Genomic DNA, 144179 nt, shown 5'->3' with positions numbered 1-144179 from the left:
AGGTAAAGGACAGAAATGAGGCAGTGTGACCAGTAGCCACAATAATGTAGTAACTTAGGAGAGAGAGAGAATAGTTTCTGTAGAAACGAATATAAAGGGAGGATCTGAGAGGTGGAATGGATGTGGGAGTGGAGAAGAAGGCTTTGAGGATAACACAAGGTTTCAAGCTCTTACCAATTGGGAGCAGAGGTTAGGGGGAAATGCCACTGAGAGGAAAGAGCCAGTAGGACGGTTCGCTAGGCTGGGGAAGGGATCATCACATAGGCCACATTTCATTTGAGGGACTGGCAGGATGTACCTCTGGACATGACCCTGGAAATTCAGGTCTGGAACTCAAGAATGTAGTCAGGGCTAAAGATGGAGACTGGGTGTTGGCAACATAAGGGTAATAGTGAAATGGCAAATTGTTAGGTCCCTTAATCACTTAAAGGCTTGGGTTTTCGGTTGCATGGGTGAGGACAGGTGGACGGATGTTTTCTGGTATCTGAATGGCTAATCCCAATCCAAACCTTGAGATTCCAAGAGAGAAGTGCATCAACCCTATTCTCCTTTACTGAGCATAGCTTTGCCTCTTCTTCCTCACTTGTACAGCTTCTAATTCTGAAAACAACAGCTGGAGAAGGTGAGTGTGGGCCAACTCAACAGCTGTGTATTGGGAATCCATAAGGCATCCAGGATAAAGATACTGTCTGGCTACAGCTGATGCCAAGATGAGTGTGTGTGTGTGTGTGTGTGTGTGTGTGTGTGTGTGAAAGAGAGAGAGAGAGAGAGAGAGAGAGAGAGAGAGAGAGAGAGAGAGAGAGAGAGAGAGGGAGAGGGAGAGAGAAAGAGACAGACTCAGCAGGGAGTAGGTAAAAATTGCTGGCCAGTTTTTCTCATCTGTCTCTAGATCCCTCCCTAGCTTCCAGCAGTAAATTGAGTATTATTTAAAAAGCTTTAATTCTGTATTAAAGATTATTCTACTTCCTATTTTATTCCATTTCCTGTTGATTAGAAAATCATACCTCTACTTTCAGGATTCCCTGATTGCAGGTGACTGCCCTGGGCACACACACATACATCCTTGCCACAGGGCAATGGAATGAATGCACTCAAAGACTCTGGGTTTGGCTGGTAACCACCCCAGGCCAGTACCTCAAGGAGAAGCACAGGGACCTAGAAATACCTGAAAAAATTAAAAGTTCAGGAAAAGGCTGTAGTTCCCAATCCCTGAGGAGGCCTCTTCCTGGAAAATGGATGGGGATTTGTGTGTGTAGTTTTGTTCCTGGCCAAATAAACATAAGCCTGGAGCCAAGTAATCTGTTTCTAATCATACTTTGGATCACCCCTCACACTAACCCAATGTTTACTTATCTGAGGAGGCCAAGCCTCGGGCCCAGAGAGGCCTGATGATCATACACTGAGGAGCCAGGGAACTCCCGGCTAGTTGGCTCTTCCCAGCTGCTGCTGCTTCCTGCTGGGAAAGGCTGGAGTAAGTGTTCCACAGTGTTTGGGCTTCTTCAGCCTGGGGCTATCCCCTTTGGTCACTCTTGGTTCTTAAGTAAGCTACACTCACCCTCAACCCCCAACCAGGGACATTTGGCAATGTTCGGACATTTTTTATTGTCACCATGAAAAGGAGTGCTATTGACATTGAGTAGGTCAAGATCTCCACAATGCTGCTATTCATCCCACCAGGCACATGGCAACCCCCCGCAATAAAGAATTATCTGGCCCCAAATGTCAATTGTACCCTGCAGTCCAGCCAACTCTAACTAAAACCCTCACCAATGATGTTTGTTCCCAGCAGAGAGTTGACAGTAGGTAGAAGCTGGTAAACCAGCATCTTCAGGGGGAGAAGGGGACCTTTATCCGTGATATAAATATTCTTACTGTATTTGATACCAAGCTACTAAGATGAAGTCATTAACAGAGAGTTGGGAAAAGTTGCATAGAACAGGCTCACTAGTCAGCTTCAGACATTCTCTCTGGGCTCGTGGATTCTCAAATCTCAGGAAGAACAAGCAAACCAGCACCCTTCCCCACAGTGTCATGCCATGCCATAGTGAAGCCTAAGGCAAAAGGAAAAACTAGTAACACTAACAGTATCTTTATTTAACACTTTGAAATTTTGTTCATCATATTTTTTTGCATTAATTTTGATTTTTAAAATTATTAAATGTTACTTATTTTATCTTTATTTCCCGTCATCTTCCTCCTTTTTATTCTCCTCCATTTCTCCTCACCAATTCCCTGTGTTTTTTGTTGTTGTTTTTTCTCCTATTTATGGTGGAATGGCTAAACTACCAGAGCCAAACTGTACAGGTTCAAGTTACCAAATTGCTTTGTCACTTAACCAGATGATTCTGAGCAAGTGTCTGACATGCTTCACTATTTTATACGTGTATAGTTTTTTGCTAAAATATATGTATTTGCTAACAAATATTGACTTTTTACTTTGTGTTGGGATTTTGCTAACCATTTTATAGATATCATTTCACTTAATCTACATATGTGCACACACATAGAACATGAGGTTTGTAGATGAGAAAACTGAGGCCCAATGACCTTAAATAATATGCCCAAAGTCACACAGCTAGCCAGTGGTGTGGCTGGGGCACATAGTCCATTCTCTCTGGTTCTAGAGCCTACCCTCTTAAACCTCAAGTTGTACATATTTTGTGAGCCAAGCCAATGCCCAATTCCTCACTGGCAGTATAGGAGGTCTGCATCAGGGCACCTGTCACCATGCAGGTCTTTAGACCACGGGTGAACTCCTGTGAGCCATGTCCAGGCACAGCATCCAGACCTCGGGTATCTGTTCAGGCCAGTGCCCATCATCACAAGGCAAAGCTTGGAATTAATTGGGGGTTTTATGCTTCCTAAAGAGAGTTATTGAGGGGAAATGAAATCTCTATCTACCAATGTCCTTTTAAAGAAAGATCAAGAGAGAAGTGGTGAGGATACTCTGGAAGATCCACAGTTGCTTGAGTATTCATCCACCAAATTGGAACTCCTACTTAGAAATGTGGAATTTGTCATGAACAATTTAGTATGTAACTCCATTCATAGATTACAATGCCTGGGGTTATGTGACAGGTGATGCTGCTTCTGGAAGTTTCTTCAAGCTCTTTACAGTTCAAAGCAAAAGAGGATTCCCCTCTGAGGCAAATCCTGAAGGACAGCTGCTTTTCTTTAAAGGAATCCTCGCCAGACCAGGAAGGCCACTGTGAGAGGCCTACGCTGGCTGTGGCCAGTCCACTGTTCAGGACAGATGGTCTGACAAATGCTTTGCACAAGTGTCCTCATTAGATCTGCCTGTCAGCTCGTTCATGGCATCCTGTCCTTACCAGAAGGCACACATCAAACTCTGGAATAAGGTTATTGCTCTTTGCTTGATTGTTTACCATTTGTCCGCCTGCATCTTTGAGAGGGCAGAACCCATGTCTATTCTGTTCACCGTCTGCCCAACAGGAAGCGCAGCTCTTTCTCTCAGAAAGCACCCTGCAATGCCCCGGAGCTGGCCCTCAGGTCAGGCTGGGCCATTGGGCGGGAAGTCAGTTTGCCGATGGGACTCCTACGGCTTCCAGGTTTCAAGGTCTTATTTCAACTCAACACTGTGGGTAGGAGAGAAACGAAGGAGAGGTAGTACAAGCTGAGCAAAAGTTAGCTTAAAACTTAGCCTCTTACATTGTCCATATTTATTGACAAGTGCCACGAGTTTGCAGTTCACTGCAAGGGCCCAATAAGTTTCATTGATGTAGGAAGTAGCCAACTTTTAAGAACCAATTCACCCCATTCTGAAATGCTCGGTTCTTCATGGAGGAAGCCCTGCACTTCAGGACCCCAGGATGGACCTGGAGGGGAGAAAAGGGTGGTTTAGCTAAGAGGTGGTTTTACTAAGGCAGGATATGGGTGGCTCAGAGAAGCAGAATTAATAGAAGGAGACAAGCAACTTCACCAATGGAAATGGATTCTTATTTGATTAATAATGTGTTGGAAAACCTTACATCATTATTAGTGCTTATATGCACAGATGACCTGAGCCCCACGCCTGCTGTGAGCACAGGACAGGATATGAAGCATTCCATTGCCTCATCACCATTTAAAACATTCTGTCTCCCCCCAACCTCTGCAGTGTGTGTGTGTGTGTGTGTGTGTGTGTGTGTGTGTGTCTGGCTTACAGGTCTCAAGGAAGTGTTGGTAGTAGTTAGAAGGTAAGACATATAATTGTCGTGCTTTGTCTTTGAGCTCTTAGTAGGAAGCACATAAGAAGAGATGATTACTGTTTGAAAAGTGCTTTGCGATCCTCTGATGAAAGGTAATGAGAAGCTTGAGACGTGATTCCTGATGTGTGATTATAACGTGTGATTATATGTTAGAGTGCTGTCTGACTATTTCAAATACATTCCTCTCATACATCTCCAAACAGGACAGTATGTGCTGAGAGGGGCGGGGAAGGGCTAGAAGAAAGAGGAGATGTTGGAACAAAGACTAGAATTTGATGTTAACTGGAGGAAGATAGCCTGAGGACCTTGGGAGGCTGGGGGGAGGGGGAGTCTGTGCACATCTGGAATGGAACCAGGGAAGTCAGCTCCCCTCTGCCCCTGGCTCTGTGACCTGGTTGACTTTCTGGTGGTCTGTTTGTTCAAGTTTTACCAAGTGAGTTAATGATGGCTGTATGATCAGTCCACCTTCAGTTTTCCAAGAATTGTTTCTGTCGTATTCATATTTGGGTAACATTGGGCATGAAAACCTTTACTGTTCTCTGCACTTATGGTATTGTGTTTCTTAGAAAGCCACACATAAGTTTTCAACAAAGTCTTATTTTGAGAGGAGGGTGCTCTCTCGAATATCCAGCATATAGCTAGAGGGAGGCCGCCTCTCGGACCGGCCACCATCTCCGATGGCAGGTGCCAGAGGCAGCCAGGAGTGCTGGTTAAACCTCAGGCTCCAGAGCCAGCCTGAACTCTGGACCTGCTGCTCCTCTTCACGAGACTTTAGGCAAGTTATTCAGCCCCTCGGAGCCAGTTTCCTCATTTGTGAAACAGGATAAGAAAAGCATTATGTGTTTGCTGCTGCTTCTATTATTCCCATTACTATTACTGATGTTATTATTATTTCCTAAGGCACTATAGGTTGATTTAGAGCAAATATTTATGATTATTATTGCTATCATTATTAAAGTCTCCTCAAGAAAGTAAAGTTGACTTATAGCAAATGTTCAAGTAGATACAATTATTTTTGGTACTCTCCCACTTTTATACTTAGTTTGTTCCTTTTCCTTTTGGATCTTCCAAATTTTTAACACATCACATGGCTTAAGGTCTGAGTGATATATTAGACATATCTCCTGTGAGTACAGGCTACCTAAGGCACAGACACCTACAAGGACAAATTCACACTTTCAGAGAAGGCTGGAAGCTTGACACTTTTCTGAAACAACAACAACAACAACAAAAAACAAACAAACTAATAAATCGTACAGACTTATAGAAATTTGAACTGGACTTGGGTTAAGGTGGACAGTTAAGAACTATGAACCTGTGAAACATGATATGACTCCTGGAAAAGCTGCTTCTGCTGGAACACACTGTGGCTGTATCAGTGTCCATAAAAGGATGCCATGGAGTTGCCTATAAACCTCTGTTTTATGCACGGAATGTGGTGTTGTTGAGGATGCATCCTCACTCTCTTTAGGAAGACTCCAGAGGAACCATCTTCCATCTCTCAGCACCAGGAATCGCTGGTGCCTCTGGAGCCACTATTTGTTTTCATCGGATGAAAGCCACAGACTTTTTATGTGATTATAGATGATCTGATCACTGCTTTTTGCATTGGCTACTAGGAAGCTCAAGGACAAATTTACATCCTATCTCTGTGAATAAAAGTCAATAGCTACAATAAATTATAGATGATCATTACAGCAGAAAACGTCATAGCTAATTTTCCTAAGCTGTGCTCTACTGAACACTAGCATTCTATGACACAATGAATATTCCCTGGGGGGGAAAAGGAGTTTACTTTTCCTTCTTCTTAAATATTCATGGTGCACATATTGGTATCTTAAAGGTTCTGAGAAGTCTGACAGTTTTAAAATGAAAAGTACTTTAAAAAGTTTGGTTAGCTCTGGGTTTGTATAGTTTATTTGATCACAGAATCTTTAAAAAAAATGATATCAGAAATCTCAAGATACAGATTTCCTTTGAAAAGCATCAAAGTCAAAAGATGTAAGATTTTCATCTGAACTCCTTTTGGGTATAGAATTTATGCCCCCTCCCTTTCTTGCTTTGATAAAGGCTTGCATAATGGGGGGTGATGCACCTTCATGGTGTATAGTGAGGGGGAGCTAGATTTATTCCTTGAGCATATGGCCCATTCAGAGACTGCAAAGTTCATTCACAGGCTCTTTGCCTTTAAGACCCCTTCCCTGCAACTCTCCATTAAAACTCAGCAAACAAAAAACAACAGCAAGGACTCCGAACCCCAGACGCCTATGTGTTACTTGGGTGGGAGCCTGGGACTTGCTGCGGACAGCGCAGCCAGCTTTTGGAGTTGTTTGTCCGCTTGACCAGTGACCAGACCCAGGGAGGAAGTAGTAAGGTAAAAGTATCTTCAAGGAGAGATGACCGGTGCTCATGCCCGAGTCTTTGGTTGATGTCCAGCTTCTGCAGCAGCCAACTGGACATGTCACCACAACTTCGCTGACTTTCCTTCCGCGTGCCCCTCCCCACCTTTCTCTTTGTGTATGACCCAGTAAGTGGTGTGATTTCATTATTTCTCTGGGCCATTGTCTCTCTGGTTGTATTTCTGAATTTTTCCTCTCTATTTGACTATACCTACTATGTGTCAAGCATTATCACAAAAGTGCACATAATCCTATCCTTGCCTTGATGGGTTTACAGTGTAGAAGAGGAGATTAGCACTAGAGTCAGTGTGACAAAGACTCCAAAAGAGGCATGTTTGAATCCAGGGAGGCAGTCATGGAGGCGACTTCTGAATCAGGTCTAAGAGAATTACCTTTTCTGCTTAATGGCAACCATCCTGCTAGAAGGGGAAGTATAAACCAATAACTGGTTTTGGATGAACTCAGATAACTAACTGAGAAGATCTCTCTTATTTCAAGTAATTCAGTGAATATTCGGGCCTAAATTATTTCAGTTATTGGAGTACAAACCACCTGGAAAGTGGACTCTCTAAAACTTTCAAGTTCCCCTAACGTAAAGATGTTCTGAACATGGCCTTTGATTTTGAAAATTCCTAGAATTAGCTTTGCTTTATGTTCAGTATGGCTGGTTTCCCAATATCATGGCAGACAGAAAATAAATGGCGTGTTTACCTTGCTATATAGATAAAAATGAAGGCCATTGCTAGAGAACTGGTTTTAATGTAAATTTCAGGAGAAAATTTATTAAGTGTAAGCCCATATGGGTAAGCTGGCCCCTTGAGTTTGCTGTTCCTTAGAGCGCTGACACTGGAAGGGGTTGACAGTCCCAGTGCTGGGCAGAATGTTGTGGGTTATTTTCAAGTCACTTCAATGAGATAAAACCATGGTGTCAGCCATGTAACATAGTACCCATCACTTCTCTGGCTATACTATACAAGCAATTCTTTTAAAATATATATATTTTATTGATTTTTCACAGAGAAGAAGAGAGAAGGATAGATAGTTAGAAACATCGATGAGAGAGAAACATCGATCAGCTGCCTTCTGCACATCCCCCGCAACCAAGGTACATGCCCTTGACCGGAATCGAACATGGGACCCTTCAGTCTGCAGGCCGAAGCTCAATCCACTGAGCCAAACTGGTTTTGACTACAAACAGTTCTTTAACTTGATGTTCATAGAAAATATTTCTCTTTAGCAAACACTCTTTTTTTTTTTTTTTTTTTTTAGACTTTACACTTCAGGCCTCTCCCTCCCCCCAATAATATATACTAATAATGATTTGGCTATCTATTTATTATATCTAGGCCTCATGGTACTTTTCATTTTCTGCTATGGGGTTGAGACAATATCTATCCAGTTTGTTTTTCAAACTCCAAACTTAAATACAATCCTTTATTACCAAAATCATGGGACTAGCATAGCATTTAAAAATAGCACTTTTGTTTTTCAGTTTTTAATTTGAAATTTAGAACCTGCTATTTTCAGACTTGAGAATTTTGCACCCCTACTAAAGTAACTATCTTTATTGTTACTCCCTCAGGGTATTTCAGTAGGATTGTGGAACTCTTACAGACCTCAGAATTCTTAAGGATTCCTCATTTGTTTTTGTATTCCATAGTTCAATACATAAGGGAGGTACTTAAGGAATTTTTGTTATATACATACACTAGTTATCCTAAAAGTTGGTAAATTGAACTATTAAATGTAAGTTTCCCAGTCCAAATGTGAAAAGGAGAAAAATGACCTGTATAAAAACCTCAAAACTTGACTTCTCAGAATAATAATAAAAAAGGTAAGCAAGGAATAGTCTCACAAACAAATTGTGAATTATTCCCCTGTGTGATTCAAGGGTCCCGATTTACTTTGTACTCAAATGGGACTTTACACTTTATGATCTTGTCTTTGTGGCCCTTCTACTGTCTTAGGACTGTTCATGAAAAGATCTTGATTCTTTGTGGAAGGTCAAGGCAAAGTTGCTGCAGTATTTCTTGTCTAAAATACCAGTAACACACTTGGTACTATTACTGAGCATTTACTGTGTGCTAGGCACTCAGGCATATGATCTCACTTAATCCTCACAAAGATGTCAAGGCTTAGGGGGGTTCCCCAAAGCCACATAAGTAAACATGCCTGACACTAAACCTCTGAGCAATCCTCTCCCAAGGTTGGCATTCTCCCAGCACGTTCTGTCTTGGTGGATGAAAATCCAGTTCCTCCATGAGAAATCTTCCCTCTATATTCAATTTCTGAGTCCTGCTGACAGAACATCCACACATCTGTAAACAACCTGTACGGCTTCCATTCCAGCCCCAGCCACCATCCATTCTCCATGGACAATCCCGAGCTTCAATAGTCTACCTTACCCCCCTCAAGTCTATTCCCAACACCGAAAGCTTGAGTGGACTTCTCAAACGTCACATATGATGATGTCATTTTCTTGATTTAAAACCCTCCATTGATTCCCCCCCCCCCCCCCCCATTCATTCTTAAAGGCCAAAATCCTTAGCCAGGCCTGCCATGTCCTGCCTGGTCTGGCCCTGGATGACTGCTACTGGCTCTTCTTCTCTGGCCTTTCACTACACCAGCTATTCATCCTGCCTCGAATATTCTTCCCTTCCCTTTCACAGTCTAGGTTGATGCCCACTTAGCTGACAGACCTCAACTCAATAGTGCTTCCTCAAGGGACTTAATGTAGTTTTATGGCACCATATGCTTCTTTTTCATGGTTTTAATTTTATATTTGTTTGATTAATTATTTGATAGCTATCTGGCTCTCCCATAAGCTGTGTGAGGATTGGGACTGTCTGTTTTCATTCACCAGACCCTGACTCAGAAACTGAAAGGTAGCAAACAGTTGATATGTATTTGTTGCATAAATTAATCTATTAACAGCTGACAAGTGGCAGAACAGAGATTTGAATTCAAAAGTTCAGTGCTCCCTGTCTTTGGTGTTGGTCCAGGCCACCAAATAGTCACTATTATCCAATGGCCTCATGTGTGGAGACAGAGGAAGGTAGAAGTTGAGAGTTCAGCTCATGCCTCCCCTAGTCCTGGGATATAGACAGGCTGTCTGTCAAGCTATTGGTCATTAACACTCTGCCCCAGCACCAAGCCAGGCACTTTGCATAGATTTTCACAATTAATCCTGAAGGTAATTAACAAATCTTCAGGAGGCCAAGCCACCCAGAAATTAAGTATGGAGTCTCGGTTCAAGCCCAGGCATTTGGCAATCTACATTTGTAATTTCTTTGCTATCTATCCTTGGCCTATCTTGTTTAATAATTTTTTTAAAAATAAATTCCTCTTTGATCTTGACTTCCATTATTTTTCTTAAAAAATCTGCACTAATTTCTTTTTCTTTAATTTATCATCTCTCTTTTCTTCCCCCACCTCTTTTCTCCCTCCATTTTCCCTTTCTCTCTTTCTCCTAATTCCATTAGTGATGAGAACCATGACATTATTGACCTGAAATTTATATTTTAGGAACCTTTCTGTCATTGGCCAGGAGCTTCCTGCACACTTTGCAACTTTGTAGGACAAAATGCAGATGAGAATGATAAATCTGGATGCTAGAACACTTCACTTTTATGATTGTTTAAGAGTCAGTGTTAAAATCACCTCTGAGTTTGAGCTTTGAATTTGGACTAGTCAAGGTATAACAGCAATACAAAGAAAGGGAAATAAATGTCAAAACTCCCCCCCCCGCTCCTTGAAGTCCACTATAAATTATGGAGATGCTTCTCAAATAAAATTAGATTCCATTGCTGCCTGCTGCTTCCCTCCACTTTTCTTCTTTTTCTAAGTCGCTGGAGCCTCCCTTGGGACATTAGGTAAGCTGAAGAAAGGAGAGAGTGTTCAGGCACCATGAGTTCTGCAGAGAGCCAAGGCACACTGATTTGCATTTCTGGCTCACCATGACTTCACTCTCATTTAACCCTGGTCCTGACCCTTGTTTGTCCATACTTTGGCTCTTTCTACATGTGGTGTGCTTGACATGCAGACAGTTAAGTGTCCCCAGGAACCAAAAGTATGTACCCTCCAGAACCACCCACTTCAAGATTCCCAGCATCACTGAGGTCCTTTCAGCTAGGAATAGGTCAACATTTTAGTGTCTCTGAGTGCAGATTTTACTCACACTTAATAAGGTAGTTTTGTGTGTTAATGGAAAATGAAATGAACATTAGAAATCACGGATTTAGGACTTCTGGTCAAGATCACAGAGTAGGTAATTACTATGCTCACTTCCTCCCAAGTCCACATCAAAATTACAATGAAATTACAGAACAGCCATCCTTGAGGGCCCCCTGGAGACTAGCTGAACAGAGCTCTTGGAACTAAGGATATTTCAAAGAAGCCATGTGGAGACTGGTTGGAGGGGCAGACATATGAATGGGGTGGTCCCACATCCATGTGTAGTGTTTCAATACCAATGGCAGTTTTTCACAGAACCAGAAAGAATAATCCTAAAATCTATAAGGAACCTCCAAAACCATGAATAGCCAAAGAAATCATGAAAGAAGAACCAAGTTAGAGACATCATGCTACCTGATATCAAAGTATCAGGTATATTAATTATAACAGCATGGTTCTGGCATAAAAACAGACACATAGAACAATTGAACAGAATAGAAAGCCCAGAAATAAGCCCACATATATATGGTTAATTAATCTATGTCAAAGGAGGCAAGGACATACGATGGGATAAACACTATCTCTTCAATAAATGGTGTTGAAAAAACTGGACATAAAAATGCAAAAAAAATTGAAACTAGACTACTTTCGTATACCATACACAAAAATAAATTAAAAATGCATACGTTAAAGACTTAAACACAATATTCAAAACCATAAAACTCTAATAAAGACATTAATTTTTTGTCATCCTTTTTTTATTTTAATTCTTTTTTAAAAATTTATCAAAATAGAAGTGATACACCTTTCTAAGGTGTTTCCTTAGAAAGAGCAGTCCAGCTGAACTCCCTTACAGAAGCAAAGTCTGCTCCTGACTGCATATGCTTAGTGTGTGTTTGGGTTTGCTGATTTAGTGCACACCTTAGTTGTTTCCTAACAAATATTCCAAAATCAATTGCCAGAAAGTATCATTTTGACAAACAATTGTGGTTTCATTATGAGATAAATAAATTATTACTTGAAGTTAAGTCAAAAAATTATAAACAGTTTTGAACATTAACCAGTTGTATATTTATAGCATCCATTCCCAAAGAATTTTAAATTAAAATATTTTTAAAGGTCAGTTTGTTTTCTTTTAATTTAGCTGCTTCATGGGTTGGGTGGTTTCCCCTCTATTTTAGCAGTGATCAAAATTAGGACATACATAGGTCAGAAGTCCAAGATGGACAAAAAGAATGCCTAAGATCAAACTATCTCATGGACCAGATACTTAAGTAGAATTTGATATTTGATGTTACCATGACCCTCCCCTCCAGTCCCTTCTCCTCCCCTTTTCTCCCCTCCCCTCCCCTGCCCTCCCCTCCCTTTCCCTTTCCACCTCTCTCTCTCTCTCTCTCTCTCTCTCTCTCTCTCTCTCTCTCTCTCTCTCTCTCTCACCTTAAGTAACTCTCCTCCTTCCTTCTACCCAGAAGGAATAATCATGTCTCTACCTGCCTGAGGCAATGGGGTTGGGAGAAATGATTCAGCTGCCAATGAGATTTCCTTTTCCTCCTCCTCCTCCTCTTTTAGAATGCCAATGAGATTTCTTATGCAAAAAAATATGCTTAATCATTTCAAAGTATAATTTTTTTCTACCACTTAAAAGTATAAATGTGCTCAGGTATGCACACACTCAGGCACATGTGTGTTAGTTTACACACACATTTTGTTGTCTAATTACTCATCATTAAAATATTTTTCATTTGGCCTTTCAGAATTATAAAATATACATATGAAATTTAAAAATTTTTCTAATAAGATTTTAATTTTTTTAATGACTCACAGTAACTCCTCATTAAATAATGGACATAGTGATTGCTACATCTTAACCCGAAGAGGTGTGTAAGGGTAATTAAACAGGTCTCTTGTTGCCCCTCATCTCGTAAAGGACTGCTACCTTTAAATAGAGCAACCTCATTGCTTGTTTCCAGATTGTGGGGTGGGAGTGAGGATCATACTTCTGAAGTGATGAAGTTGGCATTTCCCATCTTATGAAGTTGGCATCTCCCATCTGTTGTACTTCAAACACGGGCCGCCTTCTCTCTACCAATCACAAATACAAGAACTCTCCTGATGGTTTGACCATCTGGATTTCCCATCATACTCTGTTTTCACACCTGGAGATTCAGAGCAGGTCTTTGATTGATGTTTTTCAAAATCGCCTCATAAAATCAAAGAAGAAATGAACAATATTTTTTCAAATTGTAAATGGTAGAACCAACATTTGTAACTGTCATTACTGCTTTTAGGATTGTTCATCTTAGCCTTGGGTTTTTTCAAAAGTGTTTTTTTTTTTAAAGCAAACATTCTCACTGGCTGCTTATGTTTAACAGTGTCAGAGCTAAGATGAAAGCAGTGGGTGATTGTAGTTCCAAGTTCAATATTAAGCACAGCGAGTTCCATATTAAATTTTAATTAAAATATGTATATGCTCATGCTTTTCTTTCTCATAGGGAGCCAAATACCAGCTATGTTTTGTCAGCTGGCAGGCTCTGCTCATTGAATAGCCATTCAGAATGCCACTTCGATGCCCTGTTGGCGTGGCTCAGCGGTTGAGGGGTCGGCCTATGAATCAGGAGGTCATGGTGCGATTCCTGGTCAGGCACTCGCCTGGGTTCGGGCTCTGTCTCTAGTAGGGGACAGGCAGGAGGCAGCCAATCAAAGATTCTCTCTCATCATTTATGTTTCTATCTCCCTCTCTCTCTCCCTTCCTCTCTGAAATCAATAAAAATTTATTTAAAAAATAAAATACCATTTTGAATCTGTCTAAGGGTGTAGCATTGTTCTGAATTATTAGTAAATTTGCAATTCTGCAGACTTATCTGGCTCTATCTGCCTTGGTGCCAAGCCCAGTGTAGGATCAAAGGGCTGCCCTAGAACAAGGCAGTCGGCCCCCAATTTCCTTACCTCCTTATTCATTCCTTAAGCAGCCATTTGCCTACTTTGGCTGTTTCCTAATTTTTAAGAGGGATGGCAGACAAGGTATTAAGCTTTGGTTTCTCTCTAGATACTATCAGTTTTCTCAAACACAGCAATCTCCTGCTAGCGCCTGCTGTGCTGCAGGGATTACTGGGCCCCACGGGCCAGCTGCTGCCTCTCCCCTGCAGAGCTATTTGCTTTTAGGGAGCAGGGAATTAATTCGGCTAAGTGTTACACACTTGGAAACCCTTTAGCATGAACAACAGTGTAGAAACAGGAGCTCTAATCTCTCTCCTGGCACCACACAAAAGGAGGTGGCCACTTAATATCACTTTTTTTTTTTTTTTTTAACTTCTTTAGCTCAGATGAAGGAGCACATACAATCTTGAAGCAGAATGACCTTGGCTAGAATAATTTTGACTGCTAACTCAGTCCTCATGAGATTTTAAATAATTATTAATACACTTGAAGGTCCTGGGCACAGTGAGACCATTAACTACAAGCTTGGACCATCCACTCTGAACCATGGAGCATTACAAACAAATGCGATAAAGGAAACTTTCATCTGGTGGAGAATGTGGTGTTTGAAACATGCTGCTGCCTCGTTGGTAGGCTTCCTTCCTTCCTTCTTTGTAAAGCTTCACAGTACGTGTGGCCCAGTGTGAAACTGGAACTCGGTGTGGGGAAAGAGGACGGGTGGGGGAACCGTCATGTTATTAAATGATTGCAAATGTAGTGACTGGTGATTTCACACGTACGCATTCCACATTACAGGAAACGAACTCACACGTCTAAGAAACCATGCCCTGTTGGCCCCTCACCACCAAATTTTCCATTGCCTGCTTCTAAAATCTCATCTTCCCAAATGCTTGCTTATTTTATGATGTCAATTGCTTTTCTATAGTGAATATGGGCACTTGAATTTCAATAATAAGAAAGCAATCTACATGAATCAACCAAATCTAAAGGACAAAAGAGATTTTTTTTCCCAGTCACTTTCAAAAATAGTATGTTCCTCCTTCACTCCACAATACTTCCTTTGAGATTTTTTTTTTTTTTTTTTTTTTTTTTTAATGAAAACAAAATAATCTTGCCAGCAGGGTCATGGAAAATTTTACCCAACTCCATTTGTTCATAGTTGCCCATCCCTTCTCATTTATTTCCCTTCTTTATATATAAAACTTAAAAAAAACTTATTGATTTATTTTCTATTATAAAAAGTAAATGCGAAATAAAAGTTTATAAAAATTTGAACAACATAAAGGCATATAAATTTAAAAACACCCTCACCCCCAATCCCGTTTCTTCCAGCCACATTTACCTGTTCATAGAGCCAGAGTCAGTGAGGGTTTCTATAAATCCTTGACAAGTGTAGTGAAGAAACATGAGGAAAGAAGGAACTGAATATCAACAAGCCCATTTTCAAAAGAAGCACAGAGTAAAGGGGAAGGGAGGGAAAAGTCAAACCGGACCAAAGAAAGATGAGAAGACACAGAACCTGTCTCTTCTTTTAGAGGTCAGCTCTTAGAGGGTCAGGTTTCTGTCTTAACTATCTTTATAAACTTAGGAAAATGCCTACCAGGTATGAATGAATGAATAAGAATGAAGAGCAGGAACTAACTGACTTGGGTTAGGCAGAGTTCATTGAAATGTTTTAGGCCTTTATAGTTTATCAAAGGCTTCCATGCTTGTATTTTTTATCTCTACCTTGGTGTTTTTATCTGTGCGCAGCTGGTGTGTGCTACTTTGAGGTTTAGCACCACAGGTAGTTGCTGCTAAATTGAACAAATATTAAAGACAAAAACCTGTTTGGAACAAGTCCGTACCTGAAAGAGGAAGTTCTGAACCCCTTTACCATCCATTCATTGGGGGGATTTGTACTCAAAAGGGCACTAGGTCTCAAAGTGGCTTTCAGGCCCAATGCTTCCTTTTGGGGAAAAGGGATTACAGGGAGTTCTCTAGGCTTAGTGCCAACCTCCCCTCCACCTTGGCCACAGCTGGTTGAGCCAGGAACCAGCACCTGACTAAAGGCAGCTGGCTTCAGGCTCTTCAGCCCCCTGTGAGGTGGCCTGGGTGGCTCTGGGTTTTACTGCCTGAACCAATCAAATCCTCTCTCTGGAATTTTGAACTTGAAACAGAGGGTAAGAAGATCATGAAAGAAAAGAGAAAGGAAAGACTACAAACAAGGTAGTCAAGTGTCAATGCAGAAAACTAGAGATGTGGAAAGATAAGGCAGTAAATAGAAACTGAGGCAATAGGTGACTTTACTAAATAGAAGCTATGAAAAAAGGCATCAAAAGCTGTTAGTGGATAAACAAGAAGCAGCAAGTAGAGAAAGGAAGAGCATGCAGGAGGTGCTTCAGGAATGGCAGGCTGCTGGACAAACTGCTGCTTCAATCTGAACAGTGTTCTGCTTCTCCCTGAGACGAGGCAGGTAGCCCTGGAAACTGCTTCCCCGCTTTCTCAACCTTCCCAAGTAGCCCTACAGTGGAAACTGACCCTGAGGTCCATGAGTAGGCCTTCATATTTTACAGCTTGAAAAATCCCCATTTGTGAAAAAAGCAGGTCGTTTAGAGAAAATCATGAACATCCTCCTGCTGCATTTTGAGAGACACGTGATAGAAAAATGCATAGACGCCCTGAGGAGAACTCTCCTTTGTAGCCAGTGCTTTGCCAGGGTCACTACATCTCAAGGTCTTGCCTTCAATATTGTTAGACCTCAACATTTGAGTTCCTCTGTGTAGTCACTGTTGACCACACCAGTTGCAATTTTGGTAATAATCCAATGTATGGATTTACGGTGTGAGATAGAACTTTCCAGCGTCAGGATCCCTGTTAATGGTTTTTAGGCCTAGCAACGGTCTTCTCCTTATCAAATCTCTCTTTAGGGTTTTCACTCTTTTCTCTGCATGTTACTTTTTTTTCTCTCTCTGTATGTTACTTACATTTTATGTCGTTTGGTTCCATAAATGCATCTGTTTCATGTGTGTTGCCTTTTTCTCCCTGTCCTTTGTGGAAATGTGCTCCATTGCCATGGTTCTCTTCTGTCACCACTCTAAGACCTTTCTAGATTTCCTAATCTGTGTGGAACACTTGCATCTGAAAAACCTCACCAGCATCTCACATTTAATGAGTACGAAATGGAAATTGTTTTTTCCCTCCCAAAGTTCTTCCTCCTACATTCCATTCCCTTCTCTGAAGAAGAACTTAGGTGAGCCAGCCACCAAAGCTCAGAATCCCCTTTGCTTCTTTTTTCTCCCCTGTGTCCAATAGCTATCACTGCAAAGTCCTACCAATTCTACCCATGTAACACCAATGTCGCCTGTTCCTCTCCATATTCATTCCATAAAGCTGCACAACAAATTATGCCTAAGTTTAGCAGCTTAAAACAACATATTTATTATTTCACACACTTTATGAGGATTAGGAATCTGGGGGTGGCTTAACTTAGCTGGTTTCCCATGAGGCTGCAGGCAAGCTGTTGCTACAACTGCAGTCACCACAGTGCTTGATGAGAGCTGGAGGATCCGCTTCTGAGGTCACTCTTGCGGTTGTTAGCAGGTCTGTTCCATGCTGCCTGTTGGCTGGAGGCTTCAGTACCTCACCAAGTAGCTCACCCCATAGGGTTGTTTACATCATGACTGCTTGCTTCTCTCCAGAGGGAGAGAGATAGAGAGGGAGGGCAGATGGGAAGGAAATTGTTTTTCCATCTCTTCATTCATTCCGTGTGAATATTTTGTTCTGAGGTAGGTCTCTGGTAGACAGCATATAGTTGGGTCATATATTTGTATCCATTCAGCTACCCTGACTTTTGATTGGAGCATTTAAGCCATTTACACTTAAGGTTATTGTTGATACCTATTTATTGCTATTTTAATGCTGTATACCTATGTTTCTATGTTTCTCTCTATATATTTCTTATTATTATAGGAGTCCCTTTAGCATTTCTTGCAGTGCTGGTCTGGTGGTGATAAACTCCTTTAGCCTTTTTAATTTTTTAATTATTTTATTTATTTATTTATTTTTGGTCTGGGAAGCTCTCTATATCACCATCTATTTGGAGTGATAACCTTTTGTTTCAGATCCTTGCTTTTCATTGCCTTGAATACTTCATGCCATTCCCTTCTAGTCTATAGAGTTTCTGATGAGAAACTAACAGCCTTATGGGAACTTCTTTGTAGGTAGCAGTTTGCTTTTCTCTTACTGCCTTTGTCTTCACTTTTTAGCATTTTAATTATGATGTGTCTGGGTGTGGGCTGTTTGGGTTCTATTTGCCTTGGACTATCTGTGCCTCATGAACTTGTGTGACTTTTTCATTTACCAGGTTAAGGGAGTTTTCTTTAGCCATTATTTTTTCAAACACATTCTCTATTCCTTGCTCACTTTCTCCTTCTAGCCCTCCTATTATGAAAATACTAGAAATTCGTGCAAGAGTCGGCCTTCCTTCCCTGGGCTGCCAGCACCAGCTTCCCTCCAGCACCGGGGACCTGGGCTTCCCTCTGTCTTCTGCCAGGCACCGGGGACCTGGGCTCCCCTCACAGCCCTGGCTTTGTCCGGAAGGACGTCCAGTCTAATTAGCATATTATGCTTTTATTATAAATAGATTGTTATGTTTCATGTTGTCCCGCAGCTCCCTTAAGCTGTCCTATTTTTAATTGTTTTCTTTTTGGTTCTCAGATTGAGTGATTTTTTTCCTATCTTGTCTTAATAATTCACTGATCCTATCCTCAGCTTCCCATAATCTGCTGTGTATTCCTTCCACTGTGTTCTTTATTAGTGCTACGTCATTCTTCATAGTTACTGTATCTTTCTCATGCTGCTGAATATCTTTGCCATCATTATTCTGAACTGTATTCTGATAATTTTATTATCCCCATTTCATTTAGCTCTTCTGGAGAATTCTCTTGTTCTTTCATTTGGTTGCCTGTTTGGGTTTGTGTCTATATATTAGGTAGATCTACTATGCTTCTCAATTTCTAGTGCAGGACAGTGTCAGATGCTATATCTGACTGGCCCTGAGTACCCTGGCAATCACAGCTTCTGGCTTTTCCTGGGGCTAGGTGCCTTTGGAAAGGACAAAGATGTACAACTCTGCTTTTCCTTGCCCTGAGTCCCAAAATAGATCAGGTGAAAACTTAAAGCCTCTAGAGAACTCACCTCTGCCTGCAGTCTGATTATATGCAGTATTTATTAGCCTCAGGCTCTTGACCATAGGGTGAGGTAAGAGGTTTCCCAACAGTGGGGACCAGTGCTTCTGCCTGTAGGCTGATTGTTATTCTCAGTCTCTTAATGGGCCTCAGAAATTCCCCAAAGTGGGGCAAAGAGTTTTCCAATAGGGTGGGGCAAGTGCTTTCTCCCCAGGCAAAAACCACCTGGATAGCAGAAGTTTGCCAGAGAAAGATGTCATCTGCAGCATGAAGGAACAACACTGAAACCAGGGTGTCTGCCTTCTGCGGTCTAACCCTAGAGCCCCCAACCCTGGAATCTGCTCACATAGCTCCAGTCCACTCTGCCCTCCCTCTGCCAGAGCCCAAGATGAGTGGCTGCACACGAAATCTTATGCATTGGCTTTCTCAGTTCTGGTGCTCTGGGATGGGGATCCCAGCTTGGGGTTTAGACCCCAGAATTCTCAGCAAGAACACCCCATAGCCGAGATATTCCTCTCCTTTTGTCTTTGGTTATCAAGGTTCTCTTGAGTTAGTCTTCAGTTGATTATTCAGGAAGTTTTTCTGTATTTCAGTTGTAATTCCAGTTTGATCCTGGGGGCATGTCAGTGTAGCTTCCACTTACTCTACCACCATTTTGGAATCTCATGTCCCTGTTTCTGAGTTGCCATTTGACTTTTATTTCAGTCTCTTTGTCTCTCTTTTCTTGGTCTTTTTCTCCATCTCTGTCCCACATTCAAACTCCCCAAGAGAAGTTCTAATTGGTTTATGTAGTTGATATCCGGTGTCTCTCCAGATTACCTCACAGGGGGCTGGAGAGCTTAAAGGAGTGTCTTTGGGTCAAGTGTTGCCTCCTGTCTCCACCAGTTTTTTCCAATGAGGTGGGTTACTTAACCCTACTTCATGCTTCCTTATGTCAAGTTATAGTCCCCCTCCACCTCTCTGCTCTGCCTCCACTGGCCTTTCTCAGAAGGTCTTGAGGGCTATTTTTCTGCCTGTCACAGAGCCTCTGCTTGATTTTCTCCTCCACCTGGTACCTCTCTGGCTCACTCCTGTGCATCCTTATGTCTCAGTAGGAGTCACCTTTTCTGGTCACACTTCTCACCCTCCATTTACATTAGGTTCCTATGAGCTCTCAGAATACCCTGTATCTTTTCTTCATATTTGTATAGCTATTTGTTTAACATCTCATTCTTCCACTATATTGTAGCCTGTATAACAGCAGGGACCCTTCTCTCCCAATGCTTGGGCTTGGTATGAACACAGAGATTATTGACTATAATAAATCTTCATTCTCTGGGCTCCTCTGTCATAGTTATAGTGACATAACGAATCCTTCCAGAGCATTCATGCCTCTCCCTTGCTCAGGGAGAGTCACACCCTTTACCCTGGCATTCAAAGCCCTTTGTAATGGCCATCTCTCTTTTTCTGGTTTTATTTCTTAGCAATCCTTTTAACAGACCAAAAGTTCTAACCACAATGAATTATTTGCTATTTCATTTTATACTTTATCCTATGCATCTTTGATCCTATTATTCCCTGTATCCAGGAACGTATTTTTCTCACTAGGATTATATCAAATAATCTTTTTAGAAAACATTTTAGTTTTTATCTTGTGAGTTGCATATATATATATATATATATATATATATATATATATATATATATATATATATGATGCCCTTGCAGGAAGATTCCTGCAATAGGGCTTTCCACTGCCCTGTCTGCTTCTCTCCCTTCTCCCCCATCCTGCCTGCTTCCCTTCCTTCTCTGCAGCTTTGCTCCCTTCTGCAGCACTTGGCTTCTTTCTATGCTATCTTCAGTCTTCACTCTGGCCTAGATATGCAAATTAACTCCCATCTTGGTTGGGTTAATTTGCATCCTCACCTTGATTGGCTGGTGGGCATGGCTTGTGGGTGTGGCAAAGGTACGGTCAATTTACATGTTTCTCTTTTATTAGAGAGGATATATATATATATATATATATACATACAAACATATACTTAATAGGTGCTAGGCATTAGTCAAATGACTTTTTGTCTGGTAACTCATTTAATGATATGACAATCCTATAAAATAACTCAACTTCCTATGCCCAGTAGGCACAGAAAGCTTAAGTAGTTGTTACAAAGACCTGCCTAATAAGTGTCAGAACTGGAGTTTGAACCCAGTGGCCTGGTTCCAGAATGCAACTTGAGTCTAGTTCTCTGCCACTATGCTGTTACTCTTAGAGGCTCTGGGGTCATCTTGTTATTCATCTTTGTTTATCTCTCCAGTACCTCACGCCCAGCAGGTCCTGATTAATGATTAATGCGTAAGAAGCCAGTGGCTTGGCAGGAAGTGATGGAAGGAAGTTTTTCCTTGAAAGACTGTTCGCAGATAACTAATGTTTTCACTTCTTTCATCCAAAATCCTCATTTATTTCTTCTTGGCCTAAAAGGTCTCATCTGAATTCCTTAGCCCAGTGTCCCAAACTGATGGGTTCAATATTTAGGATATTCCTGTGATTTGGCTTTTTCCCCAAATTCATTCATTCCTGTGTTGATTTGCTAGATTTAGAAAACAAAAGAAAAAAGAGAGGGAGAAAAAAGAGAAGTACAAAGTGCCCAGCTAAATTTGAATTTCAGATAAACAATTATGTTTTTTAATATGTCTTAAATATTGCATGGGGCATACTTATACTAAAAAATATTCTTTACTTAGTTGAAACTCAAGTTGAATTGGACATCTTGTATTTAATCTGGCAACCTCATTCCTATCCCTGAACGCAGCTTTGGGATGGTGACCTCATCTCTGGCACTTCATGGACATTTCATGCTGGGTTCCTGTTCCACCCAATCCAAGCCTCATCCACTGTGAGCACATTGTTCATTCATCTTGGAATAAAAAATTGGCTGACAACAATATCACTAAAGTATACAAATCAAATGTCCTTTCCTGAGCTGTAGTTCCCTAAGGCATGAAAATGCCCCAAATAAAATTGATACAATTACTGTTATGTAGAATCAATACAAATACTAGTTTTCCAGGGTTGGATCCAAGTAAACTTTTGAATGCTCTGCACTGGATAGAAAACCTCTAGGTCAAGCAAATTGCTATTGTTGAGGGTGTCATCTCAGGGGCATAGTAGGTGCTCAATTAGGTGTTTGAAAAAATAGCGCTTATTTTCACTTAGATCATTTTTTTTAACTTAGAATTTATCTTTATTATTGAAAGTATTACAGATGTTTTCTTTGTTGTTTGTTTGTTTTTCCCATTGATCCACTCCACCCGGCACCTACCCCTCCCAGGCCTTGGGCTATGCATATATGCAAATAATTTCCCTGGTTCCATCACCACCCCTCCCCATCTCTTTCAAACCCCCATCCCCACCTTCCCTCTGAAATTCATCAGCCTGTCCAGAAACATAAAAGCATGGAATAGAGTCTCACTCACTTTTTGGAGCTTTATTAGTATGAACTGAATTTTCATAGACCAATAAACAAGAAATATAAAATATAAATGTAAAAGGAAAATGCGTGTTTATGCATGCCTTTTGCCTTTGGTGAGATGGTGGATTTCAGGTTTACTTTCCAAACAAAATAAAAGTGACTAGAACAATTTAATTAACTCCCATATACACATCACCTAGCAGAACAATTGCTAACATTGTGCCATAAATAACTCTTGAGAATTTTGCTGAGTTCATTGAAATCATAGACATTATGACATTTCACTCCTAAAAACTCAAAAAAAGAGGCCATATTCTCCCTCAATCACAGTACCATTTTTGAACTTACAGATTAACAATAATTTCTACATATCATCTAAAGCATTGCATTTCCTCAGTGTCCCCCAAATATCTGTTTATGGTCGATTTAGTCAAATTGGGATTCAAACCAGGTCCACATACTGCCTTTGGTGTTTATGCTTTTGACTGACTGTTCATTACATGTAGCTTTGGCCTTGTGTCATTTAGCCTGGCCTCACGGATACAGGTCTGATGAACATCAGCCTGAGAACCCCAAGAAGACAATGGGGTCAGAATTTTGACTACTCTGGGGGCAAGCTAAAATGACCCAAATACTTCTTCCCAAAACCTTCCCAGAGTTGAATCTGGCCTGGTCTTCTGCTCAACCTCCCCACTGCTGGCCATGCTCCAGCTGCATTGACCTGCTTGTCCTCATTTCTGTTCCCAGGCCTTCTCTTGCTTATCTGGCTGCCCAGATTCTCTAACCCCCACCTCCGGCCCTTCCTCGCACCATCCTCCCACACATACCATTTGTCTGATGAATTCTTGCTCATCCTCTACGAATCAGCACAGATGCTACTTCCTCAGAGAAGCTTTCCTTGCCTTCCCCCACCTTCATGCCTAGACTAAGCCAGGAGCCTCTGGCAAATTATCTCACTGCAACATGCTCTTCCTCTAGGGTACTTACCCAGTTGCAATTAAATAATTAGTTGTGGAATTACCTTTTAAGGTGTCTTTTCCCAGCTGAGATTTAAAACTCCATGAGGAAAAGAGCCATAGTCATCTTGCTCATAGTTATATATCCCAGAGTCGAGAAGAGGACCTCATAAACATGGGCAATCAATAAAATATCGATGGATAGAAATAGATATGAAACCACTCAAGTGTTTGGGAAGCTTTGAGCAATGGGTTGACTGGGCCAGTTGGATACTTTCCAGCCTCTTACGAATCTGGATGGACAGTTTTGGGAATTGTCAGTGAGAGAGAGATTGCTATCGGATGAGAGAAGGTGAAAGGAAGGACCTGGAGGAATTTGAGAAATTTGTTCAATGGCATCAACTTGGCCAACGGTGTCTCTACTTTATTTGCATTCACTCCTGAGGTACAGAGAGATTTCTCAAATCCACTCATCCTTTATGAGCCATCACAAGGGAATTTGAAAGTCCCTGAGATTTCTGGCTTCCAGATTTTTTTTATCATTATTTCTTTTTAGATGAGCAGTGTAGCGACTGATACTAACAAAAGATGAAGCCTTGGATTCCCCATATTTCGCTGAAAAATTCTAGACTCAACACAACATGTCCGTTACAAGCAATTTTCATCTTATGTAGACTTTTACTAAATAATTTCCTACAGAGATCTCAGTGGTTCCTTCCATAATATTCTGAGCAAATGTGTTGGAGCCACTTAAGCACAGCACTTTCCTCCTGCTGGCAGAGCCCACAGACACTATTTACATGCACCAGTGCCATTTAGATCTTAACTGTAAATTACCGCATAAAGGTTAATAGAACTGAGCCACGCTTTAGGATAGGCCTTATGCACAAAATTGCCTCATATATTGGTAGATGATAATAGAAATAAACATTGGAAAGAGCAAGAGGTATGGCAGGGATAAAAGAGCAGAGTTCTTTGAATATCACTGGAAATCCCTATCAAAGGAGCAGAAGGGCAGAGATGTTAATTTCTAGGGAACTCTTTTATTCCAGTAGCGGAAAATTCATTTTATGGTCATTTGTTTCCTATTGCCCTTTTGACCTTCAATTGGTAAAACAGTCCATTTAAATGCTTCCTGAATTAGCTCCAAGATAGTCCTTTGGTGCTGATAAAGTCCACCTCCTGACAGAGTGGAGGCTCGTAATGTTGGTGAGAGAAGCCCTCCACTCCCCCAAAGTTAGAAATGTCCAGCGAATCGCTAAGTGCCTTCAATGATGCCCATGTGACAGTCAGATGGTTCTATTTCAGCACCATGTGTGTTGGTTATATTTTTTTTATCTGCTTTTTAAACAATTCCTGGGAACCTAAAATATTTCTAAGTTTGTGATCCTCTCTAAAGGAAGTATAACAGGTACAAGCCTAGGTTTGCATTGAGTTGCAACTGGTTCTATACTCACTGTGACAATTTACACAAAAAGCATATGGACTAGGTTGGTAACTTAAATTCTATTTATTTATTTTTTTTGGTCTTATCAGACTCTAGATCAGAAAATGTCCACCATAGCCAGTTCCAAAGCTTACTGGTTTAAAGACCTCAGTGAACTTGCTTTTAGCAGATGCTGACATGTCAGCGGAGGAGACTAAAGGGTGAGTCACAGCCGGCTTTTGGTCTTCGGGTCTCACGCCCGCCGTAACTCTGAGAGCAGCTGCGGTGGCAGCCCGATGCCTTCTTCCCCCAGCGCCCCCGTGTCAGGCCTCAGGGGCCGGCAGCTCAGTTTCCTCCGGCAGCAGGTCCACACTGACGCAGCACACATCATCCGCGCAAATGCGGGTCCTGGTTCCAGAGGATGCAAGAACCAGCAAGTGTTGGCAGATTTTGTAGGTGTCACTGCGCCCACCGCAGTCACACAGCTCCCTGAGGAGTACTGTCTAATAGCTCAGAGGAAGGTAGTCCAGTAGGAAGTATAGAATATAGTCTGAGACGGGGAGGATTCCTGTAGGAGGGTCATTTTGTATCTGACTTACTATGTATCACAGCAGCAAGAGAACAAACTGTGTGACTAACACCCCGCACTTAGGAAAGGTGCTATGAGCTGCTCAAGACTTCAGGTTTCAATTCCATCCCTAAAAGAACACACGAGGACCTGGCTTGTTTGCGGTTTTTAGGCCAGAGAAAAAGACCCATTACAGTCTGAAGGGAGAGGGAGACTTAAGCCAACTTTGTTATTTCCCCAGAATCCCCAAACCAAGGATAAGAATGGGAATGGCCATACTGTGTCAGCTCCAAGTGGCTGGTCTGTCTCTGACAGGCTGTAGTAACACAGTCTGGGGGGAAAGCAAGTTGTATGACAAAGGCTCCACTTTCACCCCAAACATCTTGTTTTCCTTGATCTCATTTTGGATCTGGCATTCCTGAAGGCATTTGAAAAATTTTAAGCTTTTTATATTTTCAGTTTCTCCTTCCTCTAAGGATTCATGGGTCTCCTATTGCACCAGGCAGCAGTTTCCTTCCTTCCTTCTCTCCCTCCCTCCCTTCCTTCCTCCCTCCCTCCTTTCCTCTCTTTCTTCCTTTATTTTCTCTCTCTATTTGTGTATTTTTTCTATCCTTTTCTTTTTCTTCTCTCCATTTTCCTCCCTCCCTCCCTCTGTCCCTCCTCTTTCCATTTATCTATCTACCTCTTTCTTTATCTATATATCCATCCATCCTAAAGCCACCCTTTCAAGTTTCAGGGAAGTGATTCCTGGTTATGGTAATCTGGACTTTAGTAAACAAATTCGTGCTTCCTTTATGATTTTATAAATCTAATAAATATCCCTTCTCAGTTTCTTATCTTTCTATATTCATCCCATAAATTATGAAAAGAGCAATATGAACTCCCACTCACTCAAAGTCATTTTTCCTAATAACTTTAGTCAGCATTGCTCTCTCTCCTATTCCTAATTTATTTTCTGATAATACTAATTTAGTTTTTATTTCACGTCATGCTAGTTTTTTATGGCTGGTATAATAAATTACCACAAACTTAGTGGCTTGAAACAACGCAAATTTATTATCTTGCAGTTCCGTAGGTTAGAAGTCCCGCAGGGTCTCATTGGACTAAAATCAAGATGTCGGCGGGGCTTTGTTCCTTCTCGGAGCTCTAGGGGAGAATCTGTTTCCGTACTTTTTCCAGCTTCTGAAGGCGGTCTGCATTCCCTGGCTCATGCCTCCTTCCCTTCGTTTTCAAAGACAGTGTCGTAGCAACTCTCTGACCCTGCATCTGCCACCACATCTTTTTCTCTAACACTATGCTGCCTCCCTCTGCCACTTTTAAGTACACTTGTGATTACATTGGACACAACGAGGGAAATCTAGAATAACCTCACTATTTTAAGGTCAGCAGACTAGCAATTTTAATTATGCCTGCAACTTCAATTTTCTTTTGCCATGTAACTTAACATATTCACAGGTCCTGGCATTAGGATGGGGACATCTTTATCCTGCTTACCATAAATTTTACTCCTTTATAAAGTTATATATATATGAGAAATATGCTAATTAACCAGGGCACCATAATGGGTTGACCCGACAGGAGGAGGTTGCGTGTGCAGCGTCGGGGTCAGGGCAGCAGGGCCTTTGCACACTTGCGCTGGGCGGAGGGCCTGATGAGCAGCAGCCGTGGCTGCTTCAAGGGCCAGAGAGGGAGGCAGGGTGGGACTGGCAGTGGCCGCAGTTGCTGCGAGGCCCGGGGAGTGAGGCAGGGCCAGACCGGCAACTTGAGGGTGGGCAGCTCTGCGTGATTTTGAATCACGCGCTGGGTTCCTAGTTTTGATACATGAAGTTTTTTTTTTCCTCCACTTTAAAAAAAGTAATTCTTTATTGTTGAAAGTTTTACATATGTTCCCCTCTGTTCCCCATTGAACCCCTCCAGGCCCCCTCCCTCCAGGCCTTCAGCACCCTATTGTCCATATCTATGGTAACGTTATGCATATAAGTGGTCTTTAGTTGATTACCTCCTACCCACCCACCCTTATAGGAATCTCTTTCATGACCCGCGTGGAAAGAGTTCCAATTCAGGGTTTGGGTTCTGGAGAAGGGTGCACACAAATGAAAGGACTTGAGACTTGAAGAAATTCAATTTGGCGATATGGGGGGCCAGGTGGTAGTCCAACTCTAGTGGGAGAACTACTCCCTGTTCTGGCCCTGCCATCCCCTTTTATTAAGGCTTTGGGGGAAAAATCTTAGGCAACATAAACAGAAATTTACAGATACATGAAGATTTTGATCTAAGTAGACTGTGGACTTCTTCAAGGCAAATGTGTGAAAAAAATATTTTGCTTTCCTATATTTTTGGTCTTCCCTGTAGCATTTTAAAAAAAAATATATTTTATTGATTTTTTACAGAGAGGAAGGGAGAGGGATAGAGAGCTAGAAATGTCGATGAGAGAGAAACATCGACCAGCTGCCTCCTGCACACCCCCCACCGTGGATGTGCCCGCAACCAAGGTACATGCCCCTGACCGGAATCGAACCTGGGACCTTCCAGTCCGCAGGCTGATGCTCTATCCACTGAGCCAAACCGGTTTTGGCTTCCCTGTAGCATTAAAAAAAAAAAAAAAAAAAAAAAAAAAAAAAAAAAGAAAAGACAGAATTTAGTAAGATTTTAGTAAATACTTCCCAGCAGCTCTGAATTCTTTGTTTTGTATTCACCCTCCTTCCACTTTATTATGTCTCTCCTGGAGGTATGCACGTACGGAATGGGCAGGTGCTGCTGTGCTACATTCATTCCTGTGCTGACTAATGATGACGGGAAGGAGTTGTTGGGAATGCTATCCAGAATGCAGGAGTCTGCCTCTTCACGCTGTATTTTGGTTTTTATAGTAGAGAGAAATGTCAAATTAGAAATGGTGGGTATCTGTAATGGGAAGAGGATAGGAGAAGTAGATAATGAGAACAGAGATACCTCTACTAGCTCCTGGAGACATGAAAGCCAAATTGTAGACTAATTATGGCATCGAAGCCAAATTGTAGACTAAGCTGGATGCTGACAGCGCTTCCTTTCTGGAAAGTCCCAGAACCTTCTACACTAGGAAAAAAACCACAATATTTCTAGCAGATTCCAAAGAGAATTCCACTAGCTTGGAATTGACCAAGAATGTCACATTTTATCTATAAGACTAAAGAATTTTTTTTCCAGCAAAGAACTTCAAGATGAAAAGGGGCATTTTATTCTTGTTGATCTGTTCTGTCTTTATGTTTTGGCCCAATTACAAACATAAGTTTAGCCATGGGCACCACAATTTACTAATTCATTTAACTAAAACTAACTGTCAGGCACTCTATTGCCCTAATAATAAAAAAATCTAATATTTTAAAAGATTTTATTTTTCAATTACAGTTTATGATAAACATTATTATTTAAAAAAATATTTTTATTGACTTTTTGCAGAGAGGAGGGGAGAAGGATAGAGAATTAGAAACATCAATGAGAGAGAAATATCAATCAGCTGCCTCCTGCATGCCCCCTATTGGGGATCGAGCCTGCAACTAAGATAGATGCCCTTGACCAGAATCAAACCTGGGACCTTTCAGTCCATAGACCGATGCTCTATCCACTGAGCCAAACTGGTCAGGGCTGTCCAACATTATTTTATGTTAGTTTTAGGTGTACAGCATAGAGGTTAGACTTTACAAAGTGCTCCCACCCTGCCAATATTTCAAGTAGCCATCTGGCACCATACATATTTATTACAATACTAGAGGCCAGTGCACGGAATTCATACATGGGGTGGGGGGCCCTCAGCCCAGCCTGCACCCTTTCCAATCCGGACCCCTTGTGGGATGTCTGACATCCCTCTCACAATCTGGGACTGCTGGTTCCTAGCTGCTCACCTGCCTGCCTGCCTGATCGCCCCTAACTGCTTCCCCCCACTGGCCTGGTCACCCCACTGGCCTGTGTTTGGTCATCCATCCAGTTGTTTCAATTGTGATGGCCCCTGGCTTTTTATATACTAGGATGTATTCCCTGTGCTGTACTTGACATCCTCATGACTATTTTGTAACTACCGATTTGTACTTCTTAGTCTCTTTATTGTTTTTTTTTTTTTGCCCAGCCCTCTAAACCCCCTCTCCTCTAGCATCCATCAGTCTGTTCTCTGTCTTTATAAGTCTGTTGCATTTGCTTTGTTCTTTAGACTCCACATATAAGTGGAATTATATAGTATTTGTCTTTCTCTGACTGACATTTCATTTAGTATACTTTTTAGGCCCATCATCCTGATACAAATGGTAGGATTTCATTCTTTTTTATGGCTGAGTAATATACCATTTTATATCTGTATCACAGCGTTGTTTATCAACATGTCTATTGATGGTTCTTGGCTATTGTAGATAATACTGCAGTGAACATAAGGGTGCATATATGCTTTCAAATTAGTGTTTTAGTTTCTTCAAGTATATACTCAGAAGTAAAATTGCTAGGTGATAGGAAATTCCATTTTTAATTTTTTTATGAACCTCCACACTGTTTTCCATAGTGGCAATCCCAATTTGCATTCTTACCAACAGTGCTCGAGGGTTCCTTTTTCTCTACATCCTCACCCACTCTTGTTTGTTGATTTATTGATGAATAGAAGCCCAATGCACAAAGATTCGTGCAAGAATGGGCCTTTCTTCCCCTGGCTGCTGGCAGCACCTTGGCTCTGGCCAGAGCTGCCTTTCTGACTTCCCATTCTGCCTAGAGGCCCGGAGCTGCTGGAGTGGTGCTGAATGCCTGTGTTGTCGCCATGGTAACGACACAAATGTCTCGCCCTGCCTCCAGCTGCTGGGTGTCTGTGTATGCAAATTAACCCGCCATCTTTGTTGGGTTAATTTGCATACTTGCTTCTGATTGGCTGATGGGTATCATGAAGGCATGTTCAATTAGCATGTTATTCTTTCATTAGGTAGATAGCCATTCTAACAGCTGGAGGTGATATCTTATTGTGGTTTTAATTTGCATTTCTCTGATGATTAGTGACATTTGGAATCTTTTCCTATATCTATTGGCCATCTGTATGTCCTCTTTGGAGAAGTGTCTATTCAGGTCCTCTGTCAACTTTTTAATTGGAATAAATTACACTTTTCTCTCTTGTTTCCCTTGTCTAAGGAGGTATGTCAGAAAAAATATTGCTAAGATAAGTGGCAGAGATATTACTGGCTATGCTTTCTTTTAGGAGTTTTATGACTTAGAGTCTTACATTTAAGGCTTTTATTCATTTTGAGTTTATTCTTGTATATGATGTGAGAAGGTGGTTTAATTTCACTTTCTTGCATTTTCCCAAAACTTTATTAAAGAGACTGTCTTTACCCCATTGTATGGTCTTGCCTCCTTTGTCATATAGGTTGTGTTTATTTCTGTCAGAAAACGTTTCTTTAATATTTATTTTTATAGAGCTTACTGTGTACCAAGTATTTTTCAAGTGATTAAACCATTCTACTTACTTAATCCTCATAACAGCTCCCCAAAGAAGGTACTATGATTATGTCTGTTTTATACTGAATGAGGAAACAGAATCAGAGCAATGAAGTAATTTGGTCAAGTGGTACAACCAGGATTCTATCCTAGTTCTCTGGCTCTGAAGTTGTGGCTCTTGACCACTACATCATGTTGCCTCCCCATAGCCAGTCTCTTCTTACAAAGAAGTTACATGATGGGGAAGGTTAAATAATAGGTCATGGTAGAGAGGATAAAGAATATTCAAGAAACAACAAGTGTAAGTTAAATTACTATTTGTTTTGTATACTGTTGTACCTCCAGCACTTAAAACATTTTATTTTATGCCTGATACATAGATAGGGGCTGAGTAAATACTTATGGAATGTTTTTGAAAGACATTTTGGTATAGGCTGTGAATTAAACAAGATGAGATGACAGACTCCCATTGGAACCTACTTAATGAATATGGGGTAGTGAGGGAGGGCCTTTATGAGGAGGTAACATTTAAGCTGAGACCTGAAGGATGAAAAAAAGGTAACCATGAAAAGACAATGGAGAAGCATTCAGCCAGAAGGACCAGCATTGTCAGAGGCTCAGGTAGGAGAGAGCCTGGCAGATGTGAGAAATGGAATAAGCCAGGTGTGGGAAGCAGGTGTGCACAGGTAGCTGTGGAATGAGATGAAGGCAGGTGGCAAAAGCTGGGTAATGTAGGGCCTTAGAATTCCCTCCGGAAGGATACTGCCATGGAGGGGCTCAAAAGAGAGCATATGGGCTTTGTCCTCGGGAGTTTTCAATCCTGGCAGGAAGACAAGACAAGCAGGAAAAAAGAAAAAAAAATCCAATCACTGTACTTTTTTTTTCCTCCCTCCCTCCCTCCCTCCCGCCCTCCCTCCCTCCCTTCATTCCTTTCTTTCTTTGGTTTTTGGTGACTTAAAAACTATTCCTGTATCCCCTTCTGATTGTTAGAAGACTGACTTAAATTAAAGACTGCCTTTTCACTTGTGCAAAAAGTGACTGTTGTTCCATAATACATCACATCAAACTTATATTTAAACTAGAGGCCTGATGCATGAAATTCATGCAAGAGGCTTGGCCCCTTCAGCCACAGTGGCTTGCCTTGGCGGCTTGCGTCGGCCCTCACAGCCACATCGGCTGCCTCAGCTCTTGCCTCCCCGGCTTCGTTTGGAAGGTCATCTGGTCTAGTTAGCATATTATGCTTTCATTATTATAGATATTTTCCTTTTGATAGATATTTAAATGCTTTCAAGTTTATAGAGTAAGAGCCTCTCCTTCAGTCTTTTCTCCAAATGAACTACACCCATTATCTCAAAACCTCCTCAGGTGCCCGTTGGCCTCTGGCTTGTTTACCGTTGGATGAAGCCTAATTTGCCAATCTCCCTCTTCAAACCAGGTTCCCAGAACTGAGCACTTGGTCCAGACAGAGGATGAGGAACTCGGAGTTCAGGGGAACTATTGCATATTTTTGAACTTCCTGCTTCCAAGTTCATGTGATGGAAATATGAGCTTCAACAGCTCGCACTTATATTTATGCTGCTCAAAATGGCAATAGTTTTCTTATTGCCTTTTGTTTGGCTTCTAGGAGCACAGATCTGCCTGGCTTCATGCAGATAACTTCTCTTTGTTTCCAATGTCCATGGTTATTCCTTTGTGGTCTCTTCATTTGAATTCTCGGGTACCCCTTTTTTGTCCCATTGTGGATGACTTGTCCCCAGCAGTGGCCAGCCACTTTAGTTGGCCTGGCAGATTTTCTTTACACCAACAATTTGCATTACCTTAAAAATTAAAAATGAACTCCAGTTTGACCCCATGATCCCACTTCTAGGACTATATCCCAATAAATCAGAAACATCAGTCAGAAAAGATATATGCACCCCTTTGTTCACAGCAGCACAATTTACAATAGCTAAGTTTTGGAAGCAGCCTAGGTGCCCATCAGCAGATGAATGGATTAAAAAACAGTGGCACATCTAAACAATGGAATACTATGCTGCTGTGAAAAGAGGATCTCTTACCATTTGGAGCAGCATGGATGGATCCAGAGAGCATTATGCTAAGTGAAATAAGTCAGTTGGAGAAAGATAAATATCATATGATCTCACTCATTTCTGGGATATAATAATCAGCATAAACTGATGAACAAAAATAAAGCCAGAGTAATAGAAGTATCAAACAGACAGTTCAACCTAAGAAAAAAGGCAGGGGAGCGGGGGTGGGTAAGAGATCAACCAAAGGCCTTGTATGCATGCATATGAGCATAACCAATGGACACAGACAGTTGGGAGGTGAGGGCATGTACTGGGGGTTGGGAGCAGTCAGGGAGAGGTCAATGGGGGAAAAAGAAGACTTATGTAATAATTTTAACAATAAATAATTTAAATTAAACAATACTCTAGATATACTAGTAAGTCTACATGATTAAAGGCATATGGCCTTTCTTACTTGGAAAGACTTTACTTCCCAATGGATAAAAGTAAGAAAGCTAAGTGATATATGAGGTTCCATAACTCATTTGTCTTCCTCCCATTTTGCAACTCAGGAGCTAATATTGGAGATTAAATAATGGACTTTGTTGACTTAGTGCACCTGCTGCTGAGTGTGTAAACTCATTCTTTCTCATATAGCCAGACATGACTCTTTAAGCAGCTTCCAAAGTAAAAGTGGTGACATGAATAATTCTGCCTGGCAATAAGGTCAACCTTGTTCTCTTGAGATCTGCACTGTGAGCAAAGAGCAAGGAGCTACATAAACCTTGTTCCTTAAGGAACTCCGGGGATCTGTCCTCCCCCATTCCTAATGCCTCAGAAATGAAAACATCCAGGAAAGAAAATACAGGACTCAAGTTTTGTTTGTTTTTAAATCTGGGTTTTTTAGAAAGAAGGAGCATAAGAAATAAAAGGTAGTTTCCATGTAAAACTATTCTTGCAAAAGCTAGAAATTATAAAAATGCATATAATACAAACAAAAATGTTAACAGTGATTTTTTTAAAACTAATGATTGGTTAAGTGGGTTTGTTGTTTTGTGTTTTTTGTTTGTTTGTTTTTTGCTTTTTCATCTAGATTAAATAATTTTTTACAATAAGCATATATTGTAATATAAAATATTTCTTAAACTTTTATTAACTGGAAAGGCACAGATTTTTTTTTTCCTACCTTGTGATAAATTATTTGGATGAAAAGTTAATTTGTGTGGGAAACTGGACAAAATTACTTCTGCTAACATAAGAATATTTAAACCTATAGGTAATTTTGTAAATATATTCGAGCCAAACTGAAGACATGCTTAGAAGCAAGATCTCAGAAATGCTCCAGAGAAGGGCAGTTTATATTTTTTTTATTACTTGGAATCAAAGGAGGGAACAACAAGAACATTACATGAGAACTGGTAAGTAGAGCCTTAGTCTGTGCACTGGAAGGTCATGGATTCAATTCTCTATCAAGGGCATGTACCTGGGTTGCAGGTTTGATCCCTGGCTCTGGTTAGGGCACGTGCAGAAAGCAACCAATTGATGTGTCTCTCTCACATGGGTATTTATCTCTCTCTTTCCCTCCCTCCCTCCCTCCTTCCCTCTCTTTCACGCTAACTTAAAGCAATGGAAAAATATCCTTATTGAGAATTAACAACAACAAAAACAACGAAGAAAATTACGTGAAATTGGTGGTAGATTAAGAAGGCAGACAAAAAGCAAAAATGGAGAGATGCTTTGTTTACATTGATAGACACAGGATACTTTAACATTTGCTGTAAATGGGATGGTATACGGATGAGAAGATCATGTATGTAACCACCCCCAAGGGCTCTGGCATTTCAAAGTTGTGTTAACGCAGGTGCAGAAAAAACAATGGACAGTGCTTGCTTAAGGCAAAAAGATAAAGGAAGTTGTAGGCCTGGGACATGACTACCCACTATGACCTGCCCAGTTAGGAATGTATAATCAGATCACCCTGTGAGATTCCTTTCCATCTCTGAGCTTGTCAGAGCCACTATATAGCCCGGTTTTCATTCACACTTCAAAGTTTGTTACAGCCCGAAGGCTTTACGAAGTTACCATCCAATTCAGTCAGCAAAATAGATGGCAAACAATGATACAGAACAAACCATATTTTTAGAACTTACAATTCAAACTAGCTGAAGTGAAAGAGTAACATTCCTTTTTTTCTCTCTAATAAATATTGTTCAGATTATTATAGTTGTTCTTCTTTTTTCCCCCATAGGTCCCCTCCTCCCAGTTCCCACCTTCCCTCTGCTCTTATCCCCACTACCACTGCCCTCATCCATAGGTGTACAATTTTTGTCCAGTCTCTTCCCACACCCCACACACCTCTTTCCCCCCGAGAATTGTCAGTTCACTCCCTTTTTATGTCCCTGATCCTATTATATTCACCAGTTTATTCTGTTCATCAGACTTTTAATTTACTTGATTTTTAGATTTTAATTTACTTCATTTGTTGATAGATATGTATTTGTTGTCACTTTGTTGTTCATAATTTTTATCTTTACCTTTTTCTTCTTCTTCTTAAAGAATATCTTTCATCATTTCATATAATTCTGGTTTGGTGGTAATGAACTGCTTTAGCTTTTTCTTGTCTGTGAAGTCTTTATCTGACCTTCAATTCTGAATAATAGAGCAATCTTGGTTGTAGGTTCTTACTCTTCATCACTTGGAATATTTCTTGCCACTCCCTTCTGGACTGCATAGTTTCTATTGAGAAATTAGCTGACAGTTGTATAGGCACTCCCTTGTAGATAACTAACTGTTTTTCTCTTGCTGCTTTTAAGATTCTCTCTTTGTCTTTAGACCTTGGCATTTTAATTATAATGTGTCTTGGTGTGGTCCTTTTTGAATTCCTTTTGTTTGGGGTTCTTTGTGCTTTTTGGACTTGTAAGTCTATTTCTTTCACCAGGTAGGGGAAGTTTTCTGTCATAATTTCTTCAAATGGGTTTTCAGTATCTTGCTCTCTCTCTTCTTCTGGCACCCTATAATTCATATGTTGGTATGCTTGAATTTGTCCCAGAGGCTCCTTACATTATCTTCATATTTTTGGATTCCTTTTTCTTTTTGCTTTCCTGGTTGAGTATTTTTTGCTTCTTCGTATTTCAAATCTTTGACTTGATTCTTAGCATCCTTTAGTCTATTATTGGATCTCTATATATTATTCTTTATTTCAGTCAGTTGGTCCTTTTCTAGTTGGTCCTTTTTCATATCCTTGAAAGTCTCACTAAATTTATCAGCAGTTTCTAGAAGATTCTTGAATAACCTTATAACCGTGGTTTTGAACTTTATATCCAGTAGTTTGCTTTCCTCCATTTCTGTCATTTGTGACCTGTTTCTTTGTCTCCACATTTTGGCTGCTTCCCTGTGTTGATAGTATGGCTTTGTGTGCTAAGTGTTCTATAGGGCCTAGTGGCTTAGCCTCCCTAATTACCTGAGGTGAACACTTTTGGTGAACCCCTTTGTGGGCTGTGTGCATAGTCCTGTTGTAGTTAAGCCTTGCTTGTTGTTGGTATCACTGGGAGGAATTGACCTTCAGGCCAATTGGCTGTGAGGACCAGCTGTGTCTATAATGGGAGAACTTCTGTGCTAGAGACACCCTTATGGGGCAAGACCTGCTTCAGTGGGGCTTTGGTGCTCACTGAGTCTGCCCCCTGAGTTTGTCTCTTATAGATCTGAAGAGGTGTAATGTGGATGGTCTCACCCTGACCACTGGCTACACTGGCTCTTAGATCTCCAAGGAGAGAGGCCACCCAGCAGGAGCTACAGAGAGATCTGAAGATTCCTTCTCTTAGTTTGGGGTTTGGAGATGCCCAGATGAGGGCCAGCTGTGAAGCAATGCATTCTGATGTTGAATCTTGGGTCTTCTTTTGGAGGCACTGGGGCTCTTTGACCCAGCTGCAGTACATTAGGTTTCAGATTGCAAAGGGCCAGGCCATTCATATGCAAAAGCCTCTGGGCACAGCTTGGGTGGGGTTGTAAATTGGGTGGGGCATGGTCTTAGGAAATCACCAGGGTGGAGCAAACAGCAATGGCTGATCATTAGCCCTGCCTGAAAGAGGTCCTGTGTCTCTGTGTCCAGTGACACAATCTAGGAACAATGATTGCTACAAGCACCTCTGAGAGAAATTTGCCCTTGAGTTCCACCTGATGCCAGATAGTCCAGTTTCTCCCTCTATGAGTCTGGGTCCCCAGAGTCTTGCCAAGAACTGGAGTTCAGAGCAGTCAGGAGTGTGTATCGCCTTCCCAATTGAAAAAGACAACACTGTAGCCAGTTGCCAGCCCTTTCCACTTGCACGCCTCCATACTTTTGCACTTCACTTCTGCACCTCTGTACCTCCTCGGAGTCTCAGTGTGCTTTTCTTTTTCCTTCTAGTTGTATAATCTCTACTCAGCCAACCTTCCCATGGTTCTGGATAATACTCATTTTTTCTTTCAGTTGTAATTTTGAAGTGGTTGTGTGAGGCAGCAAGTTCAGGTTTTTACCTATGCTGCCATCTTGGTTTCTCCTGTAACATTTTTTTATGAGGATATGGAGGCCTTATAGTCAGCTGGTTGCACCTATGGAGTGATGCTGGTTATTTACATTAAAAAGTACTTTGGTTTCTGTTACTCAGAGACCTCCAAATGTCTCCTCACTGCCACAACCATCCCACTTACCCCCTGGGGATTTCTCATGACTCTATGCTTCATAACAAAGGGGTAATGTCTGGAATGGCAGCAGACATCAAGGACTGTGTGCTAGCTATCTGCCGCTGTCCTGATTTCCCCCCTGTATCATTGCTAAGTATTTTGAGAGTCACCCCTACCTAGGAAACATGAGTGTCTCATGGAGTTAGACACAGTCAGTAGGACATCCCCTGAGGGCTCCCAGGGCAAAGAGTTAGCTGGGCCTCAGGAAGGCAGTAGACCCAGGACCTTGGGAACTGTCAGGCCTCTTCCACTATTTCTCATATATGAATCTGCTCCCTCCTCTCTACCTGCCTTCCTGCCTTCAAGTTCATGTGATGGAAACATGAACTTCAACAGCTCTTAGAAGTTTCACTTCATGGGTCTGGTGATTTGGAGAGAAACTGATCTTTCTCCCCCACTCCTTCATTTCTTTCCAATTTCAAATGTCCAGGGAAGGACATTTGACCAGTCTTCAGTCATGTGTCACTCCTGTGCCAAACATTTATAGCTCTATGAGGGGAAGAAATGATATTGCCCAACGATGGCATTTTTTATTACAACCACATGATGGAGGAGTGGATACTTGCAGAAAAAATGGGGGAATTTTTCAGAAATCAAGGAGTGGAGCATAAATCAAGGTCCTTGGCACATAAGTATTTTTCACCCTCCCCTTAATTGGGGATTCTTTATTTGACAATTTCATCCTATATAATAAAAGGCTAATATGCAAATCGACCAAACAGCAGAATGACTGGTTGCTATGATGTGTACTGACCACCGGGAGGCAGATGCTCAATGCAGGACCTGCCCCCTGGTGGTCAGTGTGCTCCCACAGGGGGAGCGCTGCTCAGCTATAAGCCCTGAGCCAGGCTCATGGCTGGCAAGTGCAGTGGCGGTGGCAGGAGCCTCTCTTGCCTCCATGGCAGTGCTAGAGATGTATGACTGATGGCTTAGGAGAGCGAGCCTAAGGCATCAGTAGGACATCCCCTGAGGGCTCCCAGACTGCATGAGGGCACAGACTGGGCTGAGGGACCACTCCAAGGGCATGAATTTCATTCACTGGGCCTCTAGTATCTCCATAAAAGAGCCTCTAAATAGTTATATACCTAAGTTTATAATTTTATATATGTAAAAGTATCTAACTCAAAAGTTTTAAACTCTCATATTATGCACATTTTTAATGAACTTCCTTGCCAGTTTCTATGTCCAAGGCAAATTAGAAGTAGGAATTAAGAAGGGGCAGTAAGAAAGTAGGAAGGCTTACCAGGATGAAATCTGAATGTGTGTGAGTGTGTGTGTGCATGTGTACACACATGTGCAAGCATGTATGTCTGTATACACATATATACAGATCTGGGGACATTTTTCCATTATAATTACTATAAATTTAAATATCCTAAGAAGTCCTTACTCTAAGAAAATTAATATATAATTATTGATATTCGTTTTAATTACTAAAGACCTCAATTTTTAAAAAAGCTAACTTATGTTCAATATATTAGGAAGGCAGAGAAAATGTTAATGCATTGATAAAAGAGAATAATCCTAAATGTAGGGGTGGGGATCTTTGGTATCTAAAGAGATGGACTTAAGTTACTAGAAAACTATTATTCAGCAATACTAGATGAGTCCAGAGTGCTGGGTATTTGATATTGTTAAATAGTTAAAAAAGTCCAATTTTTCACTTGAATTTATGGGAATGTGTTATCTTGAACAAGTCTTTACTAATTCCTCCTTCATAAAATAGGACTGATATTTACTATCCAACTGTTAGGATAAAGAAGCTTACTATATGTGAACATTTTTAAAGATTTTTTGAGAAGTCAAGAAGTTATTAAGCAGAAGTTATATATATATATATATATATTTTTTTTTTTGTAAGAACCATAGTATTGTACAAATACTTTAACATAGTAAAGTACAAATTTACTTTAATGAAAAAAAGATGAAGGTAAATGGATTTTGCTTTAGGTCTTTATGAGTTCATTTTAAAGCATCATTAACTTAGTAAGACTTTTATTGGTCACTTGTCATATAATAGTTCCTATAAATTATTTTAAATTTTAGTAGTTTGCAACTAAAGATGGTATATTTTTATGATGTTGGATCAATGGCTTTATTTCAAACTATAGTTGTTCAAGCTATGTTTTCCTCCTACTTCTATTATGATAATAAAATACTAATGCTTCACAAATTTCAAATTATAGAGAAAATTGTTATTCATAATTCAATTTTCTAACAACTATGATCATTTCCCATATAGATATATATTTTTGTGAAATTTCACTGGTATTTATGTTCAATGTTATAGCCCTCTTTCCATGTTGCTACTTGTTATTCTTATTGTTCATAATTATCATCTAATTACATTGAGTGAATGCACTAAAATAATGGACTGGCCATTTCACTATTTTTAGATATTGTATTTGCGCCTCTCTCTCTCTTTCTCTCTCTCTCTCTCTCTCTCTCTCTTCCTCTTTTTCTCTCTCCCTCTCTCTCTGTGTATGTGTATGTGTGTAATAAAAAGTACACACTTTGCCCTCTTCCCAAATTGTGTAGTTCTGGATTGTGAATGAAATTCCAAGTGCCATGGCTATAGCCTGCCTCTGAGGAAAGTAGTCACAGGCAATTCCTTCTTCATAAAGTTGTCACACTCTATCCCATGTGACTTTGCCATCCCTGTAGATAGATACTAATGGGCTGGACCATCTGTGCCTGGACCAAAAGGCAGATATATTTAGGTTAGATATCAGAAAGGCTCACGAAGTGGCTCTGCTAGAGACTCTGCCTAATAGCCGGGTACCATATTGGATGGGATCAAACTGATCCAATTATCATCTCTCTTTTGGTAAATATAAATGTGAGATTACACAGAGAAGTCAGAATATTCTGTATGTTCTTCTGGAGATGGAAAAATATTACTAGAACATAAAAGGCGTTGTCTTACTGAAGCTACTAGTACTACATTCTTAATAATGATCAACTGTGCTTCTCATTTAGCATGAGTCGTGGTGTACTTGCCAGTGTCAGTGGGCTGGATTCAGGGTCACAGTCCAGCTTCTGAGACTGTCGTACATGCGCATCTCACTTTTTCATGGAAGTAAACTCCTATTATGTAATATAATTTTTTTCCTTCTGGATGGCTTTCTTGTGATGAATTAAAGAATCTAAATATTTTTATGGCTCTAGAAATATATTGTTAAATTACTTGCTACTATAATTTCTGAGAATTTTCCCCTGGAATTTTTGCTCTTTTTATTCTTTATTCTTTCTCTGAATTATCTTACCTGTCTAATGACTATGAAGACTGTCAAGTTCAAGACACCATTCAATTATAAGATTCACCATTATTTTATGAATGGCAGAGGTAAAACATAGTATTAATTAGGTTCTCACAATGCTTTCTTATACTTCATAATTTTTATTTCATAATTTTTAAAAAAGCTCTTTTAGATTTTTGTGCATGTATAAAAAGGAAATACAAGCACAATATATTGTTTAATGTGTTACTTAGGGTTTTTCAGAAACAACTCTTCAGGGCTACTTTTTTACTCAAATTTCATTTATATTTTCATTTTACAGCATTGAGCTGTCTCTTGTTCCATCAAGAATATGGGTAATTCAGCATTACTTACAAGAATTTTTTTTACTAAGTTCTCTAAGGTTTTCTTTGAAGTCACTGACATTCATTCTGAAAATTCTTTTGTCCCTTTCCTGATCTTACCAAATGTATTAACAGAAAATCTTTAGACAACAAACAGGACTCACATACCTTTCTCAAATAGTCCTTGTGTTTTGTTGACCGAAATGTCCAGGGATCATGTTTGTGTAGTGCGGCCACCTGACCTAGACATACACAGGCAATATATCTGTTGTCTACCAATGACAATTACAAGATATTATCAGCTGTAAGACACATCCTGGTTTTAGAGATGTTAGAATACAATTCTATTAGCATGTACTAATGACTCTTAAATCTATTTTCCATCCCAGACCTCTATATATGTCTGCCTTAAGTCTCTACTCAGGTGACTTCTATGAACCTCAAATTCTAATGCGTCTATATAGTTTTCCATTGCTGCAGTAAAAAGTTTCCACAAACTTAGTGACTTAAAGCAACAGAAATATATTATTTTTCTACTTGTTCTGTCACTACCCTGGGCCAGATCCTCATCATCATCTCTTATCTGTTTCACTGCTAAAGCCTTTCAACCCATCTCCCTGCCACCAAAAGTGATGTATCTCAGCACATACCAGAGAGAAATTTATGAGAAGTTTTACATCCTTTTCAGTGTCATACGCAGCTGGGAAGGAGATGCACACGTAGTCAAATGCCAAAGGCTTACATTTGGATAGCACTTTTCGAAACACTTTCACATTCTTACCACAGTTAATCAGCTCCACAGCCTTGTGAGTCAGGTACTATTCTTGTTAGTGAAGTTAAATGACTTAGACTCAGGTTTTGAAATGAGGTTTCATTACTTCCTCAAATCTGCCTCCTACGGTGTTACCTTCTTACACTGCTCACTGCCATTTCAAATTCCACATGTTCAAAGACAGTTCCTCTTCCAACTTCCCTGGCTGTGCCATTGGTTTTCCCCACTTCCTCCTCCATTCCCCGTTCCTCCACCGTCCCCTCCCAGCCCTCACACATACATTCACCAACCTTAAAATTTAACGTTGACTTACTCCATCCAGCCTTATCTCACAGTTAGCCAGACACCAAGACTGGTTGAATTTTCTTTTGAAATAGTCCTTGTTTCTGTTCCCACAGCTCCCACTGTAGCCAGACTTCCCTATTTTGCCTTACTGCTAAGCCAGTTCAGCTGCCTTGTTTCTGGTCTTACTTCATCTTATATATAACAGCTAGAAATAGAATGAAAACACCATTTTATAATACCACTCCCTAGGTCAAAATCCTTCAGTGGCTTCTTATCTTCTAATACATTAACTATAAGCCTTTCACTGCAGCTTCAAAGGCCCACCATAATTGGACCTCTTCTTATCACGTTTACATAATTCCCTTAGTTTTCAACCCCTGGCTGTAGACAGGTTGGCTACCTCATTGGCCACACTACTTATTATCTCTGTGCATATGTTCCTGTTGTCACCTCACTGGGAAAGCATGCCCTTCTCCCTCTGCCTTTCCACACGTGTTCTCCTTTAACACCAGACCCAACTAACCTGGTCTCTGAAGCCTTCAGGCATTAACCAATCCCAAGGATCATAACCCCTGAACCCCAACTTACAGAGCACTAGGATCTAGTAACCAAATGCCTGATGCTGCCCGTGTTGTTTCATGCCCTTCGTTTTTTCTCCAACCAAACTGCAAGCAACTCAAAAGCAATGCCTATGTTTTGTTTTCTTCTGACCACAAGTAAACAATAATTCCTTTTTACAGATGGCTTTTTTGACTGATCTCTGGTTTAGGAATTATTTGTTAGTTTAATTACTTTTAGTTATTTAAAGACTTTAAGATCTTGAAAGCTGCTTGACAATTCAAGGATTTGTGTAGATTGATGGATAACTGATGATAGCTGAAAACCCCTGTTGAACCATCCTGGTTTTGAAGGGAGACAGAATATAAATAACTAATATAAACGAAACATGACCAGTATGATATTGGTCCGCAGACTATTGGGTGAGGACTTCTGTGTGTGTCAAGTGCTTCATGAGACCATAAAATTGGAGGATAAGAAAGAGATTGGAAGAGGGCCTGACCCATCCTCTCAGGGAACTGAGCAGATTGTAGGAAGGGTGGTAAGCAGAACATAGTCTAATGATCAGATCAAGGTAATAATAGATATAAAATGAAGGAATGTTAGGAGATAGAAACCAAGATGGCGGCATAGATAAATGCCTAACTGCAGCCTCACACAACAATTAAAAAAAAAAAAATACAACTAAAATACAAAATGGACATTATCCAGAACTACAGGAAAATTGACTGACTGGAAATTCTACAACTAGAAGGAGAGAGGAAACTAGAAGGGAAATCAGAGGAGCTGTAAAAGCCTAAGGTACGGTGCACGGGCAGAGAGGAAGGAGCTGGAGAGGAGGGGCGGCTGAATGCCTGGCTGGCGTTCCCTAGCGGGAAGGAGACAAAAGCTCTGGACTGTGCTGAACCCCAGCTCTGATAGCACTGAACCCCAGTTCTGGGTGAGACCCTGGGGACCCAGGCTCATACGGAGGGAGTCTGGGCTGTAAGGCGGAAACTCAGGGGAACAGCAAAAGGCAGTCCCGGAGGCACGCACATTACGTGCAGAGAACGAAGTGTTGACTGTGCCATGGGATTGCCCTAGCGGGAAGGAGACAGGGGCTCCAGACTGCTCTGAACCCTTCTTCCAACTGCACTGAACCCCAGTTCTGGGCTCATTGGGAGAGAGCCTAGACTGTTTGGTAGCGGGCGAAACTCAAGGGCACCTTTCTCTTAGAGATGCTTCCAGTGAGAACCAAAGGACACTGAGGAACACTGAGACTCAGGAACCTCATAGGGCAGGGCTGACGAGAAGTCAAGGCTGTAGTCTCCACCCTGAAACTCCGTCCCATCCAAGCTGAGCACAGAGGCTTTTGCAATTTTCCAAGTCTAGTCGAATAAGGCTGTCTCCTGGCATAGACACAGCTGATCTTCACAGCCAATTGGCCTGGAGGTCAGTTCCTCCCAGCGATACCAACAACAATCAAGACTTAACTACAAGGCTGTACACACAGTCCACAAAAGGGGGCACCAAGAGTGTCCACCTCAGGTAACTGGGAAACTGACCCACTGAACCATATAGGACAACTTAGCACCCAAAGCCACCCTACCAACTCAGGGAAGCAGCGAAATTGCCGAGACAAGGAAACAGATCACAAACAAAAGAAATGGAGGTCAAAAAGTGACTGGATATAGAGTTCAAAACCAAGCTTATAAGGTTTTTCAAGAATTTTCTAGAAAAGGCCGATAAAATAAATGAGACCTATGAAGATATGAAAAGGGATCAACTAGAAATAAAAAATACATTGTCTGAAATAAAAAATATTACACAGAGTCCTAAAAACAGAATGGAAGATCGCAAGAATCAAGTCAGATTTTGGAACATAAAGAACCAGAAGACACTCCTCTGCAGAAGCAAGAAGACAAGAGAATCTAGAAAGTTGAAGATAATGTAAGAAACCTCTGGGACAACTTCAAGCGAACCAACATCAGAATTATGGGGGTCCCAAAAGAAGAGAGAGAGCAAGATACTGAAAACATACTGGAAGAAATAGTGACAGAAAACTTCTCCCATCTGGGAAAAGAATTATTCCTACAAGTCCAGGAAGCACACAGAACCCCAAACAAAAGGAATCCAAAGAGGACCACACCAAGACAAATCATAATTAAAATTCCAAGAGCAAAAGACAAAGAGAGAATATTAAAAGCAGCAAGAGAAAAGCAGGTAGTTACCTATAAAGGAGCACTCATACGATTGTCAGCTGATTTCTCAACAGAAACCATGCAGGCCAGACGGGAATGGCAAGAAATATTCAAGGTGATGAATAGCAAGAACCTACAGCCAAAAATAATCTACCCAGCAAAGCTATCACTCAGAATCAAAGGCCAGATAAAGAGCTTCCCTAATAAAAAAAAAAGCTAAAGGAGTTCACCACCACCAAACCAGAATTATATGAATTGCTGAAGGGGGTTCTTTAGGAAGAGGAAGAAGATAAAGATAAAAATTATGAACAACAAATACGTAACTATCAACAAGTGAATCTAAAAACCAAGGGAATTAAAAGAAAAATCTGATGAACAATATTAACTGTTGAATATAATAGAATCAGAGGTATGGAAGGGGAGTGAACTGACGATTCTCGGGGAAAAGGGGAGTGGGGGGTACGAGAAGAGCCTGAACATAAACTGTGCACCTATGGATGAGGACAATGGGGGTGGGGAAAGGGCAGAGGGTAGAGTGGGAACCTGGTGGAGAGGAGCAATGGAGGGGGGGAAAATGAGGAACATTTGTAATAATATGAACAATAAAGATTTACTTAAAATAAAAAAAAATAAAAATAAAATAAAATGAAGGAATGTGTGAATAGTGGGAAAGTAAACTTTTTTTTATCACAAAATCTTTTGATCAAGCTAGGCTGTTGCTCAGAAGTGCTGTGTCTCAACACATACCAGAGGCTCACAACACTGTTACAAACTACAGCACCACCAAAACTGGCACAAAAGTAGGCAAATCTGTTACAGAGATCCTAAATACAATAGCACCGCACTGAGAAGCTTTTCCTTGTAAAAGTCTCTCTATAGACATACATTCAAACACATTAGCAATTTACTAGTTTTCAAACTCAGTTTCACAATCCGGATAAAATAAGATTTTTTTCCCCCCAGACATCTTTCTTTTTCATACAGTAATTCTCAGGACACTGCTCTCACCCCTCCTCTGCAACACACACACACACACACACACACAGTAATGTGTCAAAGTCATTAGCTGTTTGTATCCTAAATGTGGAACAAGGAATTCCCCAGAGATTTTTTAAATTCTGGGACAATTACTGCATAGAGTTTCAAGAGTCAGAAGGAGGAATCAATCTGCCAAGCACCTATTAGGGATGGAATTGCTTCTGCTTCAAAGTATATGCTGGATTAACTTCTAAAGTAGTTAATTACTTTTCAGATCATGCTGGGGTGTTACACAGCCTAAAGAGAAAACTGCAGCCATCCAGACCTAAGTTGGAAGGAGATAAGGAAGGTCACGATTTCTGTTATCTTTTAGACTGTGTCTAATGGGACTGGCTTAAAGGCAAAAGAATCTAAAAGCATTTTCTGTTTTAGTCAAAATAATATTAAATAATACATTTTTTCTCTCTTTACATAGTTTAGTTGTTTAAGTGAATCAACTGATAGTTGTTTGATCATTATAAAGATATAACCTAAATTGAAGCTGTTTGTCAAAAAGTCAATAGCTAAATGTTTTCATTGAATACCTTCAGAGCCATTACCACTTTGACAATGGACTAAATTTTCCTGGTGGAAAATGGTAGGATATAGAGCAGGGGTCCTCAAACTTTTTAAAGTGGGGGCCAGATCACGGTCCCTCAGAGAGCTGGAGGGCCGGACTATATGAACTACTAATTTGTACTGTAACACCTCGGCTGCGCTCACTGCCCAAAAAACCTGGCGGGCCGGATCAGACTCCTCTGCGGGCCGCATGTGGCCCGCGGGCCGTAGTTTGAAGACCCCTGATATAGAGCCTTCAAATTTACTTAATTTAGAAGTACCTAATGGAAAGCCCTGGCCAGGAGCTCAGTTGGTTAGAGTGTCATTCCAATACCCCCAGGTTGTTGGTTTGCTCTCAGAAAAGGGCACATACAAGAAGCTACCAATGAATGTGTAAATAGGTGAAACAACAAATCGATGCACTCTCTTCTGTCTGTCTGTCTGTCTGTCTGTCTCTCCTGAATCAATCAATCAATAAAAGTTGGGGATGAGGGGGAAGAAGTACCTAATGGGAAATGAAGGAAACATTGGTCTAAATGAAACAGATTGTGGCCAGGGGTGGGACATGGGATGGAGCATTGCTATTTCACCCCTTTTAGTAACCTAGAAAAATATGTACTGATTCTCAGAGTTGTCAATGTCTGACAAATCTATGAGAAAAAAACTCATTTGGTTTATTGACACAACTGATGGTTTCAGTATTGAGATACCTTATCAAATGTTAAAGTTGAAGGAACCAAAGTCACCCTGTCCTATGCCCTCACTTTTATAAATCAGGAAATTGCATCAGACTTGCACAGTGTCAAGGTTAGCACCCAAGCTTCCTGTTCCTATGTTCATCCTCCATCTCATGCTGTCCCTCTATTGACCATATGGCTAGGCTCAACGGATATTTATAATCTTGTTTATATCACCTGTATTGATGAAATAATACTGCATGGAATTGATCCATTAGAAAACTAGCACTTTTATTAATCTGTAAAATTCTAATTACAACTTCCTTCAGAGGCTAACATAATGGTCAAAAACTATATGACCAAGATGTCTGTTGATTTTTTTAATAGCAGTAAATTTAGTACCTGCTTTTAGGAATAGATGCAAATCTAATATGGATAGAAAGAATTGAACCAGATTTCATAGTTTATATAGGCTCAAAACATAGCAGAGGTGATAATATTATATGATCTATAATAGTCTCCCAGGATTTCACATTTCCTATATTACTTACATCCCTAATTAAAAAGGTAGAATCACTAGTGTTGTTTCCAGGTTCAAAAATATTTCAGGTTCTTTTCAGGATCCACAGAGAAGGCAGACCACAAGACTCTTCTCTCCTGCCTTTCCTTTCACTAAGGAAATGGCCTGACCTTACCACTGACTTCTTCCCTTCTTGCCAAGCCATGTAGGTTGACTTTTCCTCTTTGTGCCAAAACAAAACAAAAATAAATAAGTAAAAATAAAAAATAAAGAGTAATAATAACAGTAATACCAACCCTCTGTCACATTAATAAGAGATTTATTACTTTAAACCAGTGGTTTTAAACCTCGGATGCACAATAAAATTATCTATTTTTAATGCCCCAACTCCAGACCAATCCAGTCAGAATCTCAGACATTACTATATTTTAAAGCTCTCCAGGGTTTCCAGTGTGCATTCAAGTTTACCAACCATTGACTTGAACAAAAAAAAAAATGATGCAGGAGCATCAGATCTGGTGAAAGCAAGGCCCCAGCTGTATTTCAAAGATCATCAGAGCCACACCCCACCATCGTCTTTTCTGTTTCTGCTGTATATCATTGTAAATTTAGCATCCTTCTCCATACTGTAGCCAAGAAAGGGAATCAGAAACAGTCCCAGGTTGAGTAACTGGTGGATAGATCCCAGTGTTCTGGAACCAGCTACTATTAGCTTGAAAAGTCATTTGTGAACATTTCTTCCTGGCCCTATGTTCAGTGACTTCATATTGCTAGCTTGAAACTGGACATAATGGGAGTATTTACACCATAGAAATCCAGGCCTGTGTTTCCCTAGAGAGTCAGTGGTTAAGCGTTTATCAGCCCCAGACTGAATACATCTTCCAGTGTCTGATCCTGATCAAATTTGAGGGAGGGAAACTGAAAATTATCCTTGGCTCATTAACAAGTCTGAGCTTATGATACTATGGCTCCTTTAATTATTGGCAAATAAGGAGGGGGAGTAAAGCCAAATATAAAAAAGAAATAATTAGGAGTTTACTACTGACACTATGACCCTGCTAACTTCATGGGTAAGTAGGAGAGGAAAGCAAGACTTTAACATGGCCCAATACATCCCTTTTCCTTAACACATTAGCCTAGATCCCTATATGTTATTTCTTTGGGTAGAGAACCAAGATAAAGGAATGATGGATCTGTAATTACAGTAGTTAAGTTATAGTATAAACTGCTCTAAGGCAGAGACTCCAAAACTCAGTGGCTTCCAGAAGAAAGAAGTTTATAACTATCATGGAAATTTCCAGAGATAGATGTTCCAAGGCTGTTATGGGAGCTTTCATCCATGACTGCTCCCAGCTCCTGTCATCACATGTGCATTCCAGCCAGTCAGAGGGGAGAAGGAGTAAGGGGAGCACATACCTTTCCCATTAAGGACACAACTAGGAATGACTTACTGGTACATCACTTCTACTCACACCCATTGGCCAGACTTAGTCTTAATGGCTGCACCTAACTACAAGGAAGGCTGGGAAATGTAGTCTAAAATGGGCAATGTGCCCAGCTAAACTTCAGAAAACTTACTACTGAAAGAAAAAGTTGAGGATGAATATTGATGGGTAAGTAGAAGACTTTGCCACACCATCCTAGCATTTACACGCAAATTTGTGTGTTGTCATGGCTGGAGTTGGAGGGTAAAACTTTAAAACATTTTACAGAAAATAGTATCTTCTCAGGATTTTCAAGTCCTGAATCTCGCAAGAGCTTCCTATGTTAGTAAAAAGCACCATCTCTGCCGAAGCCGGTTTGGCTCAGTAGTAGAGCGTCGGTCTGCGGACTGAAGGGTCCCAGGTTCGATTCCAGTCAGGGGCATGTATGTTGGTTGCGGGCACATCCCCGGTGGGGGTGTGTGCAAGAGGCAGCTGGTCGGTGTTTCTCTCTCATTGACGTTTCTAGCTCTCTATCTCTCTCCCTCTCTCTCTGTAAAAAATCAATAATAAATAAATAAATAAATAAATAAATAAATAAATAAAAAGCACCGTCTCTGAAATTCACTAAAAATAACTCTTAGAGTTTATTTTAACATATATGCGAAAATATTGTTATAATATTTGGTTATAGACTTTCCAACTTAGTATTTTACTTGATATATTTTTTGGCCCAAGTAATTCTTTGAAAGATGATTTTATTAAGACTTATAAAAAAAAGGAATGTCTTAATAATAACAAAATACAAAATTTAAGGTCATAAATATGCTATTTATAAATAAAAAGGAATTACTATAGTTTTCTGTCTTTCTCTAATTCATTACATTAGTCTTCACACTAATCTTACTTTAAAATCGCTTCTGTCGCCGAAACTGGTTTGGCTCAGTGGATAGAGCATTGGCCTGCAGACCAAAAGGTCCCAGGCTCGATTCTGGTCAATGGCATGTACCTTGGTTGCGGGCACATCCCCGGTAGGGGGTGTGCAAGAGGCAGCTGATTGATGTTTCTCTCTCATCGATGTTTCTAACTTTCTATCCCTCTCTCTTCCTCTCTGTAAAAAATCAAGAAAATATATTTTAAAAAAATAAAAATAAATAAAATCGCTTCTGTCATAGTGCTCTTCTATTAAAAAACCTTAGTACCTATTTTTTTTTATGGTAAAATGCTTTTGTTTGGCTTTGTGGGGCTCCATGTGCCTGTGCTGGTGGCCTAACCAAGCATCACATACAACAGAAAACAGAACTTATCGGAAACTTAGGAGACTTGGCTAGTTCTACTTCTCCTGCCAACCAGTTGGGTGAGATTGGGCTCACCCACACTCTGACTTTCAGTAACACTGACCCTCAGATTCAGGGTGGACTAAACCAGAGAGAAAAGGAAACTTCTTTAAAGTAATTGTGGAGAGCAATTTCTCAGTTCATTCTCAATGGTCCCTGCCTTCTGGAATGCACCCTCTTCTCTACCTCTCACCTTGAGTACAGCCTGTGCCTAACAACAGGCTGCTAATAAATAAATACAGCAAAAGTGGGGGGATGTCAACTTCTGAGATTAGATTACAAAAGACTGTGTTCTTGGCTCACACTATCTCTCTGGATTTTCTTGCTTTCTCTCTGTAAAGCAAGATGTCATGTTGTGAGCTGTTCCATGCAGAGGTCAATGTGGCGAGGATCTGAGGGCAGCCACCAGCCGGCTGGCTGTTGTGAGTAGCACTGTAAAGAGAACCTCCATGGCAAGAAACTAGAGCCTCTATCAACAGTCAGCCAACAGCCGTAGGAGGGAGCTGGAAGCAGGTCCTCTCTGGGTCAAGCCTTGAGTTGACTGCAGTCTTGGCTGACACCTTGAGTGCAGCCTTATGAGAGACTGAGCCAGGGGACCCAGCTAAGCTGTGCCCTGATTCCCAACTCCAGAAACTCTGATAGTTAAAATTTAGATGTTTTAAGTCACTAAGTTTTGACATAATTTGTCACACAGCAATAGAAAATGAATACAGTAGTATTATAGATGCAATATCATTTGAAAATTGGAAGAAATTAGGGAAAATTTACTTAGAAATTAAAGCTATTAAAGCTGATAATGTGACTACTAAACTGAATTAAAAATGATAGGCACAGTAAAAGTAAATAAAAATTTAACTAAATAAACAATACCAATAAGTCTTGGTTCAGAGACTAAGATTAAGTTTCAAACTTTGGCCTTCAAAGGAACATGCTTGTTCTTCCAGAGAACGACCACTGTGTTAGTACAATATTAAAATCAAACAAACTGTCTTCTCCTCAAGAATTAGGTAAAATATATGAGAAAAACATTGGTGTGTAGGCCAAAAATGATGAATTTCAAACAAATTCCTGATAATTATGACAAAAAAGAAGAGGAACCTTCCATATATATATGAAATATATATACATATGGGATATATATATATATATATATATATATATATATATATATATATATACATACATACAGTATCCATTTAGCCACATGTGATTATATATAAATTAAAATTAATTAAAATTAAATTTAAAAAAATTCAATTCCTCAGTCATACTAGCCACATTTCTAGTGCCCAATAGCCTCAATCACTAGTCATCACAACATTGGACAGGGCCAATAGAGAACATTTTTCTAAAATTGCATACATAAGATGCTATTGGGCAGCTGTAAAGTATTTTTATGATCCTAATATCAATATTTCTGGTTTGTTTCACTGTTATTCTATTCATGTACAGTTCACCAGTGTAAACTGTCAGGTGTTCCTAGAAACTCTGTCTGCCTAAAGGTCGAAGAGCATCCACACTGAGCACATAGAATTTACGTTCTGAAAAGCATTAGAAGGCTGGTTCCATAAAGCACTAGCAAAGACCCACCCTTAGGGTGAGCCAGTGGGAATACCACTCCCAGTGCGAGCTCCCAAACACCAGCCGCTCACTCTATTGCCCTGGGCTTCCCTTTCCATTGTTGTCAAATGAGAGCAGAGGGCCAATCTTTCAGGTTCCTCCAAGCTCTAAAACTCAAAGACTATATATCATTCTGATGAGAAAACGGTTGCATGTCTCTGCTGAAAACCGATCATTGTCTCACTAATAGAAAGATGTAAAAGGCTGGTCAACCTTGAAGCTCTGAAAGGTCAGAGCCAACCACTCCCTATTCTATTGAGGCAACTTCCCCACCTTGTAATCATGTAAATCCTTACTGATATGATAATCCCATTATTACCTGCCTAAGGGCTATGGGTGTATCCCAAACCTGCTTAAGGATAATGGGTGTATCAAATAGTCTCAATAAAAGTGATAGTAAGGCCAGAGCTTAGTAGGAGTTCTCCCACTAGAGTTGGACTATTGCCTGCCCCCCCCCCACCCCATTTCCCAAATTAAATTTCTTCTAGTCTCTTTCATTTGTGTTCAGCTTTCTCCAGAACTCGAACCCTGAGCCAGAACCCTGAACCACACTGGACGTGAAAGGGGCTCCCACATATCTCAATTATTTGAGGACTCACAGATGCAGGGTAGGAGTCCTCAGGCTGATTTAAAACTGCCTTCTTCAGGGTTTCCTCCAGTATTAGATTCCTTTCTTCTCCCTGAATGACATCAGGACACAGACAGGAGAGGGGGAGGGGAGTAGGGCTGTACCCAGTGAGTTCAGCCATGTTCTCCTAAAGATCAGGCCATCCCTAATCCCAGTCACCTTGTCTATCCCTCATGAGTGAAATATGGTAGCAATCATACTTGGGTTAAAAACTGCTGTTTGAATTTTAACCTTGCTATCTGACTTCGACCTTTGATTACTTGCTTAAACAATAGGGTAGTTACAGGAGATTGACTCCCACTGACTCAGTAGCTTCAGGGGTAGAAACTATAGATAACCTTTAGTTCTGCTTTTGTATTATGGGCAAGATAGGGCCACATTCCAATGTTCAGCAGGGTGTGACTGGGAACCAACCCTGCAGGCTGTCCCCAGTCTTTAGAATTTAGTCTTTAGGATTTAGGAACAGATAAGGACGGCCAGTTCTTTGTCCTGAGGGGCCAATCAGGGTTAGCCGAGGCAGTGACATCACTACCAACCTGAGTAAAACCCCTGGACTGGTCGAAATTCGCTCTCTTCCGCCATGCTGCCAGCGTGAGTGGGACACCCCATGCTAGCATGGAAAAGGCTCTTTTGTTTATTGCATGGGACTCGGCTCCCTGGTGGTCCTTGAGGAATCACGAATTAGTCTGGGATCCCCAGCCAGGACCATGAGGGACCCCAATCCGGAGAGCCTGACTGGCCGTGGTAGGTGTGTGTTTGTCTGTGTTTTTGTGTGAGCGCTCTGGAGGGACTGCCCCTCCATCGGGGCTCTCACCTGGGTGTTTGCCGGTTGCTGTGTCAGCCAAGGTTTGAGCCCGGATTCGAATCTGTAATAAATTCTAGCATGCTTAATCAAATTGGCTCTGGTGGTCCATCTCTTGGGGACTAGCTTCGTAACAATGAGGTCATGTGGGATTTGGAAATTTCTTTCACACATGTGACTAAGTTTGTGTCTCTCAGTGCTTCCTCTGCCACCGTTTCCACGTCTGTTGTTACTCCATGGTGTTTTGGGACTACAGTGCTTGAAATTTTCCTGAGCTACTATTTCCTGGAAGGCAAGAAACAAGTCCCATGTTTTTTATTTATTCCTCGTACTCCCTGCTCCCCAATGACTCTTGGGTTTTTAAGTTTGCCCAAGGGTGTAGGGAGGAGAGCTCCCACCTTCACATCTGACCACTGGTTTTTCCCCCCTCCTCCCCAGCTTTCTTCACCCCCATATCCTGTCAAAAGCCTGTCCATCCTATCCTGTCTCTCTATACTGGTTTTTAGCAAACCTTTTCCTTTCAGATTCTCTAAATGAATTCTGAAAAGTTTGAACACCTTTGTGGACATGTAGATTTTTTAAAATTTTTGTCATAAGTTTAATAGGTGCAAAAGATGTGATCTCTGGTTTATTTTGTATTGAATATATGCTCTAAGTATATTTTTGTTAAAACCTCAGAACATTAGGTTTTGCTCATTCCATGTGTGGAAAACATTCACACAGAACCTAACCGGCAAAGTCAGTTTTCATTCTCTAACCAATCAGCCAAATCAGCGGTACTTTCTGTCAGGATAAGTATTGATTTTATTTCTCAATTTAAGTCAATATTTCAATATAAGTTCTCATGGCAACCATATCACTTCTGAATTCTAATGCATAGAAACAACGATAAATAGGCGAGGCAATGAGCTGAGCATGGCTCTGCAGCCTGAATGAAAGGTCCCGGAGCCTCGGTGTCTTCCCATGAGCCTCCCTGGCACTCCCCCCGAAGAGCCACCTGTCCGGCATGTGCTGGCCCAGAGGTCTCTGTGGCTTGAGGCAATGCACCAGTTTAGGGTCCTGGATGGCAAGAGGTATGCTTTCCTCTTGTAAAGGAGGGGGAACACTTTGAAAAGGCAGGCTAATCTGCAAATCCTAAAGGCGGAGAAGTAATAGGAAAGAATACACATGGGAGTTTGTTCCCTTAAAATTCCCAGGGACCATGCACCCGGTAGAAAGTGCTCAGGTGCTTCCAGGCGCACCATAGCGTTCTTGGGAAGCTCTGTGCGCAGGCCCCACAGCTTTGCTCTTCAAATGTTGACAAAGAAAACTTGGAGAGTTTAGGCAAAACCCTTTTTTCCTTTTCACAAAGCCTGGAATTATCTTGCTGTGAAATGAGGGGATTTCCTTAGACAATCTAAGCTGAGCAGTGACTTGTTCTAGTTAGGATTTCAGCCTTCCCATGAAGCAGCGAACCTGATGGAGTCCATGAGTGAGGGGTCATAGGATAACACCACTTATGGGGAATGAAAGTTACTTTGCGTTAATATTCCAAGGGTGTCCTCTTTCCTTTACCTTGCATTCAGAATGGGGATTAAACTGACTCTGGTTGGCTACAGAGTAGGGCCAAAGGAATGGAGGGCCGCAAAGCAGATTTTGAATGAGGCGGAAAGAGAGCTGTGAATCTGTGGGAGGATCTGCCTCTGAGACCTGACGGCACCTGGAGCCTCTGCCTGTGGAACTCCAAGTCAAATGGACTTACGCTTACCCCTCAGGTAAAGGTCCTGAGCCGCCCCCACGGAGTTTGGCAAAGCCTTCCTTTCCTGTGGTTAGTGCTGACCCCAGGTGCCTGCTTGTGTCTGATATGCAGCATGTTGGTCAGATAGTACGCTCACCTCAACTTTGATTTACACACACACACACACACACACACACACACACACACACACACAGAGTGAGGCACAGGAAAGTAGGAGTTGTTAATATCACAGGAAAACAGAAAAGAGCATCATAGTGCGCTAGACAGAAAGACTCCCGCCAGCTCTCTCAGAGGTGGCTGCAGTGGCCCCAGTCTCTCTCCCTCTCGCTAAACGCACTCTCTTCTTATCCCTCTCTCTGCAAACCTCTCCTCCACCACTTCCAGGAAGAACACAAATGATTCTCCTTGTCTCATACAGAACACCTGAGCATGGCACATACCACACTCTTGGGGGCTCACATACCCTGGAACCCCCAAAGTAGTTTATATTTCTCTCTATTCCCGTCATCATGGAATTCTGCTTCATCAGAATTATCTTGTTTTGTACTTAGGAAGTAATTAGTTACTCATGAATTAAGTCGAATGACCGTCAGAAACTTCCAAGAAGGGATTCCAGCTCTGGAGGTAGCAGGTGGGTGGTGCAGGAAGTTGGATTAGGGAAGCCTCTGCTGTCCTTTGGACATCACAACCCTTTAACTCTACTCTTCAGAAGTAAAGAGATTTTTCAAAATGAGAATAACATAACTATTAGTTATAACTATGAAGGTAAAATATATGCATTATAAGCAAGCAAACCCAGATTATAAAAGATACAGAAATTTAAATAGTTCACTCATATTTCCTGTCACTTACACTTTGACACACATCATTTGAAATTTCAGATCCATACAGTGTGTATGTACGTATGTATGTATGTATGTATTTACTTACTTTACGAAATGGGATTAGAACCTGCCACTTTATGACTTGTTTTCCCCTCACTGAATATATTTTCATATCAACAATTATAAGCCTACATGATCAATTTAAATAGTTACATAGGATCCTGTGATTTATTTAACCAATCTCCAATTTTTGGACATTTAGGTTGTTTCCAATTTTTAGATAAGCCTGCATGCAATAAGTATTCTAACATATATATATATATATATATATATATATATATATATATATATATATTATTTTTTGTTAATCCTCATCTGAGCATATTTTTTCTATTGATTTTTAGAGAGAGTAAAAGGAAGGGAGGGAGAGGAGAGAGGGAGAGAAAGAAAGAGAGAGAGAGAGAGAGAGAGAGAGAGAGAGAGAGAGAGAGGAGACACAGAAATATCAATGTGTGAGAGGTGCATTGATTAGTTGCCTCCCACACATGCCTCTTCCCCCCGCCCCCTGCAGTGCATGATTGTGGTGCACCAGGCTTCTAGTTAGTTTATAGCTGTTGATGATAACCAGGGGTATAGATGAGATCATGTAGTAAATTTTTAATTGTGTGCAGTAGGGAGGGAAGGATAAGAACAGAATCCTGAGGAATATGACTTATGGGCTGAACAAAGGAAGATAAGTCATCTCTCCCAAAATGAACCCGACTTGTCAGTGACGAGAACTCCAGGAATGTGTAAAGAACTGCCAACAAGGCATTTGCTTATCATTTCTGCAGTTTATCAAGTTCACTGCTTGTTTCCCTCAAGGGATTTTCTAGATTCCTTGTCCACTCCTCTTCCCACCTGGTGAGGGCTCTATGCGTTTTCACCTTGACTGATGATAATTCAGCGGCATTTCCTGTTCTGGCATTTCCCCACACAGGGAGGAATACAGGTTTGAATGGGACCTTGAAGTTCACATAATAGTGGAGACATTTTAAGAAAAAGAATACAAAATTACAAATACAAATTAAGGCACAAAATTAAATATTTAGAATGATAAAATAAATGACAATAATTACAAATTTTTAAAAGTTGGCAAATATCAAAAGCTTCACAAAATCTAGAAAATCACATAATTTTTTAAAAATCAATTCTTTTAAATACCTCTAACATAATTTCCCCCAAAATTTTTGGCTTCCTAATTTTAAATCTCCTCTTCATATGATTTTATAATTATTACTTTCCATAGAGTCAATAGGAAAGTAATTCAACCTTTCCTCTAGCATAATTGTTAGCACTTGTAAAAATAGTTCAGAAAGGTTTTTGTTTCCTTTTTTTAGCATCAGGATAATTATTGGTGATGCCATGTAAGTAAGATTGTTGTCAAATGTGGTAAAGCTAGCAGGTTTCTCTCCTAGCTGAGCTATAAAGTTCGAAAGAGGTTTTCCAAAGACTGGCTTCTGGTCCCATACATTTCAAACTGCTTCTTCTCCACTCCACGTATGCATCCCATGCTGGCTGCCATAGGGTGCACTCCCTAATACTGCCTCTGGCTCTGCCCTTTGGTGTCAGGACATCTCACACGGGAGATGGTCAGGGAAGGGGCAGTCAAGAGCTCAGCCTGGAGGCTGGTCTTGAACAGGCTAGTCACTGGGTTGGGTGAGAGCCAGGTAACAGGTCACTGGATATCCTAAGGTAGGTAAATTTGAAGACGAGTTGGAAGGAAGATGAGGGAGTTCTTGTTAAAGGCTCCCTCATGAGACAAGGTTAGCTATGAGAGGAAGAGAGGTTAGGAGTAGATTTAGCAGAACATGTTAAATATTGCATGAGACAAGACTTACACTAAAAAAACTATTCATTGTTGCCAAGCCAGTGTGATTCAGTGGTTGAGGGTTGACCCATGAACCAAGAGGTTCTTGGTTCAATTCTGATTGGGGCATATGCCTGGTTGCAGGCTCCATCCTGGTTGCAGGGGGGGAGGGAGGGTGTGCAGGAGGCAGCTGATGGGCGACATTTCTCTCCTGTGGATGCTTCCATTTCTCTAACGCTCTCCCTTTCTCTCTCTCAAAAAAATTTTAAAAACCATAAAAAGAAAAAACACACCTATTAATTGTTTAACTGAAATTCAATTTTTTTTTTGTTAATTCTCACCCAAGAATATTTTTTCCATTGAATTTTAGTGAGAGTAGAAGGGAGGGAGGAAGAGAAGAGGGGAGGGAGGGAGGGAGGGAGGGAGGGAGAGAGAGAGAGAGAGAGAGAGAGAGAGAGAGAGAGAGAGAGAGAGAGAGATGAGAGAGACACATGTTAATTGGTTGCCTCCTGCATGCACTTTGACTAGGGTCAGGGAACAAACCTACAACCCAGGTACATGCCCTTGACTGGAATTGAACCCGAGGTCCTTTAATTTGTGGGCTGATGTTCTAATCACTTAGATGACTGGCCAAGGCTGAAATTCAAATTTTACTGGGCATTCTGCATTTTGTTTTACAATCCTAGGTGGGTCCTTCAAAAGAAAAGTGAAGTTCAGGCGTAGTCACTGAGAGAATGAGAGCACTAGTCAAAGATTAGCACAAAGAGAGCCCAATTAAGATTAGAAATCAGAAAGCAGGTGGCAGTGGTGATGCGGTGTTTCTCTGGTGGAGCTCTGATGCTCAGGTGCTTTGGCGTTCACACAGCCTCTGATACAGAAACAAGGCTTAAAATATGTGATCAAAGATGGGATTCAACTAGGTTTCTCCTCTTTTTATGTCTCCTATTTGTGCTTTCAATAAAACTGAAGCAGCAGAAATTTTCAGAAGAAAGATGTAGTGATTATGGATTGGAATCCAAATCACAGAATATGTTAACATAAGAATATTTCATTCTGCACTTCCCAAACATGCCATAATATATTCACTCAAAGCAATAAATCCCAAGCTGCACAAGCAAATTATAAACAAATGATAGAAGCTAAAGTTTCCTCTCAAAAGAGGCTGAAGAACAGATAATTTAGAAAGAACAGATTTTATTGAAACGTCAATAGTTTTCATGACACAGATACTTAAACTACTCGTTTTCAACATTCCCATATAAAGAAAATTATAAAAGGTTTTTTGTTTTTTTTAAAGAAGATAATTTGACAGATGGAGTCTTTTTATGGTATCAGTAAAAGTGATAAAATTGCATAAATTACCAAGATTTTATCTCCATTTCTGTAATTCTCCCTAAAGATTTAGAGGTGGCATATTGAATCAACTGGGAAATAAACTTGCACGTTTATCACAAGTCTAAAACAGGAATTAAAGACAAAAACTCCAAGCTTGTTTTCAAGAATGGTTTGTCTTGAGAAAACCTGCTCTTATGAGATTACACATTTTCTAACCAAGTGTCAAGGTTCATCAAATGGACATGAATGGCAAAAGTTACGCAACCGGAACTTCAGTGAACAGTTTACTGTCTGTCATTACCATTACTGTCAAAGGACAAATACAAATAATTGTTAATTTTAAAAAATGGGGAAACTAAAATAAATAAATAAATAAATAAATAAATAAATAAATAACTACATTCGAAGTGGTTTTATATATGGGATGATTTGCTTATCACTAGGCTAGACCAGATCTTGAATAAAATCAAGCTCTGGTATTTTGGTTCATGAGATAATTAACTTTTATGAGACCCACATTATGTGATATTACAAAACCAAAAGTCCTGCCTGCTCCTTAAGGAAAAGGTACAGGTGGAGGTGGAGGGTTTTATGCACAGTGTGTCTATGTATTACTTTGAGAAAAGCTCAGAAGACTTTTTGCAGTTTCTTCTAGCATTACTCACAAATCCACCAGCTCTGGCTTGGACCATAAGATGAATGGGAAGAGGCAGCGGGATGTACAACAATTTGCATTAAAGCTTGGTAGGTAGTCCCTTGAGAATCGATTGAATCTGTGCCCCTCACTTGGTAGGTAAGAAGCCTGAGACTCAGCGTGGGGAAGTGACTTACTCCGGTTTCACACACTTACCAAGTGAGTGGCACATGGAGGTGGCTGACAGACAGTGAGATAAAAGGCGAGCCTTAAAGGTGGAAACCTCTTTGAGGGCCTAGTCATACATCAGCAGGCGCTCTCTCATCTTCTGTTGGTTTTTGGCATTCTCCAACTCAGGACTTGCAGAAGAAATAGTCTCTGTGTTCTGTAAATTTACTTTGTTTGAACTTGTTCCATGATAACAGCTTTATACAATAGATATTCTTTATGCACCCACTGATAAGGAAAGTATAGGGTGTCCCCTAAAATGTAAACATACAATTTGAATAATTATTAAGACAGTGTTTATTAAAATACATTTCATTTTCAAAATTGAGCTATCAGCTGTTAAAGTGTGTATACATTTTTTTTGGGGGGGCGGGGACACCCCATATTTTATGGTAGGCAAGGACTCATGTGGGATGGACGCATCAATTTCTTAAAAAGCAGAAAACGAACTCCTACTTTCTGTTATATTTTGGACTGCTTACCTCTTGTCCCCATTTGCAAATGTTTGGCTTTGTTCTTGTATTCAATACAGTGTATGGTGTAAACAGTGAGCACAACATACATTCAGGATTCTTGGTGCTGTGTACCTACTTGTGTAGCAGATGTTTGAAGCAGGACCACTTCCATCTTCAACTACATCCATGGTGGGTAAAAAAAAAAAAAGCATCTTATTTTTAAATCATTTTACAAATGATTTAAAAGTGTTATATTAGTTTCAGGTTTAAAAAGAGGCTTTTTAGCATTTATTTTCCTATCTGTGTGTAGGATTCCAATTCCAAATTAGTGTGTGGTTGCTACATGTGGAAGGGAGATGTGTCAAGAGAATGTAGCCCCAGGAGAATGGAAATAACTTGGTGCATCCAAAATAAGTACATTGATATCTCTCTTTGTGGAAACAAAAGACGAAGGTGTTATTTGGTTAAAAGATGACCCGGAACAACCATGATGTTGACCTGACTGGTGAGAGAAGCCAATCAAGCTTGTCCCTGTGGTTCTCTTTTCCTTTCTCCTGCCAAGACCAGAGCACATCTGTGGTCCAGGCCACCTGGCTGAAGGCACAGCCTGCGTTCACGTGGAGACCTGTGCTTGGGCTGCCCAGGCAATGTCTGTGCCGTAACACAGGAGCTTCTTTTCTGGATGCAGTGAAGGAGGGAGGCCTTAGCAGCAGGCGGGTTAATCCCAGTGCCATCACTTACCAGCTGTGTGATTTTGGGGAAGTCATTCAACTACTCAGCCTCAGTTTCCACAACTGTAAAACTAGGATAATAATCTGTAACTTTCAGAGCTGCTGTGAAATTAAATGAGGCAAAAGTTGTAAAGTGAGTAGAAGTTCTTGGCCTAGCAAAGGCTCTCACTGCTGTAAACTCATCTCTATCCTACCTCCCCAACTCCCCCACCCTCCCACTGGGCTGCTTCCATGCTGGCCAGGCTCTGAGAGCAGCCTGCTTTGTCCTCTTTGTCTGTTTTCCTTCCCATCTCAGTTTCAGATCCTGCCCTGGCATCTCTCCAAATCTAGTATTGTGTAACAGCATCAGTCTAAAGTTGCAAGATGTTCCTATGCTAGAAATATCATGGATGTTTTCTGTCTTTTCTTGCTTCCAGCACCTTCTACACTGTGTTCTGGTTTAGTGGCTCCATCCATGACCATGGCTTACCTCAAATCCATTTCCTGTCCTGATTCCTTGGACCAGTCATTGTCCTCACTGGTCCTAGATCTCAGCTGTTAAGAGGAAACCATACTTTCTGCAGTGAGCCATTTTGCAAAAGCAGCCTGCAAATGCATATTAGCATTACCTGCTTATTGAGGACCTATTAGATCTGTGTCTTTCACCAGGAGACAGCACAGGAGGGAAAGGTTGTAGTTTCCGCCCTCAGGGACTCCTGGATCAAAGAGGGTTCTAGTGCCAGGTACATGCATGGCCTGGCTGTAAGCAGGTATTACTGAAAGTAGAAAGTTATTTTCATGTAAACACGATATCACCTTGGCCTTTAATGCTATCAGAAGAGCCAAGAATAAACCATTGGCAGTACTATCACATGGGGAAGGATAGAAGAAAGAGAGAGGTGGAGGAGGAGGGAGGAAGGGAAGGAGGGAAGAAGAGAAAAAGGGAGGGAGAAATAAAAATTTAAGAACAGAAAGGGAGAGGAACCACGAGGAGAGAGAAAGCAGAGGTGTATACAATAAATATCACCTAGTGGAACTCCCATCGAATGCTTGAGTCTCCATAGTGTTCCCTCCCAGTGTGTTAACTTCTTCCTGAAAAGTTCCCAGGACAGAAACGCTGATGATATTCATGGAGTGCATTCCAGACTGGGCCGTGGTAATTATTAGAAACACCTTCCTATCGTTTCCCCCCATTGATTTTGGTCCCCTCTGGGCCTTACAGCTAACTGCCACTTGTTGCCCTGGCCTGCAGATGCCTCCCGATTCGGGCGTGTTTGGCTCTCACCACTCCTGTGCTCCGTGCTTGCTGAGCCCTCGCAGCTCCTCTACCTTCCCCAGATGTGCCTGCCCAGAGCCTGTGACTTGAGCTTTTGTCGGCTGCTCTTTGCATGAGACACACGCACAGGCAGATGCACGTGGGAGCTTTCAGGTGTCAGTTCAAGAGCTGCCTTTCTAAAGGAGCTTGGCTGACCACCACAGGTAACACAACTCCCCTGGGAGGCAAATTTGAAAACATTAAGAAGCGCCTATAACCCAAGTCAGAGATAAAGAATAAAATACTAGGGAGAAGATTTGTATATTAATAGTAGAGGGCTATTTTCCCTAAAATAGAAAGGCTTTTTACAATCCAATAATAATAATTTTTAAAAAAAGACTAATTGGATTATTGGTCTAATGTGGAAAAAAATGGACAAAGGATATGAACAGTTTACCAGAAAAGCAACCCACATAGGCTGCCCAAACATATGGAAAAGTACTTACACTCCCTACAGGAGTACGTTTCATCTGTCAGATCAACAAAGATAAAACGATAACATTGTACCCGCAAGGGAATGGGCATCAGGAACCCTCATCTCCTGCTAAGAGTGTAACAGGGACAATTTCTATAGAGAGCAATTGGATAATATTTATCAAAATTGCGAACACCAACCCTTCCACCCAATGATTTTTACTTCTACAAATTTGCCTTACAGATACTCTTTCAAGCATGGGAATTGATATAGAGTATGTTAAAAGGAACTCTTGGCAGTGTTTTATACAATAACAAGAATCTGGAAACAGCCAAAACCGGTTTGGCTCAGTGGTAGAGCGTCTGTCTGCAGACTAAAAGGTCCCAGGTTCGATTCCGGTCAAGGGCATGTATTGATACATTGGTTGCGGGCACATCCCCGGTAGGGGGTGCGCAAGAGGCAGCTGGTCGATGTTTCTCTCTCATCGACGTTTCTAGCTCTCTATCTCTCTCCCTTCCTCTCTGTAAGAAAAATCAATAAAATATATTTTAAAAAAAAGAATCTGGAAACAGTACGTAGGTGTGTCAGTAGGGGATGGATAAATAGATTAGAGTGCCTTCATACAATAAAGGAGCACCAGATATTAAGAAGAATGAGGCAGATTTCTTTGTGGCACTGGAGCACTTATGGTGCATTTTGTATTGGGTCGCAGACATTCTATATTTGCTATTTTGTTATTAAAGAGGGCCCCTGCAATTGTATCAGCTTCAGGCTTCACAAAATCTGTGTACACTTTGACCCCAAAACACCTGGGCGATGGGCACATGCCTGTTAGTAACAGGTTCACACCCCAGTGAGGGCGGTAGAGGAGGGGTGGAGGGATGTGAGGGGTGAGTAGGATGGGAGACAGGGATGGGTCAAATGTGAGAGCTGGGAAAAGCTTCGCAGGTGATTCTGATATGCTTTACGCCAGTCCTGCACAGCCCCCCCCAGCCCCATACCTTCTTCTTAAGCCTCCAAAACCACTCTACTCTCACGCAAAGACTAACCTCTGCAGCTAGGTCCACGTGGCCTCCGTCCGTGGCATGGTGCCTCTGCCTTTGCCAGCCTAGCGCTCTCGGCCCTGGAGGGGCCTGAGGGAGCTCAGAGCAGCATCCTACCTCCAGAGCTCTTCCTTCCCCTGGCATTTCTGACCTCCGATTTGAAACACAGCTGGTCGTGTCTGACAAGAAGATGGCAACATAACATCACGTTCCAGATCATTCTCTGAGCCAACCAGTCTTCTTGGAGGCAAGCAGCCTATAAAGAGTTCTTACCTTGTAGAAAAATCCCCGAGTATTCACCTTCTTTTTGCCAGTTGTCAAACACATGCTGCTTCCAGAAGTGGGGGGTGGGGGGTGAGGGGGTGGAGAAACTTTGAGGAGGGTGGGGAGTAAACCAGGCTGGCAGGAAAAATTACTGCCACATAAATCAAGAAGTTATATGGTGTGTTTTTTAATCTTTTTTTTTTTTTTTTTTTTAAGTAAAGGAGGCAGGGATCTTTGAAAATGGGGACAAACTGAGGAGTAGTTCCACTGTATTCCATTTACTCTTGTAACCCTTCCCCCTTTCCCTCCCTCCTTCCCTCTCTCCCTTCCTTCCTTCCTCCCTCCCTCCCTCCCTCCCTCTCTCCCTTCCTTCCTTCCTCCCTCCCTCCCTCCCTCTCTCCCTCCCTTCCTTCCTTCCTTCCTTCCTTTCTTCCTCCCTCCCTCCCTTCCTCCCTCCCTTCCTCCCTCCCTCCCTCCTCTTTCCTTTCTTCATTTTTAAAAAGTAGCTAAAAACGCTCTACAAAGTTTTCTTTTTATTAGCATTATTTTGTGACTCTCAGGTTTTGCCATCCAATTTGCCCTCAGACTTATAAAACGAGGCCACTTCGAGGAGTCCCACACTCAAGGGGCCAAAGAGCTGCATGTGGCACATGAGCCGTGGTTTGCTAATCACTGTACTAGACATATTCAGTATAAATTCAAAATTACTTGAATGCAAAATTAAATTTTTTAGAAATTTTAATATATATACATTTTAATTAAATTCTTTATTGCTTAAAGTATTATATATGTCTCCTTTTGCCCCCATTGACCTCTCCCTGGCCATTCCCACCCCCCAATACATGCTTTCACCCCTCCCCCCCACTGCCTGTGTCTATGAGTTATGCTTATATGCAGCCATGTAAGTGTTTTGGTTAATCTCTTACCCACTCTCCTTCACCCTGCCTTCCCTCTGAGGTTGAATGATCTGTTTGATGCTTCTATGTTTCTGACTCTATTTTTGTTCATCAGTTTATGTTGTTTATTATATTCCACAAATGAGATCCTGTGATATTTATCTTTCTCTGACTGGCTTATTTTGCTTAGTATAATGCTTTCCAGGTTCAGTCATGCTAATGCAAATGGTAAGAGTTCCTTCTTTTTTACAACAGCATAATATTCCATTGTGTAGATGTACCACTGTTTTTAAAATCACTCTTCTGCTGATGGGCACATGGACTGTTTCCAAATCTTAGCTATTGAAATTGTGCTGCTGAGAACATAGGGGTGCATATATCCTTTCTGATTGGTATTTCTGATTTCTTGGAATATATTCCTAGACGTGGGATTACTGGGTAAAATGGGAGTTGCACCTTTAATTTTACTGTTCTCCACAGCGGCTGCACCAGTCTGCATTCCCATCAGCAGTGAAGGAGGGTTCCTTTTTCTCCGCATCCTCAACAGCATTTGTCGTTTGTTGATTTGTTAATGATAGCCATTCTGACAGGTGTGAGATGGTACCTCATTGTTGTTTTGATTTGCATCTCTCAGATGATTAATGACTTTGAGCATGTTTTCATATGTCTCTTGGCCTTCTGCAGGTCCTCTTTCAAGAAGTGTCTATTTAGGTCATTTGCCCATTTTTTTTTTTTTAAAGAAATCTTTATTGTTCAGATTATTACAAATGTGATCCTCTTCCCCCCCTCAATTGCTCCCCTCCACCAGGTTCCCACCCCACCCTCTGTCCTTTCCCCATCCCCCATTGCCCTCATCCATAGGTGCACAGTTTTTGTTCAGTCTTTTCCTGCACCCCCACTCCCCTTTTCCCTGAGAATCGTCAGTCCACTCCCCTTCTATACCTCTGATTCTATTATATTCACCAGTTAATATTGTTCATCAGAATTTTTTAAAATTCCCTTGGTTTTTAGATTCACTTGTTGATAGTTACGTATTTGTTGTTCATAATTTTTATCTTTATCTTCTTCCTCTTTCTAAATAACCCCCTTCAGCAATTCATATAATTCTGGTTTGGCGGTGATGAACTCTTTTAGCTTTTTTTTATTAGTGAAGCTCTTTATCTGGTCTTCAATTCTGAGTGTTAGCTTTGCTGGGTAGATTATTTTTGGCTGTAGGTTCTTGCTACTCATCACCTTGAATATTTCTTGCCATTCCCGTCTGGCCTGCATGGTTTCTGTTGAGAAATCAGCTGACAATCGTATGGGTGCTCCTTTATAGGTAACCACCTGCTTTGCTCTTGCTTCTTTTAATATTCTCTCTTTGTCTTTTGCCCTTGGAATTTTAATTATGATGTGTCTTGGTGTGGTCCTCCTTGGATTCCTTTTGTTTGGGGTTCTGTGGGCTTCCTGGACTTGTAAGTCTATTTCTTTCCCCAGGTGGGGGAAGTTTTCTGTCACTATTTCTTCCAGTATGTTTTCGATATCTTGCTCTCTTTCTTCTTCTGGAATCCCCATAATTCTGATGTTGGTTCGCTTGAAATTGTCCCAGAGGTTTCTTACACTATCTTCAACTTTCTGGATTCTCTTATCTTCTCGCTTCTGCAGAGGAGTGTCCTCTGGCTCTTTGTGTTCTAAATCTTTGTCTTGATTCTTGCGATCTTCCATTCTGTTTTTAGGACTCTGTGTAATATTTTTTATTTCAGACAATGTTTTCTTTATTTCTAGTTGACCCTTTTTCATATCCTCATAGGTCTCGTTTATTTTATCGGCCTTTTTTAGAATATTGTTGAATAACCTTATAACTGTAGTTTTGAACTTAATGTCCAATCTTTTCTTTTTCTCCATCTCCTTCCTTTGTGTCCTTCCTCTTGTTTGCATTTTAGTTGTTTTTCCCTGATTTGATGGAATAGCTTTGTGTGTTAGGTGTTCTGGTAGAGCCCAGTAGCACAGCCTTCCCAGTTACCTGTGGTGGATAGTCTTGGTATAGCCCTTTGTGAGCTGTGTGTGCAGTCTTGTTGTTAAGCCTTGCTTATTGTTGGTATCACTGGGATGCGTTGATCTCCAAGCCAATTGGCTGTGAGAATCAGCAGTGTCTCAGCTAGGAGGGCTTCTGTACTCCGCTTGGATATTGCGGGGTCTCGGGGTGGTGCAGACAATCTTTGGTTCCCTGACAGTCTAGCCTTAGAAAAGTCCTGTTCGCAGAGAGTTTTGGAAGATTGGTTGCAGGCGCACGCACCTCTTTAGTAAAGGCGCAGACAAGCTTTGGATTCCGGCCAGTCCCTCCTTAGAGAAAGCCAGCCTCTGAGAGAGAGCTCAGCCACAGATGGGGCGGAGTCTCAGGTTGGTGCAGACAAACTTTGTTTTCCCTTTGGCTCCTTCCCAAGTCCCGCAGTAATGGCCTCTGGCTTCACACACCTCCGAGAGATCTCTGCTCACTGCCTGACAGTCTGGCCTCTCCCGGTCTAGGGCCGTCTATCAGAGCAATAGGCTGATTCTGTTTTCCCCTCGAACAAGAAAGCCAGCCTCGCGTTAGCTGTCCGCCCTCTCCGCGCGTGCCGGGAGTAAGCCAGTAGCGAACTCAGCCCGCCCACCCTCTCCGCACCAGGAGTAAGCCAGCGGCAATCTTGGTCCGGCCCTTCCTCTCCGCGCGCCAGGAGTAAGCCAGCGCTTTTTCGCGCACACAGTTCTCCGTACCTTCACAGTTCCTGAGGTTCAGCGTGCCTTCTCTCTCCTTCCCAGATGGCAGAGCCTCCTCTCAGCTAGCCATACAGTGCTTCAGGGCAATGCCTTCCCTGTTTTTCAGTTCTAAATTCAAATTTGTTGTGGTAGGCTGCATTCAGGTGTCTACCCTATGCCGCCATCTTTGTTTCTCCTCTCATTTGCCCATTTTTTGATTGGATTGTTTATCTTCCTTTTGTTAAGTTGTATAAGTTCCCTATAAATTTTGGATATAGCATTGACAAATATGTTCTCCCATGCAGTGGGCTCTCTTGTTGTTTTGTTGATGGTTTCTTTTGCTGTGCAGAAGCTTTCTATTTTGATGTAGTCTCATTTGCTTATTTCCTCCTTAGTCTCCATTGTCTTAGGAGATGTGTGGGTAAACATATTGCTAGGACATATGTCTGATATTTTGCTGCCTATGGATTCTTCTAAGATTGTTATGGTTTCCCGTCTTACATGTAAGTCCTTTTTCCATTTTGAGTTTATTTTTATGTGCGGTGTAAGTTGGGTATCTAGTTTCATTTTTTTCCTCATGTATCTATCCAATTTTCCCAAAACCATTTATTGAAGAGACTGTCTTGACTCCATCGTATGCTCTTGCCTCCTCTGTCAAATATTTATTAGGCATAATGGACTTGGGTTAATTTCTGGGTTGTCTGTTCTGTTCCACTGGTCTATATGTCTGTTCTTGTGCTAGTACCAGGCAGTTTTGAGAACAGTGGCTTTGTAATATGGCTTGATATCTGGTATTGTGATCCCTCCAACCTTGTTCTTCCAAAATTAAACTTTTCATACATGCTTAATTTTAATTACACAAAATGTGTTTATGTATTATAAATAAAAACAGGTAAACTAACTTGTTAATATTTTAACATATGCATTCGGAAAACCTATTTTATTATATAACAGACTTTCGGCTTTAAGGGACACCCCCTTCCCCAATCGGTCCAGTGTATCGAGGTTTTACTGTAGTTACAAAACTGTTGGGAAGGTGAGAGAAATAGAAAGGGGAAGGTGTGGAAACCGAGAGGTGAGTGTGTGCAGGAAGGCAGGACCACTCCCAAGACTGGAGGGAAAAAAGTGGTGGTGATGTTATCAGAGCCCAGAAGCGTCTGGCCTCAGACACTGTGTGGAGCTGCGGATGCTGCTGGAGCTGGCCATGGCCCAGCCACGGGTGTTGCTGCTGGAACTGCCTAGGCTCCTGGAGCCCCCAGCCGCTGTTTGCTACCACAGCCACTGCCAGAAGCTTTAAAAAAGGGTCTCTCCCGCATCCAGTTTCCCACCAGTGCTTCCCACTGGTGGCATCTAACTGAGCCAGCTGGCAAAGGTGTCTGGGAAACTCAAGTCAGGATTCCAGCTGCCTCCAACAGCGCACACAATGGCGGGAATGGTACCAGGGCCAATAAGCCACTGAATCCCATCTTCTTTACAAATACACGTTTCCTTTTTCCTACAAAGGCCATATGTTTCCATTAGAGAATAATTAGAAGATACAAACAGGACATTAAAAACCACCATATTCCCACTGACCCAGAAACAATCAGTAAATGCATTTTGGGGTCTCTTTTTCTCACTCTCTCTCTCTCTCTGTCTCTCAAAGAGACTCTTACTCTACAGTCGGCTCTGTAACCCACTGTACAAAATTTTTTTGCAGTAAACATTTGCTGGACATTTACTTTGTTCCAACTAGTTCCCAGTAATTAATATTTATTGTTATAGCAACAATTTCCTATTGTGAATATAAAAAGGGAATTATTGCTTGAAAACAAATTTGTCATTTAGAAAAACAGTATGTAAAGAATATAATCATAATCTGTAGTTGGACTATTATGAGATTGTTTGCTTAAGTGGAACGAGAAAACTATTTTAAACATAAGGTTAAATGCCAGGTCTTTTTCTAACCTGTTCATTTCTTTTGTTGGGAAGCAGAAAAAACACTGGAATTTCAGAGCTGGGAATGCATGCAGGCCAGAGCTGGGGAGGAGCATTATTTGCAGGCTGTAGAACCGTCCTGCTGCCCTCTCTGTGTCTCTCCACGGAGTCAGACGGCTGATGAGAGAGCTGGTCCTCAGGAGTGGGCAGAAGGGTGACACGGAGACAAGGTGCCTTTAAGTGTGGACCCATTACTATGGCCACTTGGGCAGCCATTTCTCTCATGTTATCTGGTAGAACGTTTTTGACTACCAGTGGCTGACCGGTGACTTCCTTCCACTGGCTTTAAAAATGAAGAAATGTATTATCTTGCATAACTAGAAGTCCAGAGGTAGGACAGGCTCCCAGAATAGTGAGATAAGCCATTCAGTGATGTCACCAAGGTCTCAAGTCCTTTCAACACTCTGTCCCGCCTTTCTGGGTGTTGGCTTCATCCCGAGTCTGGCTCCTTTCTTGGTGACGAGAGAGCTGCCAGAGGCCTCAGAGCTGCCTGTTTCCTTTTCCGTGTTCGGCAGGATATCAGTTCTTTTCAGTTTAAGCAGACCAGTGGTTTCAATACTGTTGTATGTTAAAATCACCAGGAGTGCTTTTTGAATTATTTATGTATTAATAGTATTTAATTTTTATTTTGTTTATTTATTTATTGTATTTTTTAACTGTCTAGGTAGGCCTTATGTTTAATTTTAAAAAAATTGATTTGATAGAGAAGAAGGTGAGAGAGAAACACTGATTGGTTGCCTCCTGTACACACCCTGATTGGTGATTAAACATGAAACCTGAGTATGTGCCCTGACTGGGAATCAAACTTGCCACCTGTTGGTGGTACGGAACGACACCTCAACCACCTGAGCCACACCAGCCAGGACCTTGGCCTTATCTTTAGAAAATTAATTTATTAGTCTAGGGTGGGGCCCAGCTGGAGGTCATTTTTAAAAGCTCCCAAGTGATTCTCATGTACAGCCAGGACGGAGAACCACTGGATTACGCTGGTTTAGGTGACCTGTCTATTGCTAGACTGATAGTCACTAGGATAATACTGATTGGCTTGGGAAAAATGGATCTCAGAATATGCTTCTTTTCCTCCTCCTCCTAGCAGAAGCAGCTCCAGGGAGCCTGTCAGAAATGCAAATTATCAGGCACCACCCAGACCTATTAATGCAGACACTCTGGGGTTGGAGTCAGCCCTAGTATTGTGTTTTAATACTAGTAAGCTTGATTCTGATGGACCGATTGCCTCAGACCAGCCAAGCTCCTTCTGTGGAGCTGGGAAGCAGGGACGTGTGTGAGCAAAAGCTGAGGTCTTTGGGGCAGTGGATCCCGGGGCGCTGGGCCCTTTAGCACTCCCTCCTCCCAGCACAGGCCAAAGACAGAAGAGGGATCAGCACCTGAATTGGGAGACTCCTGCTGTGCGGACAAGGCCTCTGAATGTTGCCACCACGCCTCAGCCCCTGCAATGGGCTCTTCGGAACAGAAGAAGCCATGTTCTGTTGGTGTCCAATCCTTTTACCCCAGGTCTCCCTAGAAGTTTCTACCGGAGCTGAAGGGTTGAAAAGACTGACTTGGCATACGCTTTCCCAAAAACATTGTGAACTAATTTTAACCATGGCACAATTTCACGAGGGTCCTGGAAAAGAAAAAGACCATTAGGTGAAAACAAAGGAGAGCTGCATACAATAAAGACTTTGGTTAATAATATGTCAGTATTCATTCTTAAACTGTGACATATGTACCATACTCATGTCACGTATCAACAGGGGGAACTGGGTGTGGGGAATATGGGAACTCTGTGAAGTCAACTTTCTTTCCTGTAGATCTAAAACTGTTCTAAAATAAAAGGGTTATTTTAAACACAACACATTAAGCTGTGAAATTCTAACAGATGGAAGCACCTTTGTAAAGGGTTTATTAAAATTAAGCATAAATGATACCTTAATAAAAAAGACAAAAAATAAAATAAATTAAGCATAAATGCTTCTTTAAAATGCTCCATATTAATATAACCTTGATACTGTTATATTTTCACGATTGATACCATGATTTATTTTTTTTGCCATGTTTTTTAGCCAGAGCAAATGCTTTTTGAACATTTTCAGTTTAAACAAGAGCTGAATTTGAAAATATTGATGAAATTTCTGATTTGCCACATCCTCAGAATCTGTACACGGCCAGAATTATCAAAGAGCTAATGAGAGAGGCATAAACTTGTCCACGTGCTTAGAAATAATTAAGAACCTACATAAAAAGTCACTTTCTTTCCCCCCTTAGTCTTGGAAAGAAGGAGGACGGCTGGACTCCGTGGGGAACGGGCTGGAGTCAAAGGCACCTTCCTCAGAACCCAATTCACAGTGCGCTCGGACACACATCCCGCCAGCACCGCCCTGCTGTCCCGGCAGCTCCATTGAAGTGAAATGTGCTTCTTGTGTCCTGAGGGGTGACCCGTGCGACCCGTGGACAGAGGGGTGGCTCATCACCGATGACTCATCTCGGCAGAGTGTACACCAGTGGAATGTGCAATTCCTGGAAACACTGGGCCATATTTGGAACGGAGCAAGGAGCAAATCTTAACTTGTAGTTTGGAGGGCTCCCCTCAATGTAGTCCGCTAAGTAATTTATGGTAAGTTTGCTTACAAGTACTAGTAAGGAAACGGATAAATAAAGGGGTCAATGCAGGGACAGTGTTATAATGAAGAGTTATAACACAAGGAGTGCTGAAGGGCCGTTCTGGTGGTGGTGGGCCCCCACACCAGCATGCATCTCCCTAGGACCGCCTTCACCCCGCTCCGGAAGAGGAGCCCAGGAAACACCGGAGCACCTGGCGCAGAGCCCGCCCGTGCCTGTGAAACGCCCAGGACGCTAAACATCACCCCTTCTGGGCGCTGCACACAGCCTGTGTAGGCTGCTCACTGTCCTCTGTCGGCCAACAGGAGGAAAGGCAAGGCTGACAGAGGGTGCTCTTTCAGAAGGAAGCAGCGCTAACAGCACTCCAAATCAAGATGAGTAGGGAGCCATCCCAAAGAACACACTTTGGATAAAAAAATAAACTGCTTAAGGGCAAAACTGTTGCTATGCCATGCAAGTGGCTTGAAATAATTCCCCCCTCCTCCCTGATCTTACTACGTTGGAATCTCTCAGATTTTTTCCATCATTGTTTTACTCTTTCACTGTGTGACCTTGAACAAATTCCGTAGCACCGCCCCCCCCCCCGCCCCCCCCCCCCCCGCCTCATTTTTATCTTCACAATGGGGAATATTAATAGTACCTATTTCTTGGCAGTGTTATATGAATTAAGCCAAGTAATGTTTATAACATTTTAGCAAAATGCCTGAAATATGGCGTTAACAAAAGTGTTTGTTTAATAAATTAATAAATTAATAAACTAATAAATTAATAAACTAATAAATAAGATAGCCCTTGCTCACATTGAAGTCATTCAATATAACAATAGACCTCTTGATGATATCTCATAGCGAAAACGCAGAAAATAATGTTCAAGGAAGGAGCCTCAGGCATGGCAGGACATTGAAGGAGAAGAAGTTTTCATGAGAAATAAAAGCGAATGTGATGGAAAACTCCCATATTATTGGGGGAAATGTAAAATGACTCAGCCCTTTCAGAAACAGGTTAGCAGTACCTTAAAAAGTTAAACAGAGTTACCATATGTCCCAGCAATTCCACTCTTAGGTATATACCCCAAAGAATTGAAAACAGGTTCTCAATAATGAAAAAAAATGGAAACAACCAACTGCTCACTAGCTTATGAAAGAATAAACAAACGCGGCCTGTCCATATAATAGGATATTATTCAGCCACACAAGAGAACAAAGTGCTGATAGATGGTACCACGTGGGTGAACCTGGGAAACATTTTACTGAGTGAAAGGAACCAGACACAAAAGGTCCCACGTCCCACGATTCTACTTTTAGGGAATATCCAGAGTTGATAAATTCATAGCAACTGAAGGCAGATTGGTGCTTGTTCTGAGCTGGGTAATTGGGGAGGAACTGCTAAGGGGTGGAGGGTTTTCTTTTCTGGTGGTAAACATGTTTGGAACTAGAGAGTGGCGGGGGTTGCACAAGTTTGTGAATGTACTAAATGCCATTGAGTTGTTCCGTTTGTTAGGGCTCAGTTTATGTGATGTGAGTCTTACATCCTAAAAAAATCACACACGCGTAAGTGGGACCAGAGTGAGTGCTGTCTTTGTCCTAGTTGAGAATACAGAACATTCCAGACTCCTCTTCCACTCACCAGAGGCCTTCTTTGAGAAAGCTATCTAACAGCCACCCCCTCTGGGCCGTGGTTTCCTTATCTGTAAGAAAATGAAATTGGATGAGGTGATTACGAGGATCCTCTTCACTTCAAATTCTCAGGCAATGAAACTCAACACTCCTCTTTCCTCCCTGTCTCATCCTCAGGCTTGAAAACAACTGCATCTGTACTGCAGATGTATACTGGGAAACAATGAGTGTTGTAGTAAGTAAATTACAGGGAAATTAATTTGTTCTAGTTATTCATATGAACAGTATTTTAATATTAATTATTACAATGACACAAATTAATGGGCAAGTAACCTAAACAAATGCACTTTGGCCATTAGCGTGGAGTTTGCCACTCGGCTACTTAGGCTCGGAGCCCATGCTCGGCTCCAGCCTGTCTGTACCCGCCATGTAATCACACACTGTGCTTTCTGCCAGTCACCATATCTCAAGCTCTTCAGCCAAGAGCAGTGCTGGCAGAATCATGGTGATTGGGAGGCCCTTGATTGATTAACCGGTGCCCTTGCCAAGCAGGATGGTGACAAGGGATTAAATACCCTTCTGAATGGCCCTCTCTTTGCAACCAAGTCATCTAGAACAGCTCGGGGCCATCAGTCATTAGAGCATGCTATAGACCACTGCTCTGATCACAACTAGACTAAGCTAGAACTTTACTCTGAAATTATTGAAATGTTATTTGAATAGTAAGCCAAATTTACGCAGTCCTAGGACTTAAAGTCTGGGAGTTGGGTATGTAATTTTCTGTATATTGCCCATCATCGCATGAGTCCACAAGTTGTTGAGGACAGGCCACTGTGAACATCACTAGTTCATGGAGTTTGCTAGGAGTCAGAGCCGTCTCAATGGCGCGCGCGCGCGCGCACACACACACACACACACACACACACACACACACACACCCCTCCACTACTGGCTACTCCAGGTTACTGGTCTTCTGTAAATTGCGTCCTAGTGATTCCTAGGAGTCTCAGGTGCACCTACATAGACTTCATCTGGAAACATTTCAGCCATCTACCAAGGTTTATCAGTCACATAACGCCCCCCCCCCCCCCCCCCCCCCCCGCCCGCCCCATCTTAAATTCTGGTTTCTTCAGGGATATCTGCTTTGGAGGTCTAAAACAGTCCCAAAAGCTGCACAAACCAGAAGCCACAGCCTATCCAGGCCCACATTATTAGACAATTTTTAGCTACTAGTTTCTGGAGGTCTAAGCTTGTGGGCTGCAGGCATCACGGAGCAGCTGAGAGAATTTGGACAGCTCCTGAGGCGGGCCAAGTCAAGCCTTTACGCTAGTGCACCTCCTGAGAGGTCACACCAGCAATGCCAAAGACTCGCCCTCTCGGCTGAGAACCTCTCTCAGTGTAACTGGCGGTTTCACCAGTTTCCCACGGACTGCTCTTCTGGAACGTTCCTTCTATTTGCTTCTTTCCATCACGGAGCTGCAGCGTCCCTTTCCTCTTCCATTCTTGGTTTTTGGCCTGGACTTCATGCCATTCCTCCTCTCATATTGCTCCTCTCACATGCAGAGAGAAGGCTATAGGCAGGAGAATAAAAGGGGAAAAGCCGGAGGGACTGTGTGCAAATTAAGCAATGCCTGTAAAACCTGTACATCCTTCTGTTCAACTTAAATGAAGAACCTGAGTGCAACCGAAACCAGTTTGGCTCAGTGGTAGAGCCTCGGTCTGCAAACTGAAAGGTCCAGGGTTCGATTCCGGTCAAGGGCATGTACCTTGGTTGTGGGCACACCCCCAGTGGGGGGTGTGCAGGAGGCGGCTGGTCGATGTTTCTCTCTCATCGATGTTTCTGGCTCTCTATCCCTCTCCCTTCCTCTCTGTAAAAAATCAATAATATATATATATTTTAAAAAAAGAACCTGAGTGCAAACTAATGTAAAATTAAAAGTATGAAAATAGCTTTGCATCCAACTTATGAATTTTGTTTTCCTGATTTTTATCTCTAGTGTTCATTAGGAAATAAAATAAATTTAAAAACCCCATTAAGCAGTCGGCTTATCTTTGGGTAACTAAAAACTCTTTTGGTGATATTCCTCCCTCCCTTCCTGTGTGGAAAGTGAGGTGAGAACACAGTCTATCTTTTGGGAGACAAACCCAAACTGGCTGTTACACAAGCATGTGGTTAATTTCGAAGACAGACTTTCAGAGCACCATATTTGAGAAAACTTGAAAGATAAGTCAATGAAAACATACAGCAAAGGAAAATAGGTATTTTCATCTTTCAATCAGATCTGACCCAGCATTTCTTCATTGTGCATTGAGCGCGGAGGGTCTTGAATACAGTGGAGGGTAGAGAAATGTTTGTTAATTTTAGTTAAAACTGAATTTCTCTCAGTCGCTCAGTGCCTTGAACTTCCTGGCTTGAGGAAAGGGGAATAAGGAAAGGCATCATGATGGTCAAGCTAGAAAGAGATCACTATTTAATATACAGATAATTTGTCCCTGGCTTTATTTTTTTGTTCAAAAGCCTGTGAGGTCAGCAGCCAGAATGTGGCAGTAAACTGTGCTATTCTATTTATGTTTTCAGAGCTGGGAGTCAGGTTTTCAAGTTTGTTCTTGGACTTTATGCAAAACACATGCAAATCTATAGCATTCTAAAATCCCGTCTTTTTGCCAGCCCCCCCCCCCCCCCACTCCCTCCCCAATGTCACAAACAGCCCAGGCGGCGGCGTGGTGGGCCCCGGCGGGGTGATGGGCGGGGAGGGGGGGTGGGAAGGACTGTCCGCGAGGCGGTCCCGGGGCGGGGCCTGGGCGGGGCCGTGACGCGCCGAGCTGGCCGGCTGCGGGGCCGGACCTCAGCCTTTCCCCGCCCGAGCCGCCGCCGCCGCGCCATTGGCTGCTCCGCGTCTCCAAAAGGGGCCCTGGGAATCCTCCCTGGATCAGTCTGGTGCTGCTGGGTCGTGGAACTCCCCGCAACTCCCGCTGGTCCGCAACTGGGTCCCTTCTCCCCAGAGTTGCGAGCAACTTTCCCGGCTCCCCGGCGCTGCAGTGAGTGGCTCGGGGTGCGGGGCGGCCGCAGGCAGCTGATCGCGGGGCCACGCTCCCCCAGCCCCGGCGGAGCGCGCGCGGGCCCCTCTCTCTCTCGGGGCACGCTGGGGGTCCCGGGGCTCCGCTCTGCCGGGGAGATGCCTCTGGGACACATCATGAGGCTGGACCTGGAGAAGATCGCCCTGGAGTACATCGTGCCCTGCCTGCACGAAGTGGGCTTCTGTTACCTGGACAACTTCCTGGGCGAGGTGGTGGGCGACTGCGTCCTGGAGCGCGTCCGGCAGCTGCACAGCGACGGGGCCCTGCGGGACGGCCAGCTGGCGGGGCCGCGCGCCGGCGTCTCCAAGCGGCACCTGCGGGGCGACCAGATCACGTGGATCGGGGGCAACGAGGAGGGCTGCGAGGCCATCAGCTTCCTCCTGTCCCTCATCGACAGGCTGGTCCTGTACTGCGGGAGCCGGCTGGGCAAATACTACGTCAAGGAGAGGTCCAAGGTAGGACGCGCGCGGGCGCCCCGCCGCTGCCGCTGCCACAGCCCGCAGGGACTGGAGACGTTCGGAGTCTGTTGTCTGTCACCTTCGCGGGGCTTACAAGCGAACTTTAGGTTTTAACCAAGAAGCAAGAAAGAAGTCAGTCTGGTCTTCCCATCCCCCAGGGGGGGAAAATCCGTGCTAAGGGACTTAGGTGTATGATTATAATGACCTTCTGATCACTTTGGCACAATGTGCCCTGGTGGGTGGTGCAAGCCGGACCAGCGGTGGGCTTTTTGGTCTGATGTTAAGACATGGAGGTTCTCAAAAGTCCAAATGAGGGGCAGGTTGGTAGAAAGATTGTGCAGGATCCGAGACACACGTGAACTCATTGATCTTCACTGTCTACTCTAAAAGTCACCTACTGTTTGCCCTTCATTGATTTCAAAGGGGATTTCTATGAACGCACTTTTAAAGAATGCTGGAGACAGCTGTGGTTTTGCAATGTGGCATTTGGCTTGTGGAGTTTGGCAGGTGTGGGGAGAGTTTGCCCTGTGAAAGAGCAAAGCTCCTCTTCGCTTTTGAGTGCTGCCCTGGGCTTGTTGCACCCAGGACACTTAGATCATCTGCTTGACTGGAAATCCTCTCCTGGTGCTGAGCCCACACCACCACCTTCCCTTCCCTAACGTTCAGTTGGTGGGGAAATCTACTCAAAACCACCGTTTATGCCCTAACCAGTTTGGCTCAGTGGATAGAGCTTCAGCCTGTGGACCAAAGGGTCCCAGGTTCCATTCTGGTGAAGGGCATGTACCTTGGTTGAGTGCACATACCCAGTAGGGGGTGTGCAGCAGGCAGCTAATCCATGTTTCTCTCTCATTGATGTTTCTCACTCTATCCCCCTCCCTTCCTCTCTGTAAAAAAATCAATAAAATATATTTTTTAAAAACCCACGGGTTATGTGATCAGGAGAAGGTAGAAGTACCTCTGGGAAGAAATTTTGTTTTCATTCACAGCCAGAAGGACTCCCTGGGTAGAAATTTATCTTGGAAACATTTACAGGTAGGTTGGCAGAAAGGTGGGAACATGTAGTACCGCGTACATTCATTTGGGAGAGGCTAGCCACCCCGTCTTTTCTAGAGATGACAGTCCAGCCTGCTGTCCAGCGGCAGGTCTCAGAGCGATGTGCATGTCTTTCATCGTGGGCTGGTCAAGGGGCACTCAGAACCGCAGAAAACTTGCACTTTAACACAGCACGGCTAGCGTGAGAAGGAAGGTGAACCTCTGTACCATTCTTCAGCCGTATAGGTAGTAGTATTTCTCAATTTAAGATTCGTCCTGTGATAACACACCTTGTTGTCACATTTGTTGCCATAAGCTGAGAGGAACCCTCTGAATATAGTGCAAGAGGTGAAGACTGGGAATGTATAGAAATGAGCGGGTTGGAGTGGGTGAATGAAGTAGAGGAGAAAGTGGTTGCTTTCAAACTAGAGGGACGTGAATAGACTATCCGAAGACACACACCATTATTAATCTCACCCTAAAAGTAAATCTTAGAAGAAAATGCTGCTTTCTAACTTTTACTCTGATTTGGGGAAAATTCAGAGTTAGCCGGACTCAGTAGAAGTTTGATGTCACCGTTTCTCTGCTCTTCTTCCATCATTTGGGGGGTGGATTAGAAAACTGTCTGTCTTGATCAGTCTTGTATTTGCACCTTGCCCGGCTGGGGCCCCGGTAGGGGAGGTGAGGGGAGGGGACGGGAAGGGCTAGCCTGAGTATTGCAGAGGTGCTTGCAGCTTCAACTTGGAACAGCAGATGGCTTCTGCCCAGTTTTTAAAACTTTCTTTTAAACTTGGGCGTTAGGAATCCTCCCCTCCCCCCACCCCCCTCGGCATTCTAGGAACAGAATTCGCTCTGAAGGAGGTCAGAATTAATTGGCAGAAAGAGGTCACTAACATGTTTGAATGTTAAGTATTTTTATTTAGCTTTGACTTGCTGAACAGTGGTAGGGTTTTAGGCCAGAATTTAACTCCACAAACGGGATGAAAAGCACTGTGTATGTCTGGCTGAGGACAACAAGGTTCATAGATATGGTTTTTCAATTATAGATTATCTTCTGGGAAGAACAAATGACTTTTCAGTTAAAGCTTTCAGTTAACTGAATGTGACTGTGGATTGAAAAGAGGAAATTCATCTGTTGTCCACCGAAGAGACATCTGTCTGCCCATACCTAGAGATCCAACTCTCTTTTGGCTATTTTGGCACAAAGCTCTTCATCCCTTCCTTTGAGAAAAATCATCTCTAGATTGGGACATTCCCGACCAATTAGAACCAAATGTAAACCAGGTTTGAGCAAACAATTGTTATAGTGAAATTTTTTAAAAGTTTGATTTGTTTGTATAAAGAAGTCTCCTTAGTAATGTCTGTGTCCTTGGGTGTCTTGTTTGAAGTTCATTATTAAAGCATTGTAGAAACACATTGCATCTCTACAGGATTTATATTAGTTTCACCTTAATTTAAGCTACTTACTTCTCTTCCTTCAACTGAGTACCTTACTCTTCTGATATAGACCCACTTTTTTCATGCCCAATTTTAGAAAAACTGAATTTTTAAAAAGCCAAACATGTAAATTTATTTTAAAAATTTATCTGTAACTTTTAATGAAAAATTTCAAACATATTAATTTAGAGAGGTTAGTATAATGAACTCCCATCCCCCATTTTCAACATTTGCCAATACATATGTTTGTTTTAGACCAATTCTTTTTCAGATACTTTAAATTTCTGTGCTTATTAGTGTATTGATTCTAACTAAGTACTTTCCCCCCCCCCCCCCCGGGTTTTTAAAGGTCATTGAATAATGTAATAATGCCCTTTATCTCAATGAGGCAATAGCAAAGGCATTGGTAATAAAATAGGAATATATGTTGGAATTGAAATGGAAATTGTGAAAAAATATGGAAATAAATATTCAAGGGCTTTCCTCTTCCCTGCCAAAAAAAGTTATTACAGGTCAGAAGTTATCTACCTGCACTTTGTTAGAGAAAAGTCCTAGGGTGGTGAAGACTCTGGGTCAGTGGTTTCCTATAATGTAGTACAGCAGTATGGCGCCCCCTAACTGCAAGCATGATCATTGCTTTTAGGCTATCAGAAGATTTATCTGTTACTTCCTTTTGGAGCCTTTAGACTATATCCAAGATAAATATTGGCTATAATTTGCTCCCTTTGTTTTGGTTGCCTAGAAATGGCTGTTTTCCAGCGAACATGTAACTTAAAGAACCGAATGTTCTGCTTGAAGCATCTCACTGTAGACTCACTAGTGAGTAACTATAATAGCTATATTTTAATGAGCAGTTTGCTCTGTCTGGCATTGTACTAATAAGCACTTTAAAAACACCGTCTGTCTGACTTAGTCTTCAAAACCACAATCTTCAGCAAATTGAGTGATTAAGTCATTTACCTAAGGTCACAAAGTCTATTGTAAGGAGCAGTTTATCATAAAAGTTAGGAAAAACTCACAGATACGGACAATAGCATGGGATTTACCAGAGAGGAAGGGGGTTAGGAGGAGGTAGAAGAGGGTATAGGGAGGAGATTTGACTTGGAGTGGTCAGATCTGTGATTTATAGATGATGCATTACAGAATTGTACACTTGAAACCTATATAACTTTATTAACCAATGTCACCCCAATAAAGTTAATATAAAATAAAAGTTAGAAGCTTATGCCGGGTACTGACCCTGTAGGTAAGTTGCTCAATTTTCACCAAGTGTAAAATGAGGGATAATAATACCTTAAAGCTTTTCAGGGAGGGAGCATTAAATAAGATAATGCACAAAAAATTCTTAGCAGAGTTCCAAGCCCTCGTAAATGTTGTAGGCTGTCAGTGGAAGACTTGGGGTTCTAAACCCAGTTCTGTCTGACTCCAGAGTTTGTGTTCTTGACTGTGATGCTCCTAGTTTTCACCCTTTCATTTACCCAGCAAGTGCTCCCCCGGCGTGGGATCCTCTGCAAGGCTTGAGGTACAAAGGTGAACGGGCATAATCCCTGCCTCATGGGGCTCAACGTTCACGTACACTTTTGCATGCAGGATCCTCCAGTTCCCACTGGATTCATTCTCAATCCTAAAAAAGAAAAGAGACAAAACCCAAGCATTGCAGAGGGTCAACTAATACATGTGAGGAAGAGAATGGCTGTGCTAATGCTTTCCTACTGTCACTGGCCGGGAGGTGTTTGTGAACGAGGTTGCTTGTTAGGATCCCTGACTAGGGGAGTTCTGGAAAGGGGGTCTGTGGGTTGTATTGTGAACAGACAGAGCAGCCCTCCCGTGGAAACAGTGCAGAGAAGTGATGAAGCGGCTGTAGGTTATGAATAAGAGAAGAATTGTTGCGAAGTGGCGGGCTTGTCCCTCTGCTGTTTAGCAGTAACAGTTTGGCCCACCCTTCTCACGCGATGTCAGGAATGTCCCGATGCTCACAGGAGCTTTTCATGGTTGCAAACTGCTTTCAGCAAAAACGGGCTAATGTGTTTTGAAGATCAGGATCTCTCTCAGGAGCCAAGTGCAGGGAATGCAGTCCTGGTTCACACAAGAGTAGGTGGAGCCATGAACCATGAACCATGAGCCAGAAAGTCCTAACTACCCAGGGCAGCTTGTGTGTTGGTTCTTTTCTCTGGGGCTTGATGGCCCCCATCTTTGCTTCTCTGCTTGTGCCCTTTCCTTCTCCCCAACTCTTGTTCTGTTCAGCTTTTTCTGCTTTTCCATGCACGTGGCTCACAATGGCTCCCTCCCCCTCAGTGGCCGCCTCAGCCTCAGTGTGAGATCAGCAAGCACTTGACCAATGTTCTAGAATCTCCTTTTCATTCCCTCGGAGAGGGATGGCAGCCTTGCCTTGGCTCAGGGGACCCATCAGCCTTGGTTGGGGAGGCAGTGGGGCATGGGGCATGTGAAATCACAGATCACAACTATGGTTGCCTGGACGAGAAGAGCAGTTCTTAAGGCACGGGGCTTGAGGACTAGATCCATCAACGGCGTCTCTGTAGTTCAAAAGCTTACAAATCTGTCTGGGAAGGTGCTATTTCAGGGGAGGAGGCACTGAGTTTGAAAGACTGGAACATTTTTCTGTGAGGATGTGAGGGATTCCTATAAAAGGTTTTGTATTTAAAAATAACTTAGCTCTCGGAGGAAGGAAATTAATCCAAGGAAATAATGTACAGAATGCAGCTTCAGTGATAGTGAAGCCAGTTTCTCCACTGGTGGTTTTCACGGTGTCTTTTGGCTGCTTTGTTGACTAACACTTGGGAACAAAGCAAAGAAGATCGGTGTGGTGTGCATGTGTGTGCATACTTTATAATTTTTTTGTTCACTTGTGGACCACTGGTTGCTCATCACAGACTGATGCTTTATCCACTGAGCCAAACTGGCTAGGACTGTGATTCTTTTCTGGTTCTTGATTCTGACTAGAAAAATTTCAGGTTTTATAAATAATGGGGAGCCTTGCATATTACTGCTTCATTCTGAACAACAATGTAGGGAAGACATCTCGTAACAGATGAGGGTAGGGGTGTCCCATAATGAGCAGATCATCTCTGAGAAGCATCTTGAAGCGCCCCAGCATTGTGCATTTCATTAAAAAGCTTAGAGGGCATCTCCACTGTGGGCCGCCTTGGCTGAGTTTGGCATGACCTCTCCGCTCTGGACTCACCTTTGTAGCCTCAGGTAAATTAAGGGACATTTTGACCTGTGTCTTTTGCATACTAAGGAGCAGCTTGCAGGTTCACACGATGGAGAAGATTATTAATTCTTTGTTAATTATTACTGCAACAGTCTTGATAATTCCTTTGTAGCACCACTTTGTAGCTGTTAACTAATATTGCTCCAAGAAATGGGAGTCGTTTTTCTGCAGTTGTTTGTCAAAGGCACATGTTTTGACAGCAATGATCGTTCAGATGTATTCTGCTGGGCAAGTGCCAGGGGTGCCCAGCGGGGAGCTGCATCCAGAGGCGCTAGAATTGTAAGTGCGACAGGCAAATCATTTTCTGATGCCAGACTAAGGAATTCAGCCTTGGCAGATTGCCCAGAGCCGTTGATTTGGCTCAGATTCAGAGCCATGTGTCCATTTGCCAAGAGATTAGTTAGCTCAGCTCATTATCCGTAGAATTTATACCCTACTTCCCTCCATTATTTCCATCTTCAACCAGTGTGCCTCTCACCTTAATTTTGTATCTTTTGATATTGGGATTTGTGCGTGAGTTCCTATGTTTGTTTTTTGGTGAGCTGGCAGTGACTGTTATATTTTTCACCTCCTGCCCCAACCCAGTCCCAGCCTTACAGACACGTGGGCTTGCAGCTGTATAATACAGGCTTCTGGATCTTATGCTGGATTCATCCTGTACTTGCTTACTGAGAGAACTCCATGTTCAGTGCAATGTCAATACCTCTTTATTAAGTCAAGACAATTTTTGATTCTTTAGGAGATACAATGATCAACCTTTCTCAATTTCTGAAGTAAATGTATCAGTCTCATATTAAATATTGTTTCCTTCCCAAATCAGGCCAAAATACTATTATCATAAAAAGTAATTTCAAAATACAAAGAATGAAAGAATATGACAGTCGTCTTGATGATTTGCCAGTCGGAAGAAGACAAAATGGAAAAGTCAGTTCCAGGTGTCAGCGACATCTATTTTTGATTCTCAACCTTTCTAATGCCATCATATTTACATTACGATTCATAACAGTAGCAAAATTACAATTATGAAGTAGCAATGAAAATAATTTTATGGTTGGGGGTCACCACAACATGAGGACCTGTATTAAAGGGTCGTGGCATTAGAAAGGTTGAGAACCAGTGTTCCAGGGGAACGTGAAGTTGTTCTGAGGTATTCAGGGTAATAGTCTTTTATTTGAGTATTTCCTGGAAGCAGTGAACATCCACTGTTTTAAACAGTCTGAACTGCTTTTGGACCTTGCTCTGTGTTCTCCAGACACAGAACAAGAATCTGCCTGTGTCCCTCCCTCCAGTTCCCTCCCATTTCTATTCATCTATCTAGTCAAACCTGAGGGACTATTACTCAGAAGTCTCAGTACCCTACACAAAATGGACAGTGAGTCTTTTTGTTTTTTGGATGGCTTTTTTCCGTATTCATATTGTTTTTGAGTGATGGGAGTAGATAAGGAAAGCCTTTTTTAAAACGCATTATATTGAAGATTCAGGCAGGCACATGAAATATTATTGGTCAAAGTTTGGCCTATTTTGCGCAATTTTTGCTTTTTATTATGTTTGTGTTTTAGGTTCACCGTGGAGCCTCAAGTTTTGTCTTTAAAACTAAATTTTGTTTTCCTTTCATAGTAGAAATCCTTGAGGAGGAAAATATTTTAAAGAGACTTAACCATTACTCACGTCCCTTTTGTTTTCATTCTCCCTGTAATCCATTTTCATGTGCTTTTGTCAGAGTGTAAACAGCCCCAAACCCGTCTCTAATCGTGCAGTCTCTGTGCTTAAAAACCCCCAACCGGGCTCTGTCCCTGTTGTCTACATGCTGTGCACTTCCTAGTGTGCCACGTAAGGCCTCCCACCTCTGACCCCAACTGACCCCATTGACCTTTCCATACTTAACCTCCTGCTCACCTCTTTCCTTCTCTCCCAGTCCCTGAAATGCTAGGAACTGATTTTGCCAGGGCCACTGAGCTTCCCATTGTCGCTACTCTTCAGAATCCATCTTAGTGCCTTCTCCATGAAGTCTTCCCTTCTGCTCCCTGGAACTCTGTGGGTGGCTCAGTGCAGGCTGCCCTGGCCCATTTATTTCTTTTGGCTGCTTCCTCTAATCCCACATTTACTTAAAAATTCCTTTAAGGCAGATATATAAACTTAGTATATACTTTTAGTGCCTTGAACAGTCCTTTACAATTATAGGTGCTTGTTGACTTACTTTCCTTTTCAAAAGGAACTTTGATTTCAAAGGATGTCAGGATGTCAAAAAAAATGGTTTTGCAGCATGGTCCCTAATTTGATGTCACAACGTTGAAATATTGGGTCGGCAAGTAAGTAATTGCGGATTTTTTAAAGAAAATCAAAGACAATTTTTTCATGGAACTAAATAACTTTATTCTGTAATGTATTGCCCATTTTGATCAATGACCTTTTGCCATCTTTCAGGCAGCATCATAATCCCACGTTCAAAAAACTTCTGGTTTTTATTAGCAAAAAACTGCATCAGGTACGATTTGACATCATCATCATTATTGAAATTTTTACCATTCAAGGAGTTTTGTAAAGATCGAAACAAAAAGTAATCAGATGGTGCAAGGTCAGGACTATATGGTGGATGTGGCAAAACATCCCAACCAAGCTCCATTAATTTTTGCCGAGTGACCAAAGATGTGTGTGGCCTTGCATTGTCATGATGGAATACAACACCTTTTCGATTTGTCAATTCGGGCCGCTTTTCTTCAACTGCATTGTTTAATTTCGTTAGTTGTTCAATGTAGACATCAGAATTGATCGTTCGGTTGGGTGGTAAGAGTTCAAAGTAGACAATTCCTTTGTAATCCCACCAAACTGATAACAAAACCTTCTTTTGATGAATATCAGCTTTTGATGTTGTTTGAGTTGGTTCACCTGGACTGCTCCACGATCTTTTCCGCTTGATATTGTTGTAAACAACCCATTTTTCATCGCCAGTTATCAGTCGTTTTAAAAATGGATCATTTTCATTACGTTTCTTTAGCAAATCGCAGCTGCTAATGCGTTGCGTTAACTGTGATTCTTTCAGTTCGTGAGGAACCCATGTATCGAGTTTTTGAACATAGCCAAGTTGTTTTAAGTGATTTTCAATGCATGTATGTGATACATGAAGCTTCTCTGCAATCTCACATGTTGTACTGTGACAGTCTGAATTGATTATTGCTTTGATTAGGGCATCATCAACTTCAACTGGACGACCAGAGTGTTTTTCATCTTTGAGTGAAAAATCACCAGAACGAAATTTGGCAAACCAATTTTGACACTGCCGTTCTTTTAAGGCTTCGTCACCATAAACAGCACATAACTTTTTATGAGCTTGCGATGCGTTTTCCCTTTGCGGAAATAAAAAAGCAAAATATGATGAAAATGTTCCTTTTGATTTTCCATTTTTCAACGAACGCCAAACGAAAACTACAAAACAGATCAAAAAACTTTTTTTACTGATTAACAGCTGAATAGCCAACTATCAAATAACAAAATGTGTTTTACATTTTACTACGTCTGCAAACCTAAAAATTCAACTGAAGCCATATATGTGTGAAACCCGCAATTACTTAGCTGCCGACCCAATATTTTATTGCATTAACATGCGTGGTGAGGTTCTCTCCTCCGTTTTGGAATTCCATGTTTGGCCCTAGAAGTCACACCTGGATGCCGGCTGCTCATGCATACAGGTCTGCTTCAGAGCAGCCAGAGAAGCCTGGAGCCCTGGCTTCTGCTCCTGGCTCAGCCCCTGGAAAATGGCCTCTCAGGACCTCAGTTTCCACTTCTTTAGGAATGAGTTTGATTTGATATTTTAACTTCATTTAGTCACTACCTACCACTGCAGGATGGACCTTTTCATTTATTTCATCTCACTGTGATCTTGGGCACGTCAGTTCTCTGAGCCTGACTTTTATAATATGGGTACAGTAAGAAATGTCTTCCTCCAGGATTTAAATATAAGGAATTAAATGAAAAGTGAGACTAGGAATTACCTGGAGGCATTTCCTCTCCCCTCACAAACAAAGAATGCTCACATTCTTGGCCTCTTCTGGGGTGAGATCAGATATGAAGACCTTCCCTATCTGGTTCTAGTCCTAGTGCGGTCCTAAAAGGAACTTTGGGAACGTGCAAAAACAACAACAACAAAAAAAAAAAACCCCACCAATAAACAAACAAAAAAACACCCCAGAAATAAAACCCCCAAACATTCTTAATGGTTTCTCTTTCAGGTTGGCTTGTTGCCTTGGTAACTAGGAGGCACAACCACTTTGGCAGTTATGGCGGGGCTGCGCCCAGAAGGGTGTACTGGCTCCTGCGGAGGCGATGTGGAGCCAGGGAGCCTGTCCCTGCTGGGCTGCCGCTGTGGCAGCGGTTCCCAGTGGCGGCCCAGTTCTCTGTGCCGGGCCCTGTCCAAGGCCCGCCTTTATCTCCAGGCCCCGGATCGCCTTCCTCCTCTTGCACAAACTAGCCTACTACAGCAAGGGCATCTTCCTGGGGCCAGGAGCCTGCTGGAGCAGCCACTGAGTGGGGAGGGGAAGAAGCCTGTGGGGGTGAGGACGAGTCAGATGGCCAGGTGAACCTGGGTTGTTTGCTTTGCAAGGGGGACAGTATCAAGCTGCGCTCTCTGAGTTCCTCACGGCCCCGCAGGCCTCGGGCTACTGGCCTGACCTTTCCTTCAACCTGGCTTGGGGCTATTGCAGCTGCCGGCAATGTGCCCTCCGCACTGAAGCACATCGCTGACTGGAGCGGGCATCCGCCAGCACCCAGAGCTAGTGTGGGCATGACTGTGAGGGCACTGATGTTGGCAGTGCTGGCAACACTGTAGTCCTTCGCCAGACTGTGCTGGTGGAAGCCTTCAACCTCAAGGCAGCCATAGAATACCAACTGAGAAATGATAAGGCGGCCCCGAAAGCCCTCCCATGCCGCCTGGGGCAGAGGAGAGGAAGACCCGGGGCCCTGCAGAGCCAGGCGTTAATAAGCACAGAGGCCAGGCCTACAGAGGGTTTGAAAAACTAGTTTCTGTTCCAACAGAACCCCTTTCCTCCAGAGAACTTGGCAACCTGTCACTGCTCCACTGAAATGGCAGCAGATGTCCCAGCGGAGAACGCCACTTGCCTTATAAGTCCCTCACACCCTGTCTCTGTGACTTCTTGGGTAGCATGCTCACTTGCCAAACGGTTCCTGAAGAAGCTTTTATTAAGCTTGATGGACTGGCAGGGATGCTGAGGGAGCAGCTTCGGAAACTCGCCATGGAAGTACAGGAAGCAACACACAATAGCGATGATGAAGTTGTCCAGAAGGCAGTGAATGAATATGATGACATCCTGGAGAAGTATATTCCCGAATTGGTGGCCCAGGCAAAAAATCTACTGGAACTTTGAAAATTATTCAGTGGTAGAAGAGATCTTTTGCAAATGTGTGGAATTCGGCAATGACCATGATGTGTGGAAAGCTGAACGTGGCTCATGTTCTCTTCATGAAAACAAACACAAAGATGCCATCTGCTTTCATGAGCACATAGTCAAGAAGCATTATGACAACTGCCTCAATGTCAGTGCTACTGTACCGGCTAACCTCTGTGCTTCATGTATTATGACAAGTCAAAGTGAAGACGCTGAGGAGTTGATGAGGAAGACTGAAGAGGAGGAAGATCAGCTCTCCTATGATGACCCAGAGAAGAAAACCTACCATCTATGGGTTTGGTGACAGGGACACTGCACTGTGCCAAAGGAATTGATGACTTTGGGATTTCCCAAGTTATCAAAAGCTTGGCACCTTATAATAAAAAACTTGGAACTGGTACCTGGTATTGTGCCAAAAGACGCTTCTTGTCTTTATTACAGAACATGTCAAAACACATGATCATGTTTTGTGAGAGTGTTATTCAAGAATGTGTTCAGTTTCTAGAACACTGTGAACTTTATGGCGGGAATGTACCTGCCGTTATTGAACAACCCCTAAGAGAGGAAAGAATGCATATTGGAAAGAATGCAGTCACATATTAATCCAGACAGTTGAAAGCTTTGATTTATGAGATTATAGGATGGAATATGTAGTCATGCCTGATAATGGCTTGTATCATAATGGCCTTATATCTGTATTTTGTACTGTTTTGTTTGTATTTAGCCATTGGCATCTTTACTTTGTTACATGTTGAACTTTGTACACTTTACAATTATATGATTAAAAAAAGAAAGAAAAGAAAAGCCCAGCTGGTGTGGCTCAGAGGCTGCGTGTCTATCCATGAACCAGGAGGTCTCAGTTCGATCCCCAGTCAGGGGGTTGTGGGCTCAATCCCCTGAAGGGAGTGGGCAGGAGGCAGCCGATCAATGATTGTCATCATTTATGTTCCTTTCTCTTTCTCCCTCTCTTTAATCAATAAAAACATATTTAAAAAAGAAAAAGAAAAGAAAAGCGAGACTGCATTTTCATCTGAAAGTGCAGATAGGTACTCTCGGTGCCTCTCACTGCATTCCCGAAGAGCTGGCTCTACCAGCAGTCACCCCTCAGGGAGGATGACGGCCATGACAGCAATCCTCTGCCATTGGTTACAATCGCACCGTTTCCTGCCAGCTTGAGGAACCGCACTGCTGAACCTGTGCCAGAAGCTGCCCTAGGAATTCATTCCCCTTGCTCCCTGCTCTACCCACCACCGCCTGGTCTCCAAATTAATAGTGCAGCTGACTATTTACCTCTTATCACTTAGGCCCGTAGGGGAGGCATTGCTCCAGAACTCTTGGTTTTGCCACTTTATGTGTCTGACTCTCACTTTCTATGTTTGTAAAACGGGGCTTGTATCTATTTGGAAGAAAATTAAACTAACCATTCCTGCTCCCAAGACTCAGAGGCTGGCACGCCTTTATTTCTAGTCCCCTCCTGACTCCCCAAAATACTTTATACATTTCTCTCAGATGATCTTTTGACTTTCACCCTTAAGAGGTTTTCTGGATCTCACCCCTCCTGAAAGCCACAGTGGGTCTGTGTCCATTGTGTGCTAATTCATGCAATTTTAGCAAGTTCTGTATTCAGTGACTGCTAATTAATGCGGGAGTGGACAGTGAAGATGTCTCCTGGACAAGTGTTGCACCTGAGTGAGGAGAGTTTATCCCATCCCGTGCCTTCTCAAGGGAGGCACAATTTTGTATTTACTTTAAAATCTTTTCTTTCTTTCTTTCTTTCTTTTTTTTTTTTTTAATATATTTTATTGATTTTGTACAGAGAGGAAGGGAGAGAGATAGTTAGAAACATCGATGAGAGAGAGTCACCGACCAGCTGCCTCCTGCACACCCCCCACTGGGGATGTGCCCGAAACCAAGCCACATGCCCTTGACCGGAATTGAACCCGGGACCCCTCAGTCCACAGGCCGACGCTCTATCCACTGAGCCACACCGATCTCGGCTAAAATCTTTTCTTAATTGGTAATTTATCTTCTGACTTTGAAACAAGTCTGCAATCCTTGCCTGCTGTGGACCTGAGCTGACAAGGAAAGGTCCTGGAGATGCTGCTTTCCTTCCATTGAACCTGGCAGGGGCAGGGCAGCCTGCGGCTCAGACTGAGCTGACTTTTGACCGGTTGGCATGTGAAGCAGGTGTGGGCCCTGCAGGAGCTACAGAAAGTGCACTGTGGGGTGGATCCGGGCTTGTCCTCAGTGAGTAACCGAAGCAGACACCTCGGACAACTAGTGCTTTGCCACAGGATTCAGAGTCAATTTCCTTAGCTCCTTTTGTTATACTCCCAATCCCCCAACCCCTGCCCGAGCTTTTAGTTCATAGACTTAATTGAAAGCACACTCATTTTTCATATTTTTGCATTTTGTGATTTTTCTATCATTATGGAAGGGATGACAGGCCAGGGTGAGAGGGAATCAAATACTTCAAGTGGAACTGAAAATCTTAGTTTTCTCAAAAAATGGGGTGAATTGGTTAATGTTAGATAAACTGCCCTGGTTACTAAGACCTCCCACTCTGCAGCCCGGCTGACTGGGTTCGAAAAGACAAGTTACTTGGCTTCCTTCTGCCTCAGTGTCTTCATCTGTAGAGCCGAGGCAGTAATGGTTCCTGCCTCATGGATAGTGAATGAGGTGAGATTTGGGAAGCACAGCACCATACAGGTGTTTGGTGAGTACATGAGTTCTAACTCTGACTGACTTGCTATGTGTCATTTCTTTCATTCAGCAGAAATGTTTTTCCAAATGCTGAAATGCAAATGTAAATATAAGATTTGGTTTTCTAGCAAGTTTTTTACATTTATTTTTTCTAGCAGTTTCAGTGTTCCAAGTTAATAGTCTTAAAATTCACTGGGAATTGCAGGTGAAGTGTTTTCCTGGTTTCTCTTTAATACATTGCCTCCAGGCATTTTTCAGGACATGTTTCGATTGGTAACTGTATTTTTTTGTGTGGATTACCCATTAATAAAATCTTGCCTTAACATTTGTATTTAAGTTATCATAGATTCCCTAAAGTGTTTCAGGATTTTCTTCAGGTGAGAATTTAAAGACAACCATATTCTGATAATTCGACAGTCACAAGCATTCTTTTATTCCTATTACACTTGGAGCCTTTGGAAAGCTGCAGGTCAAGTTTTATTTTTCAGAGAGGGCGGTTTCTCACATCAAAGAAAGTTAAATATTGCGACTCCCTATCCCATATACTAGCTTTAAGAATTACTCATGAATTTGTTTTTCTATAGAAATAAGATAACTTCTAGGCCCCTATAGCTTCCAGGGTTAATGACTTCTGAGAAATGAGCAGTGACTCATGCAGATGACTGCTGCTCCCCCTCCCCCTCCCCCGCCCCGTCACTCCCCTCCTCTGTAACCAGGAAATTAAAGGAGGTGATAGGTGTAAAGCACCACCCTAAAGGGCCACCTGGTTACCCGGGTCCCCAGGAAACGGCAGCTGTTCCGATTTGGGGAAGGGTATCAGAATGGATGTGGTTAAATGCCTCCTAATGTCCTTAACCCTGAGCCTGGCTTTTACCGATTTCCTAATTGCAAGGAAGCCCTTACTCAAAACACTTCTCTGGTGACTGTGGTGGTGGCAGGGGGAGGGGCCGGAGGAGGGGCCGGAGGATGCGCTCTTTTGCTTGTCCCCTCCCCGGTCCCGGGCTGTGTGCTCGGGTGTGGGCTGGCTGCCACCCTCACGGAGCGCACGTAGCCCTGTCACTCAGCCGTCACCCAGCTGGCCGGGAGCCAGGCCGCCACGGGAAGGCTGCCCTCCCAAACCCAGCAGCCTGCATTGGTGTGTGGATGTTCCCAGGCCTGTTTACTGTGCTTAATTGCAGGGCTCCGGCTGAATCCCCTCCAAGAGGAAGAATTAACCACAATTCAGGGAGGAATGACAATAGTCTCTTGCTTACAAGAGGCTTCGGCGGCTTCTTGGGGAAGGGAGATTTACTTCAGTTCCTGCACATCCTGCACGGTCCCTGGAATAGAATCTTGACCCAGAGCAGTTAAACTTTAAGGACCAGGAGTCCTCCGTGGCTGCGTGCATGAGTGCACATTTCCGGGGGGTGGGAGGTGGGAGCCCAGCTCTTTAATGTAAGAATCTCATGGCACTATTTTCACTGAGCTGGGAGAACTTCATAGAAGGTTCCAGAATCTTGGCAATTGTCGATGGTTGTTTGGATGACCCTGGATCTACGACCTAGTTCATAGTAGAGTTAAACAAGGGCACTGATGAGAAGAAGGTCTACCTGGGGACAGGTTTTCAGGAAAAGATGATACATTCCCTGCTCAGGATGCTCTGGCCTGACCAGGGGGCCGGCAGACCCACCTCACAGAGCCCCTGGGAGTTGGTTGTAATGTCTCACTTTTCATTTTCAGAATTTCTAAAGTTCCTGCCCTGCAACAGAATTCAGAAATGGGGCATACTGATATTGTTCTGAATTGGAGATGAGATGATGTGTGTCAAGCAGTGTTGTGTGTATGTAGGTTCAGAGGCACTTTAGTGTGGAGGCTGGCAAATGACGGGGCAGAAGTAGTTCTCAGTATAGAAAACAGAAGAGTAGAGAGTACTCACTAAGTAACTTGGGGTTTGTTGAAAGGATTACGGTACAGCCTCAATGTTGTCAGTAGGTTCTGCGACTTTAAACAAAACTACATATAATGGAATCAGTTTTACCATGGGCTGATTAATTTAAACAAGAATTAAGTTCCTACAGCATCTCATCAATGTTAAAACAAAACGATGCTAGTCAAGGGGCTGCTGTACTGACTGCCAGATATTTGACTGGAGTTCTCAGTTTCCAGAAACTTCTGGCCAGATGCTGAAACATTGAGAAGGGGAATGTGGGGACTGGACACAGCTCAAGTTGTTCCCTCCCTCCCCCCAAAAGCATATTTATTTCCTATTCCCTCCTCGTTGTGTTACATTAATCTTTAACTAGAGGCACTAGGAGGAAATAGCGAGGCCTCTGTTAGGTCATCTAGCAAGACAGAGGGCAAACAGGATGCTAAGACAGCCAATGACAGTTTGCACCAAGTTTCCTACTTTTGTCTCTAAAGTACCTACCTGGCCGGGACCGGTTTGGCTCAGTGGTAGAGCGTCGGCCTGCGGACTGAAAGGTCCCGGGTTCGATTCCGGTCAAGGGTATGTACCTTGGTTGCGGGCACATCCCCAGTGGCGGGTGTGCAGGAGGCAACTGGTCGATGTTTCTCTCTCATCGACGTTTCTAACTCTCTGTCCCTCTCAATTCCTCTCTGTGTAAAATCAATAAAATAAAATAAAAAATAAATAAATAAAGTACCTACCTGGCCTGCAGCTGATTTCTTTAGGCCGAGCTGGAGGAAGTGAGGACGAGCAGGTAACAGTGCTCAGGAGCTTTTGAAGTGTATGCGTTGTCCATCGTCACACTGAGAGCTTCCTGTTTCATTTAACTTCGCCTAAAGGAGGCGACGGGCAGCAATGCGAACTTGGTGTAATGGCATGTCCCTGAAACTCCCGGAGAAAGCTTTGCACCGTTGTCCTCAGCTGGTGACGCTGCCTTGTGAATATGGTACTGTAGTAATTAGTTAAGTGACAGCAGCGGGCCGAAACCGGTTTGGCTCAATGGATAGAGCGTCGGCCTGAGGACTGAAAGGTTCCGGGTTCGATTCCAGTCAAGGGCACGTACCTTGGTTGCGGGCACATCCCCAGTGGGGGGTGTGCAAGAGGCAGCTGGTGGATGTATCTCTCTCATCGACGTTTCTAACTCTCTATCCCTCTCAATTCCTCTCTGTGTAAAAATCAATAAAATATATTAAAAAAAAAAAAAGTGACAACCGCGGGCCGCACAGGGTGTCCTGGAAGGGTACACACCCCTGGACAAGGAGGCGGGGAAAGGCCTCTGCCTCTCACTCACTGCCCTTACGGAGGAGTTTTGGAGTTTTCTTCACTCTCTCCTTGTCACAGCCAAATGGAAAATCATGGAAAATGACATTTTGGCTTAATTTGCCTTTAGTGGTATTTTAAATTTATTGTTGAAACTATCACATATGCTCCCCCCCCCTTTTGTTTCCCCCATTGACCCCCTCAACCCTGCTCCTGCCCCTCCCGGGCCTTCACCACGCTATTGCCTGTGTCCAGGGGCTGTGCATGCCGGTATATAAGTTCCTCAGTTAATCTCTCCCCTGGCCCTCCCCCAGCGCCATCTTCAAGTTTTCTGTTTGTTGTTGAGAGAGCAAAACTTGCAAATATCGTGCCACTTCCCATTTTTCTCCCACACTAGCCTTTTCTGTGGTGCCTACGCTTAGCACTTGGAATACATAAAGATGTTTTGATTTCTTGTTTTCTTTTAAGCTAAGAAAATTTCAGTTGTAGAGCAGCTGCTGGCACATGCAGTGCCTTTGTTCCAGGTCTCACACCTCCCCGCAGTGAATTACCAAAGAGGCCCCCTCCCTAGCGGGTGCCTTTGTGACCATGGGACATAAGGCTGTGCACAACCATAGGCTGCCCGCTCACTGTCCACGTTAGATGTGCGTGTTAAAGTGAAATATGTGCTGAACACAAACCACCCAGAAAAATGACCCCGGAAATATAGCCTTTGGCACCTCTACCCACAGCGGACTAGAAACATTGGCAAGTTTGTCCCCTAGGCTGTTGTCGCCCGAATATAAGTTATACCCATTTCTGGCCAGAAAACTTCAGCTATTACTTTCTCTGCTATGATTAGCTGCGTGGCTGTTTTCCCAAGCTAAAGAATGTGCATAGTCTTGTGTATTTCTTCTCAACTCTTTCCCCATCTAATTCTCCATGTAGTTAGTGCCTTTTGGTGGAGTGGGAAGGGGCCTGGGTTCACAGTGGGCACCGGGGAAGGACCTGAGGGGAAGGAGGTGTGGAGGAGGCATGTGGAAGGAGGGGCCTTCCACCTGCAAACACTTGAGCCTGGTGAAGAGAGTAGCCCATGCAGGGTGGTTTGCTTTCTTAGGAGTTCTCAGACTGTAATCTCCAAATATAGCCTGATATGTCTTTTTTTGAGGCCCTAATTTAAAAATTAGGATAAAAATATTCAGGAGCTTTAACCCACAAATCCAGTTTGGTTGTCTACTGCTATCCTAGAATGTGAGGATTTTGTAATGCTGGGCCCTCCTTGCAAAGGAAGGTAAATTCCATCGTGTAGTTAGCATAGCATGCACTCCAGAGTTCTGACACATACACATATACGTGATTGGCTTCAATCATCTGTGCTATTCACAAGCTCCGAAAGCTATTTGAAATTGCCAGCTCTGGATTTGAAGATACAAATCCCTTAAGTAGGACCAGATCCCTGAAGGAGACATGCTGAAGCCACACTTGAGGAAACAGAAGCAGGCACATCATCAGCTTTAAAACACAGTGGACATTAGGCAGCATACGGAGTATCTCCTTCGAGCCTCGTAAACCACTTTACAGATGAGAAAACTGAGATGTGAAGAGGTTAAGTACAGGTTATTTTGTACTTAGGTTGCCTTTTACTCAAAGTGTGCTGTGTTCAAGACCAATTCATAATTCAAAACGAATCCTTCCGAAGATGGGCTGGTATTTCTGCACAGTGGTGAGGTGGGACTTAGCCCTTGGCAGGGGACCAGAATGCCAGCTTAAAGGTCACTCGGCCAGACAGCTTTGAAGTTATGCTATTTTTTTGACACAATTTTAAAAAATGGATTCCCATTTATTATAAATTTTGCAAATAAAGTGAGACTTGATTAATATTTCAATGTGTGGAGCTAAAATTCATGTAAAATGCCATTTGACTATAACTTGTTCAAGATCAAGTCATACTAGTGAATCTGACGCCAAAGTTATGCGAGATGTAAAATAGATTTCTGTAAAAACCTGTGTTGTTGCTTGTTACTGGACAACTAGAGAGCCTACCTGGGGGCTGGGGTGGAGCAGATCTACCCCCTTGCCACCCGTGAGTCCAAAATGATCATCACTGCTGAATGCACAGTGGGGGCTGCCAACGCCAATTTTCTAAATGGTTTATCCGTGTGGAATCCAGCTGTAGCTGGTTTCAATCGAGAACACTCTAGGCCAGTGTTTCCCAAACTTCTCTCATGATGGGAATCACCTGGTGGAGTTGTTAAAACACAGATTCCTGAATCCCAACTAAGAAGTGCTAAACTAGAATTTTTGAGAACATATAGGTAAAATTGCATACCTAACTTAGTGCTCTGTATATAACGTCTGTCTTAGAGCACTAGTTAAGTATACAATTTTACCTATATGTTCCCAAAAATTCTAGTTTAGCACTCCTTAGTTGGGATTCAGGAATCTGTAGTTTAACAACTCCACCAGGTGATTCTCATCATGAGAGAAGTTTGGGAAACACTGCTCTAGGCATTGGAATGGAAAGCCTGGACTTTTATTTTGCAACTTTACCTTTGGGATTGATGAGATCTGGCTGCTCATGATGTCAGCTTACCAATAACTCTATTAGAGCAACTGTTTTCTTTTCCACTTGTAGCATGTGGGGAGTACATTTTGTTACCTGTATTTGGCTGTTAAAGTTTATGTATATCTGTGTATATCTTCAAAGAATACGTGCACATTTCCTGCCTGAACGTGACTGCCACAGTGTCTAGAGTACATTTCTCTGGTCCGGAGCCAGCCTGAGAGCCTGGGAGGGTTCATCCCTCAGCCAGCTTTTCTTTGGCCACAGAGCTCTGAGAGGCCTGTGTGGTTGGTGGGAGGGCGTCCACACTGAGGTCAGAGGAAGGAATGGGGAATGCATAAGGGGACACGTGGATTAATGTGCACCTCCAACAATAGAACTGTAAGACTATACAGTATATGGGTTTGTAGATCACACTGACATTTCAAATATCAATCCAGCCAGGAAGTTTTGGCAAATACAACGTCTTTAATAAATGAGACATCTTCCTGATCTGTGTCGGCGTCATTGTGTGGCCCATTTGTCACATGATAATTAAATTACTTTAGCCCTGTTGGTCTGCAGCATTTTCCTCCTTTACATACTCTAAATCCTTTCCCGAGCTTGATGAGGTTTAGATAGCAGCTCAGTTGACCCAATCAGTTTCCGGGGTTTGTTCCTGTCCCGTGCACAAATTGGCACAGAAATGAGTGACTCGTTACTGACGTGATCCTCGCTTTAGAACGCATCCAGAGCCTCCTGGTTTTGGACTGTGCCAAAGACCAGCAAGCAGCCAGGAATGTGCGCAAGCCAAGACCCATGGCCTATGGCTGTTATCCAGAAAACACGGATAAAATTGACTGTCTGAGGTTTCAGCAGGCCCACTGAGGCCCACGCTGACTTCCTTCCATTGTTTCGAACTTGACACAGTGGCTGCAGGAACCAGGAGAAAGGGTGAAGATTCATTCTGGCCAGAGCAATGCTCTCTGTTCCTCTCCCTTGAGCAATCCGATGCTTTGCTGACACTTAGAGGTTTTGTGCCACTGGTAAGGCCCCTGGCATGTGCTGGCCCTTTCTCTGTGTGTGTTTCACAGACGCAGCAATTCGCAAAGGATGTGCTTTTGTGAGTTCGTATCTGATTTTTCAATATGTGAGTCTAAGTTGGGCCTGAGATAGATGTGCACTTCATAATTACCTGAATAACTCTCTCTCTCTTGCTTTTTGGGGGGAGGGGTGGATGCTTAGATTTAGTCTTAGATCTTCTCGGACCGTCGGAGGCATGTAACGCAAGCCCCTCTTTATGGGAAAGAAAACAAGCCTGGGATCACACAAATAGTTGCCACCAGTGTGAACTGGGTGGCGGGCATCCGGACAATTGACCTTTTCCCTGGAGTGGAGCGCTCTGAGAATATAAGTTTACGTAGCATCGATGGAGCACTTTTTCTTTTCAGGGCTTCCCAGTGGGGGGATGCTGAGATGGTAGGGAATGCAGCTTATAATTATTTGTAGCTTAAATGACTTTCATTTTTGGCTCAGTGGTGGTTCTTTCCAAATATCGGGACTTTTTAAAAACGCCACGGAATGCAGGACAAATTGTTAAAAATCAGGACATCTGATCACCTTAGTCTAGGGGGAAAACTGCTATTTTTAAGAAGGAGGACTGAAGAAAGGTGGGAATCCTAGTGAGATGTATATGAGTTACATTCTTCAACCATGGAAATATTGTTGAATCCCTTTCTACTGGGCTGAGCCATGGGGATGACTTGCCCTTTAAAAGTCTTGTAGGCTGGCTGAAACTGGTTTGGCTCAGTGGATAGAGTGTCAGCATGCAGACTGAAAGGTCCCAGGTTCGATTCCGGTCAAGGGCATGTACCTTGGTTGCGGGCACATCCCCAGTAGGGGGTGTGCAAGAGGCAGCTGATCGATGTTTCTCTCCCATCGATGTTTCTAACTCTATTCCTCTCTCTTCTTCTCTGTAAAAAAGTCAATAAAATATATTAAAAAAAACACACACACAAAAGTCTTGTAGACTGAAAAGTCCAAATTTATGTACTGTATGTGCAATGAAGAAACCAGCAGCCACCTATAGATGCCACATAGTACCCAAGTAGACTGTGTTACTCAGCTGTTCACCGGCGGGAGAAGGTTGTCTCAGGGTTGTTAACCATCTTTCTTGGGGTTTCTCCACAGGCAATGGTGGCTTGCTACCCAGGAAATGGAACAGGTTATGTCCGACACGTAGACAACCCCAACGGGGACGGCCGCTGCATCACCTGCATCTACTACCTGAACAAGAACTGGGATTCCAAGGTACTTGGAATAACGGGAATAGCGTGTGGGGTTAGAAACTAAAGGAAAAGAGGGCAGATGACTTAGAGGAGAGTTTGGTGTTCGTAATTCCCACAGATGCATCTCTTCTTTTTCAACACCCTCCCACACCCCACAGGGTGTTGAAAAATTAACTTGATATCCATTATTTTCATCTCAACTTTAGTTGAGATGAAAATAATGGATATCAAGTTAATTTTTACGGGGTAGATAGAGTCATTATTAGGATGTGGAAGGGGTGGTTGAGGAAGAGAAGGTGATTTGTTATTTTAGGGATCGACGTTTTTAGTGTACTCCAGGGCTGATGGGACTCTCAGGGCAGATTATGATATACACTTTTCTAGCAGCAACATTGAGATGATTCCACAAAAATAGAGCTGTGGGATAGAAACCTCTCCCGGCGAGGCTTCCAACAGAGTCCTCTCTCGGGTGATACATCTTATTGGTGGCTGCCTGCCATGGCTTACTGTGGTTTGCGAATGCCAGAGGCTTTATGGTTTATTTTTGTATTTCTGAACATATAGATAGATGGAGATATGAGGTCTGGTTCCACACGCACAAACGTCTGTCTGGAATGTGTATGCCTTGTGAGCTCTGGGGATGATTTAGGAGTCTGGGAAGTCAGAACTTTTTAAGCCTGTTTGGCTTTTAAACCTTCCGCGTCTCCGTGTCCTGTTCATTAGGGCAGCTGCCGGCTGTCGCTGGGATGGGACGTTTTATCTGGGCTCCGAAAAACTTAACCTGGGAAACCAGGGGATCAGTGGCAAGGCTCATCTCGTCTCCCTGTTGGGAAGCATGATTAGAATTCATCCTTTGATTGTCCTTTAAAAACTGGAAAGGTGGTGTTACAGGCAAGCAAGTGAAGTTGTTGGGCCAGTGATAACAAATTATGAAATGTGAAATCATTCAACCAACAGTGGAGTGCCTGCTAGTGCCAGGCATCGTGTTGTGGGAAACACTGGTGTATGAGTGTTTTACCCTACTATGGTTATTCTAGTGGGACAGATTGGGCATACATGTAACATGAAAAAGTAATTCAATGAAAAGAGAGACACATGTAATAAAAGGTACAGATAAGGCAATCTTAGGGGGAAAAAAGCATGTCACTTCCAACTAACAAAGTCATACAGGAGCTAGTGGAGTTCAGAGGAAAGCTGTAGATTCTAATTGAAGGGGGATGATGATTATGCGAGCCGACTATCCTAGAAAGCTGTTCATATTAGATTGAACATACAAAATTGCTGTTTTTTTTTTGTTTTTGTTTTTGTTTTTTGTGTGTGTGTGTGTGTGTGTGTATGTGTGGTTTGTTTTTTGTTTGTTTGTTTGTTTTTTTTTGGGGGGGGTTGTAGGTCATAATCTGTCACATATTGGTGATCTGTGTGATTGGACCTAATAGAACTCCATGGGCTTCATGAGCGAGGGCTGGGAAGGCTTCCTTTGGCATGAGGTCAATAAGGAAATAGCTCTAGCCAAGTTTGAAATAAACTTTAATCAAAGTATGAGGCTGAATTAAAAATGTAGAAGTCATATATTTTTAGAGTGGAGATTGGAAGATGGCTTTGTTTTTAAACAAGTCTTAAATATCATCGTTAAAATAACCTACCTTCTTTGTGGCCCTTAGCGACACGGTGGGGTCCTGCGGATATTTCCAGAAGGAAAGTCGTTCGTCGCAGACGTGGAGCCCATTTTTGACAGACTCTTGTTCTTCTGGTCAGACAGGAGGAACCCACATGAAGTCCAGCCTTCCTATGCAACCAGGTAACAGCCGGGCCCTCGAGTCCTCATGAGTGGTTTCTTGTACAAACACCAGTTCCTGGAGAATTCTCTAAATGTGTGTCCTATGCAGATGAGGGAGTAACCACACCCCTAAGTTGATAGAAACCTGTTTGGAGTCCATTTTAATTTTTGTTAAAGTGGAAGCTTTGGATTATTAAAAAAATAAAAATAAAAATAAAAATACTTTTATTGATTTCAGAGAGGAAGGGAGAGGGAGAGAGAGAGAGAAACATCAATGATGAGAGATAATCATTGATCGGCTGCTTCCTGCTGGGGATTGATTGCCCACAACCTGAGCTGAGCATGTGCCCTTGACCAGAATCGAACCCGGGACACTTCAGTCTGTAGGCCGAGGTGCTATCCACTGAGCCAAACCAGCTAGGGTGCTTTGGATTCTTTAGTATACAAAGTCTATCGTCGGTTTGAATTATTAACAAACTATTTTCCATTAGGTGAGCATATTGGATTCTAAATTTCCCAGAGTGTTTTTTTCTTCTGTCCTTTCTTCCTCACTCCTTTCAAAAACCTAATGTACAATAGAACTGCTCCCCAAGAATGTTGGCTATCACACACCAGGAATTCTGTCTGGTCAACTCTGGATGAGTTTATGAGTTGCCAGTAAAAAACAGAGAAAGAATCTTGTGAAAAGAAAGAGGAATTTGTTTTGAATTCTATTCTTTTATTATACTTTCCTTAGCATAAAATTGGTTTGGGCTCACTTTACCGATCAGATCCCAACCATTGGATGTAAAATATTAAAATAATCATGTCCTTAGATCATACATGGGAAGATTTTCAGAGTAACTGAACAACTTAGTATTGTTTAGTATTAATCTAGAAACTCTTGATACAATATTAATTTTGGATTCTGCCTTTCATTTGCTGTTGTTTTATGGTCGATGCTGCAAATCAGGCAGTACTAGCGTGCTGCTTGAATTGGGAATAGCAGATCTGGGCCAGGGGTGAGAACATGGTAGAAGGATATTGACTAAACCTTAACAAGCCTAATTAAATTAAATTCACACATGTAAAGTTCTTAAGATTTATGTGTGTCCCCCAGAAGTCACAGATCTGAGTCCCACACAGAGTCACATATTAAATGTCAACGTGGAATGTGCCTTAGGTGAGCAGGTGACTAATTCCACCACCAAAGCCTGCTTGTGGCTTGCTTAATGGGTACAATAATTGGACCCTGTGGTTTGTGTCAGAATTCCCTTGTTATTCCACAATCCCTTGATGGCCCGAGTCATAGGAAACATTAGCGAATATTGATGGGAAGCCCTTGAAGAAAATCAAGTGTTATAGAAATTTGAGTAGCTAATAATTGTTATAAAAGGGAACTTTGAAAATGCATGCATAAAGCAACTCCTATTCCAGGCTAGCCCATAGATGGGATAAAGCTTATTAATGAGGATACAGTAGATAGCTTGAGGGCATCATTATTCCATTGCATTTTTCCCTCTGTGTCCAAAAGAAAGACAACCAAGAGTTTTAGGTGTCCTGCCATTTAAATAAGTTGTTCTTCAAAGCCTCACTCAGATGTCACCTCCTCTTTCCTGTGCTCTCCCCACCAAGTTGGGTCTCCCAGTCTTTAGCAGAATGATTTCCTTCTAGTCCTTTCTGTGTAGATCACTACATGGCCTGTTACAGTATTTGTTAAATTGCCTGTCTCCCCACTAGGGGCTGAGTTCCTTGAGGAAGAAGCAGATATATTCATAGGATCATTTGAACTACCATTGCCCACACTGATGCCTGGTGCATACTTGGAATTCCTTACACGTTTTATTACATTTAAATAGAATTGAAACCAGAGAAGTTTATTTTAAATTAAAATTGGAATGAATTCCTAAAGATAGGAGACATTTTAAATGTTGGCTTTATGAATGACTCTGAAGGGAGATTGCAGTATGCATTTTTACTTTTTGGTAGTATTTTTAAATCTCTTTTCTTCTATCTGCTGATCTTTCACAGATACGCTATGACTGTTTGGTACTTTGATGCTGATGAAAGAGCAGAAGCCAAAAAGAAATTCAGGAATTTAACTAGTATGTATTTATAATTTTCTGTGACTTTTGATCAAGTCAATCCTTGACTTTTATTTTATTTTTAAAAATATATTCACATCTACTCTGTTCAGTCTCAGCTGTGCCTTAGCTTCATACATAAAGACATCTTGCTGGGCTTAATCCTGAAACCCTAGCCTTAGCTCTGCTAGGAAAATCAGAAAAATGCAAAGGACATCCTTTGTGAATGCCTATTTTTGCATGAGAGGTTATAATTGATGGGAAATTGTTAACTTTTTATCATTAATGTTCACCCATCCAACATAACATTAATTGTTGCCCATACTTTTGTCACATTGCAAAAGAAACATGGTGGAACCCAGCTAGAATGATTCATTTATTGGTGTGGGACTGTGACTCCCAATATAGAAACTGGGCTCATATAATATAAACTGAATATGACTTAAGAACAGCCCTGCACCCTCAGTACTGTAAAGCAGCATTTTCCCAAACACATTTTACAGAAACACTAATCCTGCTAGTCTTGCCAAGGTAGTTTACGAGAAGGTAAATTCCTGGGCCCTACAATATGGGAAATGTTACATATCGTATTGCTCTCTTGAAGAGTCACAGTCCTCATTGGCATATTAAACAAAAAAAGTAATCTAAGAAATCCTGCAGTAAAGGCATATGTAATATTGTCTAACTCATGACCTATTTGGACTAAATGCCTATCAGACACCTAAGAAAACACATTTTGCTAAACTCTGTCAGGAGGCACTCTGCTCAATTTTGTTCTGTAAGGTGGGAAGTATTTACTAGAGCTTTTTGGGTGACATTTGTGATATTAAACTCACCAGATCCGACTCCTTACCCTCTTCATTTTCTTTTCTGTCCCTAATCCAGGGAAAACAGAATCTGCCCTCACTGAAGACTGACTGTGTGCTCTGAAATCCGCTGGCCTCATTCATGTTAGCAATGGTTACAGGATTCTCTTTAAGAGTTGAGACCCAAAGAAGGCCTCTTCGGTGAATTGGTGATGTGCGACCCCCTCCTGCTTGCATCATCCACATCCCTGTCTTGCACATGGTACTTTGTGTTTTCTTGCCAAGACTGCATCCATCTTCAGACTCTCTCTTTGCCAGATGAACTCATTGTCTAGCTCAGAAAACACCTGCAGACGACCTCTTTTGCCAGCGGTTTAACTCTCATATTTGGTAATACTGTCTATCAAACAAGAGCCCAGGAGCATGGGCAAGGGAATAAATCTTATTTGCACTTTATGCACACTTCCTGATTTGAAAGGAGGAGGCTTACAACGAAGACAACATGGTGGCAGGTGCCACCGAGAGGCATCTTTGAAGCCTTTGACAGCAAGAAACAGGAATCTGTGCCATCTGAACAGTTTCGAGATATTTTTAATCCAGGGCTGTTGGTGTTTCTGGAGAATTATTACAACCTAATGACATTCTTACCTCTAGAAAGGGCTGCTGTCTCAGTCACTCATTTATAAGTGTCCTGTGGGTTGATACTCCTTTTATCCTTGCCCTACAACCTGGACTTTTGACCTCTGCCCCATTTTACTGAACATATGACTTTCTGATAAAAAATGGCAAAACACCAGGTGTTTTCTATTTTCACTTCTTCCTTGGGGAACCTAGTTCCTCAGAGGCAAAAAATAGACATTAATCGTTGGATTGCTTTGTTAACATGGAATTTGAATTTAAAGCAAAGGGGAAACAATGTACCTGGTAGTTTAGGGTCAGCAACCTCTGATTCTGGTGTTGAAAGATCTAGGTCTATAGAAATACAACAAATGTGTGTGCATTTGAACATTTTGAGAGCAAGATAGAGTTAGAAATATGGACATTCTCATTCTTCAGTTTCCTTTTAAATGAGCTCACCCTTCTTTAACGAAATAAAATAATTTTTAGAAATTGGGTGCTGTATTTAAAAAAAGGAAATGGAAATAAAACAAACGTCCTGAAAAGCTGTTTGAGTTCTTTCACTGTTTCTGTCCCGAATTGCCTTTTTCCACAAGCTGGACTCCAGATCCACTGCAGTTGGCAGTGTGGAGAATCATGGGATTTGCTGGAACTGTGGAGGGTTCTGCTGCTGCAGTAAGCATCGATCGATCTTGAAGAACTTTGCATCGAGTGTCTGCTCTATGAAAGTTACTCTTCCTAGTTTTCAATTCCATTTTCATAAATTAAAAAGTCATTCAATTACTTGCTTGAAAATCACATGAACTTTAAAGAGCTATATATATTTGGTCATTTATAGACTTTGCAAGAAATAAGCTTATTTTTTTCCTTTTCTGGTTTTAAAAAATTTCTAGCTAAGACATGTCTTCATTCTCACAACTGCTCTCTCTCTCTCTTTTTTTTTTTTATGGTACTTATCACCTTCTAACTTGCTATGTAATTTTCTTATTTATTGTGTTTATTATCTTGTATCCTTCCCCTCGAGTGTAAGCACAAAGAAGACATGGGCTTTTGTATGTTTTTAATCAATGGGAGGTATTTCCAGCACCTAAAATGGTGCCTGCCACACAGCAAGGACTCTGAATAAACTCGTTCTCCTACCGTCGCACGTAAATGGTCTGATTAAGTTCCTTCATCTTTGGCGAGAAGGACTCGCTAGAGTTTTTGTACATACATCTCTCATTGTTGACTTATAAATCTAGGCTATGAGTTTTAGAAAGCTTTGGGCATCGTGTCATTTCATATTTGTTCACCTATTTGAACAGGTCATTGACCACTACGAAAGTGAAAATTGACTGAAGGAACTTCCACTAATAGCTTCAGACAGGGCAGACACACTCTTCCTTTGGAACAGTTTTGAAAAATGTCATTAAGAGAGAAAGAAAGAAGGCTGTTTCTTAGGAATTTATAATCTATAAAATTGCAACTAAGATTTCCCCCCCCCCCCATGATTACTAATGTCATGGGAATGATAGAATATTCTGAAGGAATGTTATTTTCAATAATATGCCTTATATCTTTCATTTTGCTCAATATTTTGACTTGCCAAAATATCGAACCTTTTAGGCCTTGCTTACTCCTTCCAGACAAAGGTCCTATAAACTAATAAACTATATATCAAATCAACTTTTAATGCACTGAGTTTTTCCTGGATGAATTTGAGTTCTGGAAGACTAACCTGGAAAATACAGCTATAATACTGTCTGCTATTTTGCTTCACTGACAGCCCACTTAGGGGAAGACTTAGCCTTGCTAAAGCAATATTATTTGGCAAATAATCTGATCAATTTCCTTTATATTCCTGGCAATGAAATATTAAGAGCCTACCTCAGTGTTACATCATCTATATAGTGGAGAGTCCTTGGCAGGAGATTAAATTTTGAACCAAATAGCCAATTTCTTGAATATAAGAGGTCTTACTAAGTGCATTAAATAGATCTTCAGTAGAGTAGTTAATACCAATTAAATGCTAGGCTGTCTGAATCATGAATTATCCATTCAGACATGATTTTGTTTTTCCTTCTTTAAAATAACTCAGATTTTTTAGAGGCTGAGTCATCCTAATTTACTTTGGCCATTAGGTCTTCAAATTTCCTGTGTTTCAGAAAGCAATGATGAGAAATGCCATGCTGGGTCAGCAGTCTGTGTAAAATGGGATTTTGGACATGTCAGGTACTTTTACATTGATAACTGTGAGGACAAGCACAAGGGATGTTCTTAGTAAAGTTACTTAAAATGAAAATAGTACAAAATTGAGATTCAGTCTTGAATCTTTTAAGTGGCATGACAAGAATACTTAATAGCTAGTTGGTTAGAGACTATTGTCAAAACTGTGGAAATCAATAGTTTTCAAAGTGAAGCTGGCTATAGTTGAACTCTGTTGGATAATATATGCTCCTTTATATTAAAGACACAATGTACTTTTAGATTCAATTTACTGTCAAAATGTTTATTTTTATTTTTATTTATTTTTATTATTTTTATGCTGCTGTTTCACCCTGATGGCAGTGTAGGCCCTTTGAGAGTCTGGATTACCATGGCTTGTGTCCTTTATATTTACAAGGCCAAGTTCAGTAGCTAAACACTCATGATATAAAACAATTGGTAAGATAGTTCTTAAGCACTCAGAGAATACCTGTATGCCATGCCCGTTCTACATGCTGTCACATGCCATTCTTGGCAGCCTCTCAGACAGTTCTTCCTCGTTACAGATAAGGAAGTGCACTCTGAGTGGTTAGGTGGCTTGTCAAAGGTTATGCAGTGACAAGGTAACACATCAGGATTGACTCAAGACTTCCAACTTCTCCAGTATTGCCTTTGCTGTCTCCTACCTGCAGAAGAGATGCCAAACAAAAGAGGGGGAATGAATGGAATTGGCAGAGAGGGAGCTTTAAATAAATGATTGTTACTTGATATTTTTATGTAATACTAGAGTCCTGGTGCATGAAATTTGTGCATGGGGTGGGGGAGGTGTCCCTCAGCCTGGCCTGCACCCTCTCACAATCTAGGACCATTGGCTCCTAACTGCTCACCTGCTTGATCACCCCTAACCATTCTGCCTGCCTGCTTAATCACCCCTAACCTCTCTGTTTGCCTGCCTGATCACCTCTATCTGCTTGCCTACTGCCTGATCTCCCCTAACTGCCTCTGCCTCGGTCCCCCCGTGGCTTCATCTGGAAGGACATCTGGAATAATGTCCGGAAGGTTGTTCAGCTGTCCAGACTAATTAGCATATTACACGTTTATTATTGTAGATTTTGATTATCAATAAGGGTCTCATGCCAAACATCCTAAATGAATGTCAAATTTTCAATATAAACTACATGAATAGAAAATACCAAGTTCATATTTGAATTCTCTCTTGTCTTTGCAATGGGGTCTTTCCTGCCTGTATAACAGGACTGTGGAGGAACTTAGGTATATGTCCAACTCTGGCCCCTCTGACTAACGCTGGGCTTGAGCGATGGGTGTGCTGTCATCAACGAGGCACAGTTGAGCAGTGTGGGCCATCTGGAAGTGAAAACAGATTTAGGTTTCCTGGGTGCAATTTGGAGACCTCCCAGTGGGCCGCAGTGCATTGGGACATTTAGACAATGTATAAGCTGCCACCCTTATGCCCTTATGTCGATGTGTTATTGGTGGAAGGAAGTGGGGTATTCCTTTTCCTGCTGAGTGCTAGGGGTGGGTTCCTTACAATACCTTGAGAAAAGAATTTTCTGAGACTCACACAAGAGGATAAGTGACTTTCATTTGTGTGGAATTACACCTCTGAGTTTCCAAAGGCCCGTTTCCCTAATCCAGCCTTGGAAGAAGTGCATCTGGGGGTTCAGTAGAGCTAAAAGAAAAGCCAGGGGCCAGCATTACCATTCCGTGTTGGAAATGGGTCTGGCTTAGCATCAGGCTGCTTGAAGTCCATTGTCCATTGTGTGGCGGGGGGCAAACGCAGAAGCATGAGAGCACAACCAAGAGCAACCAAGTGGGCCAAGAGTGAAAGAGAATGAACTCCTTTGTTTAGGAGATTAAATATCCCAACCTCCCCCGGACACCACACACACACACACACACACACACACTCTGGCCAATGAGCTGTTCCAAGGTGTGACTGAAAAACAAACAAGTACCTTCCCTATTTCACTCAGACTTTATTAGGCATGTGTGTCATTCTCTCCCTGTCCAGTCTCTCCTTCCGCCGTCAGAGATCCCTGGGGAATAGACCGGTGGCCCCCTGGGGAGTGTTAACCTGCAGCTTCCTGGCAAAGCTGCCCAAGTGACAAGCCTACAATATTTGGCCTTCCCTTTGCTCCCTTCCTGTTATTAATAACTAGGTTAATGACGGTGGTGTCAGATGCACTCTGAGGGGGAGGAAAGGAAACACTTCTTTCTATTCCTGATGAACCTAACGTTCCAGCTTGGGCTTGAGGTAGAGCTGCCAGTGGAGTTCTGTTACTGACAAATGCTTGTATGTGATACATGGAAACTTAGAGAAGAGACTGAGCAAGGACATGGGATCTCAGGGAATAGTTTATCGCCTCTGAGTGATATTGAGAGGAGATTTACAAACATTGCTTAATTCCCAAAGGCACTGGAGTGATCGCTACCTAATCTTTTTAAAGTGGCTTGTAGAAGGATGTCATTTTAATTTCTTTAAAACACAGCGCTTTTGCTTAAATACTGTGAAAGACTTAGAGTTGAAAAAGCATCAGATTTCTTTCTTGAATCCTGTTTGTTTGACCTTTGATAAACTTAGCAATTAGAAAAGTCAGCTTTTTTTTTTTAAATAGTTGTTGCTCATGCTCCTGAGTGCTGAAATTTTTCAGAAAATTTATAAAGACCATTTTGTGATTGATTTTTTTTAAAGTTGGATAAACATCTCAGAGCTGTTGTGTTTTATTGTTACAAATTTGCATACAGATTTAAGGAGTTGTGGAAATTCATTATTTTAGCAGCAGATAAACACTGGGTCATTAGAAATTAACAAATAGTTGTTTTTTGTTTGTTTGTTTTTTGTTGTTTGGCTTTGTAGGGGAAATGGTATGCCCCTTATGATGGATGCCTGGTGGATGTAGATGTAGAAGTTGACTTGGGACTAAGGAACGGGAGGAGCATTTATCCCTGGAGAGCTTCCAGGGGATTGGGAGTTAACACAGGGTCTGGGAGTGGTGGGCCTGTTTGGAAGCGGGCTTTGGGAGCAGCCCAAACTCAGGCCAGATCTCAGAAGAGCTGTTGGAGGTGGCGGGAGTGGGGGTGGGGGGTGGTTAGGAGTGGGCAGCTGCCTGGCGAGGATGAAGGGAACAGGAGCGAGTGCAGGGAAGTTGTTGCCCTCTTTCTGCGTTCTGAAGCATTCATTGGGCCCAGGTTACCTGCTATAAAAATGCTGGGGAGTAAGAGTTCCCAAGAATCTTTTCCAAAGGCCCTTATTGAGAGAGAGAGAGAGAGAGAGAGAGAGAGAGAGAGAGAGAGAGAAGATGCACTTGAAAAACCAAAAGCAAAGAGTTTGAAAAATGTCCGGAGGGGGAAAGGTCTCTTTCCCCATGGCTATCTGCCTCATCCTGAAAAGTTAGCACCTCAAGCAAGGCCCTTCCCCTGCCTGTTGGCACGTTTGCTTGGTCATTTCCTCCTGTTTTTATGCTTATTCATCCTGTGGTCTGCGCTCTCCGTGACATGCCTTTCCACCCTCCTGTGGGGAGAGATAACATTCTCAGGACTTAATTCTCATCTGATACGTTTTATTTTTAACCAGCCTCTACATCCTTTCCTCTTTGCTTCTTATTTCCTCGAGTCTTTTCTGCCTTATTTTCTCTGCCTTTTCTGGCTTCCTCAGAGGGTGTGAGCAGAACACATGGGTGTAATTCACTGCGCCAGGGTTCTGGGTCCAGAGCGGCTGCTCAGGGCGCCGGGAGCCTGGCTCAGCTTCTGAGGTCAGGGAAACTTTCTCCTCTGCCCACGTTCCTTCCTGTTTTAAATTGGGCAATTCACTCTTATCTTCTCCTCCCGCTCCGGGCTATCTGTGGATTTCCTTTTGTCTGTGAATTCATCTTATCTTGATGAAGGAAACATGCTTAAAAAAAAAAAAAAGACTGCTGTGGCTTGCAGTGATTAGAAGGGACTGAATGTCCCTCGGCGGTGGCCTTGCAGCCACGTAGGGCTCCGCAGTGTGACTGAGCCTGACAGGATGATTCTAGGATTGAGAGGGATGAAAGCAGCCAGTGTCCACCCAAGTGAAGGGAAGGGGTTGTTTGTTTTGCTTGTCATGTGCCCTCTGACTGCGGCTTTCCCAGACAAGTATGTTAGGAGTGAGCTGATCTCCGCTAGGTTAAGTACATATACATTCTTTTTTTTCTTTTTCGCCTTTGCCCTGCCTTTGCCCCTCCCCAAATATGACTAAATACGGTTATGGCTGAAAGTTCTCCAACTGACACGAGGGTAAAGAGAAAGCCTTTAACCTGAGAGTGGCGTGGGGGTCGCAGTGGCTGGCTGCACTCCCCAGAGAGGGCTGTGCATGGGAACGTGCTCGAGACTTGAACTTCATGGCCTCCAACTGCATTTAGTTCTCAGTGGGCCGGTCTTCTCTCAAGTATCCCTGAGCTTTGTCACGCATCCAATGCATACAGTGGCTATGCATTTCCTATAGCACTGTGATAGGCATTTGGAAACAGAAGCTACAAACAAAGAGAGATCCATAGCGCAGCTTCACAGCATGGCAGACTAATATCAAAGGATTGAAGAACAACATCGCTTAGTGTGGAGGGCCATCTGAGAAGGCACATGGACATTTTTTAAATTGTTAGCTGAGCCCGAGGCAAAGTACCTTTGTCCAGGTGTCAGCAGGGGCGGGTCTAGATATGTAAATCCAGTAATGCTAGAGCTTAGTTAAGAATGCAAATAAGCTCCTTTGACTCTATAAAATAAACCTGCTGCGTGGCTTGGGGGTCACTTGCTGCCTCTCCATCAGAGAGATGGCGCCCACCTAGTGCCCAGCTTGATGAATCTACTTCTGCCTCTGGTCTCTTTCTTTCTTAATCCCCAACTCCTCCACTCAGGAACCTGTCGTTTTCCGTGATGGACACAGAAAACAGAGAAACCGCCCGCACAGCTAAGATGTAAGCCCTTGGTCATGTACCAAACCCAACCAGGGCCCTGGGAAGAAATGGATGACGTACAAATTAGAATAATTGGAGGAGAGTTAAATAAAGAAACTTTTTTTTTTTTTTTTTTTTTTTTTTTTTTTTTTTTTTTTTACCAAGGTTGGGAGGGTAAGCCACAAGACATAGCGAGCGCAGTACCACGCAGGCATGAAGGGGTGGTGGTCAGGTGTGGACCAGTGTTGGGATGGGGGAGGGGGAAGGCGGCGCATCACCTGGTTCCCCGCCAGCTGTTGGGGCTGTTTCTCTGGGAAGGGGGTGTGGGCGGGGCAGGCCCCTCCAGATCACACAGAGTCTCATTCACTCTTTTGGTCCTTGTTAAAAACAGAAGTGAAATGATTGCACTTAGTCTCACTTGACAAAAGGTGAGAGCTGTGTTTTACTAAAAAATGTACTGAAATAGTGGTAGGCTGCTTACTTGCCTCCTCACACGGGCACTGGTTTGTGAGTCAGACTTACCATTGGACATCCTGGCTGGGAGCGCCTGAGACACAGAATGCAAGTTTCAGAAGGAGGTGAAGGCGAGTAGAAGGAGGCTGGGGCTCCGGAGCTGGGGGGAGGGGGGAGGGAATGACACCCTGTTGGGTGGCAGCAGCCTGGGGCACTTCCCCTCATTTCCCATTTCCCAAAGTGGGTTCTGCCTCTGGTGAGGTGAGGGGAGCGGATGAGTGATGGCCGGCCTGAGCACTTGGGCTGTACAAATTGGATCATGTCTGAAACCCACATCAGAGCTGGTCTTCCGAGTGACCTGCACCAATGAGAGTAATATTATTATGAAGTTTCAGCTTCCAGGAGAGTAATTATATCATGGTCATTTCTTTCCTTATTAGATTATGGCCAGGGGCTTCTTAGGGGGATAAAAATAACTACTCTGTACAGTATTTACCGTACGTACTAGTTAGCATTTCCCCCAAATCCCAGCTGTGTGCTTCTCCTGCTCCCCTCCTGTGCCCTGGAGGAAGCATCTTCATAAAATCCAGCTACTTCAAGGCTGTTAGCCACACCCCACTGTTTAGGGTCGCCGAAGGATGAGTGCAAGAGGCCAGAGTGGTGAGGGATTATGAATTTATTGGATCATCCGCACCCCAGGTGGCTGAGCCTGGATGACTCTAGCACCCAGTGAGGGGGGACTCAGCTGCTTTTAAAGGACTTTTGGCAGGATTTTTCTGGGCAGAGACCTCTTTATGCATACCCGGAGGGGAGAGAATGGAATGTGGTCACCACAAGTGAAATGTGGTCTCAGCAAAGGGAATGTCCATAGTGAAGTGGCCTGGAAGGCCAGTTCCTGGGAGAGGGGTATCAACTCAATTGCTCCATCAGACCTAACACCCACCACCTCTCAAAGCAGAGGCATTAGTGACCTGAAACCACCTGAAGGGCTGAGATCCTTCACAGCTGCTGCTCCTTGAACTAAACAGCCAAGCTCTGGCTGAAGGCGTCCTTAAAGGTCATCCGTTCCCCACCAGTTACCCCACCAGTTATGACTTTTTCGGCAAGACCACACTTGAGCCCAACTCAGTCCCCTGCCCACAAGGTAGGAAGTGTGGCGGTGCACTGCCGAAAGTCACGTGGTATTTTCAAGCTCAGAAAAGGTGCGGCTCTGAGATACGGAAAGGAAACTAGCTCTCCAGGTGAGGCACTTCGGACAGTCTTAGGTAAATGGTGCTGCTTTGGGGGAATTAAACAGCACAAACAGGAGGGCATGTTGTGAGCAGCTAAGCACAACTCCGGGTGTGTCTGTGAGATGTGGCTGATTCTCTTAGATGCCGAGAGAGCACTCGTTGCTTGGGGTGTGACACTTCATCCCAGGACCTCATAGCAGCTCGGCAGATGGTAGGGAGGCACCATGGTTTATTGGAAACAACATGGACTTTGGAGTCAGGTCTGGTTTTGAATTTCAGTTCCGCTGTTTTTAACTGTGCACCTGTGTAAGGTGTCTGTGCCTTGGTTTTCTCTATAACTTTGCTTAATGATTATATGATAACTCACTCACACAGCGTTTCCTGTCCCACCTGAATCTGGGTTCTGCTAACTGGAGGTCTTTGTGCCTGAAGGACAAATGCAAGTCTATTGAATTTGCAAACCAGGCAAGTTCCCTGACCTTGAATTGAAGCCTGCCCTCCTGGTTCATGGGTCTATGCTCAACTGCCAAACCACACTGCCCGGGCCTCCCATAAGTTTCACTGCCAGCCCCAGCCCAGGGCTCCACCTGACGCTCCCAGTGGGAGGCTTCCTGACCAGCAATCTCCCCTCCACCCCCTCTGGACCAGCACATCCCTGGGCACCGGAAGCGCTTCTCCATCACCATTGGCTGCCGCCTCGTTCTCTGGGAGGATGTGAATCTCAACCTGGGGAAGGAGTCAGCCTTCCAAGTTTGTTCTTCCTTTGTTACTCTTCCTCCACACTAGGCTATTCTTTACCTATCTGTACAGACTCCCTGTAAATGGTTCTTCTTGTTAACCTCCCATGTTGACATTCCTATCAGTTTCTATCTCCCACCTGGCCCCTGACTGACTAGAAGTGGTGTGAGGGGTGGTCCCAGAAAATAGACTTCCTGTTCCCCACACTGCACACAAATGGTGTGTTGGGATTAGTCTGGGTTTAAGTGCAGCGCTCAGCTCCTTATCAATAGGAAATGGGGTGTGGGTAGTCTATGGCATATATCAGCATCAGAGCTAATGAAGCTATCAACTGTGGCTAACTGTGATGCAATTCCAATGGAAACAAATGCCTCAGAACCACAAGCAACTGCAGTAATGATGTACAGCAGTAATGAGACGGAGACTCAGGTGGGAGTTGCTGCATATACTTGAGTATTACAGAGAGAAAATGACAAGCTTGGGCCCTTTTGTATAGCTTACCTCATGGTGTGACTACAGAACGTCAGTAGTCACAGGCCTGATGTTGCTGAAATCAGATACAAAATTTAATTGTGTGGGTTGTTGAATTATGATTGGGAAATTCACTATATGGCCTACTTTCTCATGTTAAAGTTGAGGTTATTGACTGGAAAAAAATGAAAATCTGAAACTGGAAATGAGAATACCTGGTTAGATTTTGATAAAATTAACAATCTTGAGAACCTCCTTCTCCAACCCCACCAGCTCACCTCAAGCTTCCCTACTCAGGAGAAGTGTCTTGCCCTCATATCAGAAGAGACAAGCCTTCCTTTGCTTGAAAACCCCATGATAAGTTTATTTGGGAGCAGATACCTTGACAGGGATGCTCATTCTCCTCAACGCCCGCCACCACTATGTCTTATTACCGGTAATTAGCCCTAAAAGTAGGGTCAAAACCTAGCGTGCTCCAGGAATTTCCTGTGACCTGAGAAGACATCACTTCCACACTGAACCAATTATAACACTTTGCTACTATTTGAGGAGACACCTGGAGAATATGTACGGGAGTGGATTCCAAGGGTGTTAGACTTACTGAGATTATGGGCTTTCTTCTTACATTTCTACAAATATCCTATACTAGGAGCCCAGTGCATGATTCAAATCAAGTGGTGCCGCGCACCTTTGAGTCGCAGGACTGTCCTTGCCTCCCTCCCTGCGCCTCACAGCAGCCATGGCCGCTGCCGGTCCGACCCTGCTTCCGTCTCAGGGCCTGGAAGCAGCAGGGACCTCTGCTGATTAGGCCTTCCCCCAGCGCTGGCATGCGGAGGCCCCTGCCGCCCCGCCCCCAACACTTGGCACACAACCTCCTTCTGTCTGGTCGACCTATTACAGCGTCCCGGTTAATTAGCATATTTCTCTATTATATATATATATATATATATAAATGAAATAAGAGCATAATATGCAAATTGACCGACTAGCTGAACAGTGGAATGACCAGTTAGGACCACCATCCAGGACCATGCTATGACACCCACTGGCCCCAGGCCAGCCAAGGCGGGTGTGATGCGATTGGTCAGGGGCCTGGCCATCATCCCACGATCGCCCCACAGAGGGAAGCCCAGGCCACTGACCAGCGGGCTGCAGCGGGTGGGTGGGGCCTCCCCCTGAGAGGGAAGCCCAGGTCCAGATGCCAGAAGGAAATGGGTGCCAGCAGCTGGGGAAAGGAAGGCCTACTCTTGCATGAATTTTGCCTCTAGTGAAATATAAAGCTTTTTGCTTTATGCACTACTCTTTGTGACTATAATGATTTTTGTGGATTGTAACTTTTCAGAAGTAAAAGTATCTTTGATTTCTCTTAGTGATGGCTACCTTGAATTCTGTTTTGTCTGAGATTGACAGTGGTCTGTTTATCATCCTTCAGTTAAGCATTTTTCATCTCTTAATTTTCAACATTTTGGTGTCATTCTATTTTAGGGCTATCTCTTGTAAATAGCCCATAAAAACTTTGCTTTCCGTCATACAAACTATCTGCTATAGCCACTGACGTGTTTAGCGGCATGCCATGTTTTACCATGCTTTTTGTTTTCTTGTTTGCCTTGTTCCTTTCCTGTCTTTGATCAAGTTTTTGCTTGCTTTTGTTCTTCCTGTTTTTTTTCTCTAGTGGTTCAGAAACAATACACTGTATTTTTTTAGTGGTTAACCTTAAATATTTTATGTGTATCTATCCTCTGGAGGTAATCAGAACCCATAGCTCCCTCCTGCACAAAATAATCATGTTTGCAGTTTCTTCTTCTTCTATTCCATTCCCCTCTCACATGAAGATAATCTTAGATACTAGTTCTAAGGCTGTTTTCCTGTAATAATGAATTTTCAGAGGTCTTTTTTTTTTGTTTTAATGGTTTCCTTGGTTGCCATTGTTTTTTTGTATTTCAGGTCCTTCTTTTAGATTCACACCCCCCCTTCCCCTTAGCCTGTCTTGTTTACAAGACCCTATAGTATTTCAGAAGGTGTTCATGGTGCTAAATTCAGGTCTTCACATGTCTGGATTTTTTCCTTCTCTATTTTGAATGCTATGTTGGCTGCTTGGTTTACCAATAACTGAGATTCAGGTTAAAATCTCTTACTATGATTGTGGGTTTTTCTATTTCTCTTGGTAGTTATGTCAGTTTTGATTTATATATTGAAGTCATTTTATTAGACATAACAATTTTGGAAATTTATTTCTTTAAAAAATATATAATTGATTTCAGAGAGGAAGGAAAAGAGAAAGAGAGAAAGAAACATCGATTTGTTTGTTGCTCCACTTATCTATGCATTCATTGGTTGATTCTTGTATGTGCCCTAACCAAGGATTGAACCCACAACCTTGGCATACTGGAATGACTCTCTAACCAACATAGCTACCCGATCAGGGCCCCAGCCTCTTTTTTTTTTTTTTTTTTTTTTTTTTCTCTTTTAAAGGATCCAGCTCAGTTGTTTGCAGGATGTCTCTCAATTTGTATTTGTCTGTCTCTTTCCCTGTTCACAATTAGGTCAGGTAAACATTTCTGTCAGTGCTGCACAGACGGGCAATGTTGTGTTCATGTCAGTGCCGTATATTAGGGGTGCATGATAGAGGTCATTACCAGTATTACTGATACTTTGACCACTTGGTTAAGGTGGGTGTCTGTCGCATTTCTCCACAATATGCTCCCCAACAATTTCTTACCCAATATTTTTTATCCATTTGTGATTTTTCCGTTGTGAAATAATGATTTTCTACTTGGTCATCTCTTCTACTTGTATTAGTAGGCTTTCTACTTAAAGGGAAAGATTTTCCTCCTGTCTTCTCTTGCCCATCCTTTTAAAATAAAATTTTAAGATCAGGGTGGTTTATTCAATATAATAAACAATTTCATTATTTATTCAGTGTTATAATCTATTCCTATGACTAATCATTTTGAGGTTAGAGAGCTATCACACTTCCATGCCCTTATACTATTCCCATTAGTTTTGAGCACTTATTTACTCTCTGGTACGGCAAGACCTTTCAGGCTTCCCTGTCTCAGCCCTGAAATCAGTCATTTCTCCAAGACATCATAACGTCCCATTACAGTGGGGAATAGTATTCGATGCTAAGGACTGGATGCTAGGTGTGCTCCTTGGCACGGAGATCTGATTGCTTCCAGGCCCTTTCTGTGGAAAGAGTTCAGAAATACTGAGTTTATAGTGATGGTCTCTAATTCTACTCTAACACCATGAGGTTTTTCTCTCTCCTGTCCACATTCAATATTTATATCTCTGTTCTCCCTCAATGAGAACCTGGAGTTCCAAGAGTGTATTTGCTCAGTCCTACAGTACATTTCAGAATATTTCATAATTGCTTCATCAACAAAAACTAACAAGTCAAGTTTAAAGTTTCTTTGCCTCCCCCCCCCCCCCCACCCCTCCGCCCTTAGACAAAACTGTATTCCATTGAGGGTATATTGTCAGAGATGGTGTTCAGAAATTTAGATTACATTTTTCTTCTGGGTAATTATATATCAATGTGAATGAAATGATGGTTGGTGTTTTTTTTTGTTTCTATTTACATTCAGTTTTAGAGTTTTCCCCATTCTTGTTTCAATTTAATTTTGCGTGCATAAACATTAATATGGTTCAAAAGTCAAAACCTAGGAGTCTCATTCCCTTCTCTGTCTCTTCCTCTCCACAGATACCAACCCTTCACCACATAGGCCACTGGTTTTATTTCTTCTTTATACTTTCTGTTTAACTTTCTAAAAATAAATGTGTGTATTCCTATGTTTATTTTTTTACACAAAAGATGACATACAATTTTTTTGTGTCTTGCTATTTTCACTTAAAAACACATTCTGAAAATCACCCTATATCATTAGCTCATAAAGATTTTCCCATTCTTGTGTATATTTCAATTACATTAGGTGTGATCATTGGTTTATTTGGACTTAAATCTAACATGTTATTTTGTGCTTTGTACTTGCCTTGTTTTGTTGCACTCTTTCCTTTCTTACATCTTAAATTTATTTTTATAATTCCATTTTCCCTACTAGTTTAAGCTTTATATTATTATTATTATTTTATTTTTTATTTTTATTTTTTGCATACTAGAATGACTCTCTAACCAACATAGTTATCTGATCAGGGCCCCAGCCTATATTTTTCTCTTTTAAAGAATCCAGCTCAGTTGTTTGCAGGAGCTTAGATGTTATCTTAAAACTACACCATGTATCAAGGTCTAAAGTTAACTTTACCTTTCTGGAAAATGCAATGACCTTTCTATATTTAACCTGGCAAGACCTGGTTTATGCATTCAATGTTTATTTAGATGAACTCACATGTCCTTCTTACATCTCGGAGCTTTCGTTTTGTATTATATTTGCTCTTCCAGGAAGGTATCTGTTAGTTTCCTATATTTCGTTGGCAAACTCTAATTTTGTTTTCTGAAAATGTCTTTATTTTACCTTTACTCTAAAAATATTTCACTTGGAATAGAATTCTAGGTGGACAGAGATCTTTTATATATTAAAAAACAAACAAACATTCTATTGTTTTTTGCCTTGTTGCTGTCAGTCTGACACTCTTTTTAGGAAAATCTTTTAGTTCTTCACAGGTTTCATTTAGGAGTATCCTCCTTGTCTTTGGTTTTCAGCAATTTTATTATGAACTAGAGGCCTGGTGCACAAAATTCATGCACTTGAGGGTGAGGGTCCCTCAGCCCAGCTTGTACCCTCTCACAGAGCCCCGTGGGAGAAGTGGGCCTAAGCCATCAGTTGGACATCCTTAGGCTGACACAGAGGCAGGAGAGGGTCCCACCACCACTGCGTGCTCACCAGCTATGAGCCCAGCTTCTGGCTGAGCGGCACACCTCCATATGGGAGCACACTGACCACAAGGGGGCAGCTCCTGCATTGAATGTCTGCTCCCTGGTGGTCAGTGCACATCATAGCGACCAGTCATTCTGCCATTCAGTCAATTTACATATTAGCTTTTATTATATAAGATTTCTTAGGTGTGGACTTACTTTTATTTATTCTGAATTTTAGAATTCATTAAGCTTCTTGAATCTGGATTGCTTATTAAAATTCTCACCCATTATCTCTTCAAATGTGGTCTCTGACCCATTGTCTTCTTTGGGGACCCCAATTGAATATCCTTTATATCTGTAACTCCTACTTTTTAAAAAAAATCAATTCTCTCTCTCTCTCTCTCTCTCTCTCTCTCTCTCTCTCTCTCTCTCTCTCTGTCTCTCTGTCTCTCTCTCTCTCTCTGTGTGTGTGTGTGTGTGTGTGTGTGTGTGTGTGTGTGTTGGTCTCCTTTCTGGGCTATATCTTGGGTAACTTCTTTTGATTTTTATCTCTATTCATGAAGGTTTTTGATCTGTTAACTTTCCTCCGCATTCTTAACTTTGGCTATCACACTTTTTCAATTCTAATAGTTCTATTTGGTTCCTTTTTTTAAAAAAATATGTTTTTATTGATACTGAAGAGAGAAGAAGAGAGAAATCAGCTGCTTCCTGCATGCCCCCTACTGTGGGATTGAGCCCACAACCAGGGCATGTGCTTTGCCAGGAATTGAACTGTGAACCAGTGACCTTTTGGCACATGGAATACCACTCAACCAACTGAGTCACCGGATAGGGCTGATCTTCTTATGTGCAAGATCACTTGGTGAGTTTTCTGTTCCATGCAGATGTTTTCTCATGCAAGTTTAAGTCTAGTGAGAGCAACAGATTGTCTCAGACAAAAGTGGCTCATGTGTTCATTTATCTCTGCAGTTCCTTTTGTTTTGCTTACATTGTTAGCCCCTCTACTTTTAAGCAAGTTGTCTGTTTTTCTTTTATTTTTAAACACTTCACCCAGATATTTTTAGGTTTGTTTTCAAAAGGACTTGTCCAAATACCCTAGTCTATTATTACAGATACATCTTATGGTTTCCTTGGAAAATTTATTTCTTCCTTATTTCTGACTTTTGGAGGGTGGATATTCTTTGATTTTTAGTTGGCTAACAGCCATCTCTTAGTTTCAATGATGTATGTGTGAAGAACATATATAAAACAAGAGAATAGCTGGGACCGGTTTGGCTCAGTGGATAGAGCGTCGGCCTGCAAACTGAAAGGTCCCGGGTTCGATTCCGGTCAAAGGCATGCACCTTGGTTGTGAGCACATCCCCAGCAGGGGATGTGCAAGAGGCGGCTGATCAATGATTCTCTCTCATCGTTGTTTCTAACTCTCTATCCCTCTCTCTTCCTCTCTGTGAAAAATCAATAAAAACAAACAAACAAACAAACAAAAAACAAAAAACAAAACCAACAAGAGAATAAAGCTCTTCTGTATCAGAAACCTTAAGTGCTGTATAGTTAGTCCTTCCAACAACCTCAGGAGATGGTAGAGTTGGTGGTGGCTATTGTTTTTCCAATGTTTTGTAAGGAGAAAATGAGGGTAAGTAGCTTCACCAAGGTCACAAAACTAGCAGGTGGCCAAGCCATAGCCTCAAACCGAAGTCTCACACTTTATTCTAGAAGTCCCCATTTATAGCAATTTTACAAGTTACTGGAACAAAAATCAGAGATAGAATCAGAGAATTAAAGTTTGACTCAATATGCACAGATGCTATAAAACTCATGGCATTGTTAGTCAAAGCCATGATTCCTACCAATCTTTACCCTGTGTATATGCCTATACATGGAGCTACACACCTCAGCTCAAAACCGTCCACATGGATATTGGTAAATCCCTGGGCAGGGCATCTCCATTTCATTCCTCCATCTCCTACCCTCAGACAATTAGTGCAGACAGAGGCAATCAGATCATTGACTAAGGCTGTCATTGTGCTGCAATCTGATGTTCACAAATCTATTTCTTAAATATGAAAAGCTATTAAGGGTATGCATTTTCTTCTTTATGTCTTTGACAATTCCTGTAGGTTTTTATATGAAGTTACACAGTATAGTGGTTAAGGATGTGGGCTTTAGAACCAGGCTGCCTTGGTACAAATTCTGACTCTGTCACTTATTGCCTGAATGACCTTGGCTAGCTATTTGACCTCTATGGATCTCCATTTTCTCACCAGAAAGAATGGAGATGATAGCATCTACCTTTCAGTGTAAGTAGGAAAATTAAATAGAAAGTAGTTAAAAATTATTTGACATCCAAGTAACAATTGAATGCTTACTGTTTAACTAATATTTTCATTATTTCTTAATAGCCTCCACCTTTAGGGTGTTGAGTTTTTTTTTTTTTTTTTTTTTTTTTCTGAATCAAGATTATTTACTTACTTTTTATTAAAATCTTCAAATGGTTAGTATATACTCATTTGTTTTTATTTTTATTTATTTCCAGTTTTATTTCAGGTTACAAGTCTTTTAAGGATCTCAGTAATCTAATACCTAAACAAATTTTGTCCCAGAAACATTTGAGAATGTCTATTTTCTAAAGCAGAGATGGAAAACCTTTTTTCTACCAAAGACCATTTGGATATTTGTAATATCATTCACAGGTCATACAAAATTACCAACTTAGAAATTAGCCTGCTGTATTTGATCAAACTTTTAATTAACTCAGCTCTAATGCCTTAATGGGGCCAGACCAAATGATTTCTTAGGCCTTATATGGCCCGTGTACTGGATGTTCTCCATCCCTATTCTAAAGAATGCAAAGTTATTTATATGTACATATAAATCTGTATTAAGTAATCTTTGTTAATGTTAATTATATATATATATATATATATATATTTATATATATATATATATATCATAAATTCTCTACAGTTTTTCTAGATTTATAAATTTTAGATTTAGGTATTTTTAGTTTTTCTTTTTAAATGTTGCTCTGTATTAAATGTGACGTCTTCTCTCATTTCTGAGCAGGGAGATAATTTTCTATTCATTTATCCTTTTCTCTCTTTTATTTTCTTACTGTTTTCTCGGTATCTCTACCAGCCTAATCCTGCTTTAAGATTAGGAAGCTCTTTCTAGGAGGAGGAGTCCCTGAGGGAGGGAGTGAGCAAGCGGTGCTCCCTGTCACTGGGCTGGCACCCACAGAAGCAGGGGCTGCCACGCTGAGATACTGAGTAAGAGGGCAGTGGAACAGATGCCCCAGCTTATTTTTGTAGTCGAAGGAACCGCTGAGCTAAAGCCAGCCCAATAGCCCTTGCTTATTTTTAAACCATAATATTTCTTTGGCTTCAATTAATAGAGCAACTCTCCTCTTCCTCTTGGCAGCTTGAAGAGAGAGCCCAGAGAACCAGCCGGAAATAAGATTCTACATGAAGTCACAGAAAAAGGTAAGAACATTCTCCCAAACCTTGTTGGTCTGGGCAGCCCTTCGGAGGTTGTGTTACTGAAGCTCCTAGGAGATGACATTGCAGACAGGGTGCCTGCTTATTCCCGGGCGTCCTGGGCGTTTTCCCTCTTCACACCCCACCTGTGGAAGTTGCTAGGCAGCAAGAGAAATAGAAGTGTTAGAGGATGCGACTTTTCTTGCAACTCTTTGTATTTCTGCCTACACTGAGCAAAGCAGCTTTCCTGTGGGGATTTTTCTTCAAAAGCAAAGTATTCTTGTCTTTGCTTCTCTGCCTACATAATTAGCAGTAATGGAATGGCCCAGTTTTCTACGGCCACACACTCAAGGGAGCACAACTTCTGCATTGAACTGCCTGTGCCGAACCCCTTGCCTTAAATGCCTTCCCATTCAATAGAAGGACTTTCAAGGTTGCTCAGTGTAGGCTTTGGTGCTGTGCCAGTGGAAGGAGCAAGACATTCTCTTGTAAAGGGCTGAAAATTTTTACTTATTTATTTTGTATAACAATGATATCCTTGGTCTGCTATCAGCTGGATTATCAGCATATATTATGACCCAATTATGATGATGGGTTTGTTTTTACCTCCTCTTGATAGAGCAACTAGAATATATCTGAAAACAACTAATCTGATTTAGGAGCAGAGAACTCAGTTTTCCTGTGCTTTTACCTATTTAACATAAAATTAAATGCTATTTCCATCATATCCTTTGTCTTAATTTCCCATTCTACTATGCTAAGAACTTCATCACACACATCTTTGTAGCTGTTAGCGAGCATGTTTTATTTTGCTTGCTTTTGTATATCTCTTTGTGGAAACAAAGTACCTAGCTGAATAATTTTATGCTGTTAGCGAGCATGTTTTATTTTGCTTGGTTTTGTATATCTCTTTGTGGAAACAAAGTACCTAGCTGAATAATTTTATAAAGTAGTCACTTAATAGCAGTTGAGGGATCAGATCTGAAGTTTTGTTGCTATTTAGCAATGTGCTATAATCATCTGAGCTAACCAGACAGTAGACCAAATGGAATATTTCTATTAGCTTCCATTTAGGACTTGTGTGTGTGTAACAATATTTATTTCATTTTAAAACAATGATGTGTGGCACCCTTTCCAGCTGAGGCTGGGAGCAGGAGCCGCCAACACTGGTCTCTGCAACTTTCCCTTTTTGTTTCCTGTGGCTTCGCCTCTTTTGGTAGATTATTTTCTTGTGCGGTTGGAATTATCTACTGAGAGTGTACAATCACTTTTTGTATTCCCAGCTGTCATTCTGTTGCTTTGACCATTTGCCTCAGCCATTTTGTATTTCTAGGTCTTGAGTGCCAACACATTATAATCTCCAAAAAATAATTTATGTTCATATGATCAAATTAACAGATTCCACTTTCACTTACCATCACTTCTGTCACATATGGAATGAAAGAGTTTCTTTTCTTTAAGCAACAGCTTGAGAACCTTGCCCAGGTTTCTATTGGTTAACCATTCCACTGGGGTTATTTTGGAATAGGATCAATATGCCTTGTACCTCTGCGTACACTATGGAAAATACAGAAAAAGTTGGTTCCCCGAAGGAATGTTCAATATAGTTGGTTAGGCAACATACACCCATATGAAATACAGTGATCCTCCTTTACCCATGGGGGATGTGTTCCAACACCCTCAGTGGATGTCTAAAACAGCAGGTAGTATTATATACTGTATACTTATTTTATGTTTCTTCATATACATACCTCTGATGAAGGTATATATATTAAGCTTAATTTATAAATTAAACACAGTAAGAGCTTACCAATAGTAATTAATAATAAAATAGAAAAATTGCAATGATATACTGTAATAAAAGTTATGTAAATGTCTCTCTCTCAAACTATCTGATTGTACTGTATGCACCCTTCTTCTTGAGATGATACAATGCCTGTGTGAGAAGTTGAAGTGAGGCGAATGATGTAGGCGTTGTGAAGCGGTTTTAGGCTACCATAAGGGTTACCTGAACACAAGCACTGTGACACCTGGACAGTCCATCTGATACTGGAGAAGGCTGTTGAGTGACTAACTGGTGGGGAGCGTATCCAGTGTGGATACCCTGGAAAAAGGATGACTCACATTCCATGTGGGATGGAGCCAATGACATGAGATTTCATCACACTACTCAGAAAGGCACACAGTTTAAAGCTTATGAATTATTTATTTCTGAAATTTTCCATTTAATCTTTTTGAACCATAGTTGACCATAGGTAACTAAAAGTGTGGAGAGAAGAATCCAGGATAAGGGGAGGGAGGATTCTGTACTCAGTGAATGAGTTGTGGTATATGACTCAATTGTCTAAAGAAACTACTCTAAAGAAACTCTTCATCAGTGCTCTTGATGCCACAAGCCTTCATGAAGAACAAACTAGCATTGGGAGAGTGTCAGTCTCCTCAGTGCTACTCAAATACTGTGTAGCTCTGGGGTGCCGTCATCTGGGAAACAAGGAGGACTCTTTGTCATGCAGAGGTTTTGAAACCTGGGGAAGAGCAGTCTGTGCTCAGGGAGCCTCAGGTGACCACCGTGTTGAGGCACCTGCGGTATGTAGGAAGCCAACATTGAGGAGGAGGCTGAGGCACAAGGACATGAACACACTTGTTCCTGAGCATATATGAGGCTCTTTCGGTAGGCAGGAATGAATGGGGAACATGAGATTGCACTAGCAGGTAAGGTTATAATCCAGAAAAATTGGGCTAATAATGTTGCCTTGATGTGACTTGAGCCCACAGGATGGTGGGGCCCGAGAATATTTGGGTTAGGTTTATGTAAAATAACTCTCACTTTCTATTCCTTCCTTTGCTACCACATAAATTTAAGCTTTCACCACTTTCCATCTAGACTCACCTGCACAGGCTCTTCACGGGTCTCCTTTTCCTTGTCTTAGCCCCAACCCATTTTTTTTGTTGTTGTTTCAATGTTTTGTTCCAAATTAACCTCTCTAAAATGCTGTTTTCATCGTATTTTTAGAAACTCTTGAAAATGAGATGGACACACTCATTGGAGCATCAGGATAGAAGTGATGGGGTGATGGAGAAGATGAGAATGGAGGGAGTGCAATAAGGCAGAGAAAGAGGCAAAGCAAGGAATGGAGGTTCCAGGAAAGTGTAGCTCAGCTATGTGGTGGGTGAGGAATGGTCTGGAGCATGAATCACACTACCTCTTGTATTCCATACACTGTTAATCTTTAGCAGTGTTGGTAGAGGTGGAGAAGTAAGGGTTGTAGACTTGGCGATATATTGTAGTTCCCTTGGTATGAGGGTAAGTTTCCACAAAAAGGGTGCCTATGAACTTGCAGCAGCTGAGGGAATGGGTACACAGCCTGGTAATCAGATTTGAGTGTGACACTAACAGCAATCCACCCTATTCAAAATCACTGCTTAAGATAACCTTACATTCATCTCACTAAAACATAGATTCTACAGGATTCTGGTTGGTCAAAGTTTCTAGAAAAACATACAGAGGAGGGTTAGTGGGAAAAGGATTGCCCTAGTGGTATTACGAGTCCTATGAGTTGCAATTAATACTCATTATCTCCCTCCTTTACATTCCTTCTAGATGCTCCTCACCCTCAGCTATCACTCTGGTGGTCTAGAGGGCTCGTTGGGTAGGATAACCCAAGCTCTCACTTCAGAGGGATCTGAGCCCAACCATCAAGCTTATGTTTTTCTTTTCTCTTTTCAGTTGATTATAGGGAACTCCCCCATAAGGTCATAGGTGTGAGCCCAGGGAAAGGCGTCAGTGAGTAGTGATAAGTGCCATGGGGATCTGGGTCACCGATTCTTGGTAGCTGATTTGTGCCCTCTGGACCTGCTTGAGCCTAATCCCAGATGTGTCACTTAAATCTCAGGGTAGATTGCTACTGTGGCTATGTGGGTCATGATGGTACATGGTCATATATGGTTTCTTGATATGCCATGATAAGATGCTCCATCTCTTGCATTCCAGGAGCTATTTCTCAAATAGTGAATAATTCCCTCTATACCCTACACACACAACCTGAATAATGTGTGTGGTGACTTTCCTCTTGGCGTTTGCCCCAGACTTCACAATCCACTTTCCACCTCAAATATCATTGAATCTGCCAAATAACATGGTCCAAGTGTCAGGGTTGCTTGAGCTACAGTCTGAACCTGCTACTCCTCCCTTCCTTAATCCGGATCCATTCAAACCTGGAAGCCTTCAAAATCACTTGATAAAGATGTGAGAGCAGGGTTCCTACGAATGAACACTATCCACAAAATCTACAGGGGCCTACCAAGCATTGTTTATTCCTTATTCACCATTTGAGGAGATACAAAGTATAATGAATTGTCCTTTACTTTAAAGGTGATGTCCTGGAATGCCCCAGAGAATTGGACACCAACACTTTGGAGGTAGCAAGATTCTGAATCTTTGTAGGGTTTATTTCCTACCCCATGGAGCCCATATATCTTACATAGACATCAAAAATACATCATGTCATAGGTTTGATTAAAATGATGTCATCAATATAATAGATCAATGTGATGTTATACAGAATGTCTGGATGTTTTAGGATACTTTGGCACTATGTGACAGAGAACAAGAGAATTAATAATGTGGGACAAGATCATGAATGGACATGGTTGTCCATTCCATAAGAATACAACCTGCTTCTGATCTTCCCTCCTGATTGGTGTGGGAAAGAGTTCATTAGCCAGATAAATAGCTGTGTACTGCATTCTATAACTTGTGGTAATCTTCTCTAGTAAAGTTAACCACATCTGGCATAATAATTGCTATTGAGGCTACTAGTTGATTAAGTTTATGATAGTCCACTGCTAGCCAGCATGATTCATTAAGTTTTTTTGTAGGGGCCATTTGAGTGACCTTAATCTCTCTCATTCTCCCTGAGAAGCAATATTGGTTTTTTAAATTTATTATTTTGACTAAAGGTGGTGGTAGTTTTACCTACTAAAATATTTTTTATTCTCCTATTTAAGAAACCAATGTCCAATGTAAAATTTTTTAAGTTAGTATGTCTATTCTATTTACAAATTTAGTAACAGCAGAAATGATCACCAGATACTCCATAGACCTAGTAGGCCTATTGTGAGATGAATAGGATTGGGTCAGAAATCCATTTATTATCTGATCCCAAATACCTCTGCTGTAACAGGAGGTCAGAATGATACTTTCGTTTTCTGGATCTCAGTGTAACCTTTAAAAATCTAGGTTCTCAACTTCCCCCTAATATATGGTTATTTGAGTAAATGATCATAGACCTATTTCAGGAAAAACTCTGGTAATCACTACTATATACATTTTTTGTGATAGTGAAGCTTCTTTCTAATTTATTTCATTTTTATATTATTTAAAACTTAAAGGAAAGTTGCAAGAATTCCTGGAAATCTATTATCAGCTATCCCATATGTTAATATTTTAGCTATATGCTTTTCTCTGTTGCTAGAAAAATAGATATACACACTTATTTTCTATACTAATGATTCCCCTTTATAAACACTTCAATGTATATTTTCTAAAAATAAGGACTATCTTAAATAGCCACAGTGCAATGATCAAAATCAGAATATTAAGATTAGTACATTATTAATATGGTATGGTAACATTAATATGATACTATAAACTATAGACCTTATTTAGGTTTTACCAATTGTTCCAATAGCATTCTTTGTAGTAAAACAATATTCAGGGTCATGCATTGCATTCAGTTGTAATATCTCTATAGTCTTTAATCTACAACAGGTCCCTAGTCTGTCTTTGTAGTTCATGAAATTGACATTTTTGAAGAGCAAAAATTAATTATTTTGTATAGTGTTCTTCAATTTGAGTTTGTATGCTTCATGATCAGATTCAAGTTATGTGTCTTGGCAGAACTACCACCAAAGTGGCATTGTATCCTTCTAAGTACATCACAGCAAGAGACGTGCTATAGGTTAGTCCCATTGCTGACAATGCTAAATTTGACAACTTGGCTAAAGTAGTACTTGCTAGGTTTCTATTGTATACTTTGTGATTAATATATATCTTGGGGGAGGAGGCGATACTTGAGACTATGGGAATATTATCTCCTGTTTCTCATTCAACTTCCATTGACTATTTTAGCAATCATTGGTGATTCTTGCCTGAGTCAAGGTGCTTGTAAAATGGTAGTTTCTATAGTTGACTTCCTACAGTAAGATACAACCCTCCCTATTTATATCATTCTAACCCCATAGTTGGTTGTTTTATTTAATAATCGTTCAAATTTAGGAATGCTCAAATTGCCCTGGATAGGCCTGTGCTTGCTTGCTTGCTTGCTTTCTTTCTTTCTTTCTTTCTTTCTTTCTTTCTTTCTTTCTTTCTTTCTTTCAATATATTTTATTGATTTTTTTTTTTACAGAGAGGAAGAGAGAGGGATAGAGAGTTAGAAACTTTTCTGGTGTCAAATCTTGTGTCATGGAAGAGTATTTCCATATTGATGAACTCTCTTATCCAGATTTATATTCTACTCTCCTTGATTCAGTATCTTGATTCAGTCCAAATTCTTGCCCTCCTTGCTGGTATACCTTTCCTAGCTCCTGCAGCGCCTTCAGTGCATAATCCTCCTCATTCCTTGGCAGCTTGAATGTCTCCAGTTGGGCCATTCTGAGATTTGATCCCAATTCTTGATCTGAGATGGGACATGGGAGCAAATCCTGAGGAGGGCAAGCATTATCCCATAAGGCACCTGCTTGCACTGCAGATTCTGCATTGTCTTCAAACAAGGGTTGGCTGCTATCCTCTAATAGAGGAATGAGCAATTTTTATAGACCCAAAGGATTTAAGGACTTTGAGGTTCAAGGTGGCTAAGGGGGTCTACCCAGGGCCCTGACTTTAGTGTAGAAAGTGTTATTAGGATTGAGAATTTATCCTTCTGGAATTTTGATGGTTCACAAGGAATTCCTGAGCTTGAGGATGGGGGAGGGGGGCACAAAAAATGTAAGGGAGATGGAAGCTGAGGTGGTGTCAGCAAGTCTGTTTTCAGAGGCTTCATAATTTTCTGGTCAGTGAGTGGCTTCAGATAGCATCCTCAGGAGCCACAGATGAGGTGTTGGCTGAAAGGCCCAGTGTTGGCAAACTCCTCAGGTTGGAATCTGGCCCCATCCCCTCTTCTAATTACTTCCCAACTCAATGCTCCTCTAGCCAGGCTGAGATTCTTAGGGCCTGGCCACTTGCCATACTCATTGCTGAGCCATTTCTTCTTTCATGGTGTTCTTTCTCTTCAGGGTTGCTTTTTTTTTTTTTTGCTTTTCCCCTTCCCAGCCTTCTCATATCCAGTTTCTTATTAAAGGCTTAAAAAAAAAAAAAAAAAAAAAAAAAAAAAAAAAAAAAAAAAGGACCTCTGCTTTTTCATAGGCATCATTCCAAGTTAAGATCCATCTCTCCCTCTGGGTGGTCAAGGCCTTTAAACATAACAGGATTGGGCAGAAATGTCTTCCTTTCAACTAGCTAGATCATAGTTTGCTCAGTTTCATTTCTTTTTTTTTTTTTAAATTAAAACAATATTTAATTGATTATATGGATATAGATTTTAACTAAATAGTCCTTTATTTCCCTTCCCCATTCACATAACAGGTAATTATATTTTGATTTTGGAAGCTTTTTCTTTGGATATTTATTTCTATATTTCTAGATAGTTTCTTACACAGCTATTTCCTGATTGATTTAAGTTTGGCATGTTGTTGACTTTATGCTTTAAAAATGAGGGTTATATTGTGCCATTCCTCCTAACCATCACCATCACCTCACACTCCCCCCTTTTCCCATCCTCTTAACAAATTTATATCATGCCGTTTGATTGGTTTCATTAACAAGCATATGGAAATGTTATTTGACCCAAGCCATGCAATATTCTGTGATCACATTTTCATGCTGTTATAACTCTTGGTTTTCCCCTGAGTTGATAATGGTTACTTTCAATTTTCTATGAACTTCTAAATACTCTAACAGAAGACAGAATCTCTCAGTGTGTCTGAACATATAAGTAATCATATTTTTCTTGGAGACAGACCTCCTGAAAGTCACATCCTTTGGCTCCTGTCTGGACCGGCTGCTCTTCAGGCCAGCATCTCAGTGGCCATCCTTGGGTGAGAGGATCTGCTTCTGCTGCTGACCTGGGGATTCCCCGTGCATCTCCCCTGCGCTGGATTTCTTGCTTCCTGGTTTTTTCATCATCTTCTTTCTTGGTTTGCTCTGTTGTTCTGTTGAGGCACAGACTGAAGAAAATTACAAGGAAGTCAACTTTTTGAGATCTCACTTATCTGATAGTACTTTTATTCTGCCCTCAGACTTGAATATGTGTTTGGGTATAAAATTCTAGACTGGAAATAATTTTTCCCAAATTTTTAAAATGCATTGTTTCCTTTTATTTTTAACTTCTGGTGATAAATACATATCAGATGCCATTTTAATTTCTAATCTTTATTTTGATCGTTCCCTTCCACCTCTAGAATATTTAAAAGAACTTTCTGTCTAACAGTTTTCTAAAATTTCACGTTGTATCTTTTTTATTCTTTCTGTTACAACTGGATACGTACCTATAGTTGGAAATTCCTATTCTTTATTTATTGAGCACTTTCTTATTCCTCTCATCACACCCTCCCCCTTTTCTCCAACTCCTTCTATTTAAATGATTGGCTTCTGTGACTACAAGCCCCCCCCCCCCCCCCCCACACACACACACTTTCCATCTCCTTTCATTTTATTCTGTTTTCTGCGACATTGTTCCTACTTTGGCTTTCAAATCTATTTGGATTTATAAAATCTCTCCCATCACTTCATTTTTCCTTCTTTTTCTCTGAATTTTTTTTTAGCATCCTGTTTATAGCATAATGTATCTAACATATTTCCCAAGGTTGTTTAAATATATTAACTGTACCATTTTAGACTTTTTTTTTTCTAGCTCCCTGCACTGTCTTTGTTTGACTCACTATTTTTCTTTCATGTTAGAAGCTGCTCTGAACTATCTGTTTAATCGTGCCCCTCTCTTCCTATTTAAGAGTAAGGTCCATCAGACCTGACTAGAGTCCTATTTGTAGTCTGGGCTTTTTGACTATGAGTATCCTTGGGTGTCTTTTCTATTGAATGGCCATTTTCTCCCCCAGAGGGTTTAATTAATGGTTTAATCTCTTGTCTTTAAAATATATTCTTAGCTGCAAGTGATCTTGGAGACAAGGAAAAAGAGAACTTGAGTTCTCTGATTTGATATGTAGTTTTCCATGTAATCTTTCTGCTGTAGAATGTTACCTCTGGCCTCACCTGTGCTTGGTGGTGCCTGTATCCAGAGCTTCAGGACCAGGCAGGGTTAGGAAAGCACTGTCTCAGTGCTCAGCATTGATGAGGGGTCAGGCTGCTGCTATACTAATATTCAAGCCATTGGGAGCATTCCTGCCTTCAACTCTACCTGCTACACCTACTTCCAGAAGATACTTGGTGCCTCTGGTTCCCTATGTCTGTTTTTGAGGGCAGTGATCCTGCCAAATGGACTGGCTTGCTTCTCGTTTTCTCCATTCCTAGCTCACATTTCTACTTTATCTAGTCCTGTGGTTGGCAAACTGTGGCTCATGAGCCACATGCGGCTCTTTGGCCCTTTGAGTGTGGCTCTTCTACAAAATACCATGACCGGGGTGAATCTATTTTGAAGAAGTGGTGTTAGAAGAAGTTTAAGCTTAAGAAATTTGGCTCTCAAAAGAAATTTCAATAGTTGTACTATTGGTATTTGGCTCTATTGACTAATGAGTTTGCCGACCACTGCTCTAGTCCACTAAGTCAGATACTATTTGTACAAAAATCTGTTGCTGTTGCCTATTTTCTTATTTGTTTTGCCCTTATTTTATGCCTTTAAAATTTATCTATACTGTAATCTTGAGCAGTATCGGAAGAGAATAAATGAATATGTTCAGTTTGCCATACTTAACTGGAAACATCTTTTCTCTAAATCTCCTCCTATGGATTCCAGCACAGATTAGTCTCTCCTTTTTTAAACTCTCAGAGCACTTATTTTCTGCTCTCATTAATTTTGCATTTACTTACATACTCTTAGTTTTCTAACAGTTTTGTGCATGGGAGACCTTGATTTCAGATCTTCTCTTTTATGACAAAATATTAAATTGACTTGAATGATTTTTAGATTTTTAGGAAGTAGTGTTTTTTGTCTCTTATAGGTAAAAAAAATTTAAAAATAAGACTTTCTACATTAGTGTAGCTGTTAACATAGCCTGTAAATTTAGCTCATGGCCGCCTCCTTCAGTAGTCATGAAAGCTCTAAAAATCAAATGTGTTACACTTACCAGTAGAGTCAGAATTCCAATATTAACAGAAAATCTTTATATGAAACAGATGACCAACCTTGTTTTATATTAAAAAACCAGATTTTCATTTATAACATTTTTATTATTCAATCCATAAGTGTTTAACACTAACCTCATACTCTACTGTGCCAGTGCTGGTGGGATGTAGAGAAGCCTTTTAGGCAGGGAAATGTCTGACCTTAATGAGATTTAAGAGATTCTATCACTGCACAACAGACCACCCCTAAAATCAATGGCTTTAAACATTTACAAAACAACCCTTATTACTTCCTACTAGTAGCTCTGCACATGAGCTCCAGGTGCTCTCTGCGGGGCCTGGCTGCTCTGCGCCTGCTGCTCAGAGGCCCATCCGGGGCCTGGCCTGGCCAGAGGCCCATTTGCTGCTGGACCCGGAACACTTGCCTTGTCACCGCAGCAATGAAGCAAGCATTTCGCCAGGCTGCTGACGCTGCCCACTCTCAGCAGCTGCCCCCCTGGGACCGGGGCACACCAGCGTCGCCATCTTGTGGCTATGGGTGCCACCATATTTGTGACAGAGTGATGGCTAATTTGCATATTACTCTTTTGTTAGATAGGATTATTAGATAGGATAATTCTGGGAAGTTCTGCTGCTGATCTCATCTGGGCTGGGCTCACTTGTGCAGTTGCATTCAACTGGTGGGTGCGGGTAGGAGGTAGATGCTGGTTGAGCTAAGACAATCCAGGCCCTTCTCTCCAAAAACCCTGAGCTCCTTCATATTATAGTAGCCTTGGGGTAACAAGAGAGAAAGTTGCAGCGTGCAAGCACTTACCCAGCCTCTGCTTGCTTCATCATTTTGGCTGCTGTTCTATTGGCCAAAGCAAGTTGCATACCAAGTCAGATTTAAGTGGGAAGGGACTAATGAAGGCATAGATACTAGGAGACATGATTCATTTGGGGTCATTGCATTAAGAATCTCCCACAGGATATAGAATAAATGTGTGTATTCTAAATATAATTTATATGTCCCTAAAGATCACTATAAACCTTCCACTTTAATATATGTGATATAAATACAATTCCCAGGAATTGCTGCACCTTTATTTTAATATAATGGAGAGGATGGATGTATGGCCTTTAAGCACCAACCCATTTTAGTGTAAACAGACAGCCCATTTACAATTCTGCAGCCATGCCCATCAGTCACCAGGGCGATGGCCTACACCAGGCAGTGATCCAGCTTGGGGCTTTTGGTGCTGTGATCACAGACATGAATCTTGTGGCCCCTACATTACATCACTACTGTCATCAGCTTGAAGCAGCACAGCATTGAACCCCAGCAGGTTGCAGGGCTCAGGCGCATACAGCTGCATTGGGGGAGAGATGTGTCTGGAAAAGTCCAGACAAGGGCCCTTTAAAGTGCCAGAGCCTCTGATCTGGAGGCAGTATTCTGGAGCAGGTGAGTTTTAGCTATTTCTTTGCAATTTTTCTACCAGGTTATAATGAAAGGAAGTTTTCTCATCAAATTTGTGATCTGGTTACTTTTTAGTAAATTGACACAAAAGCACCTCTTCTGTAAGCTCTGTGAAGATGGATACTTTGACCTCTGTTTCACCCCCTTAGTGCCTCTAACAGTGCATGATGCCTGAGTTACATTAGTCACTATTCCAGAGTCAGGAGTCAGCTGTGTGAGATAGTTCTGTTGGGAACACAGGACACACTGAACCAGGGACAGGACCCTAGACCACCCAGGGATCAAACCCAGGGCACCGTCCCATAGATCAAAGGTCTTTAAAATGAGGGCTGTTCAATGGCTATATTCTGGGAGAACATTTAAATAGTAAAAATAGCCCTAGCTGGTTTGACTCAGTGGGTAGAGCGTTGGCCTGTGGATTGAAGGGTCCTGGGTTCAATTCTGGTCAAGGGCATATGCCAGGGTTGTTGGCTTGATTCCCAGAAGGGGGTGTGCAGGAGACAGCTGATCAATGATTCTCATCATTGATGTTTCTCTCTCTCTCTCTCTTTCTCTCTCTCTCTCTCTCTCTCTCTCTCTCTCTCTCTCTCTCTCTCTCTCTCTCTCCCCCTTTCTCTCTGAAAAAAATACAAAATATATTTCAAAAAAGCAAATTAAAAAAGCCAATAGGAACATTACAATTACTCAAAAACCCCAGGGGGCTAGATATACTAGTATATTCCTGACCTGCTCAACTAACCCTGTGGAGTGAGACAAAGCATATCATAGAGTATGTTCTAATGGGAGGTATTTTTTTTTTTTTATGTGATGAGCAGTATTTTAAAATTTTTATATTACCTTTATTTTGGGAAACAATTCTAAAAAAAAAACAACTATTAAACAGATCTTCAAATATTTTATACATAAATAAACATAAATAGTGTATTGTTCCCAAATTGTGTGTGTGTGTGTGTGTGTGTGAGCATGAACAAAGGATGCATACTTTAAATCAAATTGTCTTAGGTGTCTAACTAAAGCTCTTTCCTATTAGTTTTTAGAAACATTTAATATGCTAGCACCAGGGAGCCAGAGGCAGCATGACCTGTGATAGTGAGGCAGAGTACTGTTTTGAATTTTGTTTGCTGAACAGCTTTTTCTCCTGAATTTTAATTGGGTAGCTAGACCCCCTCGCATTTTTTTGCCTGAGGGGTTTCTGCAGGACCAGAGGCAGAAACTGCTTGAAGTCAGTGCCTCTTCCTCTCCTTTTCTCAACGTGCCAAGCTTCTTGGGGACCCCAGTGTAGAGGGGAGGAAGGTAGTGCTGGGGAGCGAGCTATTCCAGAGGCCAAGTGGCCATAGCTGGTTGACAGGTGGATGAGTTCAGTGGATGGGGTGGACAGAGGCTGTGTTTTGTGGCATTGTCAAGGGGGCCTGCAGGGCCTTCGCTGACAGCCCAGGGAGGCTGGGTGCCAGGTGGGGAGTTTTCCAGCTTAACCAGTGTGGACTGATAGCAGAGGGGCAATGGGGGAGCTTTGGTGGTGTAGAAAACTCCCAAACAATCAGCCACACCATGGGGTGGGAGTACGGATAAGGAAGCCCCAGTAATTATCGAGACTGCATAACAGCTCAGTTGTAGAGCCTTCAGAAGGATTTAGAGAAAGTAGAACAATGTGCTTCTTTTTACATTTGAGTTTGAACGGAGTCATCCTCTTCCAAATGGCTCTGCAGACGGACCGAGATTCACACCTTAAGAAGTGGAGGGTGTTCTGCGTAGTGGTTGTCCCCTCACCTACTGCATCCCAAAGGGACAAAACCCAGTTGCCAATTACTACAATGAACTTAACACCGAATCTATTGTAGAAATAGGAAGCCCATTTGTAGCTATGGTTCTGCCTTGAGCAAGTCACATCACTTTCCTGGGCCTTGGTTTCTTCTGCAATAAGTTTCTATGAGAAGCTCTTGGGGCACCCTGGATATGAGGCACCCTGGGCAGGAGCCCCAGCACTGAGGAAATCAGCATGTATAGCAGGACACGAGCTGCTGAAATTTTCCATTTCCCTGCAGACTGCCCTAGTATGTTCAAAGGAAGATTTGAAAAGACACTAACAGGTGAAGAGAACAATGGAAGTGTTAGACTCCCTGTCATTAGAGGTTGGTGTGGGCTCCATGCAGGGGCTTCAGCTGGAGGGCTCTGGCTTCTGCATCTGAGAAGCTCCACATGTCCTGGCTCCTTGGTTCATTTCCCACAGGCCTTTGTCCTCAGCATGTCCGTGCCACAGCTGGATGCCCAGGTCCCGAGGGTTGGAAATAAGTTTCAATTCTCCCCAAAATGGCTGTTGGATCTCCTTTCATTGTAACTTCTACAGCATTTTCTCTGACTTGAGAATATCAGTTTCCAGAAGCTGACCTATCACCATGTTGTATAAAAAAACCTTGACTTTGTGCAACTTGCCGGACAGTAGAGGTGGGGGAGAGGGGAGCCAGGATACTGGAGCTTGGGGTTTACTGATATTTTCCCATTAAGTGGTTCTCAAGTGGCAGGTTGTCACAACATCTTGGGTATCTTTTATTCTTAATTTTCATAACCCAAATTAGGAATGTGCACTAAAGAATTTTTAGCATTAGATCAATATATAACCTTTTACTTTGGTAAAACCTCAGGGACCTGATAACTGTTGGTCATTACAACTGGGTATCCTTGAATATGTTGGTGTTTTAGGATTTTGATACTGTAGTCCTGGGAGCTTGCTAACAGTGAGTGTGTTATAGTATACCTTATGACAACAATTTTGCTAGACAGGGAACACATGCTAACAGCTATTAAGAGCTTATATGTTGTATCTAAGATTGTTAAATGCTTGACTTAGAGCACTTCATTGAATGCTCATGAAGGAGGGAGATCCTTATCGCCCTTCACTGACAGGGAATCAGGATTGAGATCCCAGGCATCTTGCCTGTGATCACACAATTGCCAATACATAAAATAGGTGTGTGTACATACTCCAGAGATGATTCACTCCATTAAGTGTTTATTGACTGCCACTACTCTGGCCAGGTACTGTCCCAGGTGCTGCGTGAGAAGCAAGAGATATGACAGACCAGGCCTTTGCCATCAGTGTAGGGAGACAGGACAAAGCTCATTCCAGAAAGGAGTGCTGTGAAGAAAATAAAATGAGGTGCTGTGATTTGGGAGTAACTACTGGAAGAGGATTTAATGTGGTGCTTGTAAAATCCCTCTTCAAGGAGATGGCATTTGAGCTCAGATCTGAACAGAGAGAGAATCCCCCATGTCAAGATCATGGGGGAGAGCTTTTCAGCTTGAGAAGTCAGGTGACAGCAAGCACAGTGTGTTCAAGAAACACAAGGAAGGTCAGTAGAGCTGGAGCATAGTCAGCAGAAGGAACAGTGGGTGGAAATGAAATCATAGGGATAGGCAGAGCCAGATCTCCCAGGGCCTGTGGCTGGTGGTAGTGGTGATGGGGGAGAGAGAAGGAGGAAGGAAAAGGAGGATGGCGAAGATAGGGGAGGATTATATATTATTATATTTATCCTGGCCTCTATGGACAGTGGGTGGCTAAGAGTTTATATATCTTTATCTTATTTAATTCCCTGGAAACTAGGGACTATTACTTACACTATTACTCATATTTCATAGTTGATATATGAGCCCTAAGTAACCCTCACTATTGTGTATGGTTCAGCAAATGCAGTGGAACCACACACAATATGATTAAAACACCCACTGTATACATGTGATTGATTTCATTATTAAATTTAAATTCTTATATTTCTCTTCAATTTAGCTTTATTGGCCAAATCTGAAAATATTTATTCTTTTAAACACCAAAACATATGCCATAGATCTTTCACTTGTCTACTCTGTATAGTCAATTAGCATTTATAATAAAAATACTTTCTTTTTATTACTGACAATAATATTCTCTTCACTAACAATCTTTGGAGTTACTTATGCAATATACAAGAACGACTAGTCTTATTTTTCATTCATTCCTTGAACCTGTACTTATTGACCAAATTACTGGTCAGGAATGTTTCCACTTATGTCTTATGTCTCCACTCTGCAGTGGCAGAGCTGGTGCCAGGAAGCCTGGGTCTTTGTTGATGTGTAGTGAGGGGCTCAGAGGACAGTTATTGACACAGGCTCAGTTCACCTTCCTTCAGGAATAAGCCATTTTTATCTTTTTTTATTACTGTGTCATAAAGAGTTTTATACTAAGAATTAAAACTGTTTTGAAGTTTTTCTTAGTCTCTCTTCTGCTATATGACTATGGCCAAATCACAGAACCTGTGTAGACCTCAGGGGAGCTTTCTTTCAAGACCATTGCACTAAATTAGACATAGTATGTAAATAGGCTTTTGACTCCCCGCTTTGCTCATTATTGTCCTTTTTCTCTGCCTTCCTTCTGGAGCAGAACTACACAGAAGTGCCTTCTGTTCTATTCTGTCTCCAGTTTATCACCTCTCATTCTCTCTTTTACTCACTCCAAACAGGTCTCACCTTTCCAGTAAAATCATCCTAATCGGGAGAACCATGTGCTCCCTCCTACCCAAACAGTGGCCATTCTCTGTCTCTTTTCAGCCATTTCTCTCAATTAGCTCTGAGCTCTCCTGTCATCCCAGACTCTCCCTGACTATCCCATCTATCACAGCTGCCTTTCCCTCTCCCTCTGTTATACTTGCAACCCTCCTGTGTGATTTCTTTCATGGTACTTGTTTTAGTTTCCTAGGACTGCTGTAACAAATTACCACAAACTTGCTGGCTTAAAACAACAACATATCTGGAGACCAGAGACCCCAAATCCATTTCTCTAAGCTGAAATGAAGGTGTTGGCAGGATAGCACTCCCTCCAGGTTGAGGCTCTAGGAAAGACTCTATTCCTTGCCTCCAATAGCTTCTGGTGGCTGTCCACAGTCCTTGGCTTGTGGCTGTGTACCCTAATCTCTGCTTCTGTGATCACACTGCCTTCTCCTGTGTGTGTGTGTGTGTGTGTGTGTGTGTGTGTGTGTGTGTTTGTGTGTGTGTAAGAGAGAGAGAGAGAGAGAGAGAGAGAGAGAGAGAGAGAGAGAGAGAGAGAGAAAGAGAATGAGAGAGAGAGAGAGGAGAGAGATGTCCCTGTTTCACTGTCATAAAGATGCACACATTTGCATTTAAAGCTCACTCTGATAACGCAGGATAATCTATCTCAAGATCCTCATCTAATTACATCTGCAGTCCTTTTTGCCATATAAGGTAAAAGCCACAGATTGCAGAGATTAGGGTGTGGATAATTTTGGGGGGATATTTTTCAGCCTACCAACCATAATACTTAGCACTCAAGATTGTTCAATATTTATTCAGGCCATTAGTGTATCTTATGGTTCTCTTTCTAGGTTGTTAACTTCGTGTGGGCAGAGCTTTTGGTTTTTGTATACCTTCACAAAATATAAGAAAATTCTTTGACTCTTATTCTGCTAGAACTCTGGAAGGGGGAACAAAGCTGAAAATCATGTTGGCTTCCAGTGGAATTTGGTGCACACAAAGAATATTTTTGTCACATATGAATGTGAGTTTCCAATTTGCTTGATTTCCCAGGAGCTATAGAAATGCAAGGGTTTATAAGCCTTTTCTAATTTGTAAGACTCATCATGCTACTATACAGATCTTACACTCCTGCTGATCACATTCATCTATTGGTTTGTAAGATAGCAATGGGATTGAACTAACTGGCATTACATATAATGGATGTTTAATTGGCACATGCCCAGAAGGAAACAGCAAATTAAGTATTTGTGTTGAATATTTAACATATTAAACATCTAACATGGAAGGCTAAGCCAATGTGTTTTTTTTCCTACTTAGAAAAAATAGCTCTAGAGCAAGCATGTCAAACTCAAAGGCTAACACCAGCAAAATAAATTAGTCATGAGGCCTGTGGGCTGTGAGTTTGAAAATGCTTGCTCAGTGTCTATATTGATATGGTTTTCATTTTTCTTTGCAAAGGCTTTCACATGTCTTCTCATTGGGAAGTTGAGGATGGTAAGGGTTATAAATCCTCAAGGTAAGTATGAGTGAGCTGGCCAGCTAGAACCAAAGTCTTACCTTTCCCTGCCCTCCTCCTCAATTGATTTATAGTTTGACTAAGTCTGTGCATTGGTATCTCCATGAGCCATCACCCTTCCTATAGCCTAGAGGCCCCTAGATAGTATTTGCAAAACTTGGCCATTGACAGTTTATTTGTGATCAAGGAAACATTCATTAGGATATCACTTCATAAGTAGAATTGTTTAACATATAAAAAATAGGATTTCTGAAACAGTTGATAATCTGAAACTATGCTTGCAGACAATGGTTGAGATGGGCAAAACTAGAACTTGAGAGACATACATCACATTGAAGATCATTTATATAGTTTTTAAATTGATACCTATACATTCAAAACAAGTCTGTCTGTTCATTGACACAAATTTGTAGTGAGGGAGTGCTGCATGCCAGTAATGATACTAGAGTTGGTATAAAACATATGGTACCTCCCTACAAAGACTTTCAGGTCTAGAAAGAGAAAAATAATCAAATCATCTTTAAAGTGCTGTGATTAACATTTGTGTTGGAAGATGGCAGATACTGTTAATCTTCTCCTTGTGCCCCAATCCTCCTTGTGGGGAAGACTCCCTGAGCTTAATGCAGCCAGAAGACTATACAGCATCTGCCTTATGTGTGGATGGACATAAAGTGACCTGTGAGCCCCACCTCCTCGAGTTCACACCCTTGTATAATCCCTTCCTCTTGAGTGTAGGCAGCAACAGTACTTGACTTTAATCCAGGGAATATGGCAAAAACAATGGGATGGGTATGATCATGTTGTTTATGAGATTACATAAGATTGTTGCGTGCATCCTGCAGAAGTCTCTCCCTGTGTTTCTGGATTTGAATAAGCAAGCTACCATGAATCCTATGACCACAAGGAACGGGATGTTCCCAACAACTACAAGTATAAGGAAGCAAATACTTCCCCAGTTGAACCTCCAGAAGAACCCAACCTTATCAACACCTTGATTACAGCCTTGTGGGATCCTAAATAGAGGACCCATTTAAGCTGTGCCCAGACTCCTCCTGATTCCTGGAAATTGTGATATAATTAACGTGTTGTTTTATGCTGCCAAGTTATGGCTATTTATTACACAGCAATAGGAAATTAGTTTCCAGCCATCCCCCTCCCAAGTGCGGCTTAGTCTTAGTTTCACCACTGAGTAAGGCAGCAGAGGAAAGAACCAGATCATGATGTGGGGGGACACATACAGTGTTTCATCTAGGCTGACAAGTTTGTACTTGATCCAGAAGTACTGGGCACATTTTGAAGAGTTTTAAATGAAGAAATAACAAGTTTAGATTTATGGCTCCAATTTCCCTCTACGTAAAAATGGGGAGAAAGACTGACCCTTAAACTCTTTGCACCTGGAGCCCATCATCCTGATCTTGTGTTCTTTTCCCCTCCTAGATTAAATGTCTTTGTGGTGTTCCCTTTCATGCCACTGCCACTGTCCCATATTTCCTTAAACCCCAGAGTGTTATTTCTGAAAATTTCAAAGTTTCTGAACTAGAATGAATACATTATTGGCCTTTAGAAGGCAGCTTCAGAGATAATCAAATCAAAACCCTGCCAATACTGTACATAGAAAACACTAAAGACTCCATTAAAAATTATTAGACTTAATAAATGAATTCGGCAATGTAGCAGAATACAAAATTAACAACAAGAAATCTATGGCATTTGTATATACTCATAGTGAACTTACAGAAAGATTGAAAAAACAGTTCCATTTACACTTGCACCAAAAAAATTAAGATACCTGGGAATAAACTTAACTAAGGAGGTAAAAGACCTATACTCAGAAAACTTTAGGACACTGAAAAAAGAGATAGAGGAAGATTGTAGACAGATGGAAGAACATATGTTCATGGATTGGTAGAATCAACATCATTAAAATGTCTATACTACACAAAGCAATCTATAGATTCAATCCACTCCCCATTAAAATACCAATGGCATATTTCACAGGCCTAGAATGAACTTTCCAAAAATTCATCTGGAATAAAAAAAGACCCTGAATAGCTGCAGCAATCCTGATAAAGAAGAACAAAGTAGGAGGGATCTCAATATCAGATATCAAGCTGTATTACAAAGCCACTGTTCTCAAAACTGCCTGGTACTGGCACAAGAACAGACATATAGAATAAAATAGAATAGAGAACCCAGAAATCAACCCAAACCACTATGCTCAATATTTGACAAAGAAGGCAAGATCATACAATGGAGTCAAGACAGTCTCTTCAATAAATGGTGTTGGTAAAATTGAACAGTTACATGCAAAAAAATAAAACTAGACCGCCAACTTACACCATACACAAAAATAAACTAAAAATTGATAAAGAACTTAAACATAAGACAGGAAACCATCAAAATATTAGAGGAATCCACAGGTAGCAAAATCTCAGACATGAGCCGGGACCGGTTTGGCTCAATGGATGGAGCGTCGGCTTGGGGACTGAAGGGTCCCGGGTTCGATTCCGGTCAAGGGCATGTACCTTGGTTGCGGGCATATCCCCAGTAGGGGGTGTGCAAGAGGCAGCTGATCGATGACTCTCTCTCATTGATGTTTCTAACTCTCTATCTCTCTCCCTTCCTCTCTGTATAAAATATATTAAAAAAAAAAAAAAGATTAAAAAAAAAAATTTCAGACATGAGCCATAGCAATATCTTCACTGATACAGCCCCAAGGGCAATGGAAACTAAAGAGAGAAACAAATGGGACTACATAAAAATAAAAAGCACAGGATAAAAAACCATCAATAAAACAAGAAAGCCCACTGTGTGAGAGAACATATTTGCCAATGTTATCACCAATAAGGGTTTAATCTCCTACAGGGAACTCATACAACTTAACAAAAAGAAGATAAACAACCCAATCAAAAAATGGGCAACTGACCTAAATAGATAGTTTTTGAAAGAGGACATAAGGACATAAGGAAGGCCAAGAGACATATGAAAGCATGGTCAAAGTCTCTAATCATCAGAGAGATACAAATTAAAACAATAATGAGGTACTATCTCACACCTATCAGAATGGCTATCATCAACAAATCAACAAAGGACAAGTGCTAGTGAGGATGTGGAGAAAAAGAACCTTCATGCACTGCTGGTGGGAATGCAGACTGGTACTGCCACTATGGAGAACAGTATGGAGTTTCCTCAAAAAACTAAAAATGGAACTCCCATTTGACCCAGTGATCACACTTTTAGGAATATATCCCAACAAACTAGAAACACCAACCAAAAAAGACATATGCACCCCTATGTTCATAGCAACACAATTTACCATCACTAAGATTTGGAAACAGCCTAAGTACCCATCAGCAGATGAGTGGATTAAAAACTGTGGTATATCTATACAAT

At 41.8% G+C, this 144179-nt stretch overlaps 1 protein-coding gene and 1 pseudogene across 2 annotated transcripts; both read left to right on the top strand.

The window, feature by feature from the left end:
- The first annotated feature begins 76868 nt into the window (after nucleotides 1-76868).
- Nucleotides 76869-106317, top strand: EGLN3 (egl-9 family hypoxia inducible factor 3). Its single transcript, XM_084895645.1, has 5 exons — nucleotides 76869-77575; nucleotides 99298-99417; nucleotides 101057-101193; nucleotides 103183-103256; nucleotides 104121-106317. Exons 1-5 carry the CDS (start codon nucleotides 77219-77221, stop codon nucleotides 104150-104152), a joined length of 720 nt encoding a protein of 239 aa, XP_084751771.1. The 5' UTR covers nucleotides 76869-77218; the 3' UTR covers nucleotides 104153-106317.
- Nucleotides 87600-89404, top strand: LOC311612093 (intraflagellar transport protein 70B-like; annotated as a pseudogene). Its single transcript has one exon. The product of its transcript is annotated as an intraflagellar transport protein 70B-like (transcript).
- Nucleotides 106318-144179: the final 37862 nt, after the last annotated feature.

This window comes from Pipistrellus hanaki (assembly GCF_964339955.1).
Source record: "Pipistrellus hanaki genome assembly, chromosome: 1".
Taxonomy (NCBI): Eukaryota; Metazoa; Chordata; class Mammalia; order Chiroptera; family Vespertilionidae; genus Pipistrellus; species Pipistrellus hanaki.
Note: the sequence above shows the minus strand (reverse complement) of the source record. Positions and strands in the feature narration are given on the sequence as shown.

What these genes read in the sequence shown, in the direction of transcription:
- EGLN3 (XM_084895645.1), top strand. Translation starts at nt 77,219, where the DNA reads ATGCCTCTGGGACACATCATGAGGCTGGACCTGGAGAAGATCGCCCTG. An exon ending in ACGTCAAGGAGAGGTCCAAG is followed by an intron (nt 77,576 to 99,297) that starts GTAGGACGCGCG and finishes GTTTCTCCACAG; the next exon opens with GCAATGGTGGCTTGCTACCC. An exon ending in CAGCCTTCCTATGCAACCAG is followed by an intron (nt 101,194 to 103,182) that starts GTAACAGCCGGG and finishes GATCTTTCACAG; the next exon opens with ATACGCTATGACTGTTTGGT.